We start from the raw sequence: 130118 nt of genomic DNA on the forward strand, positions 1-130118 counted from the left end.
TTAGGAAGAAGAAACCACAATAACTGAGGCAGCCTGAGATTGTGCAAAATTCTCTCTTATTGACAGAACAACCTTTGGTAGCCAGGAAAGTTCCTTTAGAGCCTCCAACCTGGTGGCTCAGGCAGCCCTGAGTTCCAAAGTATTTACAGATCAGAGGAGCACAATAAGAAAGCATTTGCAACCTCTTTGTAACCTTAGTCTTACCTTCATGTCATGAGTAAACCTTCTGATTAACAATGCATTGGGATAAATACTCTGTAACTGAGCATTTGGAATAATTGCTCTTCTTTGCAGTGATTTCCATGCTTGCTGTTCCAGTGAAATCAATGTTCAGGGTATTTCTTGTGCATGGATTCTCTTTTGGCCAGGCTGGCTTTTTGTTTTCCTTCCATCACAATGGTGCAGACAGATCCTTGTCAGTTTTTCTTCAAAACAGTAACAGAAATTGAGCTAACCATGCTGTTCACCCCGAGTTGAATCTTGTTTGGCAGAACTATGATCCTTGTCACACTGAGGAACTAGACTCCATGTCTCTGTTTAATCTCACCTCATGCTGACACATTTCTGAGTGGTCTATACATAGCAAAGGATGGTGATAACCAGTTGAGTTCAGCACACAGTCAGATGCACTGCAGTGTTCTCAGATTACTCTCGCTGCAGTTTTATCTAAGCCCCTGCATCCTTCAGGAAGATCCTTATGGCAGTAGGAACATGAGACACAGGGTGTGCTCTCCTTGTGAGGACACAGCTCTTGCAGAGCAGAACTGCCTCTGAGAGCCCAATGCCAGCCCCATGGCCATGCTCAAATCCCTACACAAAGGTGCAGACATTTGGCCTCATTACCACACTTTGCAACACAACCTCTCAAGGCAGGCAGGTGCAAGGCAAGGTGTGTTGTGCAAAAAGGACAGCATGGAGTATTTCTATTTAATAGAAACTGCTTCAGGCACCCTTAGTTGTTGTAGTTGCACATTCTGCTCCACAAGGTGCTGAGAGATAGAAGTACTTAATAAAAAAGTAAAACATCCATTATTCATATACTGATATGATCTTTCCATACCCTGTATTTTGCTTGGAATCTCACTGATGTGACTATGGAGAGTTTTCCTGATGTGCACACAATACCATGTAGCATGAGCTCTGTCTGAAAAAAAAAATTCAGCAGGAAACCGCATGACATTGGGTAAAGTCCCAGTAATTTAATCAAATGGGTAATCAAATTATTTAAATTGTTCATTTAACATACCTGGCAACAAGAGAAAGCAAATACTGATCTTATTTCACCCTTTCTGGGGACCAAATGAAACAAGTTACCATTTTAAGAGACTGGGAGTTAAAATGCAGTTTAAGAATGTGATTCTAGTGCAAAAACGACCAACACTGTCAGAGGGCAGGAGGCAGCACAGGAGCCAAATATTTACTTCAGAAACACATACACTCTTTAGAGCCTGTTAGAAGTGGAAATCACAATCTACAAGCTCACAACCAACCCAGGATATTTGTAAATACCTGCAGAGGGGCTTCCCCACCTGCACCATCACATATGGCCCAGATGATACTGCCAGTCATCTGGAGTTCTGCTTCCAATCCATCAGGTTCACTTCAAAGCCTCAAGGGGAATTAGCAATTGGGATGTCATTCATCACCGTGCTGAGAACCATTTTTTCTCCAGGACAGCTTGTCATACCAAGCAACCCACACAAAATGCAATTAAATAGTGTCACTGCTAGACTGATTAAAACCACAGTTCAATAGTGGAACTTGCTGTTGCTGAGCAATTTCATAAATTATGTTCTGGCAGAGCTTCTGTGGAAGGTGTTAGCAGTGATCCAAACACCAGGACCTAGCAAATTGCATGGGTAAAATCCTAGCTTGGTTAGAGCCAATAGCAAAACTCTCAGGTACTTACACAGAGCCAGAATTTCGATTTCTCATGCCAGCTGCAACACGTTGCTACGGCTTTGGGCAAACTTCATTAATTCAGCCTCCCTAGTTAAAAAACATGGACCACTAAGCACTGCTTTTAGAGAGGTAGACTGTGGAGGATACACAGAAGTGGCCCATCCAGTAAAGGACAAGCATTATCAATCAGTGCAACTCACCACCAGAGAAATATTCCACTGATACAAATACCAGGCTTGCAGTTCCAGCCTGGAAAATTCATTTCTTGTCCTGTGGAAGCCTGGTAAAAGTGTCTTCTTTATGAATTCCATGCACAGAAGACTGGTCAAAGCTCTGGTGCAGATGACTATCTTCACTAGTTTGGTATTTTGAGAATTGTGTTCGGATGTTCTGCATCAAACATCGGTTATGTTCCTTCACAGCCAATGTGTCTAAGTGAACAGCTGCCTTCACGAGTCAGAGATTAACAAATACACTGCTACAAATGCACATATTCCTCTGGATAACACACACATTTGTTTAAAATTAATTCTCGGGTGTTCTTGCAAAGAAGTTTTATGGCTGCATGAAAAGCAGCTATAAAATGAGATTTGGCTCCGTGGTAGGTGGCATGTTACATTTTCTAAGAAATATTATTCTTCCCATATAAATGCACAACAGATGTAACATTCAACCTAAGCAATAAGATTTATTACTGTTTTTAAAGCAAATTCAGCACAGCTTAAGAGAACACTGTACAGAATTCTTTAAGCTAGGAAGAGGTTGTTCTTGTCATCAATGCATGCTTTGCATTTGTCAATTCTTGCCCTCAAAGCCAACCAACAGTGTAGTATTTCAGGCTTTTTACAAAGGTGATGATCCTGCAATTCAATCTGCTAATGTAGCACATAGCAGGCTCCCTCCAGTCACAGCAGTCCTGGGCTCATCTCTTTGCTTTTAGTATCAAAAGAAATGTGTATGGCCTCTTTGGTCTCTTTTTGAGTCCCCAAAACATTACATGTGATTTATGTTAGGTGTTATTCCAACAGCACATGCAATCAAAAGCAAGTATCACACACTATTTGGCAATGAAAAATAAACATTACAGCTGTGATCAAAGAATGGATCTTGCTTATATTGTCTTACATTAATTTCTTTACCTCATGCACTTTTGTATAAATATTTACGGTTTTGTATTTCTTTCAGAAGCCACAGTTGTTTTCTAAAAATAACCTGCTTATACATAATCCTTTCTTTCCAAAGCACTGTTCATTTCCAAGATTTCTGTGCATGAAAAGTGGTGAAAAAAGGATATATGCAACTTCACTAACAAACATGTTGAAAACACCTAAAAATGAGGAACAATTCTTGGATAGACACCTTCAATGGTAAACAGTTCTGTGAGAAATGAACAGACCTCTATGTTGTGCAGAAATTTTGTATTTTGTATAAGGGCACAAAACATGAAAATTAAAATGTACCTGAGAATAATATCAAAATCTCATTTCAAGAAAATTTTTGTTGCTCAACTGCTTTAACTATCAAGTACTCTTACAGTTTTTGCATTTCATTTCATGTAACACAACCCAGATGCTCCAGCAGGTAGCCCCTGACTGACACTCTCCCAGGTGAATCCTGCAGCTGACACTGTTGTATTCATGTTGCAGAAATCCAGGTATCTGAAAGTTTAATTCCTACCCCACCATGAACAGAGCCAAACACTTAAACTGTGAACCTCTCTACAACCTACAAAGAGAATTCTAGCATTAATATACCACTTCCATCTCATTTTTCTGTTACAAACAACTTGTAATCAAAATTATTTTCTGATCTCAAATTCAAAGCATCCACCAAATTTGGGGCTGCTCAAGTACATTCTCTTCCCAAAGGCAGGCACGGGACAAAGTTCTTGGACACTTCTCTTGAAGACTTAACATTGGGGATGCTTCAGATCTCAGATCATATCAAAAGCATCCCCTGAATTTAGATGGATCATTTCCCAGTTCATCACAACCACATATATGCCTGCAGATTCTCTCAGTATTGGTGCTCCCCATAACTCTTCTAGTCCAAGAAGAGTTCATTGGCCAGCTCCCTAGACAAAGAGCACTTTCAGTAGCCCTTTAGGAGGTATGCTGACAATCTTTAAGAGAGATTGTAATCCCACTGTGTGTCTCATGTTGGTGACTGCTTTTCAGTCAGGACAAGCAGTTTCCAGTGTTTTTAAAGGGACGTATCTGATTTCTGCCAGAGAAAAATCACATTAACTCTTCATCTCACATTAGTGGCTGTCAGTCAGGGTACTGACATCCATATAGATGATGTATATCGTATTTGAAGAGTATCTGTGTGTATTTGAAGTGAGTATCAGAAATAGATCCATAGGCCAGTAAAGTTTCTGCCTGTCTAGTGCTCCAGCACTGCTTTCATTCTTCTTTCATTTTACACTGGCTTTCCCTGATTGGTTTTACAGAAGCAGTAGCAGTGGAAGAGGTATCCAAAGCAAGTAGCTTGGCCTGTTCACACATCCTCTTTATGATATGGCTTTATGCTAAGAATTTCTGGTATCTGGAATAGTGTCTGGTTTCCTTAAACACAATGGAACGTGCATCTCTGCTGCATCCCACCTGGGATTAAAAGCTGATATCCCCGAGAAAAGAATGCTATTTTCACTCCTAAGATTAAGGAGTTCATAGCCATGCCTGCTGTATGCTGTTCTGCAGTGAAGAAAAATCGACTCTCTGCCTCCCTGTAGAGACAGACTCTTGGACTCAAAGAATGTCCTCAATCAGAGACAGAGGTCCTTGAGGAGCTGAGCACCAGACTGCCAAATATTAACAGAAGATCTCAGAATGAAAACTTCATTATACAGTGCACTTTTGCCTATCCTTTGAGAAAATTTCAGTACATGGTATGGGGATTTCAAAGTGCCCACATTAAGAAGTAAATCTCAGAGAGGCTCATCAAACCCCAGGCACAAGTGAGGGGTTTTTGAAATTCTGTATCATCTGTGTATGCCAAATGAGAGACGGTTCTACACAGAGAAATGCAACTGATAAATTGCATTGCTTCAAAAAAAAGATTTTATAAAAATTGTTTAAGGTTTACCTTTTCAGGTATTTTGAAAGCTCCCTGAAATATCCAGTAACATCATGGCTGACAAAAGAAGAAAAGGAGGGAAGAAAAAGAAGAAAAGTATTCTGGAAATAGGACAGTTAATAATTCATGTTGTCTACAATTCCTTTGGCTCAAGACAATCTCAAGACAGACTCTGGCTTTGCAGTAAGAAAAAAAAATCCTCTACTGCCCTACTATCTCTCCTCTACAATGTAGGATGGAATCCAGAGTCACTAACTGCCAGGACTTCACAGGCAAACAGCATATCCTAAAGCAGAGCATTTCATGCTCCCTGGCACCCCACAGGCAGCCTTTTTCCCTAAAGCAAAGAATCTCACAATACCATTTTGTGTGACATTCTTTAAATATTTTGACTTAACACTCCCAAAGCACATTCATTTCAGTCAGATTGTGCACATGTGGCTTTTGGAGGATTGTTGAGGTTTGGGATTTTTTAACCTTTTCCTCAGCTTGATATTCTGCACTCTTCCTGGAGGCTGGCCATTGTGATTAAAGCTTCTGCTTTGTAATGAAAGCAAGCAATGTACTTCAATGCTGAGAGAGAGACAGCAAAAAGAGGCAGCCAAACATGCAGTGATTCTTATTTTCCTTTCACAAGTGACAAAAGAGCATATGCAGTTCAACACCCAGGATCAGTTAATTTTATCTGGAAAAGCAGCTTATGTAAGTTGCTATGATTATAACCCCCGTAACACTAATTTCCTATGAAAAGCCACTGTGGTGCCCACATGGATCATCTTCACACTTTGTGAATATGGCATGGGGCAATATAAGTCACCAGTTATCAGCCTTTGTTTTATTTTGCAATACATTCATGATTCTCTGTCCTTCCAATGTCAAATACATCATGCTTGGTTGGCAGTGCTGGTATCCGATATTCCATGATTACCTCGGCTTCAAAGTGAGACAATAAATGCACATTTGTATTATTCTCCCTTTAATAGAGTACAAAGCTGGACACAGCTCAGAAAGAAACACCAAAAATCCATTACCTATTTATGATCGTGTACAAATGGGTATTTATCATGTTAAAAGAAAACCATATGCTTAAGTGGAGGCCAGAGCCCAATAAATCTTTTTGGATGAAAACCCTTTTCAAAAAAAAAAAGGAATAAAATAATTAACATTTGCTTTTGCCGGTAGAAACATTTGCTCATGAATCTTCTGGGAAGGGAAAGGCATTTAACCTTTTTACATGCCATTCCCTCAGACATTTCTGACCCCACTGCAAAAGAGATAACAAAGATTCCCAACTCCACACTGCTGATTAAACTCTTGTATGAAACATCTGGATGAAATTTTCTGAGCAGTTGATTTGAAAAGTATACAAGAAGCAGAACTAGGGAGCAGCCACGGTTCAGATGAGTGACACCAAGATGATGCTATGTAAAAGCAGATTTTACCTTGAACACATCAACTCCTAAATATTAGCCTGTGACTGTGCAAGCAATCTCATTAGCAGAAGAAAAATAAATCCATCTTCTACTCTGCATGCCAGTATAGAGAAGGCAAATGGGCTTTGAAAGAAACACAACCTGACAGTCTTGTTTCTTTTAATAAAAAAATAAAGGGCTTAAACAGTTTACCTGCCTAATACCTAACTTCAATTGACAGGTAAGAGAGAAGTCACCAGCGCCCTTAACATCCAAAAACCATTTCTTAAATTTGCGAATGATTTTAAAAATTTTGTGGTTTCTGATAAACTCCCCAACAAATTGGATATATTGCTTTCCTACTTACAGTCTCAGTCAATACACCCCCAAGCCTAAATTAGCAAGTGACCTGTAATTTTCATAACCTGACATTCAAAATTAAGGATATCCTGGCCCTCTGCTGTTTGACCTTAAAGAGCATGTCCAATGAAGCTCAACAGATTGTTCCCTTTTGGAAATACTAAGCCTGGAATTCTCACAATTTTGCACAACAGGCCTAAAAAAGAGACATATGCACTGTTGCCATTAAGTAGCATCAATGAAAAAGCTACATGAACCAGGTAACTTGACTCTGTAGCTGCTGAGGAAAGGCAAAAAAAGGAAAAAAGCAGCAGCATAGAAACAGCCTTAGAGTCTGACACAAAGTTGCAGAAAACAGGAAAGCATAGAGGGAACATTCTGCCCCACAGCTGCCAGGCTGGGAAAATTCCCGAGGGAACAGGTAGAGATCCTCTGGCCTTTTCCAGAAGCCAAGGCACAGAGAGCTTCAGATTTATCACACTCAACCAGAATGACAAAATGAAAGCTTCAACACTGCACAGGGCCAGCAGTCTGTAATTTACTGTAGTTGTGGAAAATTTTATGGGGTATGGGAAAGACTTTATTTGAGACACTGTTGTAAAGATATAGATTATTAGTATGTGTTTAAAATTGATTGGTGAATATTTTTAAATCATAAAGAAATTAACACATAGAGACAAAATGTGGTCTAAACGTTTTATCTCCAATCCAAAGTTCACATTCTAATGCACCCCTACTGCTTTTTGCTACATCACTGTGATTCCAGTAGACCTAAAGGAGGGGCACCTATTCAAATTAGTACTGCTATCACTTCCTCTCTAAATGAACTTCTCCACAAACACTTTGTTCTACAGAATCCTTTAGGTTGGAAAAGACCTCTAAGATCAAGCACAACTCTTAACCCCATGTTCACTGGTAAACCCTGTCCCTAAGTGCGAGATATATGTGTTGTTAAAACAGTTCAGGGATGTTGATTCTTCCCACTTCCCTGGGCAAACTGTCCCAATTTGTGATCAACCCATGAGGAAATTTTTCCTAATATCTAGTCTATACCTCCACTGGTGAAATCAGTCTTCAAAATTTAGGAAAAAGAATCTGTCAAATAAGGAAATTTCAGCATGGAACAAGAATAACCAACTGCAATGCAGATCAGAAATACCATGACAGAGTGTAACAGTAAGTTTGGAGCTGTTCTCCTTCTATCAAAATAAATAAAATATTGCAAATATTTTGTACCACATTATTCAGTACTACCACTGGAATGGTAATGAATGAATAAAAACCAAAGAGATTATCCCAAGTATAATCCAATATCTATCAATAAAAGCAGAAATAAAATGTCATGTAGAACATCTACATGAGAGGGCCACACCACTTGTCCAGGCAGGAGCTAATATTGATGTAGGTTTAGGGTAGCCACCTGCCAGGCAAGCCACTGTAACTCAAGTGAGTTGAATTCATGGCTAAGAGAAACAATTTAAGACTACTGCATCCAGGGAAAATCTGCCACGTTGTTAAGACCCTTTGACATAACCAGTGTATGCATTGCAACTCCAACAGACACTTCCCTCTACACATTTGGTCTGCACCAAATAAGGAAGATGTGCTAATATTCTGAACCCAGCAATTTGTATGCAACCAACAAACAATTAAACCGAACCGTGAACAGCAGGTGATTGGAAAACATGGAACCAAGGCTTACAGTGTATCAAGAAATGTCCTTACACTTAAAAAATTATAATGCACTCCAAAATCCATTTGTTCAGGCAATCCATGTACAACAGAAGGCACTGTTATCCATATGAATCTATTAATTCTGCACAGCAAAAACCTGAGAAGTGCAACTCAATTAGACGCAGCCTGGCCCCTCCCGGTCATCCAGGTTCCTTGAGGACGAACGTTTCCTTTCAGTCCATCAAATTATAAAAACACCACAAGAATTTGTACATTACAGTAGCTGGTTAGAAAGAGCATTCTGGTGGGGGAAGCACACCGCTATTTTCCAGAAAACCTTCAGCAGCATTAAATTACCCTCCCCATCACTCAGAAGTCATGATGGTTTCAAGAAAATGTAATGATGAGACTCTTCCCATTGACCTTTGTAGCCGATCCTTCAGTTGCCACCGGGAGTATTTCCAGCAAAATTAAATGCTGTGATCAGTCCTTTGTTGTCAAATGTGTAGCCACTTTGTTGTTCTATTGTCTTAGCCTCTAGAATTCAAAGAAAAAGGATATGAAAAATAGTTTATAGAGCACACCTTTGTCAGAGAACACAGCTCAGCTAGGAATGAAAAGTTATGGAAAAAACTCTTCAGCTGAGTCAAAATTTCAGTCCCTAAATGCAATGACAGAAATAAATTACACTCAGGTTTTCTCTAAAGGCATAAATGTGCACATCCCAACAAAATAGTTGAGAAATGAATCCTTTACTGAATCAGTCTATGCTACATTATTCTGCAGATTAATTTTCCATAATGCAAGCTTTCGACACATCTAAAACCTCACACTAACTGCAAGGGCAATATAAGTAGTTAAAAAGTCAGAAAACTCTTAAATGCATAATAGTTGACAGTAATCTTCATCAAATGCCTGGCTGCAGATAGATACTGCCTCAATTTCCTCTTCATTTCCAATGTCAGATTGCGTAAAACTAGTTCATACCCTGTTCAAGCAGCAGCACAAGTCAATGAGAAGGCAATTAATTAGAAACAACAGTAAACTTACTCTGAATAACACACACTTCCAGGCAAGGAATAATGTAATCATGATATCCTGCTCAGGCTTCCTAGAAAACGTTAATTAGCACAGAGGTTGTTGTTACAGATTAGAATCAGTTCCAACATCTCTGCAACAGCTCAAAAGGGCCCAGGGAAGTGACTCACCTGCAGCAGTTCTCCGGTGCTCTGCTAATGTGTAAATCTCCTGCAGCTGTTTCTTCTGATCCTCACTCAAGGGCGAGGTCAGGGAATGGTACCAGGCTGCATCCCGGCTCTGCACCGCTGTCAGGGCAGCAATGGAACAGAAGTGATTGTCAGCTTACATACCAGTTCATTTCAGAACAACAAAATGAAACACATGGAAGCTCTGGTTGATTTTAGAACAGAATCTGCACTGCAATACAAGATCAGTATTCCTGATCGTTTTCTTTGCACAGAATTCCCGCTCCAACAGAGGCAATCCATTTCGGGGAACTTAATTAGAACCTCTGCTTTCTGAAACAGAAAGTTAACCATGTGGCCATTATTCATGGACAATGTGGATTTAATCTTGTTTAAAACTCTCATGAAAACTAAAAGCAACAGGATTAGTGACACAGGAAAGGGAGAAAATAATTGCCCCATTAATATCTAGAAGGTGACAAATATTTCTCTATATAGGAGTCCGTCTAGTGACCAAGCTCTACTTATTTAGGCTGTGATTGAAAAATTCTGAGGGAGAACATGAAGAGAATTAATCTCTAGCTGTATCGGCTACCATTTATTTTTTGCAGCACTAATAAGCCAAAAAACAGTAGGACTAACATTAGAAACCGAGATCACATTTTACAGTTTTAGTAACGTAAACTATTACTCATAACAAAGAAAAGTGTTTTCCCCAGTGATTACTATAAACATCTCCAAATGATTTCATCATGTTATATCATTTTGCTGACCAGCAAACACATACTTAGAAGTGCTTGTGTAAAAAACTGGTATTCATCAACGCCATTTTCAAGGTCAAGAGGTGTGCTGAACCCTTCAAGAGCAGTCTCTTCCAATGCATCTTCATCCCAGTCATCATCATCATCTTCATCCTCTTCCTCTCCACCTCCAGAACTGCCACCTCCTCCTCCACCGTGGTTCTCTTGCATTGCCTGGCTCACTTGATTTGTCTCATCCTCATCACTTGGTATCTCTTCTGCAAAAGCATTGATATGTTTTGTAAAACAAAGTTTAAAACTACAAGGAAACAGTGACTTATGAATTAAAAAACAATTAGTAAATCTAGGTTTTGGCTGGAAAGAGGACTGTCTGTTAACATCCTTTCCTCACAACCTTCCAAGTCTCAGAAAAATGAAGCTGTTAAAACATTTCCTACATTCAAGACGAAGTAAACTAGTTTCTAAACAGACTGGAGGAATGTGAAGCTGCCATCTTTTTTCTTCTTTCATTTCTGCAGTCCTTGTGTAATTACAGAGTCCAAAATTTTTGAGGAAATGTCTTCAATGAAATGGTCCCATCACTCTGCTTTTTAAATTACAGAGACTTTCATAGAATTCACAAATGTACATTAAACCATGCGAAATCCATATGTGGACCAACTGTCTGCCTTCTCTTGAGTGTGGCCGTATTTGAACAACTTAAACCAACACATTAAATTGGTGCTACCTTCCATTCTGCTTATGAAACTATGACCCCCTGAATTAAATGCAACTACAACCTGTAATTCTAAATACTGTTCTTTCTTATTTAAGGAAAAGTATTTCTGACTTATAATCAAGGTTCAAAAAAACCAAAACCTTCATTTCCAAACCTGCACCTCTTTCTGTGTTAACAGTTAGAATGAATAAATATGACTATAGATGCAGCAAGCAGGCACTGAATCACAGGACAGAGATTTGAACATTCTTGCACTGTTTCACACTATATTCCTATGTATTTAGAAGAATTCTGTGATTCCATTACAGAACAAGAAGAACCATGGGTGAAATGTGAGTGGATTACATAATTTGCTAACACCCAATCCAATTTTCACACCTCAAAACATCTACTCCCTGTCAAGCACATTTGCCTGCAATGCTGTGCTTAATTCTCTCTGTAAGGCATTCTTTGATGTCTCTTCTTTTCTGGCAGACACAGAGGTCTCGAGGAACCTCAGCTGTCTCAAACCCCACTCTGCAAACAACTTTCCATTTGGACAAAAAAGACCTGCCACAATCGCCTTCAAAATTCAATCAAAAAGGTCTTTCAAACAGCTTCTTTGCAGGAAGTAAGAATATACCTAGTAGAAGAGTCCTGGCAAACTCTGAAGACAGGACATATTCACAATCCAGCAGAGCAGACCTGCAAGTTATTCTTGAACCAATACTACCCTTTCACAAAATGTTACACCGTGAAACATTTTGATTACAATTTGGGAGGAAAATCAACTCCAAAGATGGTATTTCAAGCACCCAGTAAGCCGAGCTATTTTCAGCAGACTAATGAGTCTTAAAAACAAACTGCAATTTCTTACCCCCTTTAAATTAAATCCAGACAAAATCCACAATGTGAAAAGGGGAGATTTTACCATTATCTTCTGCAAAGTGTTTTTCATCTTTAGCATGATCCTCATGTTCTGTGAGCTCTCGTGAGGCGCAAACTTGTTTTAAGCCCAGGAAGAGGAGGAGGATTGAAGGAACAATCTGAGCAGCCACAGCATCCACTGCAGGTGGTCGGTTCTGCAATTCCATTAGGATACTCAGTCCTATTATACACATCTTTCTGTCATGGAGTCTGAAACATGACACAATTGTTACACAAAAACCAGATTTTCACTGCAAGGATATATAGAGAACATTAAAATCCTGGTGCTTGACATGGCAGAACACAACGTCTCAGAGACTATGTTTAAAGTCTATGTTCTAAGATCCTATAAAAACTATTTTCTTCATTCTGAATCAAGTTTCCCACTGGAAAGTATTTGTCTGATAACAACTAAACAATCTTTCAAGCACTGGTCAAATTCCTGGAGCAACTTTTTCTGATTACCAAATGCAAAATTTGTAATGCTAAATAAATGCTGTTTAATAATTATGTAGACTATCTTGTCTTTAATAAAGCATTTGATACAGATTATCATTATTAAATAGGATGGAAAATTAATTTGCCTTGGCTGTACTGTTTCAGGGATGGAAATTGGCAAAAACTATTAGCGAAGAGCAACGATAAGCAGGAATGCATTGAATTGCAGGGTGCATTTATGGAATGCCCCAGGGACAGCTGAAGTTAAATTATGAGAAATCCATCAGAATCGCTGTCTATACATATTTCAATAAATAATTTCTAATGCTACCTTGAGACACATTGCTAAGTCTGGTGAAAGCAGTGAAATAATTCCATCCTAATAAAGCATAACTGGCAGTATATTAAAAATGAGAACTTTCAAATGACTAGACCTCCAGTAAAACAAATTGAGACAATTGAAGGGAAAAAAATCCATTGAATTAGTAGCAGAAATATTTTTATGTGGCCATAGTCAGGCAACTAGGTAAGAACCTATGCTTTTAAACCTAAGAATTGATTTTCACTTCCAGAAACAGAAATTTCTGCAAACAAGATGGAAAAAAAATCTCTAAATGCCTCTGCAGATACTCTTTGATTCTCCTTTACTGGAAACATCAGAAGTATTCAACTTGGAGCTAACATTACAGTATTCTGTTATTATGGCCTTGAGAGGAGTTTTCTTTGTTTGAACTATCCAATTTGATACTGACAGCTTCTGTGCAAGCCTTCTGCAGGATAGGTAGTGCCTAGAGAAACCAAGCAAACCTCCAGAGGTGGCAGAAAATGGCCATCCTCTAAACTCTTGGGATACTTCCATTACTGAACTAGTTTTACTTTGGAATGAAGAGAATACAAGTCAAGAGAGAAGAAATAAGATGGTCACCACAGGCTGCAATAGAGCTAACAGGGGGAAAACCAGCTCAATCCACCACTTCAAAAATCACTACAGAAATATAGCTTCTAAGTGCTTGGCATTTCATTACCAAAGTTCCTATATAACATACTACTGAACTATTACATTCTTTAAGTAACACAATCCTGTACTGCAGCTTTCTAAACTTTACTTGTGCTTAAATAAGGTTAGACATCTGGAGGGATTTCATGACACCTCCCATGTTGTTAGTCCTGTTAGGATTTACTGAAGTGACTCATTCTCAAGAGCAGTTGACAACAAAAATAAATTATATATGACCATGCAGAACATGGTGATCCCAGCAGACCTTCCAAGAACAACAATGTCAACCAGGATATCAAATGACACACTTTGTCACATTGGGTTTGGCTACTTGGTTACAGGTGTTGAAAAATGCACCAAAGCACGTGCAGGAACAAAGCATTCCTGTAACCATAATCCAGGTTTTTTTCAGATGGAATGGGACACAAAACAGGGCATATGAACCAGCAAGGGAGACTGAGATAGAGAAACAGGGTCTGCTTTCATGAAAAAAAAAACCCATAAATCCCTTACTCCTCTCAGCTGAAATGACTTACTCCTGCATGTTGAAAACAAGCCATTTGCGTTCACGTCGACATTTTGCAGACCAAAAGCCAAGCTAAAGATAATGCTACCTATAAATGAAGGATAGCTGTTATTTGGAGAGTTGTGCTTAGTGCAAGTACAAATGGAAAAAAATTTCTCTAACCTCCTCTTTGTGTCAGCACTGTCATCCAAGCATGACCAAAGCTCTGTAATCTATGCACAAAATTTCTATACTGCATGTTGACACTGGGAAGTCATAAGAATTCTTCAAGACCCAAATGTACAAAGAATTTCAGCCACATGCACCAGAGCAAGCAAACAATTCTTAGCACTATTTTTTAACCATACATTTGAAAAAGCTACCATTGCGCAGTGCCAATTGCAAAACACAACAATAAAATGTAAAAAAAATCTTAGTAATTTATGGATTAGCTTTATATTAAATTATCATTTTGGGACAGCAAATCAAAGTACAAGAATGAAGTTCTGCTATTTGAAAGGGAGTCATCACTGGGAAGCAGCCCAAATGACCACAACCCACAGCACATTTGTCATGCTCCACTTTAAAGCTGCTAAACAGAGAAGTTGCAAGAATGAACATGTCTTCAGAATATGCACGTTATTAGAAGGCCCTGTAGGACAGCAGAAATTCAGGCATTGAGCCATCTTTAGTGAACCTGAGTCAGAAGGAGACTTTTCGTTCACCTGCCAGCAGAGACAAACAGCAGGAAAAGCATCTGCCTTGCCTGAAGTTCAGTATTCTACTATGCTGCAGCTGTATTAAAGACCCATAGGACTGAAAAAGCAAAACAGAGTTTTATGTATTTTCATAATAGCAAAGAATGGCTTCAGGACCATTCCGTTGCTATCAAAAGGCTCATTATTTCAGCACCCCTCCATCTGCTCAAGGGAGCCTGGATATGATTCTCCTTAGTAATTTGTGCTTTGAGACCTGTACTTATTTGCTCAGAAGCACACAATAGCCCTCCCTAGCAATCAGGGACTCTGCTTATTCCTCAATGGTTTATCAAGCCTGGAGTGTTAAACACACAACAGGTAATGCAAGACTCCGAGCCAAGTTTATTTTTAATAAGCTGTGTGTGGTCCTCATAATCTGCAGGACCTCTACTTGCTAACACACTTTCTTCTAATACAGCACAAAGGATTCTAAAATCTTTTGTATTTTAAAGCAAGCTGAAGGTATTTCAGAGAAAAATCGCTAAGCCTTTCCTTTTACTGGTTTGCTGCACTCCTTTGTGAGAATCAAGTTTCTTTCTATTACATCAACCCAGTTCCTGGACAAACTGCAATTAGCCACTTCCTTCTAGTTGCAAAGTTGGAACCAATGTAAGACTGGGATTTTTATATACAACTCTGAGAAACCTAGGATTTTTATCTATTCAAACTCCTATGAAATATATAACCCTATTCAGCTCAAAAAAACCCAAAATCACTTACTGAAGGGATTTTGAAGCAAGTGAGATTTTCCTTTCACCCTAGCTACCACAGAAGAATTTTTAGTATGCAAATAAGCATAAGTCATGCAGAAGTTTCAGGTAAGCCTCAGTTGTCAGGAAAATGGCAGAAAGTGGTAAGGAGCAAATGTTTCTGCAAAAGGCTTTCCAGTGTGAAGTTACTGTAGAAAACATTTAGAAATAAATACAATGTCCTGTATCATATAGGCACTATCAGCAACCAACCACAGATACGTGATACCCACTATGACATACTGAATTTATGCACAGTCTTAGAAGGAGTTCTGAGTTCTCCTTGCCTGGCTAATTTTTAATATGCCAGCTTTGTAACACTTTTCCAATAGTTTCCACCGTTTTAACAACATGGAAGAACAGCTACTTATCTTACCACAACTGCTTTTCCCCTCCATTTTTCCCATGGAATCCCTCTCATGTGCTCACACATGCTGCTCCAGAAATACCAGATTTCTTTTGGCAAACACCATTGGCTCCAGCCTGAGCATGTGCAGCTATGCACAACCCTACTGCTGGCAGAGCAGAATCCATGGGGACTAAGCCTTCACAGCAACAGACAAAAGTCACAGAATCACAAAGTGGTTTGGGTTGGAAGGGACCCAAGGGTCATCTAGTTCCAACCCCTCTACCATGGGCACCTTCTCTAGACCAGGTTGCTCAAAACCCCATCCAGACTGACCTTGAACACTTCCATGGATGGAGTGTCCACACATAAAGAGTGTGAAATTTATGTGGACAAATCGTCTTTAACAGCCACTGTCACCACCACCTTCCAGATGTCCTGCATGGTTGACAAAGAAATGACAGCAAGATTCACCTGGTCCTTCACATCTGGAGGTGGATCTACTTTGATCTAGTCCAGTTTTTGTAGGATCTGAGTTTTCCAAATGATTTGAATCTGGGCCTACAACTGCCTCCTAATGGAAAGCAAGCTAAGTGTAAACCAAAGCAGCAAACGGCAGCTGATAGGAAAAAGGACTGTACAAATTAGAGTGCCCACTGCTCTCTAATGAAAATATTAACTTGTTTGGGGGAGCGGGGGGGCAGGGCAACAAAGGGCTCTAAGAACACCAAATTTGTTTTGCCCTTGTGTCTTTTCCTGTTCAGTTATGTCTCTGAATCTGGGGCTCCTTTACTACTTGCAAGAAAACAAATGGTCTGCTAGAAGCAGTGCTCTCCTGAGGGAAAGGAAGTCCCTTACAGCACCACCAGCAGTACTACCCCAAAAGCTCCACCCTAAGCCTGGAAGCCACAAAATAAGGAGACAGCACAGAAGAAAGAGTGACTTTTAGATTTAAGCAATATTACAGATAATTATTTCTCTGCTGGCAGCAGCAGATCAAAGAAAGAGATTTTCAATCCTCTGCTGCCATTCAAGTGCAGTCTGGGCAGAATGACAGACATACAACTGCGTGCTTAACTTTTCATTTTCACAGACTTTGTTAGCCTTTGTCTCAGCTCCAAATACAAGTTTATTTGAGCAGTAGTTTGAGTAGCTGATGCTTTCTGAAGAGCAACAGAGAATGACTGAAAATTAGCTCACAGTACTATTTGAGATTGGAGCCTAGTTAGACGCTCAACATTCTTCCTCTCTGAATCTGACTAGTTTCTCACTGAATGTTCCAGGATGAACTATTTAAGGCTATAAATCTCTTTCAGTTTACACTCTGTAGGGAGGATCTTCCTTCCTACTGTCTTTGTATGCACTTAGCATGTGATATGCAGTAGAAAAAAAATGAAAGCACAAAGAGATGAAAAAAAAGAACTTAGCTTCAGCCATAAAAGAAAACTGGTAGGTAGAAATCCTAAAATGTCTTGCCCTTTTCTAAAGTTGGTAGATGTAAAAATAATTTAGCAATTAACAATAATATTACCACAAGGTGTGGAAGAACCAACTTAAGGAAGACACGGCCTAAGCCTATCCACACATCTGCAGGCAGAAGTCAGACTCCAGTAACAAAACAAAATTCGAGCAGGAAGGTGAGAGGTAGCTGCAAACTATGTCTGTCTGCTTTGCCCTTAAGTAGATTTGCATCTCAAGTTAAGACACCACATATCAGCTGAAAGGCAAGCACTGCTTTCACCTCTGCTCAGCATCAAGTGCACGCTTTGCTAGGTGATGACAGGTTTTGTTCCCCTTCATTAACTTTACAAATGCTTAGCTCCTGACTGAGCGCACACCAGTGCAGCACACATTCATTCAAGGGAGGTCACAGTGACGTTTAAGTTCAGCAGTATGCTAAGCAGTCAATGACACAATGATAAATATGAAAGTTAATCGTGAAAATTCATTTGGAACCAGAGGTGGGGCTCACTGGAAAGAGTAATTTTTTTTTCTTAATTAAATGAAGCAGTTAAAAATAACTTACAAAATACAGAACAGAAAGTATATACACAGAGTTTCAGATAAAAAGTTAACAAATTGTTGAAAACCTGAATATTGTTTAAAAAAAAACCCCTCAATACTTGCCCAAAAAAACAGTCTGTGTCATTCATCCACTGATTTATGAACTGTGCAGTGATGGGTTCAGGATTGTGTGGAAATCTGATGTTCTCCAAGGTGTGCAAAAGTAGGTCAGGATTGTAGTAGAGTGCAGCTATGGCAACTTGAAGACACATGGTACGAAGCTCACTTGTTTTAACTCCTCGAGTCAAGCGCTCCAGAACAGCCTCCACAAATAGGGGAATACACTGGGAGAATGAGAAATGAGATTGAAAATACAGTGAGAGAAAAAGAAAAGGAAAGGGGAAAAAAAAAAAGAAAACAGTCACTAGACATGTTGCCATATTACACAAAATTTTGTAATACTTTTACTAGAACTATGTCCTGAGTTATCTGAAGTTCAGGTATAGAACCAAGGAACACATTCTATTCACTTTCTAGCCTCCAATCACACGCTTATAAATCTTCCCCAAAAAAACAGCTCTTCTCTGAGCTAAAAACTGCAATGCTATTCTGAGCACAAGGGATAATATTTGGGGTCATTTGGTGTAGTTTGTTCTAGCATGTAGAAAAGCTTTAGGAAAAAACTCAAACATTCTCATCTTTAAAGAAAGATAAATCTGTAACATAAGAAGCTTTTCCTAATAAATGTAAAGTGATGTTAAATTTTTATAAAAGTTTAAAACTAGTTTATTCAGATAAAAAGAAACATGCACAAATTTCTAAACAATGAAATAAACATCTTCTAAACACATGTATACATCAATGGACAAATTTATACTTTGCAAAAATTTGGGAAGCATTACGGAAGTTTCAGTTTATGAGTTTCAGTTCAGTGTGCAACCATTTTAATTCACAGAGCTGTCCAGCCTTCCACCACATACTTATTTCAATGCAAAGCATTGAATTCACTTTAAACTCTTCCAGATTTCCTTTAAAAATAAAACCTTTCAGAGAACATTTTTATCTTCAATTACTTCAGATTTACACTAGTAAAGTCCTATCAGTTTCAGTAAAATTAACTGAAAATTAATCACTGATGTCCATGGATAGCACTGTGGCAACATGAAACATGGTATGTTCAAGGTCATTTACGCTCATTACATGAGTCCAGAATTTGGCCCTTACTAGGAAAAAGACTACTTTCTAAAAAGGTGTTCTAAGAAACTCTGGAAAATTGTGATTATATTTATCCCTGCAAACACAATCCAGCCATGCTAAAAAATCTGCATTTCCAAATGCACTAAATAACTTAAAACATTAAAAATTTTCTATAGCTTGGAAAAACAACAGCAGCTGGATATGTACAGTTAACCTCTCAGCCACAGTAGTTTTAACTAGGTGTTTTGCATCAAAAGGGAAATTCTATTGAGAGAAAACAAAAAAAGGACAATAGTGTACATCATACTATATTCTTCTAATTCAGTCCATATCAATTTTGTGGTCATGCCCATTAATATCTAGTCTCAAAACCAAAAAACCCCAACCTTACAAATTTTCCTGAGTACATTTACTTCTGTCTGTTTTTCTCCCCACCTTACACTTCCCTCAAATTCTCTAATTCCAGCTGTTTCTTTCAGGAGTCATGGATCATTAGACAGCAATAAAAGAGAAAACCTGTTCAATATGTATCACCTGGTCAATACCCCGTCCTTTGCACTGAAGAACAATCACTTCTAGGAGTTTGGCTGCATGGCACTCTGCATCTTCTCCTGCATCTCCTGTCAGTACCTAATCATCAGAGTAACAATTTAATTTATCAGTAGTCACTGACAACACTGAGAACAAGGGCTCTTTGTACCTGCACACATCCAAAAATCTCTATACAGCATATACACATGTATTCATGCTACATTTTGTGAGGAATTAAGACACATAATTCATCTCTTCAGGACATAAACAAAGATAAGTGGCTAAAAGTGAATTTTAAAAACTAGGAGAAATTGCTGTAGTTCTTAAAGAATGTTGTATTATTTTTATGCCCTCACTTTATGTTTCTTAGAAAGAAATGTCACTTATAAGAATCACTGATGTTTTCCATATCGTGTTTCCATTTTTTCACTTCAATTCTAACATTCACTGGTAGATTAACAGACTGGCAAAGTGAACTGCTACGTCTAGGCTGGTTTCTGATTAAGAACAAAATGTATGCAATCATTCTGTGTGTAGGCACATACAAATGAAACTGATTGCTTCACCTCAGTACATTTCAACCCCATGGTCACTGTCAATCAAACCTGACAAAAGAAGCAAAATTTTCACAATCAAATACTCTAAGTTTCTTAGGAATAAGCGTGTAGCTAGATGCCTTACACTCTCTAATGCCCCAAATCAGAGGACTGCAGCATGATCTCACCCTTTATTATACATGAAAGACTCAGCATAAAAGAGAAATAAGAGAAATGTAGGAAGAACTTCAAATGAGTTCGCACCTTAGCTGACAACCAGAGTCCAGACTGGTAATCTCTTGTGCAAGACACACAACCCAAGGAAACCAGGCTTCATTAATTCCCTACCTATCAAAATAGCTCTCCATAGAAGAGAGTCAAGACGAACAGCAACTTTCTCTCACACAGATTTTTGCATGTAATTTTTTTAAAGTATGTCACTTAAAAAGTGTGAAGGTGTTGTGTATGTTCAGAACTGAGGTAAGATCAAAATTCACTTAGTTCTAAAATGCTTGGCCACCATGCAGGTGACTCAGGTCACTCAGCTCTTCTAATTATTAGGTACCAGTGATAAGCACAAGAGTAAGAATCAGAAGACTTACCTTTTTACACATAGAGTAAATGATTTCTAAATGCTTTGGGTTAGACAGTAAAGTATCAGTGTCAATGGTCACATAATTATGCAAGAGAGGCATCATATCTGCAGAACAGGGAGAGCAAAAGAGAAAACAAGTTACAAAACATGCTAACCAGAGAGGTAGTCCTTAAGTGGAATTCATTAGCTTAGATTCTTGAGTATGGTTTGAAATTCAAACTCTGCAAAAGTCTTTTCTGGAAGAATTCTTCATAAAATGCACTATGCAGGGTGCGTTTTTGGAACTAGAACAGGACTACATTTTAATTAATCAATTTGTAGTTTCACATAAACTTTGAATATTCAACTTTCTTTGAGTTCAGCACCCCTACAACAACTGATCACACTGACAGATTTGAACATGCTTCTACTTAAATATCTCCTGTTACACTCCCACACTAAACAGACAGTCAGGGCATGACTCAAATACATTATCATTTTAAACCAAGACACTAAATGGAAGCAACCCTTATCAAGGTGGGTTTTAGAGATTAATTCTCAAACAGTAAAAACACCACTAGAACAGAAGTGATTTTACCTGCAAAGTATTCAAAGCAATCCTGCTGGAAAACCTCATACAGAACACCTAAAAGCTGCCACATCTGAGGTGAAATCATCTGGCATGTTAAGCTGAAGGCCAAGGACAGAATTTCTTCATAAAATTCTGCAAAAGACAAACAATTTGAAGCAGGGTACTTATATTATAAATTTAACTTGCAAATACCTTGAAATCTGAAACTGAGTCCTGAGTCTTGTAACAACTAGACAACAGCAATTAGAAACCGAACCATGCAGAGAAAAAGAAAAATTGCAAAAGACTCTTTCAAACAGGCCTTAGGTTGGCTATAGTTACAATGACATGCATAGTTTTCTACTATAAATACACACCAAAAAATACATCAGCAGCACATGAAAGACAATGCTTCTGATCAATTCAAGAAAAATATATTTTTTTCTCAGTCTTTGTTTTTTCTACAAGGCCTTATCACAGAACTGCAACTTTAAGTGCAGCATACTGATAAAGCAGCAATTTAATTGCAGACCATGTCCATAAGACACTAATGTAGTTGTAGACATTGTCCTCTAACACAATTAGCCAGAATTATAATCAGAAGAGCATCTTCAGCTTTTGACCTCCAAAACACAATACCCAGTGTGACTAATGTACAAGGGTAGATCAAGAGAAATAAATTACAATGGTAAAGTAATGCCTTTTTTCTTTAAAGAAACACACACAAGAAGATGGAAATTCTGTTCCAGAAGTTAACAGTAATTTACTTACATGTTTTTACATATCTCTAAAACATACCTATAACGTGTTTCTGCAAAACAAGGCCAATGATCTGTAAACAAATGCTCTCAAGCTGTTGAGTGATCTGAAATGAAAGCATAAAGCAGTTTATTTTAAAAAATAGAATTACAGTAGTCAAATAAATGTATTTGACTAATTCAGTTTGAGAAGTTCTTCAAATTGAAAAGGCTTGTATCATTTTTTAAATGCTGCATTAACAATCACATTATGAATAAGGTCTCCCTGATGCAGAAAAAACCTCTTTACCCTGAATATGAGATTACTGGGTAAACTAGAGACAGGGGTCATCATGCAAAATATTTCACCTTAAATGCTACTTTAATGCTCTAATACAACTAGTCACTGTGAAGAAAATCAACTCTACCCCAAACAAAACCAGTTCATTCCAATGAAGTGTTTGCCAAATAAGGGCTAAGAATTTTACCCTTGGGGCATAAATTCTCTTGAAGTTGAAAGCTAAACAACTGATAAATCACAAAAGTAAACTGGGCTTTAGATTTGTATCTGTCAGAGGTGGCTTGGTACCATCCTGTTTTAGTAAATGCACGTTCATGCCAAGTGATGCAACATACACAGAAGTGCTTGTTGTCATGAACGAAAGGAGGAAAGCATGAAGGAAAATCTCACCTCCTTGTGATCTTCCACAACTGTCAGGATTGTGTCAATTGTGTGCAAGATGCCCATGGCCATAACCGTTTTGTCTTCTACTTCCTCATATTCCTCACTCTGAAGTACTTTACCAAATATTTCAGCCTGTGAACAAAATCAACCATCTTGAGATTCAAGAGCAAACCCATGTTTCTAATTTGTCATTCAAAACCAGGCAGTTAATGCAGTAGCAGCAATATCTTATCTGTAGCAGCTGTCAGCACTGAAAAATACACTTGCTACTTTTGAAAGGGAATATAGCAAATTAAAATCTCCTCTTTTTTGTTTAGAAGTCTACATTAAGTCATTTGAAATGCTAAATAGTTAGAGCTTGGCTCATTAAAACCAGTGACACAAATCAGTATCTTTGAAAAATCTATAGGTTCTAAAGATGTTTTAAAAGTTCTCATCGAGAAAAAGCCATAAATACTGCAAATACTACAGGAGAACTCATAAAGATTACTTTAAACAGTGTGTGCTTCAAGCAGAGTTCATTAAATGTTCACCAAACTAGGCATGTGCTTCTGACTGGACTGGTATTTCACTATTCCCCTTACCAGGTGTTGAGTCATGTCCACAGCAATAGTAGCAACTTCCTGGCTGTACTCATAGATCATCTTCTGGATTACATTTGTGAGATCATCGTTTTCTGTCTCTCTGACAATGTGCAGGAGCTCCTGCATCACTGGCCTTACATAAGGCTTCACATATTCCTTGGCTAAAAGATTAATAGAAATTAGTTGAAATCAACTATCCATAAACACCAACATACAGCATCTCCAAACTGCCAGGGAGCTGACTACTCTTGAACAAAATAACTTTAATTTGAATTCACTAAAGAAATAAAAAAGCCACAAAACATAACCAAGGCAATTTTACAGTCCATAACTAGTAGACAGAGTAAATAAATTGTACAATATTGAAATGCCACCTCCAGCAAAAATCCAGTTTTGAGGGAACACTTGCTCTCATATATAAGCAGTGTTCATTTTTAAACATACACACTGCATAACTTCAGTTAAAAAAAACCCAAAGATGGATAATCTTGATTTTATTAAAACAAACATGTTGGTTTTAACTTCTTTTGTGCCATCAAAACTTGAAGCAGAATTCTGAGATGTGATGAGCAAGTGAATCTGTCTAAAAATGATAAAATATTCTGAAATCTCTGTCTTTAAATGACAGAAATGTTTAGATAAATCTACACCAACCTCCTCGTTTCAACAAAAAATCAATAGATCAGTGCATACAGCTGATGAATCACTGCCACACACCTTGCTCTTGGTTGCTTACTAAGGTCTGAAGGGCTATGGCTGCTTCTACTTTGACAGGCATCTCCTTATCATCAATCAGGCTCTTCTTTGCCAGCTCTACTGCATTCCTCAAGTTTAGTTCATTCTGAAATTTCAAAGCACTGAATGAATGAAGTACCCAACAGGACTGCAAGGCAAAAAGAGAAGCAAGTTAGGGGTTTTGGAAATTTTAAGCATATTTAACTGAGTCAAAACCAATGCTAACTATTTCCCCGTTTGCATGGATTGCTTTTTTCCCCCCACTTAATTATAGTATATTCTTTCATTAAATGTAACACAGGTATTGCACTCAAGCAGCTCTTTATTACACCTTCCCAAATTCCAATAAATTCAGTGTGCACATAATTTGCACTCATATCTTTGGTCCTTCTGGGGGAAATAAAATCAGAAAAAAACCCCAATGAAAACTGTTCATCCATTACAGATATTGGCATTTGGGGATTTTCTTCAAGCAACACTCAAATTGATGTTACCTACTTGTGGAAATGCTGTCTATTCTTCACAGCCATCTCTGCTAATGAAAAATGGCCAAAATTGCTGCTCAGTTTCTCAAGTTTGTTTGATTGATTCATGGTGAACACTAATATAACACAGACCCTTGATCAATTCATTTAACTGAAAAATCATTGTTTAAATCAAAACTAAGATAAAATACTGCACAAGAATGTTATTTTAAATTTTACTAGGTATTTACCTAATTTCTTTCAGTAACATTCAGAATGAAATCAAACTGCAAAGGAAGAAACCATGGCAAATACTGGAATTGATGTAACAGGTGAACTTACTCGAGCTCTGAGGTATCCCAGGTTAGACATGAACAAGGGAAACACATGATTCTGTAACATCAGCTCCATTTGATCCTTGAAGACACTCTTCTGTTGGAGTAAGGAAAAATTCATTTTGGAGACCATTCATTTTACATACTTCTTCCTAGCCCATAATGCACTTCAAAAGTCAACCACAGGAAATACAACTATTGGTCTATATAATAAAGATATCCTCCCACAAAGAGAATTGGATCCCTTACCTTGAATAGAATCAACTCAAAAGCACAGCAAGTTCAAAACCAGGTAAGTGAAAGCACTGTACATATAATATTCAATCTGGTATTATTCATTACAACACGTAAACTGGAATTTTCATGTTATTAAAGGCAATAAATTCCAGCTGATTTTTCTTAAAAACTAACAAGGATCAGTAACCTAGTAATTCCATTCTTTCTACAAAGGAATACATACATACATGCCTGAAGATAAATATGAGCTTAATATGGAACAGGTCTGAGTTTCAAATTACCTACTGTTACTCTATGTATCAAAAGTTACTATTTTGGATATTACAGCAACAAACCTTTTTTCATGTTTATTAATGGATGAAGATAATTACTTTGTGACAGAAATTTCCTTGGCTGGAAAAGGATACTTGATGAGAGTTATTCTTCATTATTCCAACCTTAGCAAATCCCAAGATACTCACAGAAGGCTAGAACAGCATGGATATTTGAGACTCCCAGAATAGAAAAGATACATGCTAGGGACGCTGTTATCATCCAAAGGGATGATTCAGTAGCGAAGACAGAAGAGGGTGAAAGGCACACACAATACAACGTGTATCTTACGTGATCACACTTTATTTCACCAATTCACACAGCATTTTTTTCCACACTCATTCCCCAGACTCTGCAGAACTGAATGAAGGACTGAGCAGAGAAAAAATGGAGAGAAAGGAAAATATTGTTCCTTTGTGCACAGTGGCCAGAAGTTTGTAGGCACTGAACTGGAGATGCTGTGGGGAGCCACGTGGCTCAGGCAGGGCCACTGTGTCCATGAGCTCCTTAGACTCTATCTCAGCCAACTCAAGATCCAGAAAGCACTTACAAATCCATGATTTTATGTGGAAACACCTAACAAAATGTTTCCATGTGTCAAATTCCAAACACAAGAAATTAAAATTTTAGAGGGGTCTGCAGTGTTTGAGGTTACTACTCTTTTATAAAGTACAATATAACCTCATGCTTCAGGACTGAAAATTTCAAACAGGAGCAGAATACTGGAATAAATACCCTTTTTTCCCCTCAGGACAGAGATAAATATGTTAATACAAAGGTCTTGTCACAACACAAACAATGTCACCCTCTTTCACTCCAGCATAAGGAAGGATATTTACAACCCAAAATAATCCACAAAAATTTTGCCGAAGTTACCGATGTTTCAGGATTCAAGATCAGAAAACAGATTGATATAAAAACAGATGGTAAATGTTGGTAAGATGTTGTTTGTAATATGAAGACACATCCTGCACAGCAAGACAATTCAGATAAAATATAATAAATTACTTTTTAAAAGAAGCCTCCAGCATGAGATCACCACTCTCATTATAAATGTGATAATATTATAGCAATTACTTTTGACATGGAGCAAAGGCATATTTTGGACTCTGCCGTCTACAAAAGCACCAGGCAAACTGTAATCAGCAGCAATTAGAGAGCAACTGCATGCATTAAATTTGCATTCAGATTTCAGAAAAATACCCAAAATTCTGAAGATAATGTCTATAAAAAAAACAGAGGAAGGCTCTTCACTCTTTCCAGCTTTTTTCAAAATTCCCAACTGGCAGATGAAGTAAGACTTAAAGCCATATATTGAAGAATGAAAAAGTTGGAAAGCTAGAGAGAACATTCCTGTAACATGTTAAATAAACCTTTTCCTGGAACCAGAAGCAGCCCATAAAAGTGCAGGCTGTTGGGGAATTTCATAAAGAATCATATGCAATGTTGCTGATGGAATGCATGTTTGCTTGCTTAACACTTCTATTTTACTAGTAAAGCACGAGGGGACCAAGGGACTGTTGTGTAACAAACAAACAGAGCTTTGCAAAAATGTGAGAAGGAAAATCTGTATATAAAATTGTGATACAAAAACCAGGAAAGAATGTTAATATTTTTAAATAAACAGACTCTCATATTCTGATTGCAATCAGAGTACAATCTACAGCCACAAATATGGCTAAGAGCTAGTCATACTTTATAAAGAAAGACTATTTTATTTTAAATCACAGTTGATAGCAAGAATTTCAATTGGAAGCAAACTGCTTTTATTTCTTTAGCCACTTACCTTTAGTAAAATATCTGCTAGGGATCCTATAACATGCAAAGCTCCATCTTTTTTCCTTGGATCAATGTTTGGCTCTGTCAGAATCTGGTAGCAATATGCCATCATTTTTGGTAATACCTATGCCAGGACAGAAAACACACAATCCCCTTTAGTCAAGTTAGTTAAATAGCATTGTTTAAAAAATTCATATGACGTTTTCAAGAAGAAATTTTGCTCACAAAGTAACGTGAGCTACTAAATGTAGTATCTTTCAAGAGTAAAAGTGTAAAACTTTGGGATTTTCAACTTTTCAGTCAAACTGGTCAAAATTAGATTAATCTCCTTGAAATTTTATTTGAAATCTAATAGCAAGTACAGTATTTGTCTTACTGTCTTGAGGCAAATCAAAAAAGGTGATGAAAAGGCAAGAGGTTCAAACAGCTCCTCACCCACTTTTCCCCTTAAGTTATTTTCTGGCTTGTCTCACATACAAATATAAATACAGTAATTTCACGACCATAAGGCGCACCGGACTATAAGGCGCACCCGCCGGGAGTTGGCAAAATTCGCAACTTTGTAGATCAGATAAGGCGCACCGGACTATAGGGCGCACCTTTTTTTTTTTTGCAGCGAGGCTCCGCCCCCAGCTCCCTCCGCGCGGTTGCTGGCCAAGGCCCCGCCTCAACCCGGCAGTCATTGGCCCCCGGGCCCGCCTGTACCTGGCAGGGGCGGTGCCGCGGGGCCCCAGGCCCGCCTGCATCCGGCGGGGCCGGGGCATGGCCGCCGCCCCTCCGTGCTGCCTCTCCGGGGCCGGGCTATGGCCGCCGCCCCTCCGTGCTGCCTGCACGGGGCTGGTGGGTGCCTGTGGAGGGGCGGCTCCGCCTCCACGGGGCCGGTGGATGCCTGTGGAGGGGCGGCTCTGCCTCCACGAGGCCCGGGCGTGCCTCTGTAGGGGCCGTGCCGCCTCCACGGGGCCAGGGGGTGCCTGTGGAGGGGCGGCTCCGCCTGCACGGGGCCAGGGGGTGCCTGTGGAGGGGCGGCTCCGCCTGCACGGGGCCGGGGGGTGCCTCTGGACGCGCGGCTTCGACTGCACGGGGCCCGGGCGTGCCTCTGGAGGGACGGCTCCACCTCCACGGGGCCGGGGGTGCCTCTAGAGGGACAGCTCCGCCTCCACGGGGCCGGGGCGTGCCTGTGTAGGGGCGGCTCCGCCTGCAGAGGGCCCGGGCGTGCCTCTGGAGGGACGGCTCCACCTCCACGGGGCCGGGGGGTGCTTCTAGAGGGGCCGTCCCGCCTGCACGGGGCCCGGGCGTGCCTCTGGAGGGGCGGCTCCGCCTGCACGGGGCTGGGGCGTGCCCGCCCCTGCTCCGCCCCACCTCCACCTGGCAGCCATGGCCCTGCCGGCTCCCCCCGTGGCTCGCAGCTCGCACTTCCAGGTAGGCAATTTTTTTGAACTTTGTCCATCAGATAAGGCGCACCGGACTATAAGGCGCACTTCCGGGTTCCAGGGAAAATTTTAGTCAAAAGGGTGCGCCTTATAGTCGTGAAATTACTGTACATATGTGTGTGTACATATATGTATGAATATATATACATATATTTTCAAGGAGAGCTTGGATTAAAATCGCACAAAATTAATTTGATTTATTGATTTTGGCAGTACTTTCTAAAGTTGACTTAGAAAAATTCCTTGGCAAAACCAACAACTGAATGTGAATTCCACACCCATTATGTCCTTCTCCAACATGTCACTTTGATGGGCTAAACACAAAATATGAAAATGAATAGAAAGATCAGTGGACAAGAACTGTCTTGACAAAAAAAAGTAGAAAGGTCATAATCCATCTATTCCAACTAATGTAAAGACGGTGTTCTCCTCTGAAAATCCACCTGGAAATGGAGCTCCATGATTACTGGATGTTAAAATGGAACCTAGAAAAACATTCGCCATTTTAGCCAACTGTGTTTTCCAGGGTTTGCCTAGGGTTTTTTGGATAAGTCACTGCAAATATGGAAAGGTATACGGAAAAGTTACAACTTCATTTAAAGAGTAACTGCATGAAATGGGTTTTGTCCTTGCTAATTTCATTGTTGTTAAGAAGGATTTTAAATAGAATCAGTGAAAATTAATAAGGATCAAGTCCACTTTCCCTCCTGCTACAGTTTGTGATGCTGAGAATAGCTGTGACAGAGGCTGTTTGTAAACCTGGGAAAATCTATTCCAACACATCTATTCCAACCTATTTTGTATCTGGCAGATGCATTCTAAATCTGCAAGAACAATTCACTTGGTATTTATACACACCATATTTTAACTCTCCTCAAATTGATAGCATTCAGCCAGGAAGCATTTGACTATGTAGCAGCAAGTATATTTTTCAAGACTAGCTTCCTGCAGCATCATCTTCAAACATAAGAGGAAAATAATATTATTAAGGAAAATTCAAATAATTAAATGCCATTGGTTCCATACCTCTTTCCTCTTCTTCGCAGCAGTGTAAAGGAGATTCTGTGCTGCTGTTGTTGTGGATGCATAATCCTCAAATACATCTGAAAAATGGGGAGAAAAAAGCATTAAAAATGCCTTTCCTGAATAACACATTTTTTTATAGATCATCTTTGTTTTGGGATATCACAACATCTGTATGAATATATAACCCCAAAATTATTTACATGACTGTCTTCACTTCATGGTTAAAGAGACTCAAGTTTATATCACACACCTTACTTCTTGCTTTCCAAATCCAGTGCCACTCTTCATTCCCTTAATTATTCATTAGGTCTTTTGAGACCATATATAAGGGATGAAAAATCCTGTCTCTTTTTTCAATTAAAACCTCTATAGGAAGAACAACAATACCATCTGCACCATCTGTATACCACATGTACACATTTTTTATGTGATTTTATCAAAACCTCATGGGAAACTTTTTGTACATAAAATCTACTTAGATCTGGAGTAGTCGGGTATCTGCTGAAAGGTCAAGTTTTTTAGTTTCATTCATTGCAACTAAACCTCCTCTGTTCATATTGAAAGTATAATTTATATCTTGAAAAAAAAAATCTGTGCTGCAAACATGTTCTAGTCCAAACATCCCCACGCAAATTGAATCAAACTACAAGATCTTCAAACGCTATCTTAAAATGTGGCTCAAATTACACACCAACTTTTCCTGAAAACTTTAAGATAAAACATCATTAGGAAATACTACCAGACCACTGGAATTCTTGTTCCAAACAAAAAAGTGCGTCACTAAGCTTCCATTTAATGTACTTTGATACTTGAGTGTAATGCACTTTGACTGTTTTTTTACGTTCCATGATGCAATCTGAATCCGTATTTAACTGCCTCAGCTACACATAAGACTCACTACTTACACAGAAAGAACTGAATTCATACACCAAAAATCAAGGATGTATTTATACCCTAGTGATCAACACTATATTGTAATTAATTTGTTGCATAACAACTCTCCAAGCTTTTAAATTATTCTATGAATATTTAAATTCTGTTTTCACATACACTAATCCCAAATCAACTAATTAAAATTTCCCAAATGCTGCATATGTATCACTGGTGCCTGACTTGCAGGAGTTCTCCAACTAAAATTGCTGTACTTTTAAAGTACCCTTCTCCTTTTCAATGACATGACTCTTTCAATAAATGTTATTATTCATAATATGGCCCTACGTGTTATTCCCAAGATTTTGCACTGTGTCTTTTGAAAGAATATACATCTAATTATCTTACAATTGAGTAGTAATAAGTGGCAGAAAAACGCTGAAAGCACTGACAATTTTCAACAGGGAAAGAGTAAGTCAGGCCTCTTCTGGTCAAAGTGAGAGCTGCAGGAACCTGCAAACAGCGGGCACATCTGCAAGTCAAGATTTGAAACTGGCACTGACAAGGGAGCAAGCCAGCCTGTCTGGGCTGCTCTGGGCACATATGAAGCAGAAAAAACCTCTGAGACAATCATTCAGTTCTAATGGCCCAAACTCACTTGATCCACCACTTGCTTTTAACTACAGATTGGTGAGATTTAAGAATAAAGTTTTCTTCTTCCTATTGTTCAGGTGAAGAAAGACATTACAGTGGCCATGCTGATCACTGGAACTACAGGGCACACTTATGATGAAAGCAAAAAGTAAAGCCAAATTACCAAATTTCATGCGGATATACTCATATGGATCCTCTTGCCAGAGCTCCTCATCCTCATCTTTGTAGCACATTAGAGAGAATATCACCTCTTCTGTTATAGTCTAATTTTAGAAAAGCCAAGTACATGTAAGTACACATAAAATCAAATTCCACCATGCACTTATTTATTAGACTTATTTGTCTAGAGTTACATTCCTTTAAGCAGCATTCTTATTTTGTCCACCAAAAACAAATTCACAATTTTATAGGTACTTTCCTTTTGAAACAGTCCCAGACAGTAGCAGTAATTACACAATCTATCTTTATAATATTATATTACCATGCACAAAATATACTTCAGAATACAGTCTGTACACAGTAGAATATTGCATTCTGCAGAAGGAACTCACCAATGCAATACTTGAGAATGGATTTCACAATTCTTCCCTAAAAGTCATGGCATTAACTAACTACAAAGGGGATCTTATGACATGAAAAAATAAAAGAGCAGGAAAATCACTTTTCATTTCCTCTTTAGTTCACTAATAAAAGACATCCTTAAAAGAGGATTTAGCTCCTCTTAGATGAATGCTTTCTTTGTGCACTATCTTTGCACTACAATCAAAAATCTGAGACAATTCTGAACACCAGTAACTAATAAAAGCCAGAACACTATGACTTTCTAGCAGACTGCAAAAATTAAAATAAAGAACTTATGGAATAGGATCTTTGATTGAGTTAAAGTTATCTGCAATAAAAGGCAGTCAGATATTGCAGAACACAACCATTTGTGCAGAAATGCTATTTCATTTTCCAGATCAACTGCTGAATGATTCATGGAACCTTCTTTAAAAACACAAAACTTGGGGGGCTAGGGGGTGTTTTTAAATCCCTCTGATGACATGATCGGGTTCTAAGCACTGACCTGTATGTGTGGCTTCATTTGCTTCCATGTTACAGAGTGAATCACCCCTTGGTTCAGATAATTCAACGTCTGCTGAAGAACACGTGGCGCAACATAGTCTTTTTGCCTGTACTGGTCTAAGATTCTTAAGAGAACCTAAAGAAATGACAAGTTGGTATTTTTAAATGAAGACTGAAAATTCTGTCTCATGCATAAACATGCAGTGCACTTCTTCAGTGAATATACATGAACAAATAAAGCAGTTTCACTGCAGATGTTCTAGTATTAGAAATCATTATAATGCCTTTGATCCAAAAATCATAAATAATTTAAATATCAAGGTTCTAATCCTGCAAACATTTATGCAGATGTCCACCTTTACTACTAGCCCTACCATGTGATCACTTGTGATTATAAGCCAAAGACATACTTCAATAGTGAAAGGTTCATAGTTTAGAGGCCTCAGCAGAATTTGGAGTAAGTAATGAAAAGGCAAGGCACAGTGAGATTTTCAAATTGGTGGCTTCTATACCTGCTAAGTAGTGTCTGCATTCATATTTAATGACAGGTCCCTAAAGAAGACAAATTACTTTGAAAGAACAGTGATGAGAACAGAAATACTAAACCAAGAAAGAAAAATAGGTTCACCTAAGCCTCTCAATCAGAAGAGCTGCAAACCCCTTAAATTCAATTACCCATTGTAGCCATCAGAGAGTATCACCTGGCATGCTATTACAAACTCTATCACACAAAGCTTCCTTGGTATAAAAGTTTCCTCTACTAAGACAAAAACACAGTACAAAGCTACTAATCTGCACTTATGGCAAGTGAATTATTAGTAAGTGTATAGAAGTGGCATATACATGAATAATAATAACAATCAGAGGCAATGCATAGTAAAATTTTGAGGCATATGCTTTCAGCAAACCAATTCTGCTTCGTAATTCTTCAGAACATTATATTAAATTTTATTTTGAATATAGCTCCTTCATTAGGAATACTAAGTTTGATGTCTTTTATATAAAATGCTCCAAGGACAAGAATTGTCTATATCTTATAGAGACTCCAGCACAATGTCAGCACTTACCAACTGATGAATAAGTAACAAAGGCTTAGTAATGTAATATTCACAATAGAATTCTTATTAACTCAGCAAGGAATAATGATAAATCACTATATAAGAGCCAAAAATTGAAGAAATGTGCAGATCATTCAGTACATTTATCTTGAAAGCTAAACTGTCCCCTCTGCAACATAGTTTAATACCTTAACAGACAAACTTTAGGTATTTCAAATTGTAACTGCCCATGGGAGTCTGTTTTTCCACTCAAGAGTTATACATTACAAAACATTTAGAATAGATATTAGGCTATTTCCCTTTTCATTTAATTTACAGCCTTACCACCATTCCCCTCCTTTGTTCTTCCTGATGGATAAACTATTCTGTTGTCACATTGGACGAAGAAAAGCAATTTTATTTAGAAACTTTATCAGAACTGTCTCTACACACCATGTTAAACTCAATTAGCATTCCCTAACAAAAATAATTTCCTTGCAAATGGTGAATTTAGGCTATATTTTCACATAATATGCTTTTCAGGTATAAAATAATGTTCATTGCTGTTCTCTTACACATCTGCTAATCTGTTTGTATCTTCCTGAAATCATTGGATTAGAAGTCTAAGTTGTTTGCAGCAAAAGCACTTGCAAAAGACACCCTTCTATGAAATGAGGCCTCTGCACCAGAAGTGTTCCTCTCAGTTGTATCTAGAATGCTAATACATGATGATAATACCATTTTATCAGCACTCACCTTTTCTGAGAGTTTTCCTACAGGGTTTTTTGAGTTGCTGAAAATTTGTGTTATATCTCAGCTGTATGGCACTGAGTTCTAAAGAACTTCTCAGTCACTACCAGGAAAACCTGCCAGACTCTCATTTTTGTTTAATAAATGAATCTCAATACAAGCACACTGTTACAAAGTCATACATTTCTTCAGTCAAAATAATGCAATTCATTAAAAAGGAACTGTGCTTACCTGTTGTATGCCCACAGCATAGGTTTTTAAAAAGAAGTCTGAGAATTCAAAGTATTCTTTAGTTACATTTCCAGGACTTCCATATCTTTAAAAGGAAAAGGACACAGATACTTACACTGTAAGAAGGTTATGGTGTCAGGAAAACACAGTACTTTCTAAACCATAAAGGACCCTGAGTGGTCTTGCATCTGCAAAGGAAAACTTGACCCCAGGTTCCTTACAAGTCATCCTTTCCCCATGTAACACCTCACTTCCCTTTTCTTAAATTATCCTAAGGTAAGATATTATACTCAAGCAAACATGGCTTTTTGTCACAAGCTCTGTAACTTCCATGTTTATGGATTTCTTTTCAATCTTCCCCTGCCTTTATGTTTGAGAATATAAACACTTGTAGCTGGGTGTAGTAAAATAAATATGTAGTTAGGTAGATTTAGTCTTCCTGTGGTTTCTTGCCATCTTAAGGGAACCAAATCATTTCACTAAGAGCTGAGACCAGCGGCTGTGCCAGTGCAAGGCAGAGCAGAGCTGCAGGAAAACCTCTTCAGTGACCACAAGCTGTTTGATTGCTCAAACTGTCTTCTCTACTTGCATGTCAAGTAATAGCACAGACTTGTAACCCAAATTTAGATTTTAATCAATTTGTTACCGTTCAAAGAGACGAGCTACAATATGCAATGCCCACTTCTTGCATTTCCACCACACCAGCTCTGGTCTATCATCTTCATCAATTTGCAAAGTCTCCTACAAACAAATACATTTATTTAAAATTAGTTATGTCATTTGTTGAGAGCAATTATGTGATAATAAACATTCCTTGCTGAGTAAACTAAACACACAGCATGGACTAAAGCTTTGATTCTGTTAAGTTATATGACAGTCAGGAACTTTCAATTATCTTAGGCAGTATAATGTGTATGTGTAATATCTACACAATGCCTGTACTTTCATTTCAAAATCATGCATATTTAAAAAAAGCAAATTCTCAGATACACTTGAATACTGTATCACTATGGCTCAAAATCCACAGATAAGAATCTTAAGTGAAGAACACTTAGAAAATCTTTATACTGACAGTTCCTCAAATGACAACACACAAGTATCAGAGGTTTTACACAGCTAAAACTCACCAGTGGTACATTTCTATCAATGATAGTCCGGAAGATCTCCATCCACTGAGTCATAGTCTGGTTATTCACCAACTGGAGTGGCAATGCATACTGCAAAAAGGGAAAAAACACAGGTATGAAATACTACATTTCTTTGTAAAAGGCAGATGTTTCTGCAGTAGCTACATTCTAAGGAAGATGAGGTTTTACGTAACATTAAAACTAAGTAGGTTACATACTCTAATTGTATCTCTCTTGGTACAATTTGAATAGGAATTTCTGAGCAGGCATAATATGAGAAAAGTTCCTTGGTCTAAGAACTTGCCAATTCTCTTTGTTTTTCTTCTTCACAACAGCCCAGATACTTTTTAGGACTACAGCACTATCAGTACAACAGGGTTTGGGCACACCAATAGCATTTTAGCAAGCAAAATGTACTTAATTAACGACAGAACGAGAGGACAGAGTCTTAAGCTGACTCAAGTCATATGAAATATAGGGTGGAAATCAGGAAAAAGTTTTTTATAGAAAGAGTGATAAAGTACTATAATTGTCTGCCCAGTGAGGTGGTAGAGTCACCATCCCTGGATGTGTGTAAAAAGATTGGCTGTGGCACTCGTTGCCATGGTTTAGTTGAGATTAGGGCATGAGTTGGACTTGATGATCTTGAAGGTCTCTTCCAACCCAGTCATTCTGTGATTCAGTACTACCACCTAGCTATTACCCAGTAAGCCTCACTTCTCTACAAAATGCAAAGAAAAGTGAAGATACTCAGGCAAATAATTAAAAAGAAAAACAGGACCTTGGTATTTTTTTAATTCTTCATCCATTTAGTAACCAACTATTTTAGCTTTTTAATACACAGTTGAGAATTTTCAGGCTGTTCCTTATGAAGGATGTGGTTTGGTTCCTAATTCTCTGCAAGTACTTCTTCACCAAACTCACCTCTCTAAAGTGCATGTGCCTCAATACATAGTATCTACCAGATTTTCAGCAGATAGTAAGAAATGCCTCCAAGTGAAGTGCAACATTTGACAATTACACTACAATATTCATTACTGACACTTTCAGAGGCCAACCACAGTCTAGATCCATGTAGTTCATATCAGGCTACGAGCAACTTTATAAAAATGGGAACACTTCTCTAGTGAGCTTACAAATACAACGCACAGAAGCACCCTACATTCATTAAAAATTTAATCTGGGTGATCATGTGACCCAGCTTCAAAGTAGAAAAAATCTATAAATACCCTATTTCTATAACAGTTGTTTATTGTGTATGATTTTTCCCATCCAAGAGTATACTTATTCAATCACACCTCTGAATGTACTGAAAGGGGTCATTGTGCCCAGCAAAGTAAAAGTTTGGTTTTCCTCTACACAGATGCCAACCTGAACAAGAGCATAGAAGATTTTTAAGATTTGTTTCTGAAGCAGTACAGAATAATGGGAATTATCAGGCAGAAGCTGGATCATCTGCTGCTGAATCCGAGGCAAAAATATTTGCATGGCTGCTATGAGAGGATCTCTCTCCTCTGCCTTTTTGTACCTGCAAAGGAAACAAAAATGTTGGTCCAGGATCTACACATTGGAGATTGTAATGCCTATTCCCCACAAAAAATTTAATTTCTGTGCCCTAAAAAAAAACAAAAAAAGAACATCCAGCACTCATGCAATCACTCCCCTCCTCTAACCCTCACCTGAACCCTCTGTGCAAACTCACTAAAAATACCTCTAAATAAAAAAATGCAAGACAACAAACGTTGCCTTCCACAAAGGCAGTAACTGAGAGGAAGAACTACTGTTCTTCACTATTGAATTGTCACCTCACGGGAGCAGGGACTTGAATTTCTCTGCTGGTCATACCAATGCCAAACCCAAGCTGAGTGCTGAACAAATGGGAGTGAACAGCCATTGAAAGGGAAAGACAAGTCCTTGCTTTGGAAAAGATTCCCTTTCTCCACTTACACTCCTTTTGTGTGGTTTATGTATATGTTTCTAACAATATGTAATTAAAAAAAATATGAGTGATAAGCCACACTGCACAGCTTCTAATTTATGCTTTGTGGATTTAGACTACCAGGATTTTATGCTACAGGTATGCACACAAATACATATATGCAATAGCAGTATATGACAATGACAGCACTGTATGACATAGAAGTAGAAAATAATTTGCATTCATACATCTAGAATTTGGGGTATCTTCAAACAAAGGAAGTTATAAACCTAAGGATTTTTTTCACAGCCAGATCAAAAATACAAAGCCTCAAGAAAAAAGTCTCAGTAAATTCATACAGATTATTGCTGGCAGCTCAGCTTTCAATTCTCTAATGATACAAAGATGATGAATATTTTTCATTTATTTGCAGGAAAGGAAGCATATGATAATTATTAATTCCCATTTTCTATCTGAATTCCCTTGCAGAACTGCCAGTGCTCTTAAGAATGTCATTTTCAGTAATCAACTTCGACTGAAAGTACTAATTCCTCATCTACTGATGGACACCAACTTACTCATAAGTCTTCACCAGCTGATAGAGGCACAGGAGGCTCCCAAGCCAGCTCCCACTGTTTGGAGACTGCAGGTAGTATCCTATCTTGTCTACCACTGCTGTCCAATGGCCAGGGAAGTCGTGTTTAATGATAGCACGGAGGCACATTGTCAGCTGGGCTCTAGTGCAGGGGAGAAAAAAAATATAAGTGAATAAGGTCATGGCATAATGCTTAAATTAAAGAATAAATCTCAAATCTTGGTTTATTTGCTACAATATCTACATTATGTCATAAGTATCATACATATTCTGACAGCACTGAAAGAGTTCTGGAAAGTAGCAGAGGAAAAGTAAGAAAAAATCCAACAGGATATAACTTTAAGGAATAAACTAATTTCAGAACATTTTAGCTACTTTTCTCCCTCCCTCCTCCCTCTTCACATGTATCAGTATTTTAAAAGAATTAATTGCTCATGAAACCAGCTAGCTTTGTGTTTTGAAAATGAATGTTTATACTTGCTTATCAAGCTGAAAGCAACCACAAAAACACAAATTGTATGTTTTCATTAAAGAATAATGGCCTGTGTTATGATCCAAGCCACAGGTTCCTCAAGAAATTACAATTTTCCTGGGATCTTCTAGAACAGCACTTTCTCAACCTCCAAAGCATATGGCAGAGCCAATTAGCTGAAGAGCAGCTTACTGTTTCTCTCTTGCCACACACTTTTAGATGCTACACACAATGGTGAGGCAAGGCAGAATTGCTGATTGACTAAACTGAGGTGTGACTAAAAAAGCTGAGCAGCACTGAACCAGAACCTGTGGAGAAATACTTTTAGTTCTGCTAAGCAGTGAAAAAACAAAGCCTGCAGAAAATAGCAGTTCCCATCCTGCAAGACTCACTTTAATTAAAGGGGTGAATAATCATAGACTGCAGTATGTCTGTGATTCTTAACTATTCTTCCAGCAAAAGAAGAACTGCATTTCTTCATTTATTTAAGACCTTAAAACTAAAAACCCCAATACATAATTAAATACTGGGATTACATGTGGAAATTGATAAAGTAATTAAGAAAAGGGCTACTAAGAAAGAGGAACTTTGGACAGTATTTCCCTGAATGGTTAATTCTATATTGCAGACAGCCCTGTACATACTATCTGTCTTGAATCAGTCAAACAAACAGGCTGTCACTACAGCAAGTGTTACAAGACACTTCGAACAACACTCTTAGAGGATAAACCACACCGGGCTCACTGCCAGGTTACTACTTTTCTGAAAAACAAGGACACATTAATAAGTGTAAACAGATTATTATTACTTTTGCAAAAATTATACTTGTCTCATCTCCCAAACCATTGAGATTCTCACATTAACAACATCCAGAGCAGCAGGTCTGAAAACCTGAGCAATAGACACGTCCCTGTGCAATGTAAGATACCTCACTAAGTCAGGAGAACGAATTATTCCTTCTACAATGTTATCCCGAATCTGCTGACGATCATTTTCATGAATATTAAACGGAAAAACCGCTTCTCCAGGAGGTGGCTCACGGTCCGGCCAGTACTGGGTCACCATGTTCTTCAGGTAAATGGCAGCTAAGTGCAGACAGTGGGGAAAGAATAAGTTATTAATTCTACACATTGCCCAGTGCTCCACATGTAGAACAACTAAAAGTTGAAGCTGAAAAGGCAACTGAAACCCACCACCTGAATTTTCAGCAATTATGGGCACTGAGCACAGCTGAGTCAGAAAAACATTCTTATGATTTCACTCAAGATCAGGCTCAAGCACCTGATCAGAACAGAACAGGATAGTATTTCCATCTGCATCTATCAAGGTACATTCTTTACTAGAGTAATCTTCCATATGATTGTAATATCCCAGCATTCTAAACAAGCCAACAAAAATCTACTAAATCTGCGTTTTCACTTATCCCTAAAACAACAACTCAAGCTCAGCAAGTGAAGTTTTGGAAACCTCGTGTAAACAAATCACTGCACACACAGACAGGACACTCTGCTTGGGGAAATGCCCAGTATGAAACTGGCACATGGCCTACCTTCTATTCAGATAGAAATGTTTGTTGTGAATTCCCTAAGCTTTATTTCACTATTAGTATTCCCCATAATCCCATTGAATTGTTCCTTTCTGTCTCACATGAAAAAAACAAGAAAAATAAAGTTAATCTTCAACAGAAAATAAAGCAGCATTTATGCACCAGTACTAAAATGCCTGAAGGCAATCTTCAGGAAACATAGAAATTATGGTATGACGCATTAAAAGAATGTTCTTAATAAACTCTTATGTCTGTACACTATTTTGGTTGATTACTTGCTAGGGTTTTAAAGTATAAATAAGATATCCTTGGGTACAATCATTTCTTTTGGTGATAACAAATTGCAAAGTATGAAAACATGTGGTGTGTAAAATATTTTATAGGAGTAAGAGGGAAAACAGCTCTTTGTCTATGACATGCCAAACTAGTCAGACGAGAAACAGGCCCTGAAAGACCAGTCCAAGACTTTAATCTATTTTGTCCACAGATCTTGTTGTTATACAAATTCTTGGCTTTTAAAGAATTCCCAGGGAAATCTGTTGGCTTGCAAATATGACTTAAACGTGTTTTTCCATTTTACACTCCTATTCTAAAAAAAAAATTACATTCTACATAGTTGGTTTTTTTTCCTGAATGATATTGAAATGAGAGATTAATTTATAAAAATGACCTAATGGAGTTTAGATTAAGTCTCAAACTTTACTACAGAATGACTAACAATACCATTCAAAGTTGGATTATCTTTGAGAAAATAAAGGCCAACATGACAAACAGAATATGTCAGCACGCCCCAAAGCATTCAGGGGATTAATGGGATCTGGACAAAAATAAACCCCAACAGTACTTCTATGGGAAATGCTGTCCCACAGGATAAAAACAAAGCTGTGAATGAAACAGTATTAATTAATTTACTGAAAGACCTGAGCAGTCTTTGTATCTGACAAAAATATTATACAGGAGAAATTAAAATGGATTATGAGAATTTAGAAGTTGATCTTCCACAAATGCATACCCTAAAGTTATATGCACCACTACACCTGAACCTGCACACACAGTTGAGCAATCCTTCCAGACACGCTCAGACTGTAACTGTGCAACTTATCAATGATGTGACCTTTCTTCATATCTACTTATTTAAGTCACCAAGATCCTGACTAAATGTATGTGGCAACCCTTGATCTATGAACTAAGGAGTTATCTCAGTTTTTCAGAAATTTTCACTCTTCCAGGGAAAAGAGATTTAAATAGAGAAACATGTACTCAAATGTGATACCCTTTTCTATTTTTAAATTCACACTTGTCTTGACATCATTACTTCTGCACCACCAGGAGAAATAATACCTAAGGGTTCTCAGTTTTGAGTAGAAATCATGCTTTTTTCATATCAGTAATACAGCAATCCAGTAGGGATCACTATACACACAGGGACAGCCAAAGTAGGACTCTATCCTATACCCATGCTTTTATCTGACCCTCATGATGGAAAGAAACAGCAAAGATAGATGCTTTTCATTTCCTCCTTCAGAACCAACCTGAACACACATTGCAACAGTTCAAGAGCCTGTTCAAGTAACAGATTGACTGAAAACAGAATAAGGGATTTTATCTCACCTGCTTGACGCACTGGAAATTCAACTTGGTCGGATACTATGATTTGCAGCAGACTTGGAGCAAAGTTGATGATCTTATAGGACTGAAATACATAGACAACACAGTTAGTAAGTCACTGTATTTAAAGTAGACTGTATTAGCAAATGCTGAATGAGAAATACAAACTAAGGATTTTGCACTGTTTTTGCATCTTCCTCATGATGTATGAAAGGTTTCAGGACTTGAATTTACCCAGATCTGCAGAAATCCAAATTATTTCTCATAAAAGCAAAGCATATAATGCACATGGGTGGAATCAATAATGTGAAAGGCTCTCAATTAGAGATTAGTGATAATGATACTTAAATAATTCTAAGAATACATAGTGAAAAGCACTAGATACCTGTCTTTGAACTATTCAACTTAGCCCCATAAGTCAAAGCACACTGACAAGTTTCATCAATACATGACATTTATCTGCAAAAAAGTTTGTGGTAGAACAGCAATAGCAGATAGATTTTTAAAAATTATTTAGAATCGTTTTCAAGTGTAAACAGCATCTGCATTAGCCATATACAACTATATTTTAGCAAACTAGATGTATAGTGCATCTCAATAAAAACTTAGTTTTTTATTAAAATTAAGTGGGAAACAGCAGGACAACATTTTCCATTAAAATCAAGTGTAGGCAGATAACACTTCAAAACCAACAGCCTTCATGGGAACTTTTCAAACACTACATCAGCCATGCAGCTGAAGAATTTCAAAGAGAAAACAATGCTCAGTGAACTTCTGAGCAAAGCACACCAGATTTAAAAGATGTGACAATCTGATAGCATTATCCTGCTGCCATCCACCAGGGCTCCTCCAGCGAGGAATTGCTGACTCAGCGTGGTGCAGTTACTACTAAGCCTTGGCAGCTCAGTACTGGTAGATCAGATCTTTCATCCCTTGGATCCATGTGTTTTATGTTCAAAGAGAGGTTTCTTGGGGCTAGATGGCAGCAGTTTTCTGTATTTCACCTTTTATAGTATTTCTTTCCACTAGATTATACCTGGCAGCTCTGTGGTTGTTCCCAGAGTTGTGCTTTAAGCACATTCGCCCATAAACTCTTTTGAAAGCTGTGAAATAAAAGATACTTTCTGCCCTTCATGTCCCCAGTTCTTTGATCTACCATATCCATAACAAGGTAAAATTACACTGCTTTCATGATGTCTAAGTGTTCCAGCTGCATCACGACACTATCATTCGATAATTTTACCAAATCACTTAACTTTCTGGCCCTCATTTTATTCACTATAATGGCAGTGTAATTCTAACTCAGACTCATTTGATGTTTATAGAGTAATCTGAGATAAAAGCAGTAGTGGCAAACCAAAAGCATACCCTCCTGCAATTTCCTTCTCTATAAACTTTAATTATCCCTAAGAAATGCTCCAAATAAAGTAAAAGCTGTAACACCCAGCACAGGAACTCCATTTATCTACAGGCGTGCTGAACAGGTTGAAGCATACTGGATTCCAAAGATCACTTTTTAATCCAGTTTCCTGGAGTACAAAACTTGTCTTTCAGTCACTACTGGACAACACTGATGGGTTCTGATGGGGTCACAGTCAACTGCAGCATCCTCCAGCACTCAACACCCGAGTTTCACAGAGATAAGGAAAGCATGAGAAATCCCAGCAGCACAGAAAACCAAAACCATGCAGGAACTCTTAACAGCCCCTGTTGTTTTCAACACTGCCTGTATACTGTTCTCAGACCCAATATACAAAGTATTTACTACTGTAAACACAATGTAGCATTTGGGAGTTGTTTTGTCGGCGGTGGTTTCCTGCTGAAATCCTACCAGCACCACATTTAGGCTGGAGACAGTGCTAACAATATTGTTTCCCTTTCTCTGTCCAAACAGCTTTTACTGAATCTACATTAAAATCATTGCTACTGTAGGATAGTTTGGTTTTTAGCCTTATGGGTACCACTTGTGCTGGTGTACAAGTGCTCTCCCTGAAGTTTTGCCAGGATCTACACAAATATGGTTATTTGCCTCTGTGCCAGATTCGCTCACCCGGAGTGACAAAAGCCCTGTTACGCAGACGGAAGGCACGGGGTCCCCGAGGGGGTCCCATCCCCACCAGCACAGCACTATGTGCCCGTCTTTACACTTCACACACCACCACCCCTAGAGAGATCACCAGCCCCATTAAATCCTTCTGTTCCCTATTACTGTCACACCCGTAATTTACATTTTTACATAGCTCTGTTTACTACTTGTTATCAGAAACAAGAACACTGTGGAGATCAACAGAGACTATGAGCCCACGTCAGAAACAAGACACACGATTCTGTTGTATTTGTGAAGCTCAAATTACATCCTGCTCATTTGTGCAGCAACAAACCCGGGTCAGGAAAACTACATGCTGTTTGCAGTTTTTAGAACAGAGGACTTTTTAAAAAGCTGCATGCAGCAACATTTTTCCTATACCAGCACATTCTCGTTTGTTTAGTTGTCATGCTAATTGTGATCTTGGGATGTGTCCCTTCCCTTCACTGCCCTGGACATCAGCAAACAAAGCTGAAGCTATCACAGGAACAGGTGCAGAGCCATTGTCAGGTGTATCCTGTGACATGGAAATGGACTCGGAAGAGACCTTGGAGCTGGATGAGTTCGACAGTGCTTTATATCACTGCAGCCGCACCTTAACAAAAGGAGAGCAGGAATATTGCCAGTGCCACGGAAGGAACACTAAACTATCTGCTGATTTTGAAGAGCCCTGCCCAGGAGCCACAGGGAGGCACCAGATGGCTGAAACAGACCTTCAGCACAACTCCCACAACACAGTACAGTGCTTTGTGCCCTTGGTGAATAGTTATACTGCCTTGAACCCACTTTGCTGGGGTCTAGTAAAACTTTCTGTGAAAGTGCTGATCCATTGGGGCATCTGTTTCTTTTAAAAGAGAAAGTGAAAATTTTTGAAAAACAAACTCTCACTGAGTACTTACTAAGAGAAATTCTTTTAAAGCTGTGTACAACACAGGCTGTTCTTGCATGAATCCCACATCAGAGGATTTATGTTAAAAGAGAATCTCATTTAATTGCCACTGGGATTAAGAGGATGGGATACAGCAGTGTGCAAGGCTAGCAGCTATACTAGGAGAGGCACACAGCACTGGGAAGTTATAATTAGGTAAATTAACAGCAATGGTGAAGAGATGCTTATGACCTATGCATGTTGTTCATCTGTGTCCACTGTCTCAGGATCTGTGCACTGCAGCTGCACGGCCTTTTGCACCCTGTTCTTGAACCTTTGGCCTGATGCATCCTTCCCTGCGTCACCCTCACAGGCCTCAAAAAATCAGAGAACACATCTTTTTCTGCCTATTTCCTCTTTCATTTGATTAGGTACAGAACATAGGACACCCAAGTGAGTCTCAGATGGGCCACTAAAAAACACCAAGATAAATACCATCACTTGTGAAAGGGTTAGAATACAAGGTGAGATAAGTAGCAAAAAATATATTAAAATCTCCCCAAATGGATCCTGCTGAAGCAAATACTTTTCACAGCTGTTCAGATTTGGCTCCCAGGTTCTCACACATCACACACTACTAAACCCATTTCGTGAAGCATTACTCTTGTGTCTTGCTTGCCGTCACATTTAAGGACCACAGCTGCTCCAGAACCACAAGAGTCAGTAACCTTCCCACTGTACTGATGGAAACCACAATGCCCAACTGCAGAATACCACTGAAAGGTGCTTCTTCCCCTGCAAAACATCAGGACACTTTAGAACAATAGATATGGGAAATCTGGAAGCCTTCCTTCAGGTTCTGCAAGCCAAGATCATCCTTCTCCACCAGTAGTAAACATAATTTTATACCTCTGAATACAAGTACATAAAAATCACTGAAAAAACAAGGCACTGCATCTTTGTTGGCAAAAACAAACACACAGAAGAAATTTGTACCTTGAATTCACGAGCAATTAACTTTTTACAAAGATTATTTCAAGGCTTAAATATGTCTGATCCAAATGCTCAGCTACCTGGTTTATCAAGTCTTATTTTCTGTTTCTGTGTACTGAAAATGTATACTTAGAAATTCCACTGGCAAACTTAGGAGTACTTCTGCAGTAGTTAATAGCATTTTCACTCTTGTTTTTTCACACTGTCAGTAACAGACAGTTGTTAAACCAGAACTTCAAAAGACACATTTTTCTTTCCCTTCCTATATGCAAAGGTACTATGTGGGGAGGGGAAAACACATAGTGCTTTCACAGCGTGAAAATAAGTTTGTGTAAGAACCCACCTTAATTTCTTTCCTGTATGGGTTCTGCTGCCAAATTAATCCAAATTCATTCATCAGTATCAAAGAAACTTCACCTTCCAAATTAATTATACAAGTCAACTTTCTCAACAAAATTGTCTCAGATTTCTCCCTCTAGGTATCATGAAGTGCTCACTGCCACTTTCAGAGTCGCCTTAAGATCCCTGCCTGCTATGGCAGCCAGCTTAACAAAGACATGGAAAGATATGGAAGGAAGCCAAACTTTATTCTGCACTCTCCTGCTTTTGGGTAATCTTTTCACACTTCTTCCAGCACTGCTACTCAATTGCTGTCAAAGCCAAATTATGTAACTCCTACTCAATATTTTAAAAGCCCAACTGTATTTCTGCAGTTGAGTTCTTGTTTCCTCCTTTGCTACAGGCCAAAGGAAAGTGTTACAGCATGTTGAGCCACTGAAGACTAATGCATAAAACCTGTATGGGAATCCTATCTGAACTGGAATTAGAATCAATCTGTACGTTCAGTAATCAGACAGTATATTTCAGCACTCCAAGAACTGGCACATGAAAGCAGTATATAACCATAATGTATATAAATAAATGACCCCAGCAAAAGTCCTTGAAGTCCACGAGACAGATACAACAGGAGTAATAGCCTGGGACAGACACTGACAAACTATGCATAGAAACTCAGTGTATTTCTTGGTATGATAACTAACTGTTCTACTAAATACAGTGTGAGTGAAAAATATCATCAAGTGCACACTAATTATGCGAGAGAGCTGAACTATAAAAAGGCAGGGCAGGAGGACAAAAGAAAAAGAGGGGGGTAGAAAGACATGCACACTTGGAAACCCAAGAGGGTAAAAGGGAAATGAAAGCAATTACATGACATAGACACTGACCTGGCAGGAAATTACTGCTCTAATTTAGCAAGAATCAGATTTCAAATAAATCCCACGTTTACAGTTGTGTTCAGATCAGAGAGGGAAGTGAAGTTTGTTGATGATTTGGAAGTAGTATCAACCAAGGAGAGTGATCAGAAAAATCCTACTAAGAACTGAATGATCTATAGAACTGTGCCAACAAAAATGGAATGGAGTAAGAGGCCAAAGTACACGGTCAGGTACTCAAGGATGACAGAATTTCTCCCAAAAACTTGAGGTTTCTGAGTGAAGAACAATAACAGAATAAAAGGATCAAGGGACTTTAGTATATTGAGTCATAAGAAACATGTAGATGTTGGACACAAAGAAGATAACTGTAGATTTAGTATTTAATTAGGTATTAACAGAATTGAGCACAAGACTTTCTAGAACACAAATGACCAGACTCCACAAGAAAGATTATTTCAAAGGGAAAATAGTGTAGAGAAGAGCTGTGCTCCTATTACTAGATTTTATAAATTCAGTTTTATGATATGACAAAGGAAACACAGCCTACTGAAGCTAGAAAAACAGGCCTCTAGGGGATCAGCCTTTGACAAATCTGTCAGAGAGGGTACCAAGAAACCTGTTCTAATTAAGAAGTAGGATTGGCACAAATGGATATAAATGGACCATAAACTAATTTTGGCTGAAAACTAACACTTGTTTCTAGCTGCAATAGGAAGAAAATTCACAAGCAGCCTTCTAATAGATATAAAAAGGAAAAGAAAAAAAAAAAAGAAGTCCTGATTCCATTTCTGAATGTAGTTAGGTGATAATCCAGAAGGCAGACAGCAAATTCATAGATTTGGGTGTTATCTTTATGCAGGTGCAGGAACATACAGAGAAGAAAGCATTTTCAAACACTCTGGGTCCTGGGTCTTCTTACATGTAGAAAAGCTTTTGTTAATGTAAACTATTTCCCATGCTCTACACTGTAAGCAAACTATGGAGTCAGGACTATCAAGCTATTTTTCTAAAGGACTCTGTGCTGGTACAGCACTGAGGTGCCTACAGACAGGCTCTGTCTTGGTGCACTAGTAGGATTTGCAGTGTCTGGGAAGCTCATGGCAATACCTGGATTCAAAGCTGAATGCCAGTGTACGCTGCAGATGAGCTAATACAGCCAAACTTTACCTCAACGCTCCCAAATCTGTCTAAGAGCAGCATCCCTGTAACCGTGACACAGAGTAAAGGTGACTCCTGCTCTGCCCGGCCAAGGGCTCCATCACCACTTTGGGTACTTACTGCTGGAGAGTTTTCTGTGTGGTTGGTAAATTGGTCCCTTTGCTAGAACAGCACCTGGATTCCAGCACTTGCAGGAACACAGGGACATGTCAACAGTACCATCAGATACACAGCAGGGGAGTCTGACAAGTCGCTTTGAAGCCTTGCTTCAAAAGCACTAAAAAGCTTCAAGATGTCAAAGACCCACATTAAGCAATGTTGCTCAGGAGCACTTTTGTTCCTCTCATCCAGAGAGTCATGTCAAACCCAACACTGCATCAGCACATTGTGTCAGACACATCATGCTTCACCTAGTAACAGGAAGCCTACACAAAAATAGGTATGTCTCAATTCCAGGATTCATTTTTCATAATAGCTAGAAAAAAGAAGATTTATCAAGTATTTGAAAAGAAAAATCTGCATCTCAATCTTTTCTCAGTCTGCCTGCACTCTTGAATCTAAAACCATTGTCTTTCATAAGAATTGCACTATCTATCACTTAAACTTAGAAAATGCTTTTAAGACCGTTCTTGAGCTTCACAATACTTACTGGCGATGACAGTGCTAGGAGCAGGACCCAGGAGCTCAGAAACTGCCTCTGTTCTTAACAGAACACTGTAGTTTGTATTGTAGTTTTTACTGCTGTGCAACAGGCTGCTGACAAATATTTGTCATTTACCTCTCAGCCCTTAAGAGTAGGGATAAAAACAGATACTGATGGATTTTTAAAGTAACTATGCCAAAAAGAGAAAAAAGCCTTGCATCCTTATCTAAATATTAACAAGAGCATTCTCAATGTCCAGCACTTAATCCACTGATTTACTAAAGGAATTTACCAACTGCTAAAGCAAGGATTAGCTGTATCTAATTCAGAAGGAGTTTTAAGTTGCCTAAATATAAAACTAAGCTGGAGGAGCAATCCTGAAGAGAATAATTCCTGACAGCCACCTCTCGTTGTTTGTTAACACACCAACACAACCAAAAAATCCGAAGTCCTCAAAGAGAACCGATCAAATACTCCATCAAAGCATAAAAAATCAAGCTTTATTGCTGCTGTGCAAGGGAACTCTCTCTTTTCTCAAACGTTCAAAGGTTGGGGTCACAGCTTCACTCAGCGCACAGTGCCGCGACTCCAGGGAAAGGTGTTCCCCCAGAGGAGAGGGAGGCTGGGCACTGGAACAGGGGAAGCGGTCACAGAACCAAGCCTGACAGAGTTCAAGTGTTTGTACAGCACTCGCAGGCACAAGGTGCGATTCTTGGGGATGGTGCTGGGTAGGGACAGGAGCCGGACTCGATGATCCTGATGGGTCCCTTCCAACTCTGCATGTTCTGTATTTCTATGATTAGCTGTAGAACGCGATGACATATACTGGTCCATAAAAGCTAACGCGCCTTCCTCCAAGTTCCACTAGCCGAGCTGCCCAACGGGACAGAACGCCCCCCGAGCGTCACTGCCGCCCGTCCCCCGGGAGCGCCAGGGCGCGACCCGCGCAGGGCCACGCCAATGTCATCCCCTCCAGCAGCGAGCGGCAGCGCCCCGGCCGCGCCGAGCGCCGGGCTACCGCCCTCGGCAGCGCCTGCCCCGGCGTCACGGCACCGCGGTCACCGGGCGAGGGCAGCGACCCGCCCGTGCCGGCCCCCGGCCCTCGCCCCCCGCGGGCGAGCGCTGCCGGCGCGGAGCAGGGCTCGCCCCCCGCCCCTGCCGCCGGGGCCGGACTGCCCCGTGCCGCGCGTGGGGCGGGCCGCCCGCCCGTCCCCCCTTACCTGGTTGAGCTCGTTCTCGGCGGCGACGCGCAGCTTGGGGTCTATGGTGCCCTTCAGCGCCTGGATGATCCTGTTGGGATCCATCTTGGCCTTCGCCCGCCAGCAGGCAGCGCTTTCCCGGGACAGCAGGACGCGGAGGAGCCGCCGCTAGCGCCGCCGCCCCCCCGTGCCACCAGCGCGGGCCCGCGTCCCCCACCCCCCCCGGCCCCTCTCCACAGCCATTCACCGGTTTGCGACAGCTGGATATCGGGAAACGGGCGCTGCTTTACGGCCGCGGCGCCGCCTTCTGGCTTCGGGAAGGGGTCGGCGAGAGGTGGCCGCCATGTTGTTGTACGGATAGGAGGCCGTCGGGAGGGCTCGCGGGGGGTGGGGTTTGCAGGCCGCGACGCCATGGGGGCGGCCATGTCTCTGTACGGAACGCTGGGAAAGCTCCCGCCACGCCCTAATTTTAAATTAGGATTTAAAAATCCCTTTTTTCTTTCTTAATAGTTTACTCTGTTTTTCTAGGTAGCTTTTCAGCTTTCGTGCCAGGCTTGGGTGTTCTGTATTTGTTACCCCGCGAGTCGTTCGCACAAGAATTAAGAGTGTCAGCATGGGGGCTGAAGAAGGTGGGGAGGTCAGGTCTATGGAGAACTGACATAATCCCACTTTTCCAGGTGTCTTGGGGATGTGCCCCGCCCAACAACGACTGACAACACACAGGAAAACAGAAATTTACTGCAAGATTACTAAAATGCACAGTTGGGTCCCCCGTCATAATTCCTGCTCTGCTTCTGAGCAGGTTTCTGTGGGGTACTTGTCCTCATCTTTATGGTGAATGGTAGAAACTGAAAAGGGTTTGCTTTCTTAATGCTGTTTGTGTGTGGGAGAGAGTGGGAGATGCTTACCCCTCAGGTTGTCAGGAATATACAAACATCAGCTCTAACACTTCAAAAAAACCCACACTTGTCCCACCCTAATTCTCCACCTCTTGCCTGTTATTTTCCCCCTTAAATCCTAGAACACGCAAGTGAACCAAAGTAAGATTTAAGCATCCGTGGAGGTGTAAGAAAGATGTCTGTCAAAGGTGTAATTCTCAGGTAAACAGACCAGAAAAACCTCTGAATAATACGGTTTTGGTGAGCCAAATCCTTTGGTTACTTCTGCAGGTGATGTTTTACATAACATTTACAAAACCAGAGACATGATTAACTGGCAGGAAGAACAGAAAGACTATTTGGTGTACTTAGGAGGAGTCAAACGCAACAGCAATTGCAAGACCATCCCATTATATAGGTGCCTTAATAATACAATTGGACAATATGTAATTTGTTCACTGTAATTACGGTATAAACCAAAACATTACAGCAGCTGGCACTATAGTGATTTAATAATTTTTAAAATGTCCCTTACTAACTTTGCCTCTAATTAAAAAGGAATCTAGCTGTCACAATAAATTGCCTACCTGGCATGTGAAGACTGTGCATTGTCTTGTGGTTTTCATCACCTTTTGAAGTGTTGCAGAACACCTGATCATTATCTTTCCTTTCTCCTGTGATGCAGCTCTACAGCATCTAGCAAGAAATCATATGCACTGTCACTGACCTTTACATTTCTTCTTAAAAGCAGATGAGAGTATGCTCAGTAAACATAAAACTAAAAACAATGTTGTTGTTAAAAATATATACTATTAACTATGGTAATTCTTCGTTACCTTCCCATTTTGATTAAGGTAATAAATTGTCCAAGGAAAACTGCCCATTTAAAAATTCTTGGATTCCATATCATAGCAAATCCAAATTGCTTTAAAGGATTTGTAGTGGTGTATCTCTATTCCCTTTTCCCAAATGAGCATGATATGGACAGTTTAAGAGCAGTTTCTGTGTATTCACCTGTGGTAAATGAACCTAAAAGTTATTAAATTTATTTGTTGAAGGAATTCTGTAGAGCTAGTGATGTAAAACATATCAATAAAGAACAGAATATACTTAAAGGGTATTATAACATCTTCCTAAAATGTTTTTTCAGTATTTTATTGCACTTACCACTTACATTTAAAATGGTACTTTTACTCTTGCAATCATTGTAGTCTACCTGTTTCCTGGGTTTGCTGGATGCCCAATCCTTCTTTCTGTACATGAACCTTCATAGATACCAGTGATTATGTTAGTCTAAAAATAAGTTTAATCATTAACTGAAATATTTTTATGTGACTTCAAAAATCTCAGGATGAAAGTAACTACTTGTAAGCAAGAACTCATGTGCCTTTTTGTTAGAGCAAAGATTCTGTTAATATTTGGAGTTTCATCTACTTACAATGAATGGTTGGCTTTGTTTTTTAAAATCTGTTCTGCTACTCTGCAAACAAAGAATCTGAGGGAAAATTCAGAGATTTTTCTTGTCAACTCTAACTGCTGGTGACAGAAGATCCAATGTGAAAGGACAAGTGAGATTTTAAAAAACTAAAACAAAGTTGCACCAGTATGCAAGGAAGGAAAAAAAAATAAAAATAGTACCAGGGAAATAGGGAGATAATGCAAAGCCAAGGTGTGGGGTTTTTAAAGCTCCAAAGCTTTCCAGGTGTGCTATAACAACAGTTTGGGAAAGTATTTAGAACAAACAATCTTATTTTAAAACTCAGTTGTGAAACCAAGGATTTTCAAAGTAACCAGCTTGACCTGAACAAAAATTAGAACTGGTTCTTTACAGAATTGCCATCAAGATAATTCCATTAAATTCAAGAACTTTGGGGAAAACATGGAAAAACCTTACATCTTGCAGGTTATTTGCAATTAGTCCTTTGACTTTTGGTGGCTTTGAAATGCACTCTGGTGAGGTCTCAAGTGTGTGTAACACACTTTCTACCGGCATAGAATAGCCCCTCTCTTTTTATGCCAACCAAGTCCTTTTAGTCCCTTTTGGGACCCCAAATATTAACACCTGGTTGCAAGTTGTAGTTAACAACAGACACTCCTGAAAAAGCAGGAGAAAGGAAACAGTGCTCCTCTATGTGATGTGCCACAGGCTAAAAGTAAACCACTGTTTTCAATGCAGGGTTTATTTCAGTGTAGTAAATTAATGACTAAATGATAACTAATGATCATGGATTAATTACTAATAACTAATGATTGGATCTGTGCTTAGCATAAAGCCTTCATTTCATACCAGCTTCCTCTCAAAATTTACTCTAGGGCCCAAAGGCTGTATTAACTACTACTTTCCAGCCATATTAGTACTTCACATTATTTTTCAAGCTCAACACTGCCAGGAAACATTCAATCCACACATACAAATGCGTGAGGTTTTTTCATTCTCAATAGAATTGTTTTTATTTGGGAGAAAATTAAGTGGATCAGAGACTTGTGAACAAGTGTGTAACTAGTGTTAATTCATTTTTACCTGGTAATGGCACTGTACCTCTCCAATTATAATACACAACAGACTTTTAATATCCTTCACAAGACATGTATAGGTTTAATAAAGGGCTAGCAGGGATGATCTGCAGCAGATAAACATATTCCAATCCTCCAGACAAAAGCCCTTGATCAGAGTTAAAATTCCAAAGCCATCTCCCTTGCTGACTGTTTTGTTGGAGTAGCTGTAGATAATAACAAAGCATTCAGGGAAGACAAGGTACCTAAACTCAACCAGCAGTGACATTCTCTGCACCACCACTGCAGGCAGCCTGCAGGATGGAGGTTTCCTTAGCTGCAGGAAGTCAGCCATGGCAGTAGTGGGAGATTATTCATTGTCTCCCCTCACTTCCATGACCTGGAAAAAAGCCTGCAAAAGTCACAAGCCCATTCGAGTTTTGAAAACTTTAAGAAAGCCTTTATCACAGCTGAACCCCCTGAGCTGGCAGCTCAGACCCACACAGCCACTCCCCTTCAGTGGGACAAGGAAAAGAACTGGACAGACAAAAGTGAGAGAGCCCGTGGGTTTAGATAAAGACAATTTAACAGGTGAAGCAGAAACTCAAGCAAAGCCAAGCAAGGAATTCATTCACCACTTCCAGTGGGCAGGCAGGTGTTCAGCCATTTCCAGGAAAGCAGGGCTCCATCACATGCAGTGGTGACTTCTGATGCCAGATGCTGTAACTCAAATGCCCCCCCTCCTCCTTCTTCCCCCAGCTTGTACTGCTAAGCACATCATCATCATCATCTGGTCTGGGGTATCCCTTGGGTCAGCTGGGATCAGCTGTTCTGGCTTTAACCCCTCCCAAATCCTTGAGCTTCCCACAGCCCACTCACTGGTGGGGCAGTGTGAGAAGCAGAAATGGCCTTGACTCTGTGCAAACCTGCTCAGCAATAACCAAAACATCCCTGAGTAATCAACACCGTTTTGGTCACATATCCTAAACAAGGCCCTATACCAGTTACTCTGATTAAAATTAACTCTCTCCCAGCCAAGCCATTACACCCTCCCATTTCAGGGTAGTTCCAATATTTCACTGATGTCAACAAAAGAAAACACAGGAATTTACCCACTATGAAGACACTGTTTCTTACCTTTAAAGTTTATCTGCAGCAGGCTGCACAAGAGAAGTTAATTGGAGAGAATTTAGGTAGTATCCGATTTGCACAGCAAACAGCAACAGGAACTTTAGCAGAATGATGATGCCCCTTTGTATGTTTTAATTAAACTTGATTCTAATCCTTATCTAGTTAAGGCATTTTTCCTAATGCAATGATCCATTCAACTTCATTTAACAATTACTGAGGAAAAAGGAGTGTAGATACAACTTATACTATTGGACAGTATTTACTTGAAAACTACACAGTAAAGTATTTTGAGGTTGCGAAGCTCATCTGTTAAATGCTTTGCTCAGAAGTTGAATAAAGAACTAGGAGTCATTGGTCTGAACATAATAACTAGACTAAAACTGTGTCAGTAGAAAATGCACTGAAATATTCTGAAGTAGAAGATCAGAATAGTAATTTTCTACCAGTGGATTTTGGCCAGCTATGGGTATGGAAAAGAAGGTGCGTGACTTGGTCTTCTGCAATTTTTTTTTAAACATTTAAGTTTTAGCTACAGCCTTTTGAGTTGCTTCTAGTCCGAAACCTTTAGGACAAGTACCTGTTCAGTTGTACATACCCTCCTTTTGGTAACAGAGGTTAGTAAAACCTGTGTTCACAGCTGGCTAAAAATACAACAGCTCTAGCTAAGAAGGTACTGTGTGAGAAACCTACAGGATTAAATCAATCATTTTTTAGTTATTCTAAAGTTGTGTATTCTTTTCAATTAAAAAATGGCAAAGACAAATCCAGACATTTTAAAGTAGCTACTACTGTAGTTAATGCAATTCAGGATGACAAAGCCTAAAAATCTTCAGTTAAAAAAAAAAATTACATGACCTATGCTCAAGAAATTGTATAATTAGATTTTCTATTTCATCTTGCCTGCACAATTCAGGCTGTAATTGTGTACTCACTTTAGCTAGGAGTGTAACAATCCATCTTATACAAAATACAGCTCTGAAACTGAAATGTTTACCTCATCTAGTTAAACTGCCACTAACTCTGCAGTGGATATTCCAGAAATAAGCCTCCTTATTGGCTAAGGTCAGAACTAGCATGTTTAAAAATAGAAAATTCAGGCTTAGTGTACAATAGTTAAGGCTTGACATTTTTGTACTGGTAAAAACTAGGTTTCCCAAAGCTTGTCCTACCTCAATTTCTCTCAAAATTTGCTAAAGGAATTAAACCCAGAGTTGAAATACAATCACCCTCAAAATCTGTATGAAAAACAAAGCTGAGCTTGGAACAAATTCAAGATCTTTATTCCAGTAACTTTATGAAGTCATGCCAGACTTGGTTTGGCATCTGTATGATAGCAAGAGCAAACTGAAGTTGGAAGCTGTGAAACCACTCAGCTAGAAACAGCAGCTTTAGACCAGATCTGAAGTTTATTCAGCTTAGGTTCTTACTTTTATTTAAATAAGCAGATAGCTCAGCTGCTTTCACTTTGCATAGTTCTACTTCAGCCTTAGATATACCAGTCAGGCTTGTGCACTGGCTAATTTAGTACACTCAGATCAAATGCTTTCTACTATTTAAACAATTTACTGAAGCTTTTGGAAGGAAAGAGAGCCAGTGACCTACCTTCTTACTAGTTCATATTACCATTTTAAACACTGAAACTATTTATAGTATTTGACACTGCAGCTTAGGCAAGGACATACATCATGGCTGTTCAGTTCCAGGCCCCAGGAGTGCTGAAGGCTGATCAAAAAGCCCAAGTGCTTTAAGAAAGGAATATCAGAAATGCTTGCTAGCATTTGTATTCAGGTTTGATATAAAATGCAAGCACCAGGCTTCAACTACAAACACCAAATTTCTCAGCAATTCTCTGAAATGAGAAGAGAACCTGTATGAAAATCTGATACAAATCTCATGCAGAAGGGAAGCCATACACATTTATGCTTCATAAAGTTGATTTTGAACTTTAAAATGCATTGCAGCTGAATAACAGTGCAAGCCACCCCCTTCAGTGACTGTTTGCAGGTTTAAGAATTTCAACTACTTCACTACAGAAGGAATGATGCTATGACTATGCTAGATTTTGACAGTATGTATTTAAAAGAAGCAGTTCTATTGAAGTATGTAGCACTGCACTTGTAATTCTTTGCCTTTCTGGTAACTTCTTTAGAAAGAAAGTAAAAGTAGCTTTAGAAAGAAACAAGGTAGCTAAATCTTGCATTCTTTTTCATCAAGGTAACACTCTTGAGAATGGCATTAAGCAGGAACTAAAACAATCCCAGTTAAATACAAATTACCTTCAATTATTCAAACTTGGAGACCAGTTTATGTACACTCCACATCAGGAGAAAGATCAGTGATATGTCTTAAAATTAAAACCACAGGCAAGATTAATACTAAAATGCATATTAATTTGTTTTATTGAGGCACAACAAGGCATTGTGAATAGCCCATACTTGAGGCAATCAATAGTGTAGTAAGCTGGACATTAATACAGTTTAGGGTAAGTGCAAACAATATACATTCACAGCTTTATTAGCAAGGCTACATCACAACTGATAAAGTGCCAAATTAGTGCTGATTCAGTACCCCAACTCCATGATTTCACCTTGCAAAACAGGACCACCATTTCCCCCCAATAATGGAACCACATATCCTCTATAAAGTCAGTAATAAGTGCAAAGCTAGTCCCACCCCCCTCACCAAGGTGTTTGGAGCAGCTCTTTTGTAAACATTGCACTGGATTTTAGTCCTGATAAAGGAGGTATCCAGAAAAGGTGGAATATTTCCAGCTACTTCCATAGATGGCTCCCCGATGCAGCCGTAGCCAGATCTGATCTCCCTGGAACAGCTGCAGGACTGCATGGTTACTGGCTGTTTCATGGTCAGGAGCCCCATCATTTGCATATGCTGACACAAGGACCTCTTCATTCTTCATGAGATTCACATACAGAGGGACATTTACAGCCAGTTTCAGCATGTGGAAGATGAAGACATAGGTACCATTCACCGGACAGTTGAACCTACCAAACTGGATATCAAAAGTTTCTCCGAGGTTGTTCAGCAACAGGTCAAACACAATGGGCTGGTCCAGAGTTCCAGGGGCCAGGTTGGATGTTCGAGCAGCAGAGAAGGCGACTCTCATCTGCTGCGGGAGCGGGTAGACGTGCACTGGGAGTATGGTGGCAGCCTGGCTCGTCACTGGCATATCCACAGGGGTGATGCTGCGGGAGTCTCCCTGCCCAGAGTCCCCACTGTTAAAGGTCTCATTGTCTCGTTCTGGGCTGCTCACCTGAGAGGAGTCACTCCACCCTGCTGTTAAGAACCATTAGCAGTGATAAGTATTATACCAGAAGGATACCCTTAAGCCTGTGGGCATAATCTTAAGCAGCAAGTGTACATGCTTTGCAGCAGATTGATCTTTGAGCCACAGTAAGTTGTCAGAGGACCCCAGTGAGAACAGAACTTTGAAGCTGGCTTACATTCATCACATTTGCATTGAACAGGATGGGACATAACTGGGCTATGAACAATTACTTATACTTCCAAGTAGGAGAGGGCAGTAGGTTGTAATCACTTTAGCTTTAGTATGTCACATGTCAGCTTAAACAGCAGCATATACTAACTTGTGAGAAGAAATAAAACAATTGCTGAAAACACTGACAAAGTTAGAGTCAAGTCATCTTCAAGATCTCAATTTTCACTTCACATTTCTCAACACTGTTCTTCTGCAGTTGCATTTCTTGTAGACCTTGTCAACTTATGATGCTAGAATATTTTAAGTCTGACAAACTAGTGTTGCTTTTAAGTCTTCTGCACCTCACTCCCCAAAATAAAGTTGTTAATCTTTCCAAATATCCAAGTTAAAAGGGTCTAGAATGAAAACATTATTAGATCTGAGAAACTCAGAACAGTTGCAGTCAAGCTGCAAACCATTGTTATTTCCACTGGAAAACAACACCTTAAGGCAGACATTAAAATAAGTGAAGTTGCTGTGAGATCCTAATGCTAATGAGTACTTTCAGCTGCTGTTAATTCAACCATGATCTCCTATTTATTTTTCTAATGAATTCTGTGAACCATCTCTCAAGCCAGGATATAACCTGCTTTATCCTAGAAGAGCTTGCACAATATGCCATAATTTCCCTTTAGTCTCCAAAATAGTGATCTATTACAGCTACTCTACATCTCAATTCTCACCTGTAGCACTGGAAGAACATCTTTTTCCAGTACATACAATAAGAACAAATCGTCTTGCTTCCAGCTTTTGAGAACACATGCTTGGTCGCCAATAACCAGCCTTATTTCTTTAGGTTTTATACTCCACTACGGAAATAGAGTAAACCTCTATTACCAAATACATTTCCATAGAAAATTTTTACCAAGTCTGTGATCTGATAGCCTACACAGAATGAGAGGAAACTACACATTTAAGGGGAGAAACCCATTGAAATAGTGAAATTAAATCTTCTGGTGTGCAATGCTGTGGAGGAATAACAGCACTCAAGCCTCCAGCTAAGCTTGGTTAACTTACACCAAGCTTGATCTGAGCTTAGGTAACTGATGGTATTCTGCTTTTCACACTGTTCCCAGTAACACCCCAGCTGCAATGCCCAAGCACATACTGGACCACTGGGGTCCTGATGTTGGCCTTACCTCTTGAATTTGCTCGAGGACCACTACTTATCCCACCTCGTTTATAGCACTGCTGGTAATTAATATCCTAAAAGAGGAAAATGGCTGTAAGCAAATCTGAACTCATGTGAGGCAAATACTTTTTTTGCACAATGAATTCAATCTCTAGATTAGACAATAACAGTTCAGAAAGAAGGCATAGATAAGCAGCTTTACTTATTGAAAATTTACTTCTATAATAACTTGCATGAAATTAAAAGATCTACTTTGGTGCCTGTTGTAGCAAGTTGGCTTCTGAACTCTGGACTCAGTTGAGGTTACTGAGCACTACCCTTAAATCTCAAGTCTGTTCAAAGTCCACAGGCCTGCACAGAAGACATTGACAGACCCTCCTCACACCAGGAGTTTTTGCCTTCTTACTTTTTTATTTATGGGGTTTTTTTTTTGCTTAACCACATTATCAGCCAGTCCATTAAGGAGTTCATTATTTAACATTAGAGGTATTTTAGTGAACCAACTTTTAAAATAATAGATCAGACTCATACAATGTTATTTACCATCTGTTTGCATTTCAAAGATTCCTTTCAGACTAAAATCAACATCTCTCAGATGTTACCTGTCTGAACTGACTTATTTCAGCTGCAGTCTGCCATTCCACAAAAGGGTTTGTCTGTGAAACAAAACTAGCCTCTAGCTTCTAAGTAGTAGTTCACCCATTAAGATAATTAAAAACTACCATGTTAGAAGATTTGGTTCCTGTGGAAGGCTACTGGAAATGAAGTCAATACTTACCCTCTGAGAATATGGCATTCCAGCATAATCTCTACCAGGAAACTGTAGCTGACCATAGTTGCCATTAGTTAGTGAAGGTGAACCTCTGTAAGCATCAAAACCTGTTCAAATAGAGTTGATTATTCAGTATCATTCATTGTTTGATTTACAGTCCAAGTCCAGAATATAACTGCAGCTCTTTTTTGGCAAGTATGTACATTAAGAGCTACTCTTAAATTTGAATTGAATAGGAACCTTGCTATTCCTATAACAAATGCATTTCATTAGCTACTCATTACTTACACACTGAGTATATCAAAATTGGTATTTAAAAATATTATCAGACCTTATCCATTACCTGTGATACTAATGGGATGTCAGAACAGCTGAAAAGCTTGCCAAATCCAGAAATGGGATTAATTAACACTTCCTTTTCTGTTACATACATTGAGCTATTGCTGGTATACATTTAGGGGCTACTATAATATTTTGTCTCTTTAGCTATGAATTTATTAACTTAAATTATTATTTAACAACCAAAGCAGAGCTGCAAGTGATTTCATACCAGACATCACCAAACCCTGGACTGCTGTTAAGTCAGAACTATAAAACTCATTATCTGGTACATGTTCCTACAAGGCACTGAGCAGGCTCAGTCCAACAACTGAAGCACCTATCACAGACTAAGTGCCCTTCCACTTCAAAGGGGAATAGGCCACAACCTGCAGCTGGTAGCTACCAACAACCTTAATTTAGTAACAGCTTAAAGTCTGCTAAAACTCTCTATAGCTAGCAGCAAAAGATTTGGTCTGCAGAGACAAAATAAGCCTTCTCTTAAAACTCTTCAGTTTCCTATTCATCTAGAAGGGCTCTTCACTACTGGGAGCCTCTTCCCCATCCTGCTTTCTGCTGGGAATATTAAAGTGAGCAGTGCTAACCAAAAAAAATAAAGTCTTTTGGGCAAACACAGCAAGTAATATCTGAAGAGAAAGATGCTTGCCCAGTTTGTCAGCAAGATGCCAAGAGAAAGAATTATGTGGGTAAAAAGTTCAGATTGAAATTGCCAACAGAAAGGTTCTTATAAGTAATCTAATAAGCTATTTTCTATCTTCATATTTAGGCAAGCTATGAAATTGCTCTGCCATTTGACCTGACATCTCACCTAAATAAAAGAATGAACTTCCTTAAATTCTACAACAGAGGGCCCCATTCTCTACACATTGCCCTTAAAGTCTTGTTTTGAGACATTTCATATATAGAACATAGATACTGATGCGTCAAATCACATTCTCCTGGCAGTACATTAGAGCTGCTTTAGGATGATAGTAAATACAGACATACCTTTGTACCCACCAGGGGAGCGATACGAATTAGCCAGTGACCTTCCACCTCTAGCAGACCCTCTGACAGACCCACGACTGTTGAGGTAGGGCTGAGGAGGTCTGGGAATAACATTAGCCTGTGCTGGATAAAAGGCAAGGCTACCATTGCTAACAGGAACAGCTCCATCAGGTTGATAGTTCACTGCTTAAAACAGAAGGCACAGATAAGTCAAAGCTTTTTATAACTGCAGTGAGTTACTACACACAGAAGCAAGGGCAGTATTCGGCCGTTCAGAGACCAATTAAGTTGTTCTGAATATTCTGTTCTTCTATCCCTTCATTTCTGAAGTGATTGGATCCTTTCCTTTGTTTTGTAAAGCACAGTGCTTGTTAAAATCTACTGTAGACAGCTCAGGCTCTCAAGTGTAAGCCCCTAATGCATTCAACAAATCAGTTATACAGGTGAGAGCAAGCTTGCCAGCAGCATGAAAATACCCAATCTAGGTTAAAATCTGTTAACATTTGATTAAGACTTTTCACTGATAAACTAGGTCACCTCAGTACTGACATCCCTTAAACAGTGAGACAAAATTCCATCACAACTAGACAGCAACACAATAACTATGGAAAGCAGATACTTGGGTTCAGTCTCTTCAACAGACATTCCTACCACATACTAGGCAGTTAAACTCCAAGCAAAATGTATTCAATAATGCTTTTCACTCACAAGGGTGAGTTGCCAGCTTTAAACACAAACCTTGCAACCACAAATGTACTTCCACAAGACCATGCTTTATTTCAATCCAAAAAGCCTAAAGTTAATCCAGACCAACAGTATAAACCCTATGGGAAATCTGTGCAGAGCCATTGCACAAGGCTAATAAAATTATGATTTTCCACAAAAAAATCCAGAAGGTTTATCATCCAATGAGAAGGAACATGTAAGATAAACATGCTTTCCTGACTTCTACACTTGCACTGTTCTTTTGAGTTCTTAATGTCTCATTGACTTCACACACTATCAGTCTGTTTCTTGTCTAAGAGCTGTGAAAATCACTCTGGCAGAAAAACAGCAGTTGTAAATGACCTTGAGCCATTTCATTATATGGCCTTATGAATACAGGTACCTAGTTGCCACTTTCTTTTGTCCTAAAACCTCAAGACATTTAGGGGGCAGTTTGATGTCAAATTTATTGTGAGCTGTACAAATCCACCTCTTGCACTACTTGAACATAAAGTCACATTTGTGTTGAAGGCAACAGCTCAAGACCACTTATTAGTTCAGTATTTCTCATGTCAGATTGGAAACCTATCCCAGCTTTCTTACCATTCAGCAAATCCCAGTACTGACAGCACTATTGCCAGAGACCAAATTAAGGGTTCCAAACAGGTCACTGCTACTATTCCAAGGAAATTGTTTGACTGACAAGTATCACCGCATATTCGAATTTCTCACCTACTGGGAAATTCAGGCATGTAAGTGACAGTCTGTTCATCTAATACAGAAACAAGTTTGAACCAGCCTTTCTCCTGCTGGCAACTTTGAAATTGAGTTTACATACCATCAGCTACATTAGAGTAGATGTATGCCTAATAGATATTTATGTAGCACCTGTTAAGAATTTCACTGGGTTAGATGTACTCACAGAACATAATGAATTTAAATACTATTATAAGCTGGACATATTTAAAGACTACTCGAAACAGACACAAGTGCCATTCTCACCTGAGGACAGAGATTCTTGTGAAAGAGAGGTTTGTTCTGCAACATGAGAAGATTGCAACTGGCATTGAGGAGGAGTCTGTGTACTTGCTGTGGAAAAACTCTGGTTATATCCCGCTGAATATGAAGAATCCTCTTTAATTTCCTGGTCTTTACGTGGAGGCAGTGGTGCATTCACTTTAAATACCTACAACACATTTGAAAACAAGTGCTTAACCACTACCAGCTAAAGTCTCTGCCTAATGCCACCACCCTGCTATGGTTTGAATCCATATGTTTTTTAGCACATTTCTAGACCACCAGCTGTTTCTTAGAAATAACCAAAAACATTGTACATCGACCCATCCTTTTCCCTTTCAGTAAACTTACAGAACATACTCCTTTTTTATGTAGCTACTACCTAAGGAACAGCTTGATTGACCATAGCTACTGTACTCTGTCAGTAGAACAATCACCATACAACAAGCTATTTTCCTTCTATGGGAAACCCACTGTGAAATCCACTGACTACTTGTCCTACAGCTCAAGCTGAGGCTGGGACAGCCTATCCTGAGATGAGATATTCACGTATGGGAAGAATCTGGGTCTTTCTACATGTCTTGGAACCTGATATAACTGCTATCCACTCAAGCACCATATTAGACATCATTTGCCCCTTCAGTAAATGGAGCTTCATATTTCCTATGCACTTAATGTCCCCCAAGAGTAAACACATAACCTATGTCTTGTCATTCAAATGTTATAGTCTGGGCACTACAACAATGAGCAGATATTACTGTTAGTTAAATCTAATAACCCAGACTTCAGTCACTCCAGTGACTATTACTTTATAGCCAGTAACAATTACCAGAAATAATGCTGTCAAAAGTGACAACTAATATTGACATCAAATAGGCAAAGTCTGTTTTGATTAAAAGGATCTAAATTTCATGTGAAGAGTTGTCAGCAGTACTGGTACTGAATCTACAGATGTATCTAACATTTTCCAAGACTATAAACGCTCTGAAGATAGACTTGGGCAAAAGCCACAGCTGGATGATGCAAGAAACAGCTTCACAGCTTGACAATTCTTGCCATTTGCAGATGTCCTTATAATTAAAAATAAATGAATACTTTTCCCAGGGCCAAGAGACCCAGTATTGCCTCTAAGAGGCAGTAGAAATGTCTCACGATACTGAAGCGTTAAGCATAAATTTGGAACCATTGTAAATTAAAACAAGTTGTTTTATTTTTCAGTTTTGGATCACTTCATCCAGTAAATAAAGTGATCCAAAACTATCCTTTTTCTAAAAGAAATTTGAGAATGCAGGACAGTCAGGCTATCATCACCCACATCCTGAAGAATTTGTAACAAGTGGTCTGCTTTTTCCTACAGTGAGGGTTACAGGTGGAATTCAAATCAAGGACTAGGACTACAGGTCAAGCCTGCCTTTAAGCTTCCATAAGCACAATAGCAGCAATAGGATGTTTGAGGAACTGTAATCAGGTACTTCCATTACTGTCATTGTGATACCTCTTTGGCAGGGAGTCATCCTGGCTATCTACTCGAGTCCAATGGCTGTGCTTTCCCAGCAGTGATGAGAATCTAAGCAAAGTAAGGAAGAAGAAAACCCTGCACTGCAAAGTTCAAGATTTCTACCACTACAAGAAGAATGAACATGCTCATGACTTAGTGATAAATGTTTGCCAGGTTTACCCAAAAATTCCAAGAGCTATCTCAGACACTTAACATCTGTGAAATAATGGAATTAGTTCAAGTGAACTTTCAGTGATATTGTTATGAGCAAAGCTGTCCGAACACAGCAAGTTCAGACAACCAGAATGACTGAGACCAAGACTTCATATTTATACCATGGCAAATGCTTATCTTCTAGACCAGGTCACCAAAGATTCCAGATTACTTAATCACAGCATGCTGCCACTTCTCCACTTTCAGGAAAAATCACCACCTAATCACTTAGCATAATTTAAATACATCTAGCTTAGGAAAAAGATATCTCCCTACCATAAATTGCCTTATTTGCAATGTGTATCACAGTTCTGTGCCTCTGAGGTAGGTTCAACTTGAACCTCTTCTACAAATACAGAAAACCAAACAGAAAAAGCCAATGCAGTGACTTTACTGCAGACCACACCAGGATGTCACAGAAGTTTTAGTTAACTGCTGTGATCTGAAAGTATTAGATAGCTTCTTCCACTTCCTGCCACACATCTCAACACTGCAAGACAGATTGTCCACCAAGTTGTGAACTACACCTAGTACTTGTTAAAATGCAGACTGCCTTTGGAGAATCTAAAGCTTGCTTTTTGAGAAAAACATTGATTTAATGTTTCTACCATCTTCTGAAGAATGTACCAGAGGAGTAAATAATGTTGCCTTCCCTGTACTTGATCTTAATGAAATGGAGACCCTTCCTCTGAACCTCTCTAAGCTTGTACTGCAGATTATCAGGAAGTAGTAATGCTGGATACTATTTTTCAGGCCATACACCACTACTGATGTTCTGTATTTGCAGTGAACATCTCAGACTGTGTGGTATATTTCCTAGATATGTACACTGACTACTTGTTAACAACATAGCATAATGAGCAACACCAGTCTTCCAAAACCACATTTTCCACATGCCAGTGGACTGAGTTTTACCCCTCTGAAGCAAACAGTACAGCAAGACAAACTCAGGCTTCTGAAAGCATTTTGTCCTAATATTTATATACTTCAGGATTCCCTTTCTCCAATGAAGTCTGTTATATTTGAAATCTTTTCCTAAGAACAGTGTAAGCACAGTCCACCTTACTTTAGGGCACAGTTATCAACCTGTTGATTTCAGGCCTGATTTCTCCCTCTTAGTTCCTTGAGGCTAAGATGTCCTGGTATTAGTTTTTTGGCACTATACAGAGCAAAACCAGAATCTTTGTTGAGATGATCTGTTAAAGTTCTGAAAGAGCCAGAGAACCAGAGGACTAACCTAGGTTTTATTGTTAAAACAAAATGATCAAGTTCTGTACTATTCCAAGAGGAGCCAGCTCCTTGGTGTTAGTCCCAAGTTAGCCACATCATTGTCAGTTCTGTGTGCTGCATACTTACAGTCTGCATAGCCTGAAAGGGAGCTGCTGTTATTGTGACAGAACTGCTGCTTGCTGGAGGAGTCTGAAAGCTTTGCGCTGGTGGCACTGTCGGCATGGGGGTGCTTGAAGTAGGCAATGGCGACTGTGGCTCACTTGGGAGGAGAATGGTTGCCTAGGGGAAGAACAAATGTGATGAAAGGTCACTTGATAATTATCAGGCAGTAACAGAAGCAGTTAATTTGTTCTAAAGCCTAGACTGGCAGAAGTCAGCAGTTTCTACAGGATGACATTTGGACATAGCAAAGCTACAAAATAGCTTTTGCTTACAATTTCAAATCTTGCTGTGCATCCTCAGCAAACAGTACTTCTATTGCAGTCTCTGCTGATTAAGTGAAATGTGCCTATGAGCTACTATACATACCATTCTTTGGAATAATATCACCACAAAGACACATTAGGTATTTTTCCCTACCCCTAAAGAACACATAGAATGCTTTCTATCCCATTTAGTAAAAGATTCTTCGGCTGATATTAAAAATTACTTCTCTTTTCTGGAGGAACTAAAGAAACTTTTTTACCTTCCACCTTAATTATATTTCAGATGAGAAACAATGCTGAGCTGTCCAGACAAAGTATTAACCAGCATTAGGCCTCAGCTGTGCAGATGGCAAAATGAAGTGTTGATTTAGAACACCAATATGTAAAGGAATCGGGAGTCAAAAGGAACATGTCTAGAGCCTCACCAAAAAAGATGGAAATTGCCCAGGTGAGCTATCACAAGTAAGGTAAATATTTAAGTTGCTGAAATGGTATCAGTGGCTCAGAAATATATGAACTTGTCTGATAGAGGTTGGGAAGTATAGTTCTCTTTCTCTTGAGAAAGTGATCTTGATGCCTAGAGGAAGCCATAATGCACATGCTATTACAAGTAGTACTACAGAGTTCTGGTGAAGCTATGAAACACCAGTGCAAAAGTTGAAACAAATGGATTTTGAAAGACCAGGACAAGCATTAATTCCAAAGCCAAAGTATTACATAGTCATCTTAACCAAAGCTTCAACTAATTAGCTTTAGAGATTCAGATTACTCTTCTTACACAACTGGTTGCACAATTAGCCTTGCAAAGTCAGATCATTTTAAGAACAGTACACTGCTTCAAGCACTTAGTGAAGTCTGCAACACACCTGCCTTACTGAATTAAATGGAAAGATATGTTGTACCTCTGGTAAGCTCTGTTGAACAAGGCTTTGCAAAGAGTGTATGTTCTACAGTTAGCTCACACTTGTAACGTTAAGTTTAGCAGTTGCTTAATACTTAAATGCAGAGCCTAGGGCTAAAGACTACCAGTCCTATGTTCACCAGGTACACACCACAGTGCCTCAGACAGCACTGAGGTGTTCTTGCACACCAGGAGAAGCACTGTCACCATGGGGTATTCCCTGGTCGTGCTGGGACCAAAACTAAACTACTGCTTTCCCTGGAAAAGAAAGACAAGAGTTCAAGTTGAAGGGACTAGAGATAGGCTAGGCAAAAGCAACCCTAATTGCAAACAGTATGCTTGCATTCTACTAATTCAGATGTTCTAATTTATAGCACACCACAAGCCTTCTGGATGCATATTGAACAGCAAAGTTATTGAATTCTTGTCAGTAGAAGGAGTCTCATGGCATTGTAGAATTGATAGGTGTAAAGAATTTGGACAAAACTGCTGATTCAAGAGGTCATAAGACTAATAGCCCTATAGCATATATATAGTATATATAGTACATTAAGAAATAGAGTAAGTACTACATAAACAGTATGCTGATAACATGTACACCAGCAAAAACAATGTAAAAAGCAAGAACATTTCCTGTTATAATCCACACACTTTGAATTGTATAGTCCAACAGCAAAGAGCCAGCTGCGTTCTTGAACATGGCAACACAATTCACAAGAGGTCTTTAAGACAGTGATCAGAATAAATTGAAACTTTTCAGCTCTAAACACTATTTGAATGTTTAGTTACACAAATACAATTAAAGCCAAGTTTTAGGTCTTAGCTGAACATCAGGAAGTCAGATTCCCAGTATTTCTTCAGTTAGTGTTTGAGAGAATCTCATCTTCAGATTACACACAGGTTCTGCTATTTCATGACAATACCCATCCCAATTTATGCAACCTCTTTGTCATTAGAGGGAATATTCTACACTGTAACTAAAGCAAATATTTATGCTGCTTCCACTTTTTAGTGAGCATTTTTCACCCCACACCCTTCCTGTATCATGAAGCAGACTGTTCACTTTGCATTCATGCAGTATTAGCAAGACTTTTCCACCCAGACTGTAGGCTCTGTTACTGCTGTTACTTGTATGTTGTTCAAGTACAGTTATTTAGGAGGGCCCCAGCTCAGCATTCTGTTAGGGTTGGCTGTCAGATCTGAATGCCAGTGAACTCAGAGGTATGGTACCTGTGGTGTCACCAAGTCTTCAGTTTCAGAGCCAGAAAGAGCAGGATCAGCAGATGCTAGGGATGTATTTGAACTATGCAGCGCCATGGATGAAGTAGCAGCCTTGCAAGGAGAGAACATAGAGAAGGTTTCAGAAATATCAAATGTAAATGCTTGGTTTCACTAAAACTCACACCCTCAGCACGTCCAAATAAACCTCAGAATAATGCAGGGACTGAAGTGTTTTGACCAGTCAGTTTTTTAGGAGTTCTTGTTAGTGGTAAGGAAACACATTTAAAAGCAAAAGTCACAAGACATGCAAGCACAGTGACTGAATTTAAGGTTGATTTAACCACAACTACCAAAACTTGAGATAAAATATTTGGTTGTAAGGACCTTGAAGATGAAAACACGCTATCTAGAAAAGAAACTAGCTGTTCTGCACATAACTACTGGCTATGACCTTAATCTATAAGTAAAATATGCAAACTATTTCAGCATGTCTTCAAGATACTTCAAGAAACTTCAAGCATTTACTGCCCCTTTTCAACCAGAAGAGCGGCCAGCTTTGTCAGCATTTGAGTGATCTTAGACTCGCAAGCTACTACATTGTATGAAATACAAAACTACTGTCAAGAAAAACAACTGAAGTATAAGTCCATGCTGGTAAATAACCTCTGCCTCTTCAGGACCGTCCTAACTTCAACTTACCTGAAGAGGTTGTTGAAGAAAATCACTCTGACTTGGCAGTTTCTGCTCTTTTGAAGCTGCAAAAATAGAACACATTAAGCAACATTTTCTTTTAAATTCAAACACTACATATAGTTTTGGTGGGCAGTTCTATTTTTAAAAACATTTGGTATGCGAAGATGCAAACTATTTTTACCATGTGGAGTGCAAATATTTAAGCCTAGCATCAGCAAACTACACCCAATTGAAAACTTCAGATTTTTGGCAAAAGAGGACAGGTATTCACTGACCAAAATATTTTTACCACAGAAAAGATACCCACTTACCAGATTAAAAAAAAACCCAAAACAACAAAAACTGGGTAATTGAGTTCTACACCCCCAAATCCACCCAGTATTTTAGCATGGTCTGTTCTTTGTATTTAAACGAGTTGTCTTCACCAGACCTACTGATCTACAGCCCAAGCAAACCCTATTAGCACTTACAAAATTTTACATACCATTTACATTTAAGAGTATCACCTACCTACAGGACTACTTGCTGGAGTAACTGAAGGAGGTTGGGATGAACCAATGGCACTTGGTGAAGCTTTATCAAAATCCAGAATGGACTCCTTTCAAAAAAAGATCACCATTGGGTAGGAAAAAAATGAAACTCTAGATACAAATAAAACATTCTCACTTGACAAGCTGCTTTTAGCTAATTAGGGTAAATTCATTCATTCAGTGCCAAACACATCAGCACTGTTTTCCCTAACTCAGTAGGAACTGGAGCTTTGTGCTACAACAGCAGAGAAAAACATACTTGCATGAAGTTGTAAGTCCCTTGTATCTGAGTCATCAGATCCTGAAGTTTTTCCCTTCTCAGTACTGGATCTTTTGGAAGAGTTGAAGTAGAGCAAAATTCTGCAGCTGGCTGATGTACAGGTTTAGGCACCTAATAAGGAGAAATCACATTAAAACTAATACTTGAAGCAAGACAAGCCACCTTATCCAAATATACTTCCAGAGTAACCTAGAAGTGTCAGAAACTGTGGGCCAAGCAGTTCTGTGCTGTTAGTGATATTTCCTGAATCAAGTTCTCACTTAATTAGAAAAAAAAATCAGCTTCCTGTTGCTACAACTAGTTAAGCCACAGATTTCATAAAATGGTTTGGGTTGGAAGAAAGCTTGAAGATTATCTAATTCCAACCCCCTGCCATGGGCAAAAACACCTTTCACTAGATTAATTCACTTCAGTTTCTTGTAGTCAAATGTGAAGTATTACGCTGCATCTAGTGCAAAATTAGGCACTTCCATCTAAGGAAACTCACATATCTGTTGAAGACCAGAACAAACTTAAAAATCAAAGCTACATCACTCAAGGTTTACTTCCTCCCAATAGAGCCTACACCAACAAATGCAGATCTTTTACTAGGAGGGCATTTCCAGACACTGTGAAGAAATTGCACCCAAGAGATAACTCAGTATGAGACCAAAGTAACTCAGGATGAGACCAAAGTATTTCTACTAAAAAGTTAAATAATCTCAATGCACCACCTCCTGCAGAAAGTATTACATCCAAGTTTGGCATAAATACACCCATGCATCCACACAAGAGCCCAATATGGACTTTTGCAGGGCTTTATTACTGCTTGATTATCCCAGCTGGTTCTCACTCCGCTTTAAAGGAGTGAAAAGTTTTGTCAGAACAAGTCAGTTTAAGGTAACAGAAAAATCACCATAGTAAGCTCTTAAGCAGCAGAAGCCCTGTTATTTATAGGGTTACAATAATACTAGACTGTCTAGATAGTCTAACATGTCTTTTGAAAGCAGCATGGAGAAGAGGTAGGCCCATGAGAAGTATTTTAAACCCGTAATTTTTTGTGATTCTCTAAAGTTTTAGGGAAACTCAACTGGTCCAATGTTGAGGTATGCAGGAACATGTGAAAGCCTATTTTCTTCCTACAGGACAAACAGCTGTGTTGCTAACAGGAGGTTACAGCAGTTTTATTGAGCGTTTGCATGAAGTCATTGGAAAATACATGGCAGAAGGGCATTTGTGTTATGATGACAGTTGTCACACTAAATCCACCACAAACTGATGAAGGGCTCTTTGTCCACTTTCAGGACAAGCCTAAAAACACTCTCACATTTCCTTTTCAACAGTTTTCTGAAACCTTTGCAGAAATTCCAGTAGCATGCACAGGCAAGAAGCTTACAGCACATGATTAACTCTGGAGGACTCAGTTTCTATTATCTATGTGACCCACATAATAGCTGCTTGATGAGCTGTGAGAAGTTTTACTTTATTCTATTGTTAAAAGAGTACATCTTTGTACAGCTCTATCTTAATTAGAAATTCTGCTGCTCAAGCACTACCTTTAACTACCAGTTAAGTACAAGTTTATATTGCTGTAGTTTCCAATAATGAACACTAACTATAGTTTTTAAGGATATAAATATAGGACAAAGGATACAGTTGTATAAATCAATCTCAGCGAGTTATAGATTAAGTTACTGGCAATCTGGATCTTTCTGTCCATCACTTTTAGTCCTCATTTACAAAAAGCCTTAATTTTACAGCACTTGCTATCATAGTAAATCTATTATGGGTTAAACTGATCCATAGTTTTGTTACCCTCTTGCTCCTCACTACCATGTCTAAGACGCAAGGACACTACCAAACTGGTTCTGTGTATTTGGAAATGGTAACAAGCCATTAAAAACTAGCAGCAGACTCTGACTCATTAGTCTAGCTCAGATCAAACCTGTACATGCTAAGATTACTTAACATTAACCTGAATGTTACTTGAACCACTAGACTTGAACAGCACTGGTAAATTCAGAGTCTAATTTATCATAAGAAATGTTTCTGAAACCTAACTTCAACACTACTTACACATTCAGATAAATGTATCTTGACTTACATCCAGAGAATTGACTGACAGTAGAAGTGGAACATCTAGAATTTGTTCTAGGACCTGTTAAACCCTTACAAACAAACCAATGACCACTTTGGAATTTGGCTACTCAGAATACCAGGGACTCCTGTTAAAGCTGGATTTTTTAAAGAGACTGAAGGTCTACCTACATGCAACACTAACATACCATTTTCAACCACATCATTTACTAGTGAAACTTCATTCTATGGGACAGGACTTTGAGTCCTCTTTAGCTTTGTTAGCTAAATGAGGTAGAATGGTGATACCTAAGCTGCAAGCAGTGATTGCCATGTAGATAGACAATTAAAATCCACTTTCTACTCAGAGCAGCATTCACAACAGGTGTGACACACTTGATGACAGCACAAGCCAAACTGTTTTGCTTTCCCATACCAGACCACAAATTCAGCTCTAACCAAGTTTGCTGGTTAGAGTTGGTTCACAAGTTGCACAAACATTTAAACAGAACAGTTCAACAGGTCTGCACATCAGCTCACCCTGCTGTCTTACACTCAGCTTCATAGGTATTGCAGCTTAAGGTATGCTAAGTTAAACAAGCATATTTTAATAACCCAAAACACAAATTTTTAAAGACTTCAGAGCTCTAACAGTTTCAGCTCAGAGGGCATCAGCATTGGCACAGGTCTTTTATCTGCCATGCCTGCATCCCTGCACAAGAGCATTCATAGATTCTCTCAGTCAAACAGATCCAGCTACAGCACTGCATTGCCTCTTTTATAAGCAAGGGCAATAGTTATCTGAATAGCTTAACATGGTTTTAATTGTTCTTTTTATGTACCTCAAGTCAAAGATGCTTTTTTAAAAAAACTGGTTACAGAAACTAGTTATGTTTACATAACACTTGTTAGTATATTTACATTACACTGTTTTCTACTCATTCAATATACTTTTGGTATTAGGATTTCCCAATAGCTACTAAGCAAAAATATATCCACTAAGCAAAAATAAAGCCAGCAGATGCTTTCCTATGGTCAATGTAAATCCAAGTTTGAATACTTTAAAATATGCTTTGTTTGTTTACCTCAGCAATCCCCCTTTCAGTGACCTCACATTCCAGCATTTAGTTTAATTTTGCCAGTATATTGCACACCAGCACACTACTAGGGAAATTTTGAAGCAGCTTGCAAGTTTCTCCAGATGACTGGAGACTCTCCTCTTTACTCACTGCAGCCATTTTCTCAACCACTTAAGCCATTCATCTACCCATCCCATAGTAAAATAAGAGGAAGTATCTTGCATTTAAGGTAATCTCACACTAGAAATTCCAACGCACCTTACAAGTGCTTGAGACTATTCCAGTACTTAGTTTCAGTTACAGGAAATACCGTGCATAGTGGGTGCACAACACCTATTTGTGCTCAGAGATACTTAGTGAGGCAACCAGGTTTTCCACATGTACCACCATCACCACCAGTGGACACAAGATCCTACTCAGCTTGAGTGTGAAGATGGGCCAAGCTGAAACACCTTAATTCCATGTTGTTACCCAGGGTTGCATTGTTACATACTTTTTTAATCTCGCATTCAAGCTTCAGTTTGCGGTCCCGCCTCTAGGCAGAAGAACATTGATTTTTGAGTTATGCCAAGCTTACTGACAAGATACAAGTTTAATCATTTCCCATGAGTAACATAGAATGTACTGGTTCCCGCTTTCTTGCAGGAAGACAGTAGTGGTGACAACACTGTGTACAGAAAACTGCCCATATTTTCTTCCTGTTGTATTTTCTTCCTGAAGTCTACCTTTAGATCAACATTTCTCTTAGCGACCTAAGGCAGACATAGCAGAGCTCAGTTATCAGTGATCAGTGTTTTTGCCACCCAGGCACAGGTGAGAAAGAAGGTAATGAGACCAAAGGGTAGCAGCCTGTTCAGCTATAAGCTATGCAACAGCTTTCATTTTACATTTCTAACACTATGCTATTGTTGGACTCCCAGGACAGCAATATGGTTTATGCATTCATCTGGAAATACATATTTAAGCCCCTGTACAGTTGGTATTACTTGATCTAGACATTAGATCTCTCTTGAATCAGCAGCTATTTTAATCAAAAGCCTAAAAATTACTGAAGTGTTATTCGCATGCAGCCACAAAGCATTTGATCCCTGGATGAGTCATACCTGCTTTGTACTGCTAACAGTGGCCAGAGCTAATAGCTGCAGATGAACCAAGTTAATTCTTCTGTCTTATGCATAAAGCAGTTATTCAAGGTTCAAACACAGCAATACTGTGCTGATGTAAACAAATCAAAGCAGACCATCTTGCTATTCAAATATAAACTTCAGCCACCAGAATTATTTGCCCCAAGAAAGAATGAAAAGAGTCTAAATAGTGGCCTACAAAATACACCTTAGATACCTCTGCTAATAGGTGGCTTTATTCCAATACACTAATGTCAAAAGCTTATGACAGATAATACTACATATGCCAACTCACTTCTTTGGGTTCCATATCAAACTTCTTTGGCCCCATCTGTTCCTTTGGCCCCATACTGGCAGCTGCCCAGGACTTCGGAGGGTTCTGTAACTGCAGTGATGACACTTGCTGCTGCCTGTCAGCTTTCTCCCAAGCCTCTCGAGTCTCCTGCTTCTTTTGTTCTGGCTCCTCCCTAACATGTGCAGCCCAAGCCTTCACAGGCTCCTGCTTCTTTTGCTCTGGCTCTTCCCTAACAGGCACTTCCCATGTTTTCATAGGGTCTGGCTTCTTTTGTTCTGGTTGCTCCCTAGTTTGGGTTACCCAAGGTTTTGGAGATTCCTGCTTTTCTTCTGGTTCTTCCTTAACTTTGGTTACCCAAGGTTTTGAGGACTCCTGCTGTTTCTGTTCCTGCTCTTCCCTAACTTTTGTTACCCATGGCTTAGGTGATTCCTGTTTCTTCTGGTCCTGCTCTTCCCTGACCTTTGCTACCCAGGGTTTGGGAGACTCCTGCTCCTCTCGGACACGTGCTACCCACGCCTTTGGAGCTTCCGGCTTCTTCTGTTGTTCCTCCTCCACATGGGTCTCCCAGGGCTTTGCAGACTCACGCTTCTGTTCCTCCTCTTTAACACAAGCTTCCCAAGGCTTTGGAGAATCTGGTCTTTTTAGTTCTTGGTGTCTAACACGAGCTTCCCAAGGCTTTAAGGTCTCTTGTTTCTGCTTCTGTTCCTGCTCTTTAACATCAACAAGCATCTCCCAGGACTTTGGAGGTTCTTGTTTTCTAGCACACTCAGCTTCCCAAGATCTGGGCTCTTCTGGCTTCTTCTTGACAGAGTATTCTGCTTCAGGCAAATAACGCCTGTTGAGAAACTATATAGACCAAAGAAACTTAATGGCTCCCAAGAACACATTTTGCTACTACAGTTCAGGTCAGTTAAATTAGGTCACCCAGCTACTGAAAACTGCTGACTAAAAGCAGAGCCTAGACAGTCTAAGCACTAGTCATAGAAACTATGTGGCCATGGTTTTATCTTACAACACTGCAGACTAGCTTTGCTTGGCATGCCACAGAGAAACAGGGAACAGAGCTGAACAGCACAAGTAAAACCCAGCTGAGTGAATCTACTGCCCTTATCCTCAAAGCTACCTCATCATGTCCCTAGGCAGTGACAATGTCAAGTTCAATACTGATTTTTATAAAGGTAGCTCTCCTTCTAAGCACCTAAAAAGCTCTGGTACTATATTAGCAGACATTCTGCTAAGCACTCCAAAAATACTAGGCAGTAACCACATATAACCTTCATTCTTAGTGGAGCTGCAATACCAAAATGTCACCAGATTCTCAGATTTAGTACCACTGGACTTCAGCTGCAGGCTATGTTTAATGTCAGTAAGTCAGAGTTCAATGATGATGTCCTAAGTTTTTCTAAGTTACCCCTTTGTCACAAACAGAGGAAGTATGTACAAGGCTCACTGGCTGAGACATTTTTCTGGCTAGATACCAGATGAGAGGCAGGTAACAGTGTTAGCAGTAGGTTACAAAAACTTGTTCTAGAGTACACCCTCTAGTGGGATACCTGGGAAACAGGGATTCAGCATTTCAAGAACCAGTATTTCCACTTAGAAAAAGACACCCTTTCCCACCTTCTGAACCAGCTCTAATGATTTCTATGCTACTGACAGTCAAAGCCTCAGTTCAGGAGTCTGAAGAGCTGCTGAAACATGTCTACACACTCATGTGCACACAAATCTGCCTTGGGTTTCCTACTTTTGTGACAAATCAGAGTAAGACCAACATTCTCAATCCCACCAATATCAAGCCTACTGCAACAAGCTTAGCTTTTACAGACAGCTTTAGTAGATGCGTATTTTCTCTATTTCACAGTACACAAAAGATCAGTGTTTCCACTCTAAAGGCTGATGCTTTGTTTTATTCAGGAAAGTGCCAGAGCAATAAAGTACTATACTGCTTCATATAATCCTGCTCCATTAATCCCAAAATAAAACTCCAGATGCCATAAATTTGGGGTTAAAAATAGAAAGGCAACCAAGTCTTTAATGCTTTCTACATCAAGCAACACCTAGATTGCTGTTCAGACTCCTTTTTTAAGTTTAAAAAAGGGTTGCAGAAGAGCATTTTTGTGTCTGATAAATCACAATACTAAAGGCAAGCAATTAACAGTAGAGTATCTTACCTCCTGTGGTTGTATTTCAGATTTCATAAGCTCCATAATGGATTCTAGAGAAAGGATGTTAATTTGTTTCAACCGATCAAATGCAAAAAGGCAGATCAAACAGTAGCAACTCTTTAAATGTATTTAAATAGCAGTACCAATTTGCTAAACCAGATATTCCCGAAGTTCACCTTGCCATTCAACACACTATTTGTAGACAAGCTTTTAGTTTCTAAGTTTTAGACTAAACTGCAGAAGTTCAGAGTTAAACATGAAACATTTTATAGTATTCATAATTTTGTTACCCTACTATGTAGCATTCCCTACACACCAGACAGCTCCCACATCTTCAACTTGCTCAGAAGGCAAGAGCATTCTATTACTACAATTTAGTGGTTTTCCTACATTAGCTGAAATAGGTCTGCAAACCCTGCAGGTTCCATTTCAGTTTCTACATTGCAAGTAAGCTACAGCACAGCATTCGATTTAGCACCAAGCTATGCAAAGTCAGTGCTCAGTTCAACCCTTTCCCAACTGATATAAAAATTGAACCCTGTAATATTCCACCTGGTTCTTTGGTAGACTCTCCTTTTGACAGGTGTCTTGTTTTCTCAGGTTTTCTATTTACTTCTTCCAATTCTTTTACTGGCACAATGGTGCGAGGAGTCGGAATACTTTCAAAGTAGCCAGAGTCTAGAAGTTTGGATAACAGGTCCTTCATGTGTTTATCTAAAGAGTAAAAGCCCATAAAGTTAAAATGGAAAAATCTGAAATAAAGGAGTATTCAGATTAGAGATTAAGATTTGTTGCTTCCTCCCTTTATATGAACTGCAGTTTCTCCAAGTTCACACATCTTACCAAGCTATAGTAATAAAATGTTTTAATAAAGAAAATTATTTATGGGACTCTTTAATGCAGTTGAAAACATCTTTGCAATTCCAAGGCAAGATTGCAGCTTGTGTTTAAATGCCCACAAGGTAAACACTGAGCCACCTGGCTTCCCACAAGCTTAGAAAGAGCTTTGCCTATCAAATATAAACTAGCCAGCATTGATACTAAAATCATGTGAGACTGCAACAGAGGTAAAGCTAAACAGAACTACTCTACAAGACACTCTTGCTGGTAACAGGATAGTGTCTCAAGGAAAAGTTAAGAGCTGTAGAAACAAGCAGGGGAAATGCAAGGGACTGATACCAGACTGAACTTCTCTGAAGCTGGAAAAGATTCAGAGCTGACATGGCTGAACAAAAGCTTAACTGTGTACTCTGAGAAGCACTGTCCAGTTTGCTCCTCTGTGCAAACAAGAGACAGCAGCTTAGAGTAGAGAGGAAGACCTCAAGTAACAGTGATTATAGAAATTGTTTCAGAGGAGCTGGAAACAGGGCAGCCTTGAGAACAGGAAGAACATTCAGCAGAAGATCACTCCTACCAATGACAACCACACAAACAAGAATTGTAGCTAGAATTTAATATGGTTATAAAAAACTGTCATCCCAGGCAATGAATGCTAGTAAAACAAGCTAACAGCTTTATCTGAAGTCTAGCTTGCACACAAAGGGATTCAAGACTGACACTAAAGGGATAGAGCTACTGAAAAACAACCTATTCATGTCAACAGATACAAGGCTAAGGTTACCAGCCTGTAGCAATCCAAGCTTGCAGTTTATCCAGAACTACATGCAAAGATTTAACACCTAGTTATCAGTTCAGCTACCTATATGTGGAAGTTAAACAGGGTACATTAAGGCTCTGTTCAAACAGCCGTTTCAGCATTATCATCAGTAACAACTGAAAAATTCCTGCCACACAGCTGCTACCAGATTGGTGTAAACACAACAAGCAAGGGCTGTTTGCAATAGCAAAGACACTTCAACGTGATTAAGGCCAGTTTCCTCACAAGCAGTAGTAAAGCGGAACACAATATGTATGCTGGCTTACAACCAGGGATTTTGGAACTGTGCCAGAAATGAAAGAAGATCTGCAGAGTCCCACAGATGTTGGTATGCTTGAAAAGCAAGGACACCTGCATTACATCAAAGAAAGACTGCACTGTGCATAATGAGAGGTGCCAGCAAGTTCCATTAATTACTACCCTTCCCTAGTGTGGCATCCTGCACTGTAGGGAGACAACAGGTATGAGTCTAGAATTCCTACAAAGAAAGGAGGCTCTTCAATGCTGTGGAACCTTCAGCCCAGGGCCAATGAAGCTCTGTAACACATCAGTGCACTCAACTAAGCATTTCATGGCTGGGAACTGTTCCAAACTTAACCCATTTGCACATCACTATACAAAAAGCTTCCCATTGTTCTGTAAGGTATTCATGCATCGGGTTTTGAATTGCTACCATCATTATTCCTTAAAAATATGCTAGTACTCTGATGGAAGTCTTGACTGGAAAATGAAACCTTGTGGCACTGTGATTGACCTGTACTTAACCGAACTAGGAACAGCCATTCACCCTTAGATAATCAAGATAGACACATCACTTGCAAGTGTTTAATTTGGTAGCCTTCCATGTGTATTCACTGGTTTAAAAATGTTTAACAAGCACACAAGTTTTATATCTTTAAGTTATTTCTCTAGATGAGACACTCACATGTTGTTCCAACCACAGGTTTCTCACTTCCTTCTAGAAGGTCCCAGAAGTAAAGAGATGATTGTTCCATCTGATCTTCAACACTAAAAGAAATAACAGTTTTATCAGGCAGACTCATAGCCAAGATAAAGTGCTGCACTATTCCAATACCCCCATTTATGACATCCACTAATGTCCAGCCTTCCAAACCAAGGCTGCCTGCACAGAGTGAATAGTAAGCCCTGAATTACCAGAAGCAATCAGCTGTCTCTGCACAGTATTTAACCTTGCAAATTTAACTTCTTTTGCTGGTCAATGTAGAGATCCTAAGCACCATCCCACATGGTTGAATTTCATTACAAGCCAGGATTCCCAAACAGGGCAACAATTGCTGTTTAACCAGCTGGTCACATTTACTGGATGAACTTGTAAAAGTGCAACCATTAGCTGCCAATAGTTGCTATTCTCATTAACTAGTAGCAAATGGGAAACTTTGCTATAGGTCCAAGCTCCACCTCCTCCAGAAGATAGAATCTGCAGTCCATTGCAAAGAAACACAGTATCCCTAAGGAAAGGATTATGTTCCTTGTAGAATACCATAGAGTAAACTAGAAACGAAGTTACTTCATTGTAATGAGATACTCCTGTTTATAAGCAGTTGTTCTTTGAAAGTAGTTAACCAAAGAGAAAAGATTATGCAAGTCTAGTGTAAAACTAGAATTTAGTCAAGTGACTAGAATTTAGAGGCGTTCAGAATTAGTCCATATTCAAACAACTTATCCATGAACTGTCTCAACTCACCACTTAATAACTACTTATTCCATATTCAAATACATTCTTGCAGCGCTACCCTGCCAGACAGGCTGTCACACTAAGCATGAGCCATCACAGCACCAGAACAGTGCCACATGAGCACTGATACTGACATTACATACTCTGACACCCGGTAACATGCATGACATCTAGCGCAGAGGTATCAGGCAATTTTTTAAAACCACTTTGAAGGCAACAGCAAGAGCACCTCAGGAGCACCATCTTACACCCCTCTGGAATAAAGCAGCACATCTGAACCAATGTAAATGAAGTACAGAAAGTTCTGATTTTTCTGCACTTTTTTCACTTTGTGAACAGTGAGACCACAGAGAAGTGGTGCATCCCCAGCCTTCCTGTTCAGGATGGTATTGGACTATGTCCCCACAGGGAGACATAAAATGGCAAAGTCTGTCTGTAACCTGGACCTGAGGCTGTAATTACTGCAGCTCCCTTCTAGTACTCTGAGTGAGGTAAATCTGTTACATTCAAAGAGAATTTTAATTAATGATCCAAAATATGGTATTTAAAGACATGGTAGTGTCAAACAGAGGACATTTATCACAACCAATGAAGGATACTAATCAGACAAAAATCCTGAACTTACCTCAAGTTCTCATTTCTTTCTGGACACGTCAGTTTTGCAAATCTTATGAGGTAGTCTAGTTCTTTAGAAGGCAAGTATATCGCACCATTCACACCACCTTTGAAGTCTTTCTGAACATGCTCTTGAGTGAAGTTCTGCAGCACATACTGGACTTGAAGTATTGTACGCAGCTTTTTCTTCTCTGCTTCAAGCTTCAGTAGACTCTCTCTCCGCTGAGCCTTCTTCTGTGCTTTCAGCAGCTATTTTAATGCAAAATTCAACAATTAAACACAATTTAGTGTGTTCAATCCTGTTTAGTAACAAGACTCTAGAATAAAATATTGAGTTCTACTGTTGATTATCCTACAATGAGGAAACTAACTATTAATTTTGGTTAGATAACAAATTCCTAACTCTTCAGATATCCAGAATCTTTTAAGCTCCCCCTTTGGAAGAGCTCCCCATTCATCTACCAATTGTCTACCCATCTAATTTTCAGTCAAACTGGACACTGGTAGCTCCAGTTGTGATATGCCTTTGTGACATCTAGACCTGATTAAGCCTGTTAGTTTATTCTAAAAGCTGTTAAAGAAATTGATAGAATTGGTACCAGTGCATCAATCCAGACCTAGCTGACCTCTAGCATTTACACACAGAGGCAGAAGTTGTCTCAAGTTTCTCCTAGTAAGACAATTGCTCGTCACTTTTGAATACTCCAGCTCAAAGGATACAGCAGAATCTAACAATTATTTCTGTTGGCAGAAGACTAAAACACTCATTAAATCAGCAACAACATGAGTTACAGAACACATACAGAATATGCATTCAAGTTTCTCATCACACACTAATAGAACTACTCAGCAGAAGCTATCCAAGTAACTGCAGAATTGAAAATGACTCAATATATGTCAACACCTGTGATAATTTTGTTCCCTACTACACACTGTAAAGGATGCAAGGATGCTGTTGCCAGAATGGCCACTAGTGTTCCAGAAATGGCTATTGGCTGTAGAATCCAAACCAGCAGAAGCAGAGCCAAGTTAAAAATAAGGTAGGTTAGCCTTTAAATACAGCATAAATTCAGGAACAAACATGAACTGGTAGAAGATAATGCTGGATTATTGAAAACACCTGCACAAAGATATACTGGGTCACCAGGTACCAGTCCTTCAGCATTCTGTAGGAAGCAGAGAAATAATGCCAGAGCAGTGACTAATCATGTTTAGCTTCCCTACCACTACCTTGGATCAAATCTTCCATAAGTGTAGAATTTGCTTGAGCCAAGAGACCAGTTTCTCCAAAGATAAAACACTTGCTTGCATAAAAATAATGTATGTAGTGCTTTAAATCCTGAACAAAGACCTAAATAAAACACTAAATATGTGACTTGCCACAATTAGAGACAACTACAGCAGATTAAGTAGCAAACCCCATAAGCTTCAGTTAAATTTTACTGAGGGATGTACTTATCATTGAAGTCAAAGTGATTTAACACCAGCACTTTCCCTTGCCAGAAGCATTAAAAAAAATTCAGTTTGGAAGGGATCTTGGGACACTGTCTAGCCCAGCCTCCAGAAAGGCTACAGTGAATCAAAACCAGATTGCTTGGAGCTTTGTGCAGTCAGGTGTTGAAGAAACCCAAGGACAGATTTTACCACTTCCCTAGGCAGCCTGCTTCTAAAGTTTAATCACCCACTGAGTGACCATTTCCTCTTACTTGGTTGGCATCTATTTCATGTAGTGATTATTGCTTCTCCTACCACATCTCTCAGCAAAAATCCCAGCTGCACCCTTCGAGTATTTGCTGTCAGAAAAATAATAGTGTATCTCTAGCAAGCCTTCACTTCACCAGGCCCAACAAGCCCAGTTGTTCCAGACTCTCCTCACAGGTCTCATTTTCCAGGGGCCCACCACTGGAGTTACTGTAGCTTCTTTAGCCTTTGCCTATCAAGTGAACAGTAACCAACAACTGGTTAACAAGTACCAAATAATCAGTTCTCCTTAATCAACAGCTCCTCAGCCTATGCCTAGGCTTCACTGCTCCAGAGATACAGGACAGGAACTTCCTAGCATGGGGAATACTAGAATAGAAGTGTAGCCACTAAAGTAGTAGCACAAAATGTTGCAGTTACCTCCATCAAGATAAAGAGCAGCTATACTTACATCTTGGCTAAGCCCTGAAAAAGTCTTCTGAAGCTCCTTGGCAAATTCCAGGTTGTGCACTACTTCATCATATTTCTCTACTGCCTCCTGCAAAGGAATAGATAAAAATGTATTGTCCATGCTTAAGACTACTGATTGCAATTCTATTGCCTTGTACTAAAATTCTCATAGTGAAGATATAATTTAGTCTTTTCAACTGCAGCTTTAAGATATTTTACCTGGTACTTTAATTACAAATATCATTCACCCATAACTGTCTGAGATGCGGTTCAAAGCCAGCTCATATCAACTGACAGATATCCTACAAGTTTGCCTATATAGGTCTTGGCAATAAAAGGTAAATATGCTATTTAATATCAGACAGGTCTGAAAGCCAGGAAGGAATACAGGAGAAGTTCAGCACAGATCTTCTACCTGCATGCTTAACTGAATGCCTTTAAAGAAAATTTGTACAAACTTTAGAAACATATAAGGCCAGTCATACTTCAGAAGGAAGTCTTTGCAATTTAGTTTCCACAAAACAAGCCATGTTCCCATCTTCATTAATGGCTTTAACCAGTACTTTACTGGCTAGTCATCAACAATACTATTTTGATACACCTAATTTTTAATGGGTTACTTCATTTCTCCAAGTTCCCTTGACAGCTCTAAAGACAGCAAAATGCTGTCGTTCAGACATGCTGCTCATATTTTCACACCATGAGGCACAAAACAACAAGTTTAATTCCAGTTGTTCACATGTGCTTTACACTCAGTTTGGTTTATGCTCCTGACACATTATCACAGATTTTTCTAGAACAGGCCCATTAGTCTAATATAAAGCTTTTACAGCAGTGTTAGCTTTTAGTGTTTCATCAGTGCAGTGACAAAAGCTTAATCTACGGTCTATAAGATTTGGGACATCTGCAAATTCCATATGTGTTCCTAAGCAACTGGAAAACAAATCATATGTTCATTTGTTCAGTTTGATTGCTCAGTTACTTTTATTCCCTTGTTTGTGGTATACTAGACACCACCAGGACTAAATGCTACTCAACACAAAGTGCAAGCTCTCACCCAGTAGTTTAGGTTGTCTCCACAAAATTTACCAAGCAGCTTGGAAGTACTATTTAGCAATTCACTTGGCACTCAAGAGAATGACTTTTAAGAGTCCAATGCCCACACAATTGAGGAAGACTCACAATTAACACCAACAATTTTCTAATCAGATTACAGTAATTGTGCTTCTAACAAAGCAAATTGCAGAGTAAAACTCCCCATCTGAAAACATCAAGAACAGCTACCATTGCTCTCATAACAAGCTGTGCCTCAGCCCACAGGAAAGCAATACCTTTCTTCTGTCACACCTGTTATTAGCATTCATTAACAGTATGTTGGAAGAACAGTACTGAGGAAAATCTGCTCAGCTTGCAAAACAGGACAATAAGAGCATTTAACTTGCTAGAAGCTCCTCATTTTTGAAACAAATGTTTCCTAATGTAAGGCTAGCACACACATTAGGTCTGGCAGGCATGCACCATAAGTAATTACAGCTTAATCCAAATTGCTTGTGAAGCAAGTTCATCACCAGACATGCACTTCTTCCTCTGTGTGAGAAAATTAAAACTATAGATGACATCAAGTTACATTAGAGCACCACTGCATTATAGGCAGTTTGTTTCTTTAGGTGTTAACATCTGTTAAGCTCTACTCCAGCTTCAATTTGTATATACACCAGAAATTTACATCTGAAAGTTACAAATGCAGTAATTCTGTATCTTAACCACTAAAGCAGGGGACTTAACAAGATTATTAATTAAATATTGATTGTTTATGTGCTTCTACCCTTTGTCAATTCACTATGAAGACTGAATCTAATTCTTCATTTTAGTAGCCTAAGAAACTCTATAAACAGGGATGAAGATACTAAAATTTTAAAAGTGAAGCCCAGCTAGAAATACTAAAATCCAGTAACCAAATTAATGCCACTTATCAAACACTGTCACCAAATAGCTTCTCGCAATCCAGGGCATATACCAAAGTAGTCAACATATTCAAGGCTAGTCAGACTTACAGAATATTGTTCAATAGTCTCACTGTTCATGGCAGCAAACAGATTGTGGAGAATACCTATGATCTAAACAAAAAGGCTTCTTGCCCACCTGATTAAAGATTGAGTTGAGAGGAATTGAAAGGTCATCAACCTACTCCAAACCATCAGATTTAATTAATTTACCTTTGCACTTGAAATGGCAAGAGACCACATCAGATTTTGCAGTTAAGTACTAAATAACAATTTAGTCCAACAGGTTTACTCTTTTTCTAAGAAGTCACCATTTTCCCCTCTTATTCCATTTATGTCTAACTCTTTTACAAATGATTCACAGTAAGAAAATAAAATTTGTGTTCTCAGACTGCTGCACTGTGATAAAGTTAGCAACCATGACGTTTTTCCAGCTGGTTCATTAGCAGGATCAGCACTATCACTGAAGTGTCAGTAGCCCTCATCAGACAATTACTCTTTAGCTTGTTTCCACTACATTTCAAAAACGTGACTCCTAGATTACTAGAGCAATAAACTCTTTGGATTATGTGACACTGCTACTCAGATCTGCTAAAGTTTTCGTGTTAAAGAAACTTGATTTCAGATCTAGAATCCATTCCAGACCAAGCCAAAGAAAGCCAGTACTGTCAGGTATATTAACAGCTACTTGTAACCAACAGTACTGTGCAGACAACAGGCAATTTCAAGTAATAACTGTTAATGAGGGAATCAAAAGGTTTAACCATGAAGGTTAAAACAGGAGACAGAGCTTGTAGGCTCAACATTCAGCCTGATTACCAACAAATTATTAATTTGGTTTTGTGAAAAATATCTCTGCAAGCCTGTAGGCATTCCTTCTGTATAAACATCCCCATCTCCTTCAGCAATCCATCCTTCCTGCCACATCAAAAGGTTTTGAGGCCTTCCACTCCTGCATAAAAGCAAGCTTACCAATTGGTCTTGATTGAGGGTCTCTCCCTTCTTCAGACGATCTTTGTAGTCTTCTAGTTTGAGCTGCAGAAAATTCAAATAAACATCATACAGAATTCAATACAAAAATTAAGTAAGGGGTGTGAGTGAAATACTGTAACATAGAATAGAAAACCTCCCGCTTCCTCTTGTTTCTGGAGAAAGTTTTGCTGTGCCCTTGATTTGCCTATTTCAGTCTGCAGGACTGTCTATTTCCTTTCCCTACCACTGATCTTTCAGTTCTTACTTGCTCCTTCAGTTTCATTTAAGAACTATTAATGCATCGATCCAAGATCTTTGAGTGGCTTCAAATACATCCTGTGTCCTTGTTTTAGTTAGGCTTCTTCAGCTTTCCCAAGTCAAGGCTGAAATTTAGTTATATTATCCTTGAATAATCCTTGCTATGTCTTTCAAAAATTTGGCTTTAGTTACATCAACAAGGTATAGCCCTGTTCCTTAAGGGGGCAAGTATAATCAGGAAAGAAATAAGATTTATTAAGACTTTTATATAGCTTTTTATTTATTAAGATTTAATACCAAAGCAATCTTTAAATGCTGATGTAAACAATACAAGACTAAACTATTTGATATTACAAACTTCTTTAGGGAAAGTTACTTCAAAAGGTGACTTCACTGCCATGAAGTCAAATACTATTCCATTTGTGTATGTAGAGCTTCACTGACAGTACCTATAGAAGCATAAGACTAGGAATAGTTTCTACTCATTTTAGAAAGTCACATATTAGCTGATGAGGCCATATTGTCATTCATAGGAAAATCAAAGGTACCAGAGAAATTCACAACAAGAAGCTTCCTTGGACAGAATTAGAATTCAACACAAAGTTGTTTAATCACACAAAGGAAACATGCTAATTGCTGATGTTATTCAAAATTACAGCATGATGCATGACATGAGACAGCAGTAATACTGCATCTCCTGCAGGAGGATCAAGTCCCCTAAGCACATGGCCAGATGTATGATCTACTCTCTCTCCTTGCCCTAAGATACAACTAAAAGCTTTTCAGACATTTAGAGTAGTCCAACATATTCACACAACTGCTTTACTTGTTTATCCTGATACAGCACTGAAAGCACCTGCAACATTATTTCTTTCATCCTACAGAAAATAACATTCTCTCAACTCAAAACCAAGCGCACAGCCTTCAGTCACCTGCCAATCAACTGAAAAGCCAGAAGTCTAACTAACCACAGCTACAATGTTTTAGGTGCATAATTATCTCAGTTATTATTCCTACTAACACTGTTCAGTCCCCCAAGCCTCATAAAAAGCAGAGGTCAAAACAAGAGATCAAGTTTTAGAGGATTTCTGCATAAAAGTTTTCTAGTCAGTCACGTTTGCCTATATTTAAAATATATAAGTTGAATATTTATGCTAAGTAAAGGGCTATACATATTTAATATAATCTTACATTTCCACTGTCAGAGGAAGCATTTGTTCTAACTTCCAATTTTACAAACAATTTACATCTAAAATATATGCATGTAATTGATGAAAGATATCTGCAAGACTATAAACCATGTTTAAATCAAATCCAAGTTTCTTCCAGCCTGATTTGGTCTAGAGGAATCCTCAGTTTTGATCAACATATATTTGCTCTCTATATACACCCATAATCTTATAACAGTTATTAAAAATAATAGAAATAAAATAATTACAAGGCAATGAGCTTTGCTATCTACAGCAAGAAATCTGTGGGCAAGAAAACCAAGTTACCTTCTTTTTCTCGATGTTCCTGATCTTGTGTTTGAGGCAGATGAGCCCGTTGTCGATGTAGATCTCATACGCCTGGGAAGGAGAGGCCGCCGTGCTCAGCGCGGACTGCAGGGGGCTGGCGGGAGCCGGGCTCTCCCCAGCCGGGGTCACCTGCTGCTTGGCCGCCTTCATCCTCTTCTCCTCCCCTTCCTCCGACCGGCCTGAAGGTGATGATGGACGATGGAAAGGGGCTTGGGAAAGCTGCACCATTGAAATGGATGGAGCTGCAAAGAAACTCTTTCATTTCGCTCTCTCACACCCTGCTCCCCCTTTTCAAGTTACATCTTTTCTTGTCGTGTCACGTATTCAGAACGTGTAGCCACACAACTGAGCCTCGGGAAGGACCGAGCACAATTTTTCCACGCTTCTGCACACCTTTCAAAATATCTGCAGCAAGAATTTCAAAGCAGGCAAACTTCGTATTGTTCGAACCTCCCCTCCCATCCAGACACCAAAAATCCTTTGCATAGGCAGAATTAGACAGCACAGGGGATGATTCCAGAAACCCAATATAGTGACCATATAAAACCAGGCAGGTTTCCTGCACACATCACCAACAGGAGAAAAAACTGCAAGCAAGCAATTGCAAATCACGCCGCCAGCCTGGCATCCGGGCTGCAGCCTGAATGAAAATTCAGAAGTGCCATGCCTGAAGGTACAGCCTCTCTTCTTCTCTTATCTGTTAAATCGGTTTTACCCTTCCATGACCTCCGCAGCAATCCAACCGAGAACTTAAAAAAAAATCAATTAAAAAAAACAAACAAAAAAAAAACCAAAACAGGCACACACAAGAAAAATGTTTGGAAAAGCAAAGAGCCAGCTTAGTTACAATAGCATCATTCTTCCTGAGGAACTGGTCCCAGCCTACACCCATCCAAAAGACGTGCCTGTGCCACAGTAAGACACCGGCTTCCACTGGAGGGGCTGTAACCTTGAGCGGAGTTTCTGCAAGAGATGCTCGGCCACCCTCATCCTTAAGTACTTACGGACACCTACTCCTGGAAAGCAATGACACCACAATTCTGCCTGCCCGCCGCCGGGGAGGCCGCGCCGCACCACCCCACCCCAGCGGGCAAGCAGGGCAACACCCGCCCTTCCCCGGGACAGCCCCGCCGCCGGGGGAGCCGGGGCGAGCCCTCCATCGCGTCCTTGCCAGGGATGGCCAGCGAGCTCCTCCCGAGGGGAGGAGGGCACGGCCGCCACGGCTCCCCGAGCGGGGCGGCGGCGGAGGAGTGGGGAAGCGAGGAGGAGCAGCAGCTCCCTCCTGCCGGGGGATTCACCTCCTCCGCCTCCCGCCGCGCTGCGGGGTCCGGCAGCCCGCACCGCCTCGCCCGCTCCCGCCTCCCCGCTCACCTCGGTACCCGCACACGCTCAGGCCCGCCCCGCTGCCCGCCCCCCGCCTCATATAGCGGCGGGGCGGGGCGGCCCCACGCCGGTCACCGCCCGCCTCCCAATGGCGGCGCCGCCTCGGCCGCCCGCCCTGCGCCGGGCCTGCGGGCGGGGCCGCGGGGCGGCTCCCGTGAAGGTCGGGGCGTCCCGCCCGGGCACCGCCCCGCAGCTCTGCGGGATGCTCCCTGCGCCCCAGTGTGTGAGCTCTGGTGCTCCTGCAGGGACCTGAGTGGCGGCCCTGGCAGGGAACGGGGCGCCCGGGGACAGTGGCCTTGCCACCCGCTTGGTGGGGAAGGGAGGTCAGGTGTGGCGCTCCGCCATGTGCCGGCCGCGAAGGAGAGGTCTGGCACTGGGCCCTGGCCGCATCGCGTGTATCGTGTATCGCAGCAGCCAGCCCGGGACAGGCGGGCAGCGCTCCCCGAACAGCCCCACCACGAGGGCTCCGTCCTCCCAGTGCAAGGGGATCCCCTGGGCCCCACCCGTTCGCAGCCCGCTGTTCGGTCACACCCTTCAGCTGCTGTGGCCGTGAGACAGGAAAAGTGTTGGTCTGTGCCGGTAAACCAGCTGAAGCATTCCTCTGGGCACACATAAAGGTCCTGGAGAAGACTTGTGGGTCAGCTTACGTAACAAAAATGTGAATGGCCTCTAATAATCACAGAATCAGTTGGATTGGAGTCCAGCCTATGACTGAACTGCGTGTAGACCAAGTCACTGAGTGCCACGTCCAGTCTTCCTTCAACACCTCCAGGGATGGTGACTCCACCACCTCTCTGGGCAGTCCATTCCAATGTCTAATCACCCCTTCGGTGAAGAAATTCTTCCTAATGTCCAACCTAGGCCTTCCCTGGTGCCCTTTAGGGCTATTCTCTCATCCTATCCCTTGTCACCAGGGAGAAGAACCCAACTCCCCACCTGGCTACATCTTCCTTCAGGTGGTTCTAGAGAGTGATAACATCTCCCCTGGACCTCCTTTTCTCCAGGCTGAGCACCCTCAGCCACTCTCCAGGACAACCCAATGCCACCCAACCATGTAAACTCTTGATAACTAGTAAAAGCACTTGAAGTGACTTGAATACACGCAATAAAGTAATCGCAAACAAACTTCTGTTGACCCTAGCAATCAGTGCCATGGAAGGCTGGAAGACTGAAGGCTGGAAGAATAGGGAAAAGAAGAATAGGGAAAACAGACCTTCCAAAGATCAGAGGACTGAGCTGGAAATCTGTGTTTCTCTTTTTGTGGCCATTACCACAAAGAATAAATAAACCATATGGCAAGTACATAGCAAACTTGAAAGTTATCAAAGTAATGAAAATAGAGAAATTTTGAAAGAGAGAAAAGTGAGTCAGTGAGGAAGGATTGCAAAGACAGGTTTTACAGAATGCAAGAAATATTTATGTAGTACATGAATGGATGAGAGAACTGGGTAGGAAAGATTATACATAAAAAGATTAAAAAGTAAAACAAGCAAATGATACATAATTCAAACAATAAGGAGAATTCACAGACTATCACAGAATCAGATTCAGTTGTATGCAGCCACCTGTAGCATCCACAATCCACATTCTCAATGTGTCAAATTCCTTAATCACATGTCTCGAAAGTCTTCACTTTTTTTAAAGCCCTGGCTCCTAGAAGGGGGTTACTTTGTAAGGCAGTTTTCATAACTTTAAAGACATGCTAATGAGTGAGACACAGCTTGTGTCTAGGATCAGCAGTGTGCTCTGAGAGTCCTTCCAGGAGATTCCTATGGTTTTTGTCAAAGCTAACACAGATAGGGTAGATCCTTGAAAAGTAATTATAGAATGAATGATCAGTTAATGCGTTTGTTAATAATAAGTCATAATTAATGTTCACACACCTGGGACTGTTCTGTAAGTCAAAATTACTGCTGACAAATTGCTTTATAGTGCAATTTTGCCATTATTTGTATAAAAGAGGAAAAATCAAAAGGAAAATTCACACAAGCCAAATCCATATTTAAAATCAAATGATGTTTTAATTTCATTTTTAAAAAATAGGGAGTAGCTAATTGAGACTAATGCTATATACATTTATAGTATATCTGTGGTCTCTAGAACACTGTAAAGAATGTATTAGTGTGGTGAGGTCAAGCCCAGTGAAGTTAGGAAATGCCAGGATTGAGCACAGCCTAGATTAATAGTGTAGTGCCATTTTGTAGATCCATTGTGAGATCATCTCTAAGTAGATGATCATAGGTTATGATAGTCTAGCCACACATCAGTCATAGCCGTGGGTATCTATGCTATTACTCCAGGATCAGAAGGGGAATACACTCTAATGGCTGAAGAAAAGTGTTGTTTTCATCATATTGGACTGATTCTGCTTATCCCCTCCCACTGGGACTGCCCTGATTTTTCCCAGTCTCAGAAGTTTATCCCACTCTCATTTTTCTCAGATTCCAATTTCCATACCTGAACCCCAGGCTCAGTCTTTCTCCCCAGGTCTGTATGTTGTCCAAGTCACAGGCTCCATTGAGAAGGAGGATCTCCTTTGCACACAATTCCAACCCTTTGCCCAACCACTTCCAGTTTTCCACACCTGACTCTTTATCCAGCCCACTAAACCCCTTCCTAATCTCAGTGGTATTCAACATCAGCTGCATCCCTCCAGATGCAATGGGCCAACCCACAACCAGCTGTGGTGAGCACTGAGAGCAGGTTCCCATTTTCATTCCCTGCCATCCCTTCTATGACTGCACTGTGAAACTCCAGGAAGTTGATGTGTAGAATAAGATCAGCTGCTTGATAACTTTAGGAAAGAAAGAAAGACAGTGAAGATGTTGCAAAGATTATCCACCAATGGACTAGAGAAACCTGCTTCAGTCATGGAACATACTTCAGAGAGGAACGCTGAGGAATTCTGGATCCAGCATGAGATAAATACACTAGGTCTCGTGAAGAGGATTGTTAGTCAGAGTTGCACCCAATTTATTGGAAGAACCTGCAGGAAATATGTTGGTACAAGGCTGTTTTATGCTGCAAGGAGTTTTTCCCACATATAAACCCTGTGGCTGTCTTTCTGCTCTTCAGAACTCAGAGCCTAGGGATCTGGAGAAAGGTTGCTCCACTCAATGTCCACCATTGCCTTACACAAGCTGCTGCACCTCACAGTGATTTCTAACTTTAGAAATGCTTCTTAAAAATGCACTTCTCCCTTTACGCTCCAGCTCCTTGTCTTCTGTGTTTTCATCACAGAATCCTGATTTCAGTTTCCTTGTATGGAAACTTTTTCTCCTTTTTTTGCCTCCATGTTCAATCCTGCCCAGCAAACTGGTTCATGTTCCTGCTCTTTGCATGCAACAAGTGCCAGGCACCCTTTCCAATTCCCAGCCAGTTCCAGTTGCCTGGCTCACTTCTCACCAGAATTCTAGATTGTATTAATTCCTTTCCATTCCTCTCATTTTGATTTTCTTTTTTTTCCCACTCACTTTCTGTATTTTCATCAGAAAAATTCTCCCAAAATTTTCAAGGTAAAGAAAAAAGGGAGGAACAAAACTGAACAGAATTGGTTGCTGTGGCTGGGAGCAGCCATTACAAGCTTAGCCAAATTGCACCCATGTAGCTCCAGGCCAAACAGCGTGTGTTTAATTAAAGTCCATGTTAACACCTATAAGATCTGCAAGGGAGTGGTGTTATGCTCCCTGGCAGAAGCTGAAATTCCTGTTTCCAGGCTGTGGGTTTTTGGAATTTCAGTGAAAGTGCAGAAAGAATCCTGTGAACTGCTTTTTCTTTCAGTCCCGCCTGGAATCACCGAATGATTTGGGTTGGATGGGGCATCTAAAGATCACTTAATCCAAACCCTAGTGTGTCTCAACTCTATTTGAAGCACTCACCCAGAATGGAAGAGTTCATTTGGAACTGAAAAAGTCTTAAAGCAAAAGCAAATTTAAAAGTGCTTGGCAAGCTTAGTAAAAAGGGCCCAGTTAAGCAGAAGGATGATGTGATCTGAGCAGTGGAAGCAGCAGCCCCTGCCTCTGTTATTGTCTCTGTCCTTGCTTAGGAGTTAATCAAACCTCAGTTCAAAAGAGGAAATGTTGCAAAGCAGGCATTCATATGGAATTTATTTATTGTGTGTGCATGAGAAAAAAATTTTAAAAAACTAATTTGCAGCTGTGAGATTGAAGACTCATGTGCCTGTAAATCCTTCAAAATAGGGACCAGTCCATAAAAATAGATTTGTAATTTGTGTCAGAAACATTTCTTTTTGATACATTGATACATGTACACAGGTAGAATGTTATTTTCTGCACAAGACCTTTCCTATCCCCTTTTCCTGTGCCTGCCATGGATGTGGCCTTAGAACAAAGCTGGGCTGTGCATTAAAATAGTTGAGTTCAGGATACATTCTTAGGTTTTGCAGAATTTGGAAGATTTATAGTGCATGAGCAAAATAACTGCAGGAAAAGACATTTTTATGGATAATGCTAGTGAACACTGACCTTTAAGCTAAATTAAGTGATCTCTGCTACAAACTTCTGAAGAATTTTACATGGATGTGTTCTTAATTTTCTTAATGAATTAGGATCTGGATGTAGGTTCAGAGCATTCACAGCTGTTACTAGCATTAAAAAAAAAGGAATGCTTTGAGCATAATATGGTCCTGGAGATTGAGGAATTATGACTTGAATGATCAAAGTTAGTAGCATCTCTGACTTTTGCCTGTAGAAAAGGGGGATAATTCCCCCTCCAACATTCACAGGAATGCTGATAAAAAACTGACCAGTGTATTTGTCCATTTGAAACCATGAATGTCTCCAAAACAGATCTTTATTATTTAGTTTTGTTGGTCTGTGGAAAAATGATTTCTTTTTCCTAAAAGGAAAGGAGAGTTCTGTGGTGGAAAGAGTTGATTGAAAAGAGGAACTATAAAACTACACATGCTCACAGTTCTGCACAGGGATTACCCACATGATACTGACACTGGGTATGCTGCCTTCATCTGCTCCTCTGGCAGAAGCCAGATAGTCCAGGGATTCTTTGCTTCCCAAGAAGTGCTTATGAATTTCTTGGTGTCCTTGACCTTCCATCGCAGCCCTGAAGAGCCCTTGGATGCTGCAGGTCTCCATTAAAATATTACTCTGTTGTATTGTATTTTCCTGCTGCAGCGTTATGGTTTTTTGCTACGGTTTTTACTTCCATTAAAGTAGCTTCCCAACTGTTTTTAGAAATCTTCCTCAGGTCCTTCTTTTTCAGATTTCTGAGCTCTTATGTGATCACATTTTCTTATCCCAGAATTTGGTTTGCTTGTCCACTGACTCAGCTGTAGGATCTTTAATGGCTCACGGCTTTGATCTCTGTGTTACAGGGGACCTCACAAACATGAATCTCAGACTGGCTGTACCCTTACAACCACGGTGCATGGGTCAGAAATATTTAAATTAAACAGGTTTTAAAAATATAATTGCCTGACTTGTTTGGGTTTTGATCCAGTTAATAATCTTAAGTATGGTTTAGATAGTAATGAGTTGGAGTTTTTTCATGCCTTTTACTCCACAACCAATAATCTGACTCCTCCAGAGAAGCTAATGGATTTGTATTATTCCTAGGGAAAAGCTAATGACAGATTTATTTCCTTCTTATTGCCACCTAAATACCTTTGATCTCAGGCTTTTCAGGTGGACCTGTGAAAAATGTTTACACTTGTGTTTCCCTTTGAATCCTACTGTGTCACTGATGCATTCTGGGACTCAGTTAAACTTAATTTAAAAGTCTGATTTCAGACCACTACAGGTTATCTCTGTGATTTGGTAGCTTCCTCTGCATCATTACCCACTAAGTTGAGAGGAAAGGAAAAAATAGGCCCCACATTCTGATTTTTTTTTCTCATTAGGAAGAAAGGATGAGTGGTAGACAATTGACATTCCTGAAATCTGTGACCTGAATTCAGGACTCAGTTTCTGTGGCTTCATTTTTTTCCTTCTTCAGATTCTGAACAATTTAATATGCAAAATGTTGTGCATCTATATATAATTGAATAAAAAAAAAAGAGGGGCAAAATTTGGCAACTGCACAAAGTGCTATTATAGGATTCAGTCAGGAGGAAAAAAGCCATCCAAAATTATTAGTGAACAAAACTTGAAGACTGTAGAGATTTTTATTACCAGTTAACGTATTTCATTCATCTGTGTTCCTGTAAATACTTGCATTTTATATGAAATAACATGGTATTTATATGGGGAAAATGTTGAAAAAAGATTAACATGCACGGTATATAGAAATTATAGGGAAAAAGTCACAAAGCAGAGACAAAAAACACCTCTCTGGTACTTTTTTAAAGTAGAGAAGTGTTTTCTAAATAAATGCATGCATATGTATAATTTTATTTTGGCCATTTTGTCACAATATAAAACAATATTGAACACATGAATGCAAATAAACACATTCAAGATTTATAGAATAGACCCTGTCTTTCTTGAAGACTTCCAATGATTCCTTGCAGAATTCAAAGTGTGAAAACCAATTTTGATAATAGTCCTTCATTTTTCTACTTTTTAATAAAATCCAGGCTCTTCATTAATTTATGTTCTGAAAAGATCTTATCCTGCAACCACTGTTTTCTTAGACTCATCAGCAAACAAATGCTTCTAGATCTATCAGTATGTTTATTTAAAAATTGCCATTGATTTTTATGAGAAAGAAGACTATTGTTGACAATTTTTAACATGGCTGAGACCATCCCAACAATTGCATAAAGCTCTCAGAGAGCAGCATACATTTGTCCAGGGATTTTGACAAGTTGGGTCCTAATATTTTTTATACTATTAAAATTAATTCAATATTGGCCATTGATTTAAACCCTTGCCTCATCTAACTCCCATTTTCATTTATTCTCAATATCTGTTACAAAGAAAGCTGCCTCTTAAAATATCTGCATAGAAACTAATCTGGTTTCCTCTTACCTTATTAACTTTTGGCACAAGAAGGAAGCTTTCACTTGAAACAACTTGATTAAGTAAGATCTAAGTATGCTTCACACTTTTTGATTAAGACCTTTGCATTTTTTTATGTTTGCTGTGTTGGTGTAAGTGCAGTCATTCACACAAGTGTCAGAACATGGAACCACAGGGAGTATAAACTGCAGCTGAACCTACAAATTATATTTTTATCCAGGACCCTTATTAGCCATCTGCATAAACCCATGAGCAATTAACTCTCAACAACTGACTAATCCCTCTGACTTCATCAAGACAATAAGCAAGTTTCACTTTTATTAAAAATTGAAAAGCATGGGGGTTTTTGCCTTTACTGTTTTTCCTGCTCATAAGAGTTGTGATCTTAATGGGATGATTCATCTTCTTAAAGAGAAATAGCAAGTGCTTCCTTGAGATTACAATCTAGACAGCTTTCCAAGACAGTATTAGGATGTTAATGAAAAGGTTAAATGAAAGAACTTTACTTAGAGTGTTTATGAATAATTATTTATTCTTGGTATTATTCCTTCATCTAGTTCAGATACATATGTATTATTATGTTTTAAAGGTTATGAACACTGGTAAATTCAGACATTCTGTTAAAAAAAAATAAATAAATAAACAAATAAACAAACAAATCAAAACCTTAGCGTTTCTGCAGCACTTTGAGCATGCAGATGTAGTTATAAAAAAGCAATAAATAATGTTGTCAAAAGCACACTGCTCTTACATCCCCTAGAGACAATGGAATACCAGGAACATTTTCTGTTACAAAAAGTACCAGAACCATCTCTGAAGCCTGACAGGATATAGGAGAATGATTAAATTTTCCTGATTTTCAGTGGGCTTCATACTAGATAAAATACCTGTGAAATAATGAGAGCCTTCAGCCTCCAGCCAAGGTAACAGCAGCAGAGTATCTTCAGCTCCTCAGAAGAGCAGTCTTGCACCATCACTGCTGATAACAAAACAAAGAACCAGGAGTGAGCTTAGGAGGGAGACAGATTTAGTGACCATCCTACATCTTAGCAGGAAAACCATATAAACCACAACAAAGCACAAATCTCTTTGTGCTGAAAGGCAGCACAAGCAGATCTTCATGTTTCAATGATAAATAAATATGTATTCATTTCAGAATAAAACACCCTGGATTGACTCAAGAGTCAACAGCATGATGATACACTGAAAAAAATAAACTGAAATAAAAATTCCCCTGTGTGACTGGTGAGTGAATCAGAGCTCAGATGCAGAACCAGGAGCCATTCCTCCAAGACCCCTGGGGTAGGTAGGGCCCCAGGTAGCCCTAGACCCTGCAGACAGCTCAGTAGCTAAAAGCATCCACTTTTAGAAATGCTGAACATCTCTGACATCAGAAGTAACCAGAAAGGTCCAGCCACTCTGAAAACCAAACCAAAAGCCACATGCTCTCTAAGTATTTGTTCACAGGTTTATGTTGAAGTACATCAGTAATCCTGCAAGACATCACCCATTGAAGACATTGGAATTTTGCTGTGAGCTTCTCACCAGTCAGTACTTTGGCCCTCACTCCCTCTGAACTTGTGTTTTCAGTGGAGACCTAAATTTGTGTGCTCACAAGAAAGCCCCAAAGAAAACAAACAAACAAACAAAAATCCTCAACAAACAAAAAAACCCTCACCCTGAATATTTGGATATATTTTATGAGAAAGATTTTAAATTAAAACTTAATTTTAACACATTCCCCCTTACCTTGCCATGATGCCTACACATGTTGCTGCTGTTAGTTCCGCATTTCCAATGGTTTACCAGTTTCAGGTCTGCATTTTAGTTTGCACCTGTTGAAAGTTTATTTTGCTATGTAGCTCAAGTTTCTTGTATCCTTACAAAAAACATCTCTCAAGCAGTGCCTAGCTGCCATTAGGTGGATGTTTCTGCTCTCTGCTGGGAAACATACGGTAAAAACTCAGAGGATATTGAAAACTCACTAGAATTTTTACCTTCATCCTGATTTTATAAAGATACTCAGGTGTGATGGTCACATGAAATGCCAATATAATTTACAACTGTTCTTTTGGTGGTTATTATTTGTCTTCCTTCAGTGGATCACAGGCTGAGTCTCAGGCTCACTTAATAGCTGTGGGTTTTTTTCAAATGACAGAGAGGATCCACAGACCTGGAACATCCCTAGGAATAAAATGGCTCTACACAGGGCAGTACAATACTGTTTGGCTCATCTTCTGCTCTTTGCTTTTCATGGTGGGATGTAGCAGAAAAAAACCAATATATCAAGCGCCAACAATTATGAAGGACCTTAGGGTGGAACCTAAATTAGTTGCCTAAATTTCCAATGCAGCTCAAAGAAAATATTTTTATGAAACTTCTGCCCCTCCAGCCTCACAGCCAAACAATTATGTGATTATTTACACTGAAATTATATATACAGATTTCAAGCAGAAAAATTATAGCAATTTAATGGGCTGCAAAACATTTCTAAACTTTTTTTTTTCATGTTTGGCTGATGTTACTCTTGCTATTAGGAACTCATTCAAGGCAGCAGGTGCAGCTGAATAGAACTTTACATGGGAACATCCCTTGAAAATCAGCATCAAGGATAAAAAAAACCTGTCAAGTAGCAGATTGAATTTTATCAAATTGTCCAGATGCTTTCTCTGCCTTCCAAAAAGCCTTCCCCTCCAAATATATAGAGGAAAAAGGAGTTGCTGTATTTTTACATCACAGTCATCAGAAGAGGAACATGTGATTCACTCTGTGTGTGTATAGGAGCAGGGGGCGTTTACATTTTGTAGATTGAGAAGAGATGGGAGTATTTCTAAGCAGATGCATTTTATGTGATTAGTATGTTGCCAGTCCAGTAAAGCACAGGATTAAGTGTGCAAGAAATTAATTTACTCCAATTTAATTTGGCACCATTATGTGATTTTTAAAAGTTTCTTTAGGCTTTTTAAAATACACTGATTAGCTAATAAGTAGTTTGTTATTCTCATGTTAATTGTTCCAGCAAGCACTGTAAGTGCAGCACTCAGACTGAGCTCAGTTAATTTTATCCAGCACTTTTTATGGGAATCTCATGGTTGTCTGGAATTTTCCCATCCTAGGAGAGAACATCTGTGATGATGGATAGCATTCTGATGAGGGGGGAAATTAAACAACGTTTTTTTAATCATATGTTGATTAGTTTCATCCGATTTCCTTTTTTTATCCATCCTCCAAATATTCCATGGTCCTTAGGGGGTATAAACCTGTGTCCAGCCCTTCTTCATTGATGCTGCTTCTTTCTCACAGCCCCAGGCTACCTGCTTCCCTTCTCCATCAGAAAATTACACAGGATGAAATGTGCAGTGTGAAGTGGTGGGAGTGAAAGGATGTCTTGAACTCATTATTTGGAGAGATGCTTAACAATGAACTGTTTGTGATGCTGTTGGAATAACATATGAAATAAATTAAGTGGAATTGACTTTGCCGTTTTGCATATGGTAATGGAGAGTTTTAAAGCAATGCTTTAAAAAAATTATGAAGGTGATTGAAATTATTATACATTTGGGTTCTACATCATACATTAATATGAGAGTTGTGGCAGTGATTTTTAAATAGATAATAGAGAACAATGAACTCATACACATGCTTTAAAACCATGATTTGAAAATTTTCCACTTTGTTGCATAGTCATGAGGCTTGTTACTTGCACGTTTAATTTCCTTTGAATCCTTTTAGCCCAGTGAATGATTATAATTATTAAATGAATGTACTGAAGACTGAAAAATTTGTTAACTATTCTGTTGGACATAAGTTTTCAACTAACTTGAAAATTGAAATGAATTTACAGTTTACATGAGATGACAGTAAGTGCTAAAAACAGAAATCTCATTTTCCTTTCTGTTGCTCAGTGGTTGTTCACAACAGCTACTGTACTTATAAGGGCTATGGCTGAAAACAAGCAGTAGTGGTCAGCGAATATCTACAGTTAATTTGTGTGTTAGTTTTGTTGTCTGTCTTTGGTGGAGTTGTTTGGTTTGGGTTTTTGTTTGTTTGTGGTTTTGTTTTGTTTTTAATGAACAAGCTTTTAGAAAACCTGAAGTTTAAAGAAAATTGAAATTAGGTGGAAATTCCAAGGGGAAGGGACAACTTTATAAAGTTATCAAGGAGTCTGGGCAAACCCCCATTTAATATGCAAACACATATAATTTACACTCTTGCTACACTATAAATGAGAGAAAAGACTGAAACAAAAAGATGCAGTTTTTACTATTTTTGTTGAGACAAAGCAGACCTAACAGCATTTTTGTACTGTCTACTCACTAGGTTTAGCCAATAACTTGGCAGTAACTGACCAAATTCCTCTCAACAAGGAGACAGGCAATAATTTACACAGTTTAAAATGCCATTTCCATACTCATTACAGAACACACTGCTGTGAGGGCACCCATCCTGGGTAGAATGTGTTCCCCTGCAGCCATAGGCAGGCAGAAAGCATAATCCCTTAGACAAACACTGCCCTTTTACTTTGGCCGGCTCATAGGTATATGATCTCCACATGAGAAAATCAGAAGGAATCTACCTCATGGTTCACAGCTCGCAGACATTGCTGCTTTTAACCTAATCCAAGAGATGTAGGAAATAGCAAAGCACTAATGTGAAACGAGAAGCCCAACTCTCCTGAGATTTTTGTGTTGGAAAACCAAAATCAAATCTCACTATATGTCCCAGCGCCACGGCAAAAAATTCACCTCCATAACTTTTCCCTAGCCTCTCGAAGCCTACAAAGCTCTGCATTACACTTTCCTGCATGGATACTAAATCACTCCTATTTAGTTTCGGCTTCCTTTCTGTTTCGCCTGCAGGTAGGACTGGGTGTGAGGGATGCCCGGAGGTGCCCGTGCTTGCGGATTTCTCCCGGGCTGCTCCTGCGGCTGATCCCGCCCGGAGCCCCTCGCTGTCCCCGCGCTGCTCCTGCGGCTTCCGCAGCTTCCATGGCAGCACACAGCGCTATTCACAGGCCGCGGACAATAGCCGAGGGTTATCTGGTGTGAGCCGGCAGAGCTGGGATGGACTCTCGGAGGGGAAAGTGCCTGCCCAGCCAGCAGCCGGTCACCCGTGGAAGGCTGCGAGCACAGACCAGGGCAGGCTCCTGCCTCCTGGCTGCTGGAGAGACAACAGATGGTTACTGTGTGCGAGCACTGCTGAAAAGCTGTTCAGTCCTGTCCTGATGCTTCTCAGCTCTCCTCCTATTCGATATTCCCACATATCTCCATATTCTCTCAGACCGTCCCTAGAAGGTACCTTCCTCACCTGCAGCAGGTTCATTCATTAACTACTGTTTACACTTAGAAAAAGCATCTTTTCCTTCATTTAGAAAACTTGCTCTTTTTTGTTGCTTTTTAAGAGACAAGTTTGCTTAATCTTCCTATGAAATCCATGTTCCCATGAAATCCGTCATACTCTGTTCCCATTTTCCATTCAGCTTGTGCCAGGACTGCCATCTACCCCCAAAGATGCCGAGTCAGCAGCAAACCCAGGATGATTAGTTATCACTCAGACTTCAAAAGTCCAACAGGCTAGACAAAAATGACAGAAATATTAAAAGAGACAAAGCTGAGAGAAATGGGGAAAACAGGGAGCAGGATCAGACGAAGCAGGTGATGTTACTTAGGAGAGTTAGTACACAACATAATTTTACTCAGTTTTTCCTTCCAGGGTACCTTGAGCTCTGTTCATGACTATTTTGAAATTTCTAAAAGCTCTATATCAAGAAAATAAAGTAAACAGGTTCCTATTGTCCTGCTTTATTTCAGTGAGACATAAAGGGGCACAATAAATCTGATGTTCCTTCAGGACATGAGATAACTGCAGCAGTCTCTATAGCACAACAACTTCAAGAACGGTGCATATCTTGTTTCCTTCTCTGGTATTTCTGAACCTATGGCTGGCTCAGCAGGAGCCCATGGAGTGGCTGTGTGGCTGGGGAGGTGGTGGAGTCACCATCCCTGCATCCCTGTTTAAAAAAAGTTTGGATGTGGCACTCGGTGCTGTGGTCTAGGTGAGGTGTTAGGGCATAGGTTGGACTCAATAATATTGAAGGTCTCTTCCAACCCAGTGAGTCTGTGAAAGGGTTGGGTTTTTTAGTAAATCAGACATTAAAAGGCTGCATTCACTGTTAATAACTTACATGGCTCTAGTCAGGTCCTCAGGAACTCTCCCTGTGCCACCGTTACCAGGTGGCAGCCTTTCTGTAAAGGGTTCTGCAAAGGCTGTGGTTTGCTCTCCAACTCCTCTCAAGGTAGCCTTGCCATGAAAACAATCCTTTTGAGGAGCCGTTAGTAACTGACTCGTGATGCTTCACCTGGATTCAATCCACTGCATTTTCCCGATTACTGAGTGAGGTTTCTCAAGCAGGTGGAAGACCTCCTCCCACTAGATCAGAACCCTGCTGCAAGTACAAGACTGCTGTGGAATGCCATGACTTAATTAAGGCAATGTTAATGAGCAGCAGGAACACATGGATGTGAAATCTCATTGGAGTGGAACAGAAGTTGTTGATTCTGGTTACATAGTGTCTGGGAATCAGCTGTAAATTTCACAGCCATTTAATTTGCACCTGTTCTCACATGAAAGAACAGGACCTTTTGACTCAATTGCAGTGACCTGCATCTTTGAGCAGGATTTGACCCTTGATACTGTGCTCTTCAAGTTATAGATGCCATGTGTGCCTCCTGCATGTCCTGCACTTCATTTTTTGATGATAAAAATCACAGAAGATGTGCCAGCAGCCAAGGGGCAACGTAGAATGCCAGAGCCTCTCAGTGTAGCAGCAAAGCCCACCCACTGATTTGTGATCTGATGTGTGCTCTCCCTAAAGCAGAGGTGAAAAAAAAAGACTGTAGGTGTGGATATAAGATCTACTTCTCTCATGGTCACAGGTGGTGGGGAAGAGGCCTCAGTCCTTGGTCATCTCGTTTCAGGCAGAAGGGGAGCTCAGAGATCATCACTTGGAGAAAAACACCCAGGATCCAGCTTCTTGATCTGGCAGAGCCATCAGGAAGCAGTTACTTCCTAAGTGTCAGAAGTGAAATATTTAAGAGGTGCAGCACTGCCAATCACCCGGGCATCATGCTGTTCCATAGTTAAAATTCCTGGGAACAGACCTGGCAGCAGGGAAGTATCTCTAGCCCAGCTTCTAAGAAAATTGCCTGCCACGTGTCCCAGCCTGCAGCAGTGCTGGGCCTGTGCATTGCTTTGCTCTGGAGAACAGCCAAGTGGAGAGCTGCTCTCAGAACCTCGCAGGGCAGCCACATCCTCCGAACAGCAGCACCCGGGCCAGGATCACTGCGAGTGTAGCTGTGGCTCTCCCATCACCACACCACACTCCAGCAGCAATGAGAGCACACAGACATGTCCCCATCCACAGAGCTGCTTTTCCTGCTAAAGGGATCCTGCTGGCAGAAGATCATTGTTCTTTACATCTCTCTTACAGTAGCCAACTACTTTTACCAGGCCAAATGTGATGGCACCTGGCTTGGATGAGACAACGATACTAATTTACTCAGACTGACAATCATGATCTTCTGGTATCATTTATGTTTGTCCAGGTAAAACCTTTTCTTTCCCTTTCCTTTTTTTTAATGTCCAATAACTCTTCGCCGGGATTAAATTAAGGCAATTAAAGTCCCAGTTTCCTGTGCCTGTGAGCAAGGAAGGGCGGTGAGGACGTCTGTGCTCGGGTTTTGTGGCTGGAGAGCGGGGCAGTGAGGAGAGCCGGGGGCCGCCGGTCATGCCTGAGCCTCGACAGCTCACAGCTCGATCCCGGGGCTCCGCCGGGACTGGAGCCGGGAAAGGAACACTGAGACTGCAGCCAGGCGTGCAGGGATGCCGTCCCTGCAGCCGGCAGTGCCCGGGATGCCGTCCCCGCAGCCGGCAGTGCCCGGGATGCCGTCCCTGCAGCCGGCAGTGCCCGGGATGCTCTCCCTGCGGCCGGCAGTGCCCGGGATGCTCTCCCTGCGGCCGGCAGTGCCCGGGATGCCCTCCCTGCGGCCGGCAGTGCCCGGGATGCCCTCCCTGCGGCCGGCAGTGCCCGGGATGCCCTCCCTGCGGCCGGCAGTGCCCGGGACGCTCTCCCTGCAGCCGGCAGTGCCCGGGATGCTCTCCCTGCAGCCGGCAGTGCCCGGGATGCCGTCCCTGCAGCCGGCAGTGCCCGGGATGCCCTCCCTGCGGCCGGCAGTGCCCGGGATGCTCTCCCTGCAGCCGGCAGTGCCCGGGATGCCCTCCCTGCGGCCGGCAGTGCCCGGGATGCTCTCCCTGCAGCCCGGACCGGACCCGGTCCGTGTCCCCAGCACCGGGCCGGGCCAGCGCCCCCTGGCGGCCGCCGGGAGCGGGCAGGGCCGCGGCACCGATGGCTCCCGCGGGCCCGGCGGGGACCGGGGCTTTCCAACCTGCTCAACGTCCGTGGTCTCCCCGGTATTGTCAGGCCGTGCTGTAGAGGTCGGCAGTAAGAGCCACCGTGCCACCCTTCTTTGCAGCCCTCAAATTGCCCGATTCCCCCTTACCTTTCCGAGAAGTCTCAGCTACGGCATGTTTCCCAGTCCATTTGCAGCGCTCTCCCATCCTCTGGCTGCTGCAGGGATGCAGGGCAAAGTTCGCAGCGGAGGCATGAAACCATGTCTGTGGTGATGAGACATTAACAGCGAGGGCAGGAGCTGAGCAGGATCACCAACAGCCCCTGCCATGCCCAAAACCGAGGGTCAGGATGCCTGGGCAGTCTGTCCCTTTCCAGCCACTCTTCTGCTGGGCCAGAGGCGATGGCAACGAGATACCCCACATTCCTGTAGTGATAACCTCTCTCACAAATACAGCAGAAAGTATTCTCCAAATAAGTCTCATTAACACACATAAGAGATACAAAACCTAATTCACAATGATAGATGGCATGAAGTGTTAGTGTCACATTCATTTCAAGCTCATTCAGGATTTGGAGTACACAAGGGTTCTGTGTACCTTTCTTTTCTCCTAGAATGTGTAACTTCTCTATAGGTGCATAACACTTAATTCACCTGTTCTCTGTTAATGGAGTTCAAAGCTGCTGCAGGTTAACACAAGCATGGAATTTCAAATAGAAATGCCACCAAAGAGCAAAATGGGGTTTCCTGAAAAGGCTGGGTTAGCTGCATGATGCTTACCATGACCAAATAGCTCCACAACAGCTTTACAAACCCTACACACAGTCACCTTGATAAGGAGCACTCGTTTAGTGTTCCTTTACTGTACACTATTTCTATGGAGGAAGCTAGCAGCATTTCCCTGGTGCCACTTCCACCATCTGAGAATGGGGAGCTGGACAGAAGCTGGATGTGTGCTCCCTTTCCTCCTCATGGACAGATGTCCAGGGGAAGGAGAGAGAAAACTAAAGCCAAAAAGGAGTTAGCTGTATTTCTGGTTGTTGACACTTGCAGGACCAGGTCTACAGAACACATCAGACTGCTCCTACCCCTGATCTGGACAACCTAAAAATTGCATTAAGTGATACAAGAACCATTTAGGAAGAGTTTCCCTTTTTCTTATATTATATTGAAATGAAGTTTTATATGACTTCAGAAGAGCTGTAACTTTTTGGTCACTGGGATTGGATGGGACCAAGTCATCTGCTCAGGTCCAGTGTTGAAGTCACAGAGACTTCAAAATTGTACAAATCAGAATAAAATTACTGTTCATGCAGCACCACACAAAAGCAAACAGAGTTTGCCATTGCATGCTCCAGCAGCAGCACTGGATGCCCAGCTTAGGCTTTGGAAATCATGGATCTGCTCCCTGTACACTGGTGACCTCCAACAAAATAGCTTCTTGTCCCGTGCCTTGTTTTTCTCTTTTTTCAATGCAATCCTCTATAAAGCAACTTTATAACACGTGCACTGTGAGGTATTTTAGCAGATGTCACACTTGTGATTGCGGCAGCTGACCCAGGTGAAGCACAAGAGGGCTTTAAACCCAGGATTTTGCTTCCAGATTTTGTTTCCCATTGCTCTGATGTCTCCCCAATGTTCCCCAGAGGAGCTTTCCTCCTTTACAGCTGTAACCCTGTTAGGTTTTCTGCCCCACAAAGCCCTCTATCCATCAACACAGATGTCCTCAGCACCCAGAGGTTACCCTGACAGCGGCTGTAGTCACTGGTGTGCAGCAGCAGCAGTCTAAGAGAGACTGAGAAAAGGAACTAATTGTTTGAAACAGGGAAAGTTGCAAATAATGGGTTACAGTAGGTTACCTGCTTTAAACCACCTTTTGGTGCATCTGCTTCTCTTCAGTGACTTTACATACACTTTGTATTTTAGGTGAACTGAATTATATCCGAGATATGTTTAGGCATCTACAGCAGGTAATGCAAATGCGTCAAAACCAGATGGTATTGTACTACAATCTGGCAGTCTAAGCAGAGCTTTCTGAAATGATTTCTACATGTATCTCTGAATATCATCGTGCTCAATTTATAAGAAAACAGCCAGCACATCAGCAGGAATAAATCAGCATAACCACCAAAGTCTAAAATAGCCTCTTGCAACACGCCATCATGCTTAAGGTTGCAATGTTTTCCCCATTATCTTCTAAACTCAGTTACTGACAGCTCCTACCAGAGACCTTGCTCCCACCAGTCTGCTGGAGCTCATCCAGCTGCCTGTGCCTGCCATGGGAAGGAACACGCCAGGCTCCAGTTTCAACAGAGGAACACGAGTCTCTTCCACCAACTCCTCTGGGTCTGGACAGGGATGTTTCCAAATGCTTTCAGCACCAACCCTTCAATGCTGGCCTTTGATGAATGCTGGTGAGCTAGAGAGAGCAAGCCCCCTGGGAACATGGAATGCCAGCACCACCCATTCCCAGCAAAGGAATGCCTGACACACATGCAGTGCCAGGGAAAGCTCTGTGATTCTGCCCTGAGACAGCTGTCTGTCACAACAAACACCACCTCCTTCCCTTGCTCTGCTCTTCTTTCCAAATTAAATAGGAAGGGAATTACCTCACTTCCCCCCTCGAAAAAAGGCTTGGTCTTGTTCAAATAGAAATATGGGTTGCCTGGACTGGGTCCAACACTAAATCTAATTAACAGAAGAAAATAGCTGAAATAAATACAGAAGAAGTTGCTTATTTTCTAAATAAGTCTAAATTTATTCATTACCCTAGTAAAAACAAAGTTTGGATTACAAGTGTCTGAACAGTATAAAAGTACAAAACAGGTTCCATAGATTTCTAATACATTAATACAAAGTGCATGACTACTCATTTTGCATTACTACTGGGAATGCAATAGGTGGGAGGGAGTAGGGGAAGCAGTTGGCGGTTGAAATCCAGCAATAAATAAATAAATACAGAAGAGATGATCGGTATCAGAGCACATCCTACCACCAACACTGCAGCCTTCTTAGGTGTACAGAATTCCTGATGCTGAAAACACAAATTAATATGAAATAGGTGTCTGCAAACACAGCGAGGACTCTTGCTCAAGCCCTTATTAGACATGACCAACCTAGTTATGCCTTTATACAATCAAGTATCCATTATATCTATGGCTGGACTCACTGGGCTCAGGTATTTTCCAGCCTGAATGATTCTATTTGGTTGAGAATATAAGCAAGGTAAACAGCTTTGTCCTCTCTTAAGAACCTCAGAGTTTAGGAAAAGCAAAATGAGTCCACGGAAAGCTCTAAGCTGTAAGGCTGTGATAAGTCAAAGCCCTGTTTCCCCTGATTTTCTTTCTCTCCAGAGGTTGGCTAACCCAATAGGAGAGGAAAAAAGAAAGAAAAAAAAAGCTTTGAGGGTAGAGGCTCCTCTTAAAACCTGCATATCTTTCCCTATCTATATTTTCATTTGCTAAGTATTCCTGTTTCAAGAACCAAGACTACATGGAAATCCAGTCCTAAACCCTACCCACCACAGTATTATGCCAATGACTCACAAAAAAGGAAAGCTTAGAATCATAGAATATGCTGAGTTGAAGGGACCCATCAGGATCAACTCCCAACTCGTGGCCCTACACAGGACACCCCAAGAATCACACCATGTAGCAATCCATTGTAGGATATCCCAAAAAAATAATAGTAAAAAAAAAAATCCTCCCTCCCCCTAAGATCAGAAAAAAAACCAACCAAACAAAAAGCATAATTCCCAACTCACACAAGTAAAACCTTCATAAAAGGAACGTGAAGCAACTGGGAGCTAGAACTGCATCATAACCTTCCAGGAGGCTGCTTCCAGCCTACAGGCAAAGCAGAGTTTGAAGGAGTGTCACAACAATTTGCACATGAGCTTGTCTGGGAATCTGTGCAGAAAGTATTACCTTTTGATTGTGTATGCAAACAGAGCTGCTGCCTTGATTCTGCACAGCACCGTTCTTAGCAGGACTTTTCAGATTCAGTATTCACAAAAGCATTGATCTAGCAGTTGCTTGAACAAACAAACAGAAAAAAAAACCAAAAACCAAAACCCAAACACAGAGAAGCACTGCAGAGGAAGGGTTTCAAAACAGTTATTGTGAATCCAGACCCCAGGCTGCAACCAGATTATGTCCCTGGACCGGAACCTGATTTGCTTAGCAAGGGGTTTGGCTCTTTGTTAGGTCCAAAACCAGAAGGAGTCTTGTTTTTGGTCACATTTCAGCTGCACTGGGCCAACAGAGAGAGTTACTCAGTTTTGGCTGTCATCTACACCTGACTTGGGCATTAAGAAGTTTCTTGGTCCATCTCCAAACACTAGGAGTTACTACACCAAGCCCAGGGTGCTTGCTGCTGGATTAAAACAAAGTAACCTCCCATTTTGCTATGTTCAGTTCTTAGGCAAATCTTAATCTTCAGCTAAGGTGGAGAGCTCTCCCATCCCTTCTCAAGAGCACTTCTATGCTAGAGGCCTTCTCAGATAGCTACCACTTGAAGTAGAGATGTCTGCAGATTACCAGTCTGTGTCACATGGGAGGGATGAAATATTTGTCTTTGTTATGTCAGTAGTATAGGGTGAAATCGCCACACCTTAAAAAATATATATTTATATAACTAGAGGTGACTTATTTCTATGTATTAGTTCTTCTTATTGACTCATACATGTCTAAGAATGAAATATTTTCTCGGGAATTTAGGAAGCTTGCCAACCAACTTTTAAAGAAAGAAAAAAACAACAACAAAAGCCTTACAACCATTGCTTCTTTCAATACAGAAACATGAACTACATATACTTTAATATACAAACCCCATTCTCATATTCACTTGGGAAGTGAGGGGGGGGGAAATTAGACAACCTTGCAGCAGCATTCAGCTTTGCCAAGTGTTCCATAGCATCTTAAATATTATGTACAGTCTTTCTGAAAGGACAGAAACTGGCTTCTGAGTTTGTGGAATTGTAGCAGTAAAACCCAACACAGTTCTAGGGAATAGTCTTTTGGCAGCATAGCAGGTGTCCAAAGAGAACAGTCACTTTTCTAGTATTTTTCCAGAGAATAAGAGAATCTGTATAACCTTCTGCAGCTACCCAAGGAAGTCACCACTCCTCCTGGGTGGAGATTGCTGGAGATTGGGGTTCTTCTTGTTCTGGCTTTTCAGTGGCAGACTTTTTATTACTACAACAAGGTTTGAAGAGATGAGTGTCTATGAGGACTTCTCCAAAACGCCCTTTGTAAATAATTCCACAGCAGACCTTTTGCCTGGAAGGGAGACAGATACTTCGACTGTTTAGAATATACAGAATTCACAAACATGCAGAAAGTAAATCTGATCCCAGACATTACTTTACTGAGTCTCCAGCCCAGAGGCCGGAGCAAAAAGACCTCTCACAAACAGAAAACAAGTCTGTGTCTAAATCCACAACAGGTCTTTGGGGAAAGAAAAATGACCCCGAAAAAACCACACAGAAAAAAACCAAACATGTCTACACAAAACCAAGTCTCCCACTTTGCTGCCCGGAGAAGTTTCAGACGCAGCCATCTGGGCTGAACTAACCTTGGCTACAATGCACTTGCAAATATTATTTGAGAGGAGGCAGCAAAGTCACAACAATTTCAATTGAGCAATTAGCTAAACAAGGGATTACTGTGTCACAACATGCAATAAAAGATAACAAGCTTGTCAGCTCCCAGAAAACCTTGTGGTTTTCCTCCCATTCCAGGACTTCATTATTTTTTTCCAAAATGACTACCATCACAGGTCAACCAAATCAAATGCTATGTTTTGCTGGCAAGCTGAGAGCATTCTTGTATGTAGCAACACATATCTACAGGGCATAGTTTTAAGAAGAGACAATGACAGACAGAAATATAATCTGCTATTCCCAAAACCAGCAAAAATATTTCCCAGTAGCTGTTTTAGTGTTTAGGTTGATAGGGGAAAATGTCTTAAATACAAGACATTTCTTTCCAAGCACGATAGACAAGTGTCTGTCACAATGCCCTGTGACTTAAATTATACCCTTATACCAAACCAAGGTGAAGAGGCAGAATCAAGCAGCATGTATGCAAAGTGAGCTTGCTGCCGGCACAGAGGGCATGTTCTGTTCATGTTTTTACCTTTTCCAGTAAGTGAGATCTAGGAAGGAGAACACTGGCGTCCTGCTGGCCCCAGCACTCAGCTCTGTGTCAGAGCCATCGTCTGACTGGTTGCTGTAACAGGGCGACTGAGCTGGGGAGGCACTCGAAGTTGTGCTGTGGGCATCAGAATCTGCAGGGCAAAGAAGAAATGCAAGGATCAAGATATGCACCCAACAGCTTACCCTCCCCTGCTGACTTGTGGATTGGGAACAGAGGCACAGATGTGTTTTAATTAACAAAAGAAACTTAGCAATGACAACCCATTTATTTCACTTGCTCCTGCCTGTTTCGGTACAGAATGTCAGGATTTGTACATTTTCTTTCTCACCTTGTCGGGGAAAGTGCTGCAAAGCTCTTCCCAATAGTGCATTCTATATCTATGTATCTACATCTTCATTATGTGTTGGGTAGTATTGAGCTTTTGCTGGATTGACAGACTCCAGAACAACAGACTCAGTGCAGATACACACCTTAACAGAGTCTACTCTCCTACCTTTCAGCTGTTCTCTCTAGCAGCTACAGTAACAAAATTAGATTAACTACAGTACCTCCAATGAGGAGATAAAAGCTCATTGGGCCAGGGCCTTGACTGATTCTTTGGAGACTTCTCCTTCTGACTAGGCAGGATAATTGAAAGAGAGAGACCAAGTCAGCAACAGTTAAGAAGCTGCAAGGTTTGCTTTAAAAGAGAAGTTTTAAGTACTGACACACATTTATAGCATAGCTGACAGATGGTTTTGTTGGAAAGCTATGAATCCAAATCTGTTTGGAGTACTCCAGGAAAGAAATCACTGAGACTGGCAGAGGAAGGTATAAGGAAACATGGTAGGAATTTGGGGTGGGGGGCTGGGGAGTAAATCTATGTTAAAAAGTATGCATGGAAGAAAAAGACTGTGATGTTTTTTAGGGAAAGAGAGATGAAAACAGGCATAGCACATTAATGGAAGCAGGGAGAAGCCTCTTCCCACTTCAGTTTCGATTAGATCTTTGCCCAAAATATTCTTTCTAGGGATATGTCATTTAAGTGTGTGACATAAGCTACAACTGCCTGCACTTTCAAGCCAGGCTCCCCATGCCCTCTTGTCACTTCCCCACCTCTGTCTTGCAGCCCATCCTGCACACAAGCTCTTCCTTCTCATTCTACACCCTCCCCAAGTTCTCAGAGGATGAGAGGCTGTGAAAACAGGGAAAGCCCAAATGTGTGAGTGCATAACCAAATCTAGAGGGTGATTCAGCTTGGCCAGTTGACAGTGAGCTGTGTTGGGGGAGGCTGAAGTTTATCACCAAAATCTCTTTGGATCCACTTACTGTGCCGCTTGAATTCCTTTTGCAGTTTGCTGATTTGATTGCTCTTTATTCTGCTTCCAGACAGAGTTTTCATTTTCTTTGGTTTCAATGTTGTTTTAAGACTAGGTCCAGCCCTGGCATCTACCACCTAGAACAGAGAAAAAGCATGTTTAAATACTTGTGCATCATGCCCAGATATTGCCACAGTCAAGACAGAGGTACTGACTTAAATCAAGGTGTTCAAAACCCCCTTTGTTAATCCTGGGCAGTTCTGTGCAGTGACACTCTTACATTTAATTTAAATCTGACTAAATCTCAACCTCTGCAAGAGGCTGAGTCTGCAGGAAAACGCAGCACACTAGTTTAAAAAGCACCTTTGGTTCAACTTTTGTCAACTTCCCATTTTTGACACATTCAGTTTAGAACCAAATAATTGTTTAAGATAATACAAATCCAGTTAAGGGTGTCTGCCAAGCATTTGCCCTGGAGATTTTTGGGTTTTTTTAAATCATAAATTTAACTTTTGAGTAAAGCTAGTGGCAGTAATAGTTCCGGATCCCACTACCAAGGCATCCTGGATAAAGATTATTATATACACAAGGAATCTACATCATCCTCCCAGCCCTAGGCCTGAATTGAATTAGACACATCAAAACAGAAGTGAGTGAAAATAGCTGCAAGATATTAGTCATTGTAATTACCTGATTAAATGAGATTGATTTATGTGTTGTTTGAGCAAGTCACTTTGCTTGGGAAAAAAAAAAAGCAACAGACTTTGGATAAAGGCTCAACTTGAAATGTTTTTGGATTTTTTGTTGTTGTTGTGTTGCTGTTTTTTTTTTAATGTCATAAGAGACTTTTGGACAAACTTATGAGCTTGTGAAAACAAGGAATTACGAGGTAATTCAGTCTGTGACTCTATCTCAGGCTAGTATAATCACCATTTGCACATAAGCAGGTAGGAGACACACAGTAGTAAATACTCCAGGAAAGATTTAGAGATGCTGAGAGTGAGAAGACAGAGTGTGGGTGAAACAGCAAACCCCAAACTCCTGCCAGCACTTCCCCTCTCTAGAAAATGTTAGTTTTGGGGCAGAAGAGAAATAAATTACTAACGTGATTCCAGTTTTTTTTGGATCCTGCTGGTAATTTTTTCCATCTTTTCACCAAAAGAACGCAGGCATTGCAAATATCTCCTGAGCGAGCCTCATGGAGCCTGGCAAAAACAGAAGCAAAGGTTACTTAATAGTTAATAAAAGCACACCCCCACTTGATAACAGCAAGAAGTATAAAAAATTGATGAATAAGAAGGGCTCTGAAATTCTATTTTTCTGGCATTACAATTCATCTGGGATGCTCAAACAGTGCCATTTAAAGACCAGGTCTCACTTTCAGAAAGCACTCTTCCACACAGAAATAAAGGGTGCCACAATCTGCCTCCAGAGGGGTATTGAAAACAACAGTCCCATCACCTGCAGGTTTTGGAATTTTTTCCCCCAAAACCAAGACACAATTGCAGCGGATTGGTTAGTTTGGAGGAGGAGGAATAATCATGTTATTCAAACATACACTTGGGAACAAACATCAAAAGCTTACTCAGGTCTTAACTTTCTCACAGAACTTCAAGGATGAGTAACAAACATCACCTAACACACTCCCACACAAGCACAGGATAAGGTTTCAGAAACAGCAGTCACTGGAATGACAGCAATACTTGCTCCCTCTAACAAACTTGTTTCAGGAATGATCTCTACTGCAAATCCACGCTAAAAGAAATATAACAGGGAAACACTAGAATTTTTCAGCTATTTAAACAGAAAGACTTTGGATCATTTATATATTTTTGAGACAGGCTCAGAAAATTACTATTTGCCCAGTGTTTAGTCCTCATTTCTACCTTGGCAAACATATTTCAGAGAGCACAACAACACTGCAAGCTGCTTTACTGCAGTTAAAAACAGCAACCACCAAAAAAAAGCAACAGACCTGCACACAGCCTTAGACTGCCAAGGACAGTAGTTAAGAAATACGATAAGGAAAACTGTCACCCTCAGACTTGTGTACAAAAATCCAAGGTAAATACCAAGCACTCCAAAGTTCACTACATGAAAAGAGTGTTTCTAGAAAAAATGAGGAAAATTTGAGAATTTTACACAAAATTTCAAAGCTCTTTAAAAGTATTAAAAAAAATTTGGAATATCAGAGTAACTAGCACAAGAAATCTCTAGTATTTATAGTTCTATTTACCAATGCTTTCAAGTAACATTACATAACTGGAAACCTAATCACTTTCCAAGAGAATGGTTTTCCAATGAAGTTTTAATAACACATTGTTATGTCCAATTTGAACAAAGACACCAATATTTGTAACTCTGTATAAACCCAGTTGAAACTGGTAAATATTTACTCATCAAGTTCTAATCTAACATTCTTGAATCTTCAGAGCCACAGAAAGCTCCCATGGATCTGTAGAGTTCATTATTTTATGTAGGTGTTCACACCTCTATGGAACCAGCAAAAAATGCACAGTCTGAGAGAAGTCTAAAATCCCTGCATGTGCTGTGAGGTGGGAGTGACATGAGCCTGACCCTTTGTAGTTATGTATTACCAGCTCTCCTGTGGCAGTGACAGCAGATTGAAAAACAAATGGTATCATACACAGCAGAAGAAAACCCAGCCCCTCCTGGTCTGCCCAGGAAAGCTGTGAGGAAGTTGAAGGCAGACTTCTCCCACCACTCCCCTCCACCAACCTAATCTTTCAGGCTTTCAGAGCAAGAAGGACAGTACATCAGGTTTGCAGCTTAGAGATCAATGCCAGAACTGCTGACTAAGGTGGGATTCTTACCCAAAACAATTCTGGAAATCCTTTTCATAACGTTTGCTGTCAGTGAAACGAGAACTGGAAGACTTAGCTCTGCAAATACAGCAGCCCTCTATACTCCGGTACATCTTCGGTTTGTGAAAGCCAAACATCTTTTCCTCCCAGCTGTACCCTGCGAAAACAAACAGAAACTGGTGTTAATTATCACTGTAGATAATGAAAGAAAAAACTGGCTAGATTAGGGCATGTGTTTTTTACGTTGCCTCAGAAGAACAGATGCACCTAGAATGCAGTTGTTAAAAAAGTTATGCAATTAACAGCTGGAATATTAATACCCAGCAGGACCTGTAACAAGCTCATTTACCACACAAATCTACTCCAAGGGCACATCTACAACAGCACAACCCAGATGTGTGAATGCAGCCAACCTGGCCAATGAAAGTCCTGTGCATGTGGAAGAACAGGCTGCTGGACAAGTCGTGTGAACCTGCCCAAGCCCACGGATAAGGAGTTGGCAGCTGAACTCTGGGTCACTGAACTACTTCATCATCATCACCACCAGTGCTGGTTGGAAACACCACTGGCAAACTTTGCTAAGAGTGAGTAGGAGTAATTTTAAATGAGCTGCAGTCATACCCCCAGGCTGTAGGGCAGACATACCTGAAAAGCTGCTCTAAAAACAGCAGGGTGGAGTCCCAGCCAGCCTCAATGGCCCTGTCTGCACTGCAGGACCCGGGAGCACTCCTCTGTTCTCAGGCCCCAGGTGAGCATCCCAGCTCCATGTCAGCACATGCTCTGCTCTCGCCCTCCTGCCCTCCCTACCCTGCTTTCCATGGGAAGGAAACCTAGCTAGGAAAGAAAGGGCCATGGAGCAGCACCCTGGGGCACATCTCAGCATGTGCCTACCACACATCCCTTGCCAATAAGGACGGAACTCCGCTTACAGGGAAGTTCCTGCTTTGTAACTACCAGCTCTGCACACTTGGTGCCAGTCCAGAAATCCATGAACGCCCTCCTGCTCCCAGAGATCTGCCTGTTCCTTTCAGCACACCAAGGCTGGCATTTGCTGTCAGAGCAGGTACCACACAGCGGAGCCATTTTCCAGGCAGAAACTTTTCAAGTTAGTTACTGCAGTCACCATGACAAAGACCCTTTTGACACATGCTGACCCCCCACCAAAGCAGTTCCCCCCTAAGCTGGTAGTTCCCCAGTGCACACTCCTGCCAGGCACAGTCTGACACGGCATGAGACACTGTCAGAGCAAACAGGGTTCCCAGTGCGCTCCAAAAACCCAAACCAACAACTGAGCAAAGCTGCTGCTCTCCTGGCGCTGGGCCTGGACACACCCAGCAAGTCCTCACAGGCCATGCAGCATCTGTCTCATAACACAGGCAGGGACTGTTCCAAAACGTTCTCTTTTGAACAGACTCTGGTGCAAGGTTTGCCTCCACCACCTGCTGCAAGGAGCCAGCAGCCACCCCTGCTGCTCACCCACACCAAGTGCTCAGAGAGGGGACAGACCTCTGGCTGCAGGAAGCTCCAGGAGAATAGCTTCCCACTGCTGAGAACTTCTGCTTGAAAAAAAATAAAATTGGTAGAGCCATGCAAATAACACATTTCCTTAACAAAGGTCAAACTGTTGAATTCATTGAGAAGCTACAAAAAAGTACTGCATGACCCAGCAGCTCAGGAAGGACTTTCAGGAGAGGAGCAACTCCACTTGTGAGGTAAGTGTGGTGAGGGGGAACTCTCAGCCACTTCTCAGTCCCAGGTACTACCAAGTCCCAGTAACCCAGCTCAGGTTACCAGTTAACATTTGTGGCATAGGCATCTGTCCCCAAATCTTCCACCTTCAGAAAAGTAAGCACTATAATCGTTTTACCCTTAAGTGGTACAGAGCAAAATAATCTGAAATCGTTTCATCTACACTGCCAGGACTTGCCACATGATTATGGCAATAAAATATTTTGAAAGGCAGGTTCAGGTGAGGTCAGAAACATGCTTCCACAAAACGACCATATCCAGCATGACACTGACCTGGCTGACAGGGAGATCGTGTGCAAGAGGAAAAGATCCTGCGCACTCCTGCAGGACCACAGTGAAAGCTTGGGAACCACCCAAGCCCAGCCACAGTCCTGTGCAGAGGTGAAAATACATCCCCCCGTCCCCACTGAGGGGGGAAGATCAAGAGTACAGGAGCACAGCAAAATAAACATGCAGTTTCCCACGTTCCCAAGAACAAGAGAAAAGTAAAACTTGTATCCAATATTGTTGGCTAATACTCTGACACAAAATCCATTAAGGAACCCATTCCCAGCTGAAAGTGTGCATGTTTGCATTTCAGTCTTGCATATACAAAACCATTTGGTGCTCATTGAGGTTGTGACCACTGCACCAACATTTAGGAAGAGTCGACTTTCCATAAAGCTTGTCTTGACCTTGTAGAGCCTGTTGATGACAAGGGACTGCTCAAGCTGAATGCCAAGGAGACCCTCCAGGTCTAGGAGAGAGATGGAGAGGATAAAGACTTTCCTTCCCTCCTGTCCCAGATCACATTGTCTTCCAAAGGCTTGAAGCATTGAATTCCTTTCGTTTATAGCACAAGGAGATCACCTAAGGCTACATTCTCCCAAGGTTAACTTGTGCAAATATCCAGCAAAGTCACCCCAAATGGTGCCAGGCTTTTTAGGAGATACACTGCTCCCTGCATTAGTACAGCATTGGACTGGATGCCAGGAGTAGATCTAGTAAGTAAAAGAAGGTATCCAAGTAGTGACCTGCTGAATGGGCTCACTGAGGCATGGTCAGACTCAGAACTGCTCTGCTGGATGTGTAGCAAATGAATGCACAGCCAAATCAGGTAAATATTCCTGACCTGTCAAGAAAATAAACAATCGAGTATCTAGGCAAACACTTTGTGTATTTAGTTTCTTAGCACCTGATGTGCTTCTTCAAGAGATGCTCTTGAGGACATTGCTCAACAAGCCTCTGGAGATCAAACAGCATGCTCACCTGGGAATTTTCAACTTCTAAACAGCAATTTTAGATGTTGTTTGGCTACTGCAACGTTAGATCTGTGGTCTAGTACTTTTCTTTAGAAAGTCAAAGACTAATTGCAGACACAAAGTTCATCAGTGCTGCCAAACTGAAGCAGCAAGAAAATCTCAACTGCTACGTGGCAAGAAACAACTAGCAACAATGTAGTTTACTTTCTAACCTGGTTTCTTCCAGCAATCCAGACAGTGATAAGATGATCTCTGTCACCAGCTGGTATTTACACCACAGTAGAATAAGATGTATGTTTTACAATCAATGTTCTGGCAAAGACTGGAAAACATATATTCTGAAAATATTTTGGCTTGCATCATTGCTGCCATTCTCACAGGAGCAGCCTTTCAACACCATCCTTCACTAGAAGGGAAACTAGTGCCATCTGTTTCCCACTTGATGAATGGTCAGCACTGGTATTACCACACATCACGCCTGAATGGGGAAGCGCTAGTAGCAAAACCACAAGTTAAACAGATTTGTCTGACAACTGCATCCAAGTGCAGTTATAAATGGAAGGCGTCAGTCCAGTTACACATTTAATCCTAAACAGTTGCCATTTGACCATTATACACTAAATATTCTGTCAGCTGGAGAGCTTAATAGCTAATATGGACTTTCCAGTAAATATGACTGTGCCCTTTAACAAGTTTAACTTGAAAGCTTTGCAATTTAGATCTCGAATTAGAACCAGGGAGTTAGGATGCCAGCTGCCCTAACACCTGAATCTTAGCTGGGGAACTTTAACCATGTGAAATCTGGGACAGATAAAAAGATGGGAAGCAGAAACTAACTTGCTTAGAAGTTAAAAAGCATTACACAACATAATTCTGCCAAATCTAAGCATGCTATCAATGCTATTTAACTATCATTTACCGAATTTAAGCATGTTATTAAAATACATCAGCAGTTGCACAGAAGTGAAACGGACAGATCTCAAAAAAAGAATCAGAACTCTCAGCAGAGCATTATCTGTCATTTTGCAGAATGAAGATTTATCCGGACTAGTCAGAAAGCACTATTCCCCCAAGCCAGGGGAAAAGTGATCCTCCTCCCTCCCTGGTATCCCTCTCTTCAGCTTCTCCTTGCAGAAGTTGCTACTCCCTCAAGCTCTGTTTTATACAAGTAACTTGAATGGACTCAGAAAAGTCACTAGGAAAATGTTCTCTCCATTCTTCTGCCCTCTCACTTCTGAAAAAGCAGCATCAAAAACAGAAACTTGTCTGGCAAAAGAGAACAGTGAAGCCAGAAAGAGAAAAGAAAAATCCCCACACCCTGCTTATTACCTTTGTGAAAGGCTGATACAAAGAAGCACGCGTGTGAAAATGGTTTCATGTTTTTGTTACCTGTCAGGACTAGAATTTGGTGCTTAGCTTTCTTTGCAAAATTTAATTTGATGATCTAAATTAAAAGGAGGCATTGCTTCAGATGCTCATTAAGTTTTCAAGTTAGTGAAGAACTTCTGAACTCTTTCAGATCTTAAAGTCTGAGCCACTTTCATTTGCTTTTCCAGATTCCTTCTGCATTCTTTCTGATCACCCAAGAAGAATGAAAACCTTTTATAATAGAAAGGATGGAATTCCTAGAAGGCATGTCTCCCTTTGTAACACAATTATCAGTGGGAATGAACATGCTCACCTGCTTCTTGCAAAGCTGGAAGAGAAACATTCCCTGGAGTTAAGGGAGAGCAGAGGCATGTCAGTCCAAATACTTCGTATCCTCCTCTCCTCCCATCTCCCCACTGACCGGGGATCATTCACCCTTTGTGCAACCCAGAACTGCCAGTACCTTTGTCAGAGAGGAGAACAACGATTTGATTTCCCTTTCTGTGTATACAACAGCCTTGGCACAGCCTCCCTAAAACTGGACTAAAGAAAAATACCACCTATCCTACATATGTTGATGCAGCCGGTTCCTGTCAGTAAAAATCTCACAATTGTCATTCCTACATTGGAATTAAAGAAACACAGCCAAAATTATATTTTTTTCTCCTTTTAAAAGGAATTAAACAGATGCCTTAATATAGAAAGAACATAGGTGCTCTGGCTTTTATATCTGCAAGAGCATACACCCAGGCATATGCACACATATGAAAAATGCTTCCCGAGCTGTCTACGGCGCCAGAAACAGAGTTGCTTCTCTCAATAAATTCTTGGGTCTGTCCCTCTGCTGAAATAAACTGCAATACCTCTACTGAAAATCAACTGTAAGACAGAGAATTGTACATCAACAGAGGAACTGATCTGTATCAGAGACTCAACATAAACATACCTCCCATGAGTTTACAGGCTGCTGCAAAAAACCCTTGGAAGAGATGTTAAAACTGGATCCCTCAAAAAAAAGGACATCTGAACATGCCCAAAGACAGAATGCTCCAAGGATGTTAAGAGACTAATCTAATTGGAGTCACCTGAAAATGCAACCTCAGTATCTGCAAAAATATTTTTTACTGTCATCTCTCCCTATAGTTTAAAACAGGGGTACTAATAACCAACAACAATAACCTTGGACTTGTGCATACTGCACACTCTTCTGGTCCCCTACATTCTCAGATTTTCCTTCTACTTTCCTTCCTCTCTCCACCCAAAACAATTTTACTTGGAGGAAAGAAAGCTATATTTGGCTGTTACAGCCCATGAACGAGTCACAGCATGTAGTGGTGCTGTCACTTCATGAGCTCAGCAAAACAGAAAAACGTGAAAACTACATCCTCAGGAATCTTTCCCCTGACAAAACAAGTAACTCACTCATTTTGCTGGTAGATGTCCGCAGCTACTGTTGTGTGCTCAGTGCTGAAGTGCAATCTCAGCCAGCCAGTGCACCTAGCAGCAACTACTAAGCATGTTTCAAAAATCAAATTGGACATTTCCATGTTTGAGTCTCCATGGCACCCTGGCTGGAATAAGCTGTTCCTAGTTACATTTGCAGAAGCAGTCAAGTCATTGAGAAGCCTACTCATCACCTGTTGGATCTTCCCTGGGAAGGAAGCTCATATCTCATTTAAGCCAGAGAACTGAAAGGCTATGCCACGTGGGTGTGCCTCTGAACTGCCATGGGGTTGGTGCTCCAGAAGGGATAGGCCAAAGCATGAAAACATTAATCAGTGAGATTTGCATAAGGGGAAAAAAAAATTCCAAACCTGTCCCACCTGCAGACATTCCATCTTGAAAGATGACTTCTCCCTGCCTGAAACTCCTGTTGCATAACTAACACCACGCTCAGCCTGAGCATGAGCCCAGCAAGTAAAACTGGGATGTTCTCAAACATGCTGGAGTTTGGTCTGCGATGTTTATCTGAGTGCAGTCACTACAGCTGTTATGATGCTGTCTGCAAGCACCTGCTACTGAAAAAGCATCACAGCCACTTGACATCATGAGACACTGAACAGCTTTGGTTTGTGTTTTTTGGCTAGGTTCTTTTATGTTGTTTCTAAAGAGGATAACATACCTGGATAGCGATTTGAACAGAAGGACCAGTAATTATTTGGCAGAACAGCTGAAATGAGTTCATTAAAAAGGAAACATTTCCATGTCCTTAGGCAGTATTACTGGTCATGTCACTGGGACTTGGGACTGAGCACATTCTACAGAAATGCAAAGGCTTGAGTTGTGAAATGGAGTCCTGTCCAGGCAATTTTCAAGTCCCAGCTCACTGGTTTCCTCTTTGTGCTACAGGAGGTGCAAGAATGAAGTTGATTGTCAAGTAGGACCCTGTGGACGCAGTTCATGTCATTATGAAAGAGGTACAAGGCATCAGGTGTTGAGAATCAATGGAAAGCAGAGTTAGCTAACACAGAAAGAGCTGTTCAGTATTATCGAGACAACAAATCCTCACAGTTTTTAACTTTATTTTTAGCCCCTGAATTTATCAGCTTTTTAAACATCTTCTACAAAGAAGTTAGTGATATTTACTTCTTAAAGGAAAACTGAATAGATAGGCAATTAGCTCCTTTTACAGAATGAAGTGAGGAGGAATTTTTCCCAGAGGCTCTGGCACTCAATCCCACCTACTTTCAGTGGGAGCTGGATGTTGCATGCCTGTGGGTGTGTTCGAAAATCCAGACTTGTTACTTGCTGTTTCTCTACCAGATACCACAGATCCCAAGAAACCTAGAGTTCACCTGGGTACCAAAGGAGCTGAGAGTCCGCTGGTATCGGCAGAAAGGTTTCCAGTTCACTGTCTGTCCCTATGGTGCAGAGTTTGTGCAATCTTTTATTTTAAAAAGCTATAAACTACACAGTGGATCTGCCTGCGTGCAGACTGGTGAGAAGGGGGTGCACACACCCTGCACACAGCTGCCAGGAACAGTCTCAGCTTTGGAGGCAAGCACTCAGCAAAATAAAGGAGTGTGCTGAGGAACCATCATCCTCTCTGACTGCCTTGTCCAAAGAGTGAAAGGCGTGCACGGCTGTCAGCCTGCAGCCTTTCTAAGCGCCAAATTAAAACCAAGTGAAAAAGAGCATCGCAGATTGTGCTCAAGCACAACCAGTGCTGCTGCAGTTGCATTCTCCGGTGGCTCCCCAGCCACGAGGGGACGGTGGCAGGGCCCGGCCTCGAGCCCAGAGATGTTTCCAGGGCACAGCAGCCTCCTGCACCAGCTGCCTGCAGCCTGCACCGCCACCGCGCCGGGGGGCAGCTCCCAAGTTTTCTGCAATTGTAATGTTCATTGAATAATTCACTCAGAAGGACGGGCCATCAGTCGGGGACAAGGCTCTTTGTAGGATGAACCGGGGCCGTTCCCGCCAGGAAAGCGCCGCTGGGGGGGCTCCGGGGCAGGCGGGATTCAGCCCTGTTGGCTGCGTGCGGGCACGGCCCGAGTAAACAACAGGTTTGGCAGGTCCCTTTAAATCCCTTCAGCTATCCGGACAGCGGGCTACGAGAAGAGACGGCAACTTTTATCTCACCAAACTGAAGGCACAACGGGGAGAACTTCCCTGGTGCGAGACTGCAACTTTTGAAACAAAACAAAAAGCAAGCGAACCCTAAAAACCAGCGCTAAAACCCCCGAACAGGCAGCGCTCGGTCGCGCCGCTCCCGCCGGGCACCGCGTGGCCCCGGGCACGGCCCCGCTCCCCCCGTTAGCGCCGGCGGCCGGAGCCGGGGCGGAAACAAAGACCCCCCCGGGGCACACGACCTACTTTCCCGGGCGGCCCCGCCAGTCAGGTGGAGCCGCGGGAGCGCACACGCGGGTGGCCACAGCTCCCCCGCCCTGCGCGGGGCTGCCGAGCGCTCAACTCGCCGAAAGACGAGTAAAATTAAAAATAAATTAGAGGAGCACAGGAAGGGGAAGGCGGCGCGCCAGGGAGGAAAGCCCCGAGCGCGGAGGTGGGCGCTGCGAGGCGGCCCCCGCGCCGCAAACACCGCCCCACCACGCGGTCGGCGGAGCGGCCGCCCCACGCGGCGCGGGGGGAGCGGCGGGAAGCGGCGACGGGGATGGAGCCGCGGCCGCAGCGCCGAGCGCCCGGACCCCCGCTCCGCCGCCGTGACGGCCGTGCCTCGCCGCCCCCTGCTCCTTCCCCCCCGCCCCGCGCCGGTTCCTCATGGCTCGGCCCTGACGTAATTCAAACATGGCAACAGTTTCACTTCAAAGGGCCGTCGCAGACCTCCCGGCAACGCGGGCACGCCGCGGCGGGGGCGACGCGGACCCCCGGACCCCGGGGCAGCCCCGGGCCGGCCGGCGGGGCCTGCCCGCCCGAGCGCTGTGCGCGCAGCGCGGTGCCGTGCGGACCGCGTGCGCGTACAAAGTTTCACCGCCCCTCCAAACTCCTCCAAAACCCACAGGCAGCCGCTTAAAAACACCGTCCCGCACACGACAAGTGCCACCCCACCGCCACCCGCCACCCCGGGGCCGGGCCCCCGCCGGGCGCGGACGAGCGCTTTCCCCCGGCGCGCCGGGGAGCCACGCCGCCCGCAGCACATGCGAGCCCTTTGTTTTCCCTGCAGCCGGGCGCTGCCTACGTGCCGCGCCGGGGGCACGCCGGCCGCCCCGCCGCTCAGCCCTCCGGAGCGCCGAGTTAAAACTTGTTGGCGCCGGCAGGAACGGGAGCCCGCTTGCACCAGCACCGAGCTGCTGCAGCGGCAGGACGCCATCGCCGCCCGCCGCACCGTGCCCACGCCGGCAACGCCGCGCACCGGGCCGGGGGCAGGACGAGGAAGGCCCCACGCCGCGACCTGTGTGACCGACAGCACGTGTGCCACCAGCCCGCGCCACCACGTTGTGCCCCTCTCAGCGTGCACGGACTCGGACCCCTCCACATTTAATAATGATAACTGGAAACAATAAGAACTGCCCCACTCTCCCCACGTGAAACACAGGGAGGGAAGGATGGCGGGCACCAGCGGGTCCCCCTCCCCTCCGCCACGCCGCTGGCACCAACTTGTGCGCGGGCGCTACAGGTGTGCGCTGCGGGGCGCGCCGGGGCCGCACCTGCGGCACCCGCTCCGCACCGGCGGGGCCACGCCGCCCGCGTGGCGAGCCACGGCAGCCGCGGCCCGGGAAAGGCGCCCTGCAGCCCGGTCTTCCAAACCCGCTCCGCATCTTGGAGCTGCTTTCGGAGTTAAATTATCGGAAACGGGCTACTCTTTCCTCCTAAAGACTTGGAGATTTAATCGTACTTTGGGATGGGGCGGGGGGGGCCCAGCAGTCAAGAGTTCTAAGGATGGATCCGCAACAATGCGGGAGGCGTTCCTCTCCGCTCGCACATCCTTTAAAACTACTAACCGAAGAAAAAACCCATGGAAACGCCGCTCATCAGAAGCCACACGCGTGTCAAAGTGTTTCAAGGCGGCAAAGTCTTTTTGCCGCTACAAAACTGCGGACAAGCTCCGGGGAGTAACTTAGAATGAACAGAACCCACCGGCTGCCGGAAAAAAAAAATAAATCCCAGCACCACCAAAAATAAGGAAACCCACCAAGAGCGAACAAAACAAAAAAAAATAACCCCTAACAACAAGAAACTAGCAGCCACCAAACTCAGCCAGAGCCCGGCGCTCCCTCCCTCCCGGGATGAGGGGAAGGCATCACTCACCGCCGCGCTGCGCCCACCAACACCCGTGCGGTGCGCGGCGCTCCCGCCGCTGCGCGCGCTCCCGGCTCCCCGCGCTCTGCCGCGCGAGCCCGCGGCGCACCCCCACGCCCCGCCCTCCCTGCCCGCCCCCCGGCCGCTCTGCGCACGCGCCGTTCCCACGGCTCCATTCTGCTCAATCGAGCTCCGCCGGCTGCGCGCGCCCCATTGTCCTTTTAAGGCAGAAAGGGCCGCGCGGGAAGCTCGGGAGGGGGCGGGGCCCGCCGTGACGGCGGAGGTGACTTCACGCACGCGGCGCGCGTCCCCCACACCTGCCTCGCGCCGCCCCGCCCCGCCCGGCGCTGGAACAGCCCCCCGGGACCGCCCGCAAACAAACACGGCTCCGGAACACCGCCGCTAACAAACACAGCGCAGCCCCGGAATGTCACCGCAAACACAGCGCAGCACAGCCCCGGAACGTCACCGCAAACACAGCTCCGGAGCATCACCCCTAACAAACAGAGCACAGCTCCGGAACATCACCGCAAACACAGCTCCGGAGCATCACCCCTAACAAACAGAGCACAGCTCCGGAACATCACCGCAAACACAGCACAGCTCCGCAAACGCAGCCCCCAAACATCACCGCGAGCGCAGCCCCGCAGCATCACCGCAACACGATCCTGCCATCCCGGTGACACGCCGCCCCCTCGCATCCCGTCCCCACCGCGTGTAGCGGCGTTTGTGGCCATCGCTGCCTCTCCGAGCCCCGCGGGTGCAGGGTCACAGCCTCCGCGGGTAACAGGGAAAAGTTTTTGTTCCGCTCCGAGTTAATTTTAAAGCTCGTTTTGAAAGTCAGCAGTGTCTTATGTAATTTTTCCTGCAGCGTCACAATGAGTGAATTAAAAAGTCGCGTCATCACAGCCTTTGGGTTCATGCTCTTTTGTGCAATTTTAGAAGAGCTGCTTCACGAGGTGGCTGGCAGGTTATGTTGAAATAGATTTCCTTTGAAAACTGTGTCAGACGGATTAGCATGTGATATACAAGGTAACACCTAAGGAGTTATGATTTAGGACCATTACAGACTGCTACTGCAATAAAGCTGCGAGCTACTCCCTCCCGGGCTGGCAACTCAAACCGAGCCCAAATATGGATTTCCTTCTTTTGAACTACTTAAAAATTTAAAAGTTTCCCACAGAATCAACTGCAGCTCAGGCACCACATGCAGGTGTTGTTGAATACTCTAAAACACTGAAATAATGCCAATGAATACTTCTAATTTTTTTTTTCCCTGACAGCGACCCTTTCAGTCTACTCCTCTTTAAGGCATAAAATTCACAACTCACCAAAAACTTTTGCTGAAATTATCTTCTTGCTTCCATCAACAGCTCTGGGAATTTTCAGAGAGCAGGACAAGCCACTTTTCCTTACCTTAGTCTGAGGTCTGAGTCCCACGTATTCTCTACTTGCTTGTAAATCCATGTTAATTCTACCCCATCTCCCTCCTCAGTGCTGCCAAACCAGTCAGTTTGGGCACAAAGCACAGAACACCTCCCAGGGAACCCTCCAGATTATCATTTGAGTTTTGGAGGGTTCCTTTAGAATCACCATAGAGTGCTGCCTTTACTACCAGGGCTTCCTTCCAGACACAGCTAAACCAAATCACATTCAACTTGTGAGCCACAGGTGTACCAAATGCTGAATAATTTCTCAAAATATTTCTATAATTTTACTGCTTTTAACTGGTCTAGGGAGCTCTAACAGCACTTTTGGCAACTTTTGTTTACATGTAATGTGTCTGATTTTATCTTTCTTTTTGATTGAAGGGAGTGGTTCTCCTGGGTTTTCTCCCATTATTTCCCCGTTTCTTTATCCTAGCGCACTTCTCAAGGCTCCTTGGTGACATTGCTTTTAGCCCAGCACCACCTAGTATAGCATTTAAATCCTCAAGTAACAATGAAATGACATTTCCAAGGAGAACTCCCTTAGCTATCAAGCAGTACCCAATGGAACAAAATGGATCTCTCGGTGCCAATCAATTGCTGCCCTCATCACCACCATGGTGAACATTTGCTGAAAATCTCAAGGTGGGCTTTGATTGCAAACAAATCAGGGTCAGGACAACTTCTCTGGTATTTATTTATTTTTATTTGTGCCCTTACACTCCAAATCTCATGAGGACAGGAGTTCCTAACCTGGGGAGGATTTGAGTTTCCAAACACAGTGCTGTTCCAACCTGCGAACAGCTTGGTCATTGCTGTCCTACAAGAGGAAAGAAAAACCTTCTATCCACAGAATTCCAAATGGCAACACAGAAATTGCAAACATGATCAAACCTTCAACGTTCATTTCTGAAACACACCTGGTTCTCTTGAAGTGTTTGCTGATGACATTTCAGGGCTATGCTGTAACTCAACAGTGGTTTGAGTTTTCATTTTTGGCCGATAGCCAGCTTGCAAATAAATAAAATGCACTTAAATACCTAATGAGCCTTCATTAAGGTTCCCCTAGCCCCTTCCCCTTGAGCGAGCCACGTGTACCCTCCACAGCATCAGAGGGACACTTTGTCTGACCTCAATGTTTGGAAAGAGGGTGATGAAAATTAGCCCCCAATATGGGAAAGACCTGGGGAGTTTAACTTGGGAAATGCAGAGATCTGAAACACTGCAGGTAAAGCTTCATTTCACAGGGTTCTGTTTTAAAGAATTACACATCTTCCTTTCCACTCAGAGCTTGGTATGAAGGAGGAATATGGGATTTCATGGAGATCCCAGGTGACCTTGAATATGAGCTTTAGACCAGATGACTTATCCTCACCCAGATCAGTTCTTAAAAATATTTACTTTAAGAACACACGTGGAAAACTAATTGGACTGTTGCTGTGTTCCAGTTAAACTGGTACCTTCCCTGTCTGGACTCTTAATTATTTGATCTGGGAAGCTAAATTATGTCAATGTTGTAGTAATAAAGTGAAGCATGAGGACTTTTTAAACATAAAACGTACATGTATCATCAGTGCTGAGGCAGAGGTGCTAACATAGAGGAAAAGTAGGGCATTTGCCAGCCTAGACATCTGATCCTATTGTGTTATTTTTCAGTATTAATGAATAAGTAAACACAAATGGGCTACTTGATTTTAGGTGAGGAGCAGCTGTCAAGACAAAACCCAGGCAGCTGTTCCTGCTTTGAGGCTTTACTGTAAAATGCTTTTTTGTAACCTGAGTAATTTTAAACATTTACTTTCTTGGCTTAATGCTTGGCCAAAAGATTTTGAAAAAATTTACCAGGAGTTCTTTAAGGGGGAAAAATAAAAGTGTTGATTGACATAGAGTTGGAAATAAGGTTTTGCCAAGAAGTACTGTTTCAGAGCAAGATACCATCAACAAATCAGTTTTTAGCTTCTGCTTGCACCAGTTGCCCATGTTAATTTTTTGAAGGTGCAAATGCTCTGAAAACTGGTAGTTCTGAGCACACAGGTTAATAAAGAAATGGGATTGTCACAATTTTATGTTTTAGGCCAAATAACAGATGGCTACAAAAAATGACAGCAAAGTTTGATGATGATCAAAATTGATATGATGATATTCATGCTTCCAGAGTGAAATATTCAAGATATAAGGCTCAGAGAGACAGGACCCTGAGCTAGGGTTCCTAGGCTTATTCCCAGGAACAAGGCAGATCATTTATAGCCCAGCCTAAGAAATCCATTAGGGCTTAACAGAGAATAATAACCTTTCTGAAGCGTTTTTAATTGACATTTCAAATTCCTTAAGAAGAAGATAATTCTCTTAAATTCTTAAGGATTCCTCAAATTCTATAGCAAAATGACCATTTTCTCTTACTGGTTAAACACCTTTATTGCAGCTTCTCAGGCACTGCTGGTTTCTTTGCAGCACTATTGCTTTCATACCTATTAAAGCCAGTAAGACTATTCCATGGGGATTTATATTAAGGCGATTTGAAGACACCATTAAGAAGATCAGCCCTTTCTGCCTGCCAGGCTGTTTCCTGTCAATAAAGTTATCCCCCCCTCATCCTATCATTTGGGGCAGTTCTGAAAATGGAGATCGTGTTTGGAAACCCAAAAGAGATTTCTCCTCTGAACTGAGAGCCCCATCTTTCCCAACAGCGAGGGGAGCAGTTCCAGATTTTATATTGAAAATTTCAGAGTAATCTTTAGAGAAGAGGAAGTTGATAACTCCTTTGCAGAGTGTTGTGTAGGCTTGGTCTCAGGTGGGATCACTTAGGGGACAGAATTTGCTCTTTGCTGTTTGCTTCTTACTGAACCTAGGACTGACCAGGTACATCCATCTCCTTAATCCCATGTTCTACTGCATGGCCCTGAATACAGACACAGCTGGCTGAGAGAAAATGAAAAGCAAGGCTAGGTAGTTGGGAATGCATCCATGGTGTCTAGGAAGCAATGCCTCAGCGTGACAGGCTTTTTATCTTGACCTCTCTCTCAATGGGAATCAAGAAGGTAAACGGGAATGCTCGGGAATGGAAGTGCCTAGGGAAACAAATTATTTTTTGTCTGAAATGTCTGATGCCTGAAATCCTCTGCTGGGAGCAGCCAGCATGGGGGGCAACAGGACCTGCCAGGAAGCGTTTTCTTACAGGTATAAGGTACTCTGCTAAATAAAAACAAGAAACCTGAGGCAGTTTTTTTTTCCAGGTTAAAGCATCACCCATTCTTTCTTCAGAAAGCTTTGTCCTCAGTGACACTACCTCTTAATCTACAGTACCAAGAGGCAGAACAAAAAGAGAAAAGGCACTTTGAGGAGGTGACAATTTCAGATTTCAGATTTGACTGCAGAAAGCCAAAGAAACTGTGGAAAAAATATGTCTCTGTGGGCAGTTTTCACTCAGCCAAAGCAAGGCAGAGGATGGGGAGGATGGTGATACCTCTCCAGGCTCAGGTACAAGTGAGAAGTCTCATGAGGAGACAAAGCATTGGTGACCTTCTTGCCAAGCTGTCAAAGGCAGATACAGTAATTGCAAGTCTTCTGGTGAGGAAGAAAAGCTGTGGGCAGACTTGGCTAACCAAGGAAAGGAGGCAGCTGGAGGAGCTGGTCCTTGCAGGAAATCTGCAGAATCTGCAGTCCGAATCACAAGCTTTGATCAAGCAGCCAAGAACCAAGTGGAAATCTACCGCCAAATCTGGAGGGAGGAGCTGGAGGCAAAAATTTTTGCAAAGGTAGGAGGGAATGGAGTTGACTAACAAAGCTGCCACATTACACAGATAACTTCAGATAGCTTAATTGGATTGAATCAGTTAATTGGACTGCAACAAATCAACCATATTTGACATTCAACATCCTCTGAAAAACAAGCCAAGGGCAGGTGGAGGAAAAGGGCAGGCAGGGAGAATGAAGCACAAAGGGAGGAGGCAGCAGGATACCTCCCCCTTCCTCAGGGCAGAGGCATCCCATTCTGAAAATGAAAAGAAGATAAGAAAAGGTGAAAAGCTTTCCAGGAGGAAGTATTCACTCACAAAGCTATGTAGATAAGGGGAGGGCAGAAGCAGAGTGGGCAAGCTTCAGGCAAAATTTGAGCAAAAATTGATCGCAGGGATTCCCAAAAGCAAGTTGGGTCCCATAATAGATGTTCATAGTCAGGAGTGAACTCTAAAGGATGATGAAAGAGAAGTAAACCCAAACCAGGACACACATGTGACCTTAGTGACGTCCCTCAGGTCTGACAACCTGCCAAACTATTGCAAATTACAGCATGCAGAGAAGTCAAGGGACCCAGATGTTGCCTCCAGGGCAGAGGTGGCAGAGCCTGAGCCACAGAGCCTGTGTGCAGCATGACCCCTGTGCTCCACAGGCAGAGTGATCTGATAGACATCTCATGGCCAGCGGGAAAGTTCCTCTGTCTTCACTGTCCCAGTGACGCAGAGATCACCAAGGACACAAGGACCAGTGCCATGTGAGTGTAGGAGAGAAAGGATGCAAGAGGGT

The 130118-nt window shown here is 41.1% G+C and overlaps 3 protein-coding genes across 12 annotated transcripts; all 3 read right to left on the reverse strand.

Moving 5' to 3' along the window:
* Positions 1–1385: 1385 nt before the first annotated feature.
* Positions 1386–49774, reverse strand: IPO8 (importin 8). Of its 3 annotated transcripts, XM_033057680.1 has the most exons (26): positions 49605–49774; positions 41423–41504; positions 39194–39350; positions 37777–37935; positions 36652–36808; positions 35281–35370; positions 34800–34894; positions 34154–34238; positions 32137–32271; positions 31234–31333; positions 29547–29623; positions 27098–27214; positions 24770–24859; positions 23946–24111; positions 23229–23389; positions 22651–22776; positions 22021–22087; positions 21250–21375; positions 20680–20777; positions 19545–19640; positions 17937–18157; positions 12021–12226; positions 10419–10649; positions 9635–9751; positions 9477–9537; positions 8877–8963 (listed from the first exon to the last, which is right to left on the reverse strand). In XM_033057680.1, the coding sequence occupies exons 1-25, from the start codon at positions 49686–49688 to the stop codon at positions 9515–9517; spliced, it is 3066 nt and encodes a 1021-aa protein (XP_032913571.1). In that variant the 5' UTR covers positions 49689–49774; the 3' UTR covers positions 8877–8963; positions 9477–9514. The 3 variants fall into 3 exon arrangements, with proteins under 3 accessions (XP_032913570.1, XP_032913571.1, XP_032913572.1); XM_033057679.2 differs by lacking the exon at positions 9477–9537 and having other exon boundaries at positions 1386–8963; XM_033057681.1 differs by lacking the exons at positions 8877–8963; positions 9477–9537; positions 9635–9751 and having other exon boundaries at positions 10562–10649; positions 11967–12226.
* Positions 49775–56454: 6680 nt separating this feature from the next.
* Positions 56455–88503, reverse strand: CAPRIN2 (caprin family member 2). Of its 6 annotated transcripts, none has more exons than XM_033057998.1 (19): positions 88483–88503; positions 87091–87353; positions 85337–85399; positions 82363–82449; positions 80221–80459; positions 78825–78907; positions 76795–76956; positions 76249–76292; positions 74078–74923; positions 69504–69635; positions 69225–69312; positions 68721–68776; positions 68031–68132; positions 65601–65753; positions 62519–62702; positions 60812–60997; positions 59492–59592; positions 58721–58787; positions 56455–57379 (listed from the first exon to the last, which is right to left on the reverse strand). In XM_033057998.1, the coding sequence occupies exons 2-19, from the start codon at positions 87337–87339 to the stop codon at positions 56811–56813; spliced, it is 3411 nt and encodes a 1136-aa protein (XP_032913889.1). In that variant the 5' UTR covers positions 87340–87353; positions 88483–88503; the 3' UTR covers positions 56455–56810. The 6 variants fall into 6 exon arrangements, with proteins under 6 accessions (XP_032913889.1, XP_032913893.1, XP_032913892.1 ...); XM_033058002.1 differs by having other exon boundaries at positions 87091–87290; positions 88483–88500; XM_033058001.1 differs by lacking the exon at positions 88483–88503 and having other exon boundaries at positions 60812–60934; positions 87091–88109.
* An 18068-nt stretch (positions 88504–106571) lies between these two features.
* Positions 106572–124218, reverse strand: SINHCAF (SIN3-HDAC complex associated factor). 3 transcript variants are annotated; one of them, XM_033058942.1, is made up of 6 exons: positions 124180–124218; positions 114128–114275; positions 112399–112498; positions 111304–111430; positions 109975–110125; positions 106572–109116 (listed from the first exon to the last, which is right to left on the reverse strand). In XM_033058942.1, exons 2-6 carry the CDS (start codon positions 114253–114255, stop codon positions 108954–108956), a joined length of 669 nt encoding a protein of 222 aa, XP_032914833.1. In that variant the 5' UTR covers positions 114256–114275; positions 124180–124218; the 3' UTR covers positions 106572–108953. The 3 variants fall into 3 exon arrangements, with proteins under 3 accessions (XP_032914833.1, XP_032914834.1, XP_032914832.1); XM_033058943.1 differs by lacking the exon at positions 124180–124218 and adding an exon at positions 120599–122156; XM_033058941.2 differs by lacking the exon at positions 124180–124218 and adding an exon at positions 114764–122155.
* Positions 124219–130118: the final 5900 nt, after the last annotated feature.

This window comes from Catharus ustulatus, chromosome 4 (genome assembly GCF_009819885.2).
Source record: "Catharus ustulatus isolate bCatUst1 chromosome 4, bCatUst1.pri.v2, whole genome shotgun sequence".
NCBI classification, from domain to species: domain Eukaryota; kingdom Metazoa; phylum Chordata; class Aves; order Passeriformes; family Turdidae; genus Catharus; species Catharus ustulatus.

Coding starts and splice junctions, on each gene's coding strand:
- IPO8 (XM_033057679.2), bottom strand. CDS start 49,688: ATGGATCCCAACAGGATCATCCAGGCGCTGAAGGGCACCATAGACCCC. Junction 24,860..27,097: donor TAGCAGATATTTTACTAAAG/GTAAGTGGCTAA, acceptor TTACTCCAACAG/AAGAGTGTCTTCAAGGATCA. Junction 23,390..23,945: donor AGTAAGCAACCAAGAGCAAG/GTGTGTGGCAGT, acceptor TTAATCTTTTAG/CCAAGGAATATGTGAAGCCT.
- CAPRIN2 (XM_033057998.1), bottom strand. CDS start 87,339: ATGGTGCAGCTTTCCCAAGCCCCTTTCCATCGTCCATCATCACCTTCA. Junction 68,777..69,224: donor TCCAGCAAGTAGTCCTGTAG/GTAGGTGATACT, acceptor CTATTTTTGCAG/CTTCAAAAGAGCAGAAACTG. Junction 62,703..65,600: donor CCTTTCAGGCTATGCAGACT/GTAAGTATGCAG, acceptor AATGTGTTGTAG/GTATTTAAAGTGAATGCACC.
- SINHCAF (XM_033058942.1), bottom strand. CDS start 114,255: ATGTTTGGCTTTCACAAACCGAAGATGTACCGGAGTATAGAGGGCTGC. Junction 111,431..112,398: donor CCAAAAAAAACTGGAATCAC/GTTAGTAATTTA, acceptor TCTCTGTTCTAG/GTGGTAGATGCCAGGGCTGG. Junction 109,117..109,974: donor GATCTCACTTACTGGAAAAG/GTAAAAACATGA, acceptor TCTCCCTTCCAG/GCAAAAGGTCTGCTGTGGAA.